The sequence below is a fragment of the Camelina sativa genome, chromosome 14 (genome assembly GCF_030686135.1).
Source record: "Camelina sativa cultivar CO46 ecotype springtype chromosome 14, ASM3068613v1".
Classification (NCBI taxonomy): domain Eukaryota; kingdom Viridiplantae; phylum Streptophyta; class Magnoliopsida; order Brassicales; family Brassicaceae; genus Camelina; species Camelina sativa.
Window position 1 is genome coordinate 25,953,810 of NC_141893.1, and position 141,363 is coordinate 26,095,172.

Consider the following 141,363-nt stretch of genomic DNA (forward strand, 5'->3'; position numbering starts at 1 on the left):
AAAATAACTTAAAAGGAATAGATTCAATAAAAATAACTATGTAAAACGTGATAGATTGCTTGATGATGATGAACTAGCGATTTCCACATCCAACTCTAATGCTGAGCATGTGCGCCCCGAACATGTCTTTCTAAAAATTTTCTCAAAGTTTAATTTGATATTGCCAAATATCTGAAACCGGCATTTTCTCATTGACAGTCACCTTGGTGGGATGGAGGCAAGCTTGGTACTGTGAAGACTTCTTTCGAGAGTAAGATTTACGGAAGTAGGAGGATTCCCATAATTCAGTAACCAAAGCTCTCTCTCTTATTTCCATCAGCCTCAATACACACAATCTTATATACAGGTGTATGTGTGTGTGTGTGTTGCCACGCAATAAATATTGGGATTTGCATTTGAAATAGTTCCAAATGAACTTATGACAAAACTGAACAATAATTACCCGAAGACCTTAAGGTAACAATTTCAGCATAGTAGCAGCAGCAGCTACAACGGTCAAAGCAGGCGCAAACCAGACCAAACCGCGGACTAATGCTAGCTTTGACGGTTGTAGCAAAGCTCTACGTTCCATGGCTTTTAAAGGGTGAGTCTCCTCCTCCTTTAGCTGGATCCTTTTGCAATAGCACATCATGGTTTATCGAAGCCAATTGTGACAAATTCTGCATCATAACATTCTGTTTTAATAACAATAGCTTATACTTTGATGATTATTATCCCAATGCAGAACTACCCAACAACTTCAATCAACTACACTGGGATTCATATTTTGAAAAATAAAAGGTGGACACTGCGATTTTACCTTAAAAGAAAAGTTAATGAGCGAGAGATAATAAGGTGGAGAATCAAACTTCTCCAAGTTGGTGCATTCATCCAACTAAGAGAATACAAAACCAAGGACAAACAGATTATAATAGATCCTCGATGATAGGAAGTACCTATAGGAAAAAGGATGTGAGTTTCTAAATGCCTACCTCGTCTCCTGAATCTGGAAATGACCCGCTGTTGTTGTCAGTTTCACTATCACTGCCACTGTTTTCACAGAAGCGTGATACGAAATAGCTTGTGTCCGCTATACTCTCAGGCTGCGGTACAAAAGCAGCCTGCCAAAAAGCAAGAAAAGGAAAAGCAACTAAGATTTAAAGAATATTCTGTCCTTCATTAATAATATGCATTGACGAATACATAATAACGCAAAGCCTATTTCGATCAAGTTGCTTCTGCTTTACTTTTTTATATTTTCTTTCTTTATATGGCAACTAACATTTCTTTATTAGCATTATTTGTTTATCAAATATTTCTTGCATTCAAAAAAGAGATGCAGAGTCGAGTTCTCACCTTTTGCAATGCAAGATTTTCCCAGTCAACTCCTCGAAAGAAGGGATGTGACTTTACCTGAAAACGAGAACAGAGCTGTTACTGAGAGTTTAGTTATGACAACAACATCAGCATCCTTCAGTTCTAGCATGCATCTAGAAGGTCAAATATCATAGGGGAAAGTGATGGAACCTCTGCAGCCCCATTTGCCCCCAGTCGCTTTTCCGGCTCATGGACAAGAAGCCTATTATGGAAAGAAAGTGAATCTATATGAATACGGGAGAAACCAGTTAAACGTCAAACTTGTACAGTCATTATATACTTATGTCGAACTAAGTTCCCCAATGTAATATGGACCAGCAAAAAGCATTCAAATTAGCTGATGTTGTAGGTAACCAACATGAAGAAACTAGGATTGATGTTAATTTCTTGACTGGAATGAGACACATAAATAGAACTGGAAATAATAGGAAGATGGGAACAGGTTTGAGAATCCTCAAAACAGACCTGTTAATCAAATTCTGAGCTTCATATGACATTTCACCAGGTACATCTGGCCAGGGCATTTTTCCGTTCAGGATGTTGTCAAATATTATCTGTATAGTACAATTAAAAAGGTGAGTCGGTGTGAATTTTACACTAACTGAAAACTAGATTTGTGTATAGAATCCATCACACTGTAACCGATCATAAATGAATCATTCAAAGAATCCTTTGCTAAGAAGACAAAGCTACTACGGTTTAATCAGATATATACATATAAAATCCTCAGTGTTATTCTGAAAGGGGAATGAAGCAATCAAGTTCCAAAAATGGCAAACCCACAATCGCATATATACCAAAAATACTGATTAGATTTATGTGATTAATTGTTTAAGATGCCTAACGAACATTGGACTACAGTAATCAAAACATATGATTATGATACCACCAAGTTTTTATGACTTTGGAACTTGCTGGCAGCTCCAGACCTAGATTCTATTCTTAGTCAGGAAAAAACCATGCTTGAAATTCCAGCAGTAAATTAAAATATGTAGGTACCTCTGGGCGGGCTGCTGTAAAAGGTGGAATTCCAGTTATCAATTCGAACAAGACGATTCCAACAGACCACCAATCCGAAGCATAACCTGCACGCTCAAGACGTTGAATTTAATTTCCTAGTGATTCACAAAAGCTTAAGAATCTACGATTTAGATTAAGGTTGTATCCAAACCATGTTCAGTTCCAAGAAGAATCTCTGGCGCCAAGTAGTCAGGTGTCCCAACAGCTGAATTCCGAATTCTTTCTTCTTCTTGGTTCTTCTGGAAATGATGAGAACTTATTCTTGGAGATACATCTGACCCATGGCCAGATAAATCAATTGTGTTGTTTATAAGACCAATCTTTGAAAGCCCAAAGTCTGTTAGCTGGTAACAAAAATAATAATAAGTTAGGTTGTAAAACAAAGTACTTCAACAACCGAAAGGGAAAACAATATTTGCATATGGTTATTTTCATATTTTTTACAAGCGTAAGGAGAACAATCTATGTTTGCAAATTTGGCTGCATATAACTCTCCTTTTGATAAAGTAAAGAAGGACATCTTTCACTTTTTGCATGCATTAAGGAAAAAACATTTGGCCACAAGAACATATTAGGTAAGCGAGAGCTTAAATAACAGACCTTGATGTGCCCATTATAGGCGATTAACAGGTTATCAGGCTTTAAATCACGGTGCACAATTTTCTGAGAATGGAGGTACTCCAATGCAAGAACCTGAAATAAATGTTAACTGTTTCTTAAAGAATCAAAAAAAAATTTTGGTATTACATGTATATGAAGCCTTCCACTTACCAGTTCCGCGATGTAAATACGAGCAATTTCCTCGTCAAGGCACCCAACTTTTTGGAGCAGAGAGTATAGATCACCACCATTAAGATATTCCATTACCAAGTAGAGGTTATCTCTGCAGGTGAATGAATAAAAGAATCGAACCTGCATTTATAAGATCAGATGTTCAGCCTTTGAAAGAATATTATAGTTGGACAGTAGCAAAGAAGTACAACATTTACCAGAAAGGGGTATCTGACAGTTATTAGTATATTTCGCTCTTGCAGTATCCTCTCGATGTCGTTTTTCCTTATCATATCCAGCTTTTTGAGTACCTGTATATGAGCTAAATAAGATTAGCACATGGACAAGCTGACTTCGCATAACAATGAGCAATTTTAATACAACATAGGGAGCCAAGATACTATAACTAAGAATTCCCTCTTACGAGTATTGTCATTATGAGAGGTTTGAACAATATGACACCAACGACTAGGCTGTCTAAAATTGGAAAAAAGAAAGCTACTATTTAACTATATTTACATGTTATTCTTGTCATTAAATTATATGGTTCAAAACACTGCGCATAGAAACTACGCAAGGCTAAATAAACATCATATCAATCTGCAACAAAGCAAAAACAAAATGCATCTACCTTTATTGCAAAAAAGTCTCCTGTTGTTCTTTTGCGTGCAAGAAAGACTTTACCAAAGGCACCTCTACTTATTGGTTTGATAATCTCAAAGTCATCGATACTTATCCTATCTTTCAGCAGTAAGTGTGGAGTAGCTACTGCATGCTCCAAGACATCTTCACTTTCTTTTACGTTACCCGCTGAACTTTTATCGGCAGTCAATTCACGAGCATATATATATTTCTCGCTGCAGGTAATATGAGTGTTAATAAAACCTATAGAACGAGTACAGTAGTTAACTATTCCATAACACAGTGAATTTACCAGAGAAGTTTCTCGATCCGCCCCCCAAAAGTATCTATCACAAGTGCTTTGAGCTTGCCCTGCTTTAAGACAGCTTGTATGTCTTGCATGCAGGCCATCAGATAGTCACAGGACCCCTCTTTCGAGAGATCTGTGCTTGCTCCACAGCGGGCAATATCAGAAAGGTCCATCATCTGCAAGATGAAAAAAAAAAGCTCGAATATGTTTTGCTTCTAAATGTTTAATTTCCAAAACTGAGCAGGCGTACTTCAATATATAAGAATGGATATTGTAAGGCACAGTAGCAAACTAGAACAGCAACATATAACATAAAACCAATACCTGATCTCTAATCTGCCTAAACAGAGAATATAGTGGAAACATATAACTAACCAGTTGAAGATCCTCTTGCTCTGGACAATGCCGCTCTAGCCAATAGGAGTCAAAGTGACTTGTTCTGGGGGTATTTGTTGAAGATACTGACGTGATGCTACCTGTTGATGATGAAGTGCCATGATGGCAAAGTTTGGCCCCTACATGGCTCTTCAGGTTAATAGGATATGTGCTAGACTCATCTATGAAGGCAGTGTCCATCTCATGCAGATCCTCAAACATTCCCTCTACACCTTTATTCCGCCATTCATTCATCTTGGGAGAACAACCTTCAGATGCAACTCCAGATTTCTGCAAAACAGAGTTTTCCAGGCCACCAGCTTGAGTGAAGGAATTTAAACTTCGTGAATCAATTATCTGTTCCAGTATCTCCTCAAGTTTCAAAAGGCGCTCATCGACATCCAAACAATTTATTTCACATTTATCTGCGTATGCACATATGTAAGAGTGCGGTTCCAGATGTGAGAGAGGAACTTCCTCCTCGCATATCCTGCATATTACATAATCAGATCCACCTAACTCTTTTCCAGGCTCATTTGGCATCTTATCTTCAGACTCATCGCTTGAATAAAATCTTTGTTCTACCACTTTACTATCATATTCGGGTTTCTGCGATGGAAAAACCTGTTTAGCAGCTGCATAACCTTCCCTATCAGCATTATTGCTATTTTCAACTGCTATGGCAGAACCGAAAGCTGTCTCTGACTCCAAAGATTCTTTGTCCTGTCTCTTGAACTTTTTTCCATCTTCATTCCTTTGATATTTAGGATAACCAGAACCAGAATCATCAACTCTAGGAGTAGCCCAATCTGTTTCCAAAGCAGGGATTCTATCTAAACATTCCTTAAATTTACGGAAGGAACTCTCATCAATTGGCTCAGTCTCCTTCTGAAACATCACAACTCTTGTACAGTGAGTCAATATAAAAAGCAACTGAGAAAACAACCACTTCACAAGTCCTGCTTGGCACTGTTTCCTTTTCCTAGTCAAGTCTTGGACAATAGATTCACAAGTAGCACGAAGTTGGGCAGATGTCATCTCCATACAGGCTCGAGCCAAGTTAAGTAACTCCTCTACCATTTCTCGATCTTCAGGACATGTTGGATCCATTTTCTCTATAGCCTCTTTCACATCTATGACAAAGTCATTCAGCTTCTTATCCACAGTCTCCTTAGCAACATCAAATCTTGAGTGAAGTGAGCCCAGAAGTTCCTGAATATCATTGCAATCATAAGATACAACCAACTAACATAATTAGACCCCAACAAAACGAGTCATTACACTAGCCTTATGGCACACAGATTTTACTGCAAATTCCTTAAATTTTAGGAAACAGAACCCAACTTTGAGACAATTTGTATAGCAATATCTTGTGACAATTTTAAAACTCAGTAAAAGAAAATTCTACAAGTTAAGATCGTTGTAGTACCTTCAAATCGTTGTAGCTGTGCGGACGAGGATAAGGAGTTTGAACACCACCCCTTGGCCCTAACTCATGGGAAAAGCTCTTTATACCCATAGACTTGGAAGAGGGAAGGGCAGTTTCAGATACCTTAACCATCCTCTCTTCTACTTTACAAGAGTTCTTGACTTTTAACTTGGCATCCTGTCACCAAAACGAGGCGGTTAATTCAAAGCCAATGACGTCCCCAATTGAACAAAAGCAAAAGCACAATTTACCTCACTGCTCGAGCAAACATATTTTGGAGGGTGACAAGAATACTTGGGTTTATACGAAGCGAGCCATCTTGACAATTTTGTTCCTAAAACAAAGAGTTAACGACGACACTTGTGAGGAGTGATCACCAGCAAGAAATTTTATCAACTATGATATGTGAATCTAAATATCATTTTTAGGGGGTTTTCAATCACTTTTCTAATATCCAAAACCACATCTCTCATTTTCTTCTTTCTGTAACCGAGATAACAACAAACTGTTTCTACTATGAATGCTCATGTGAAAATTCTGATTTCCTAACTGACCATACAAACCAAAACGATTCTAACTTAAAAAAAACCTGCAAAATGAATTAGTATGAAATGAAAGAATCTTCAAATCAAAACCTTGTTTGGAAGAGCTAGTGGTTCTACCATGTCCACGAGGAACAATACTCTTCTGATTACGATTAAACGGAGGCTTATCGGAGAAATCTTCAGGCCTAGGACCTGACGAAGCTAACCGAGTTTTGATCCGGTTCAAACCAGACGGAATCGCAACCGTAGACGAAACACCTCGATCCCTACGATTCTCTTCCGCCATCGAATTTCTTGACGGTAAAAACCAAGAAAAATTTCGTCACCGCCGTTGCACGGAAAAAGAAAACCCTAATACCTCCAAGCTCTGGCTTCTCCGGTAAGAAGAGCCGCTTTCATCGCCGGAAGAAGCGAAGAGGAAGGTGAAACTAGGGACGGAGATTAGAGAATCGGAATCCAGAGTGAGGTCGGCGAGGGTGATGAAGACGATGACGATGATGATGATGATGAGAAGAAGGATTCATGGATGGTTTTTGGGTAAAAAGAGCTAATAGGAGTGCTCTCAATCTCAATGGGGTTGGTTAGATTTTTATTTAGCCTTCAACGACTCCGCGGCTGTGACATCTTTCAATTTTTTTTTTTAATTTAATGTTTTTTATTTGATCTGTTACCGTTTCAAAACTTCTAAAATAATAATAATTAAGATAATAATAATATTGTAATCTTCTGTAAAGTATATTTTATTAATTTGTTTTTCACGAGCAAACAACACATGGGAAAGAAAGATACACTGATTTAATAAATCTCTCTTTGAAAAAATCTTCAATTTAATCTTTTTTTTATGAGCAAATAATACAGATGGGAGTACTGATTCTGTTTGTACCTCTTAATCAAATATTTATGAATAATAATAAATCTGTGGTTGAAAATTTAAAAGAGGATAATAAATCCGTCTATTAAATGATCCTTAATAAAACACCAAACAATAAATACTACTGCTTAACAACAAAAAAAAAGTAACTAAAATATTTAATTTTTAAACAAAATTTATTTAAGAGAAAATTTGTAAAAGCAAGGCCTTGAATGGCTGTAAATTTTAAAAGTGTTTTTGGTTTTAGATTTTTCAAAAATCTACTTTAAAGCCAATCAAGATTATACAAAAATTGGATTTCCTAAAAATTAGAGAATCCAGATTTTGTTGGTTTTTGGTAATTTTCAAAGAAAAACCAAAATCTATGTTTTACTAGTTTTTCATTTTTAAGCGTGACTTAAATTCTTTTTTTTTCTTTTTTTAATAAATTTTTAACACAAAATCTAAAAACCATAAACCAAAATCTAAAATCTAAAAACTACTTAAAAACTTGTAAACATTCATGGCCTAAGTATGTATATTTGTGTTTCAAATATTTTTGGATACCCATATATCAGTTCGATACAGAGATATAACACATTCAATATTTAAGCTGGTTCACATTTGGTTAAGTATTTCCAAATTAGCGTTAGGAATTTTTTTTTCTCAAAGCTAAAGTCCTTAACATTTATGTAATTTAGAAATTTATTTAACCATATCTTCAATATGAAATAGACTATTTGTCCACATAATTGATACATAATGGATTATCAAAATATTGCATCCATAAGTAGTTATCCATTTAAATAAATTTTAAGAAATTTTGATATGTTACTAGTACTTACAAATTCTATTAGTAATCATTCTATTGGTACAAATTCTAAGGTTGAAGATTTAAATGACAATATCAAGCTCACGCGCACGCTATGTCAAGCAAAAACATTCCTCCACGCCTCCAGCGAGATCTTTGAATATATCAACGGTTTGTCTATGTCTCTCTCTTTACATTTTGATGTAATCACTAAAACTAAACTAACCCTTTGGTTTATTTGTAGGAAAAATTGTGATCGGACATAGCATAGACTTTCCAAAATTGAGATTTGTTTTTCTAGAAATTAATATATAGATCCTCCTGAGCCCAAGTATATTATGGATACTTATGAACATTTTGCTAAGAACATTCTTGGAGGTCGCTTCAAGAACATGAACCTGATTACACTGATTAAACATTTCTCTCTACCTAAGCAATTACACAAAAACATATGTATGTGTATAAAAGAACATCCAATTTCTGATGGATCTTAGTATTAATTTAGATTTCTTTATACGATAATTTGGAATATAAAAAATATATATTTAAATGTAGAAATATCAAACAAATGAGGTATTATTATTATTATTATTATTATTATTATTATTATTATTATTATTATTATTATTGAAGACTGTAACGAGTTTAAAAATAATATTATGGGAGAATGAATGAATACAATGATGAAAAGAATCAAACAATGATATTATATATATATATATATATATATATATCTTTTTAAAAACGAAATCAAGGTTTGTAAATTGTAATGTACTAATCCTACCCCTAGCAAAAAGAAATGTACTAATCCTACCGACCAAAATTCGTAGATATGTATATAATAAACTAATCTCACTGACCACGATATGTATTTATAAATTAAGATATGTGTATATTAAACCAAATAGTAGTAGCTGTTTTTGATGGTAAGCATCGAATTGCACTAGCAATGTGACTAAGACAAACTCTAGTAGATTCACTCATTTGTCCTGCGTTCCGTAAAATCTGAGGAACCGGAATCGGAGGAAAGCGGGCGTGTAGAGAAGCCGGAGAAGTGAGTATGTGTGTGATCGAGAAAGAAAAAGAGAGTGAGTGTGAGATAAAGAGATTCCCAATGCATATATAGGCATCAACTTGGTGGGCACGCAAGGTCAATGTATATATAGGCATCAAACTTGGTGGGCACGCAAGGTCAATCCTTCATTCCCAATTATCAGTGCTTATATTAAATTGTGTAGTTTAATTTTACAATCCAGTTTTTTCCGTATAACTGTTTGCTACTTTGCGGTCAAAATTTCTTAGCAAGATAAATTTGTTTCCTTATTCCAACTACACAACCAAAATATATATATAAAAAAAATTGCTTCAAACCAAGACTTGGTGAGCAAAGGGTTTTATTTTTGGTGGAGATAATTTCCTAATTTCCCATTGCGGTTTTCATGCTTTTCTCTAAGAACATCCTAATTTATGTCTCTGCGTCTGAGTCGGAGGTTCTGCTGCCTAGGGAAACCTTGGTTCAGTTTTCTTGTTGTTCACGTTTAAGAGTAATTCTTTTTGAGATGATATTGCATTTGTTCCATTGTTACATCGAAATTAAGATCATAATTTTGTTGACACTTTTAACAAAGATGAACAATATTTTCTTGCTGCATGATTGAATATCGGAAAGTTTTTAATTGTATTAATTCGATCATGAGGCTTTTTTTTTATATATACAGTTATGTAGATTATTCACGATATTGTTACATATATATAATAGGACTCTTATTATATACAAGACTCTTCTTTATAGTGTTTCTTCCCCTTTTATTTTATTTTCTACATTAATATACTGTAGGTTATTTTTATGAGAACGAATATTGTAGGCTTAGGAGTATGACGTATGAAATTTAATAAAAGACATTGCGGAAACGCAAAAAAAATGTTAACGGCGAACCGCTGGTTCCCTGAGAATTGCGTTTCCGGCTAAAACCCTGTTTTAGCCATGGCTGAAGATAGTCCTAACTGTCCCCCTCCCTTTCCTCCAGACCCTCCTGACCCGATTCCCATCGTTTCCTTAGCCGATTCCCTCCCCACTCCTCTTCCCCTCCTCCCCACCCCAACACTCACCTCAAACTGCTTACATTGAGCCTGAGATAGTGGTCTTAGCCCTTCCCGTGCATCATAAATCTACTCATGTGGTTGTCAATGCCCAGGCGCAAGCGATACTAAAAGTATATAACCAAACTTTGTCCCAAAACCCTAGATCTGAAAACCTGGCTACAGTACCTGTCAGGAAAACATTAGCTCAAACTGATGGCCTCCTTGCTAAAATGCCGCCGAAAGTAACTCGGCGAGTCTTACCTCCACAATCAGCAGTAACAACGCACCAGGTAGGCTCTTTGGTGAACTACTCTGTCTCAAATCCATCAATCCCTGCAGTCATCTCCCAAGACATGATGGAGGTCTCCTCAACTCCTGAGCCTGAGTCTGCAATTGCAGCTCCAATTGTCTCTACCCCCTCGACCCCAAGTCTACAAACCGAATCTCAAGTCTTGCTTCCTCCTGTTGTTTCTTCTAGCCTGAATCCCCACACTGGCGCAAAAACTAAAGAAAATCTCAGACAGAACGCTCTCGAGATTAGCACCTGTTGAGCTCTCTCCGGATGGGAAGCCCATAATTGTTATCCCTGATGCAGTGTTCCATGAAGGAGCTGCAATGCATAAAGACTTCATTATTGAAAAATTTAAAGGTAGGCTCCCGGCTTACAAACACATTCAAAGTGTCCTGAGTCACATGTGGGGTAGAGGCCAGCGTTTGGAAGTTCACCTTAATCATGCCAATAACTCAATGCTGGTACGGCTCCCTAATGACTATATACGTACAAAGGTACTAGAAAAGGAACTTGGGTACATTGGTGAATATATGTTCTTAGTAGCTCAATGGGATTCTGCTGGTGGAGCCAACCCTGATCTCAATGCCATCCCCATCTGGGCCCATCTAAAAGGCATGCCATTTGATATGATGCATCAAAAAGATATCAGTTTAGTTGCTGGACTTGTTGGTGAGCCGAAAGAAATGGATGAATTTACACGAAATCTTGTCAGTCTCACGGAGACCCATGTCAAAGTAGAAAGGAATCTAAATGAACGACTACCTTCTTCAGTTGAGATACAAAGAGAAAGTGGTGAAATAATCACCATTGAGGTTGAGTATCCCTGGATCCCACCCACATGCTCTCACTGCAATGAAATTGGCCATGTCGTTAGATTCGGCCCGAGTGTTACACCAACTTGGACCCAGAAAAAGACAGATAAAAAGGACAAAGGTAAAGGGATCAAAGAGTCAGTTTACATACCTAAGGAAAGCAAGGGAAAAGATCACTCCACTAACTCTCCCCCCAATTCCTCTCCTTAAGAAGGTGGGGCCTCTTCCTCAGCTACTCCCCGATCACCCTCCAATCCTGCTTCGAGTGCCATTAATGGTGCTCAAGTCCCCTACACTGTTCAAGTTACCTCCACTGTTCATGTTCCCTCCACTGCTATGAATGTCACTAACTCTGATCAAGTCCCCTCCACTGCTGCTGATCTTGTTCCCCCTGCCAAACCGCAACCTTCAATCCTCCCTGTTGATACTCTTAAACCATCTCAACCTGTCTTACCCCTCACCCACCCTCCTCACTCTCCCTCCTCAATGGATTGCTCTTCTCCTCCATTGATACCAAAAAACTTTGAAAATAATAATCCTTTTGATGTCTTAGCCACCTTACCTGAAGCCCACAAAACTCTTCCACACCCTCCACCCTCAGATGGATCCAATTCTTCTGCCCTATCCTCTCCACCCTTTTTCTCTATTATAATATCTTCTAACTCCATCACTGGATCGAATACTGTCCAAACCCCTTTTACTGAGGTGACTCTCTCTACTAAGGGAGAGGAGCCTCCTACCTGTTAACCCCCCCTCTTTATCCAAATGTATATAAAACCATTTTTTTGGAATGTTTGTGGCTTGAATACTTTGGACAAACATCGTCCTTTCTCTACTTGGCTTGCGACTCACAAGCCTCTTTTTGGTGCTCTTATTGAAACCCACATAAAGGAACCCAATTTGAACAGAATCATGAATCTTACCTGTCCTGGTTGGAATTACATGTCTAATCACAGCTTTGATGAAGATGGACGGATAGTAATCATTTGGAAACTTCCTGCCACTGTAACGGTAATGTATCAGTCCAAGCATACGATAACAACCGAAATAACTATTCAAGGAGGGCACCATTTTTACTTCACAACTGTCTATGCTCCAAACATTGGTGGAGAACGCACTGACCTCTGGTGTGATCTTATCAATCTTCAACAATGGTATGCGCTTGACTCATTCCCGTGGCTGGTTGGAGGAGACTTCAATCAAATCCTACACCCGGCTGAGCACTCAAACCATGTTGTGAATCATCTGACTTCAAGAATGATAGAAATGCGGGACTATCTGTTGCAAATGGAGCTTATTGACTTGTGATATCGGGGTTCTCTCTACACATGGTCGAATAAAAACCCGTTAAATCCTACAGCAAAGAAGTTAGATAGAGTTCTCGTTAATAATCATTGGCTTGCATTGTACCCCAATAGTATTGTCTCCTTCCTTGCTCCTAAGATATCTGACCACACTCCCTGTCTTCTAAACCTCGATACCCCCCTCCCTTGTGATGGATCCAAACCCTTCAAATTTTTCAACTTTTTAATTACCCATCCCCAATTCCTTCCCACCGTTAGCACTGCATGGACTCTGACCGGAAATGCAAATTCCTTGGAAACAAGTTTGTCTACCCTTAGCGCTAAACAAAAAACACTAAAACGAGAGTTAAAAACTTTAGCGAGAGAGAACTTCTCAGATATTCAAAATAGAGTGAGGGAGACTAACCTTTTGCTTCAATCTGTGCAGGTTCAAGCCTTGGCAACCCCTTCCACTGACCTGTATCAACAAGAAAGAGAGTTATGTTCTAAATGGGAATTTCTTAGGCAAATTGAAGAAGCTTATTTCAGACAAAGATCTCGTGTTAACTGGATGAAAGAAGGAGATTTGAACACTAACTACTTCCATCGAATGACTCAGCTCAGGAATGGATTTAGTGCTATAAGGTCGTTTGCATTACCTTCAGTTACTTTGGTAGATGATCCTGTGGAAATGAGTCGAATGGCGGTTAGTCACTTCCAATCCATACTTGGCCCTTCCACTATGAGTACGGTTGTCGTCAGCATCCCTTGGATTCAGAGCTTGATCTCCTACCATTTCCCTCAGGAACAAAAGCAAACAATGGTAAAAATTCCATCAGCGGAAGAAATTATGAATGTGGTGTTCAAACTAAATGCAAACAAGGCCCCTGGCCCTGATGGTTTTACTTCAGCTTTCCATAAAGCTGCTTGGGGAATAGTGGGTTCTGAGGTTACCTCAAGCATCCTGATCTTTTTTCAAACAGATTTTCTCCCCTCTGCGGTTAATGCTACAATCCTTGCGCTTATCCCGAAGTTCCCTGGTGCCTCTATGGTCTCTGAATTCCGACCTATCTCTTGCTTAAACACCCTCTATAAGGTGATCTCTAAACTCATTGTCAGTAGACTTAAGCCTATTCTCCCTGACTTGGTACAGAAGAATCAAACTGCATTCATAAAGGGTAGATTATTGGTTGAAAACACTTTGTTGGCTGTAGAATTAGTAAATGGATACCATAAAGAAAAAGGACCTAAGAAAATAACTTTAAAGGTGGACATAGCAAAGGCTTTTGATTCTGTTAGGTGGGAGTTCGTGTTTAGTTGCCTTAGGGCCATAGAGATTCCAGAACTTTACCTTAGGTGGCTCCAAGCTTGTGTCTGCACGCCTTCTTTCTCAGTGGGTTTCAACGGAAACGTCCATGGTTATTTTAAAGGTAGAAGAGGTCTAAGGCAAGGTGATCCCCTCTCACCTTACCTTTTTGTTCTTGTCATGAACTGTGTCTCAGTGATGCTGGATAAAGCTACAGAATAAGGAAAGATTAAATATCATCACAATTGTCAGAATTTAAAGCTAACTCACCTTTGTTTTGCTGATGATCTCCTTATGTTTGTTGATGGATCAATTACCTCAGTAAAAAATGTGTTGGAAGTATTGGCAGAGTTTGAAAAAGCCTCGGGTTTAGCCATCAGTTTGCCTAAGACAAGTTTCTTTACATCAGGGTTCTTTGAATCTGAAATTAACCAGATTAAAGTTGAAACTGGAATTAGCCATGGTCAACTACCAATCCGTTACTTAGGTGTTCCCCTCTGTACAAAAAAGCTTACCCTCTTGGATTGTGCACCTCTCATACAACGGGTTAAAGGAAAACTAAACGCTTGGTCAACCAAAACCCTCTCTTTTGCAGGCCGGCTCCAGTTTTTGAATACGGTTATAGCTGGAATATCTAACTTTTGGTGCTCTGCCCTGGTACTTCCCAAGCGTTGCATTAACACCCTCAATTCTCTTTGTGGAGCGTTCTTATGGAAGGGAACCACTGAAGGACATCACTCGGCTCGTGTTGCTTGGAGTACTGTGGTAAATGACAAAAAAGAAGGAGGATTAGGCATTCGAGAGTTGAGTCTATGGAACAGAGCTTGCCTGTTGAACTTATCTGGTTGATCTTTTTTAGATCGGGTTCGGTGTGGGTGGCATAGTTCAAGGATGCTGTTCTCTCAGGTAGTTTGAGCAACTTCTGGACCTACAAGACAAAAGCCAAACATTCTTGGTTAGCAAACAAGTTGTTAAAAGTCAGGGAGGAGGTGTACCCATGGATAAAGATGAAGCTGGGGAATGGGAGGAGTTGTCGTTTTTTGAGTGATAATTGGTGCAAGTTTGGAAAAATGTTGACTTATCTGCAAGGCGAAGGATGTATGGGCATCCACAAGGGCACTCTAATTGCGGACCTATGGAGGAATGGGGGTTGGAGACTTCCGCCGGCTAGATCAGAAACTCAAGTCAACATTCAGATTGAACTCTCAAACATCCGACTAACAAAGGACCCTGACACAGTTCATTGGTGGGTTGATGATCAAATTAAAGATGGTCACAATACTGGGAAGATTTATTTGGCGATTAAGGAAAAGCTTCCGATTGTAGTGTGGCATAAGATTGTCTGGTTTTCAGGAAGAATTCCTAAACATAGTTTTCTTACCTGGTTATTTATGTTGAACAGATGCCCCACTCGAGACAGGCTCTCTAACTGGGGTATCCAAGTTGATCCTTCGTGTTTGCTTTGTGCTTCAGATGATGAGAGCCGTGACCACCTACTATTTCAATGCCCTTTCAGCTGGTCGATCTGGAGCAAAATCTCTCGACGATGCTCACTCAACCCATCTCAAACTTGGGCAGGTACGATCCACAGCCTTATCAACTTCCGTGGCTAACGTGTGGCAAAGAAGCTTCTCCTCATCTCCTGGCAAGCAACGATCTACTCCTTGTGGGCAGAGAGAAACCAACGCCTCCATAGCAACAGTTTCAAATCAGCGGACCTTTTACTTCGACAAATTGATACTCTGGTACGAAACAGAGCACTTAGCTTTCGTGACTCCAATCCATCGCTTTCAGCATAGTTGACGCTCCTTTGGTTTACTGGTGTATCGGCGATGAATGTACTATCATTCGAGGAACCCTAATTTCAGTATTGGCATCGCGATCTCACCAAAGTTCCATCCCCAATCATTGATGGCATCAAAAGTGGTTAGAAGCGGGTTTACTCCCCAACCGTATTTCTGGTTCGTTTCTAAGTATTTCGGTTCAATTCTGGTTTCTTTGTAACTAAGTGGGTTAGATAAGAGTTTGTTTTTCACTCTATTTCAGTTGGGCTTCCAACAATGGGCTCTTAGCCCTGTAAACTTTTATTTCTTATGCTTTTAAATAGAATGCCTTTTAACAACAACAAAAAAAAAGACATTGCGGAAACGTTTTTAAAGGTTTTAAAACAAACCAAACAAAGAAATTAAATAAATAATAATAAAGAAACAGAAACAGAAACATTGCGTATTATCTAAAACAGACGCATAACGCGCTATCTATCGTTTGTCTTCGCCCTCAAACGCAGCAGCATGCATGGTAGGATATGTGAGGTCATACCACATTTATATATACATTTTTTAAGTATAATAAGTTTTGAACCCACACTACGCGTGGGTTTATTTGATATATTTTGATAAAAATTATATATGATTGATTACAGTAATAAAATATTATCTCATAAAAAAAAATTAAAATTAGTACTAAGGAAAAAAATAAATTTCAGATACACAATTTTTTAAAATACAAAAATCAGTTGTGTTATAAAATCAAATCTGATAAAAAAAATCATAAATTTAACTTGACGTCCAGGCGAGACAAAATCAAACTGATGACCTCACATATCCTAAACCATTTTCTTTGACCACCAAGAAAAACGAAACAATTTTATAATCATGAATTTAACTCGTTTTCATATTTAATTGATCGCTACCACCTATGTTTTCGTGTTTTTATTCAATGTTTTCTTATTCTTCATATTCTTTCTTGTCATTGTCAAATTTTGGGGTAATTGTCATTGTTACTTTTACCGTCTAATTCTTCGTTATACTCTTTTTATTCTTCTTTCTCGTCAACTTCTTCACATTCTTCCACTGAAAAATATTTTTTTTAGACTACCACACAACTTGTTAACCCATCAAACTCCAAGAACAAAATCATTTCTTTTCTCATAAAAATAAAAAATAAGATAAAAATAAAAAAATAATGAAAGAATATCAACTCATCTATAAAATCATACACTAAAATATATTTTACAGCTCATAAGAAATAAAAAACACAAACGTAGATAAATAAGATAATTTATGTATTACATCAATATTTATAATATTTTAAATTTTTAAAAGGTTTCGAAATATTAAATTTGAACCTTTTAAAAAGTTTCAATATTACAACTTTTAAAAGTTTCAATATTTATAATATTTAAACTTTTAAAAATTTGAAATATTCTTATTCTAATATATTTTTTGAAACTTTTTAATGTTTTAGTTTGATCAAATAAAAACTGGATCAAACCGAATAAAACTATTAAACTGGGACGCCTGATAAATCAAGTTTTCCTGCTCATTCGTTGTTGAAAGCATATTAATCTTATTTATAATGGTTCTGAACCATTGTCTAAAACTTTTCTAGCCGATGTGGGATATCGTACATAGTTCTTTTATTTCCATAAATTTATAATTTTCCTTTTTCTAAAAAATTATGGAAATTTTTTAAAAATGTTAATTAATGGCATGTCAAATCCTGATAAGATGTTTAAAATAATTCTTAATATTAAAAATTCTGGAAATTTTAAAAAATGTTAATTAGTGAGATGTCTAATCTCTATTGGTGGTTTAAAATCCTAGGTGGACAGCTTAAGAAGCTTATAGCTCCTACTATTTATTAGTATAGATTTTGGGTTCTAATCTTTTAGTTTTGCTTATTTAAAATTTTATTTACAGAATTGATTTCTACATACTTGCAAAAAATAAATAAGTAAAATGTGGAAAATCAAATTAGATTACACTAATAATATACTTAAAATATCAAAAATCAATTATTTCCTAAATTATCTCTACGCATTTGATTTATAATTTCCTAAAACAATTTTTATTTTTATAAAATCTTTATATTTAACATCATATTCCTATAATATCTCTGCATCTTTCTATTTTCCTTTTTACCAAACCGATTTCAAAAATTACACTAAGTGTTGATTTTAAAAATATCTATATTAGTATTTTTGCTCAAAAATACTTTTTGGAAAGTTTTTACCAGTGTTCAAGAAAGCGCTAGGCGGTATCTGGGCGGTGATCTAGCGCCTAGCGCCTAGAACGCTTAGTCGGGGGTCTAAACGGTTTTTTAGGCGGTTTAGGTGTTTACAACATAAAACATTATATATATAAAATTATATAAAAAATATAGGTTAGAAAAATAAAAAAATATAAATTATAAATAAAATTAAGAGGTTAAAAAATAAAAAAAAATATAAATTATAGATAAAATTAAGAAAAATACATTTTGTTAAGTTATATTAACAACATATAAATGTTTATAATTACGTATACATATATAAAACTTAATAATTTAAATATAAATAGTTAAAAATAAAAAATTAATATTAAAATAAAATTAATGTAATTTTAAGCGGTTTAGGCGGTCATCTTGGCGGTAACTTTTTGGTAAAATATTTATGATATTTAACTTTAATATTAGTTACCAAAAATTTCAAAATTAATTATAGGTAAGATTTAAAAAAAAAAAAGGAAATCTTTCTACCTCATTCAAACATAAATATATGATTCCCTTTCATTTTTATTTGAATTTATATTTAAATTATCTTAAATTATTCTATAATGCATTTAGTTAATAAAAATATTGTGATTTTTACTGCATATAATGTAATACAAATTTGTAAAAACAGACATATATTACTCAATAGATGAATAAAAAAATACGGGTGCAATATCCCACATCGCCTAAAAAAATTGGACAATAGCTCAGAGTCATACTATAAAAAAAAACAAAATGATTCATAATACAATTGAATAGAAATCTTGATTTATCAGACATTCTAATTTAAAAAACTTTTATTTGGTTTATTTCGGTTCTTTATTTGAAAGAGTTTTAAAAAGTTAAATATTTTATATTTTATAAAAAGTATAAATATTATAAATATTTATATTTTTTAGAAATTTGAACTTTATAAAATGTTAAAAATATTAATAATATTTAAACGTTTATGAAGTTTCAAATATTATAAATATTTAAACTTTATAAGAAGTTTAAATATTATAAATATTTCAACTTTTAAAAAAGTTAGAAGACCTTTAAAATATTAATAATATATTTAAACTTTTACGAAACTTCAAATATGAGAAATACTCAACCATTTTAAGAATTCCAAGTATTATAAATATTTAAACTTTATAAGAAGCGTCAATCTTATAAAATGTAAATGGTTACAACCTATAATATATCAACTCAATCTAATATTTATAATACAAAACAATATATATTAAAAATTAAGATTATATAGTGCGAGTTAAAATATCTCAGGACGCAGTTATATAGCGGGACGGGTTTTGTCGATATTTATATAAATTTAAAATATTATTAATTTGGTGTTAAACGGGTAAAACATCATTTCATTATTTTGTTAACACTATTGGTATCCGAAAATAGACATATCTAATTAAATTGATTAATAAATATTATGTAAAAAATAAATTATATTGCAGTATTGTATACGGTTTAAACTTTAAACCAGAAAATTAATAATTATTATATAATTATAACATATTTAATCAACAAATGCAATTTATAATTAATTATTTTAGTTATAAAAATTTGTCTCGTGGTGTACCGCGGGTCCTAATCTAGTGGTCCATTAAAAACGTACACATCGTGATGAAAACAATAGTAGAGATACCAAAGTTACTTTGAGGCATTGTCAATATATAAACGTCAAATTTTTCTAAACGTTTACTAAAACAGAACAATATTTAAGTTCGCCTTTAGGATATATATCCTTTTGTTTTCCTCTCTTTCTTTTATCCAATAAAAAAATATCACCTAATTAAACTAAGATATTACCCGCACTATGCCGCGGGGAGGGGTTTTTTGTGTGTTTCTTTTTTGTAATTTTAATTATTATGTGTGGTTTTTTTATGTTTGTTTTGGATTAGAGATTCATTATATGTTTAACACAAAAAGAACTTCCAAACCAAGTACATAATATACGTTAATTTGCATAAACTAAAAACTCCATCAATAAAAAAAAAACAAATACAGTGAATCAAAACCACACAATGAATCATCGTTAGAAGTATTTTTTTACAATAGTTGTTTTGAGAAGTTGAGATTGTCTGCTTTAATAATGGAAAAATAGGTGGTGAGATGGTCGGAGTTACTTTTCTTCTGTTTTTTCGTTATCTTCACCTGCATATATATATTTTTTTGTTTTTTTAGTATTTGTGATAATGAAAGGTTAAGTATTATTGTTTTGGTTTTTTTGTTTGGTATTACCTGTGTGCGTGTGTGTTGAAGATTGTTGAATATCTCTTTGTAGACAACATTTTTGATTGTTGCCTGCTTTGCTTTGTTAGATCTTGGAATCCTAATTCACAATCCTTTTTTTGAGGTGACTCTTGATAGTGCAACATATAGTTGTCCATGACTGAAAATCGGCTTTGGTAGATAGATACCTACATTCTCGAGACTTTGCCCTTGACACTTGTTTATTGTCATAGCATAACAAACTCGTATTGGGAATTTTCGTCTCGTCATCTTGTACGAACAATTTGTATTTGCTGTTGTCATGATGATCCTTGGAATGAGGATTTTTTTGCCAACATTTGTGCTTGTTAATATCTCTGCTTTGAGCACCTTTTCACCCAAACACGTTACCGTTAGCCTTGTACCATTACACAACCCTTCCTTCTGGTTTATGTTTCTCAATAGAATTACTGGTGCATATTTTTTCAAAAGTAGTGAATGATTTGGTAATCCAGAGCACTTGATTGCATTTAGATACTCAGTTGTGTAGAGAAGGTTAACTCCATCAATATCACTCTCATCGTTGGCGATAGTGTCAGCACTGAGATATTCTTTCATTTCACCACCAATTTTTGTCAGCAAAAATTCATTCAGCTCATCGACCGTTTCATTTCTTGGTGTGAGGATTGCACGGTTTCGCAAGTATTCACGATCTTGATATTGTTTTCTAGATCTGGGAAAGTTGCTTTCTGTATTTCTTTCATCGGGTTTTCTCCTTGAGGCAAGAGTAAAGCTTCGTCGATCTCTATGTTCTCATTGTCTAGACTGTCTTCTTTTTGGCTAGAGACTATTTTAGGTTCTCCATCTCCAACTTGTAAAATCCATTTGGCAAACTCTTTTTCATCTTGGTTAACTCTCATGTTTCTGGTAAGAGTGCATATGTTGTAGTTGCTCCACATTGTAGATCTGTTCAGTGTTGCCAAAACTGTATCTTGCCTGCTTCCTTTAGGGATGAATGGTAATATTTGTCGAAAATCTCCACCCAAGAAAACTGTTTTACCTCCAAATTGTTTGTGTTCGGCCATAAAGTCATTCATGCTCATTATATCTCTTAGTGTTCGATCCAATGCTTCGAAGATATGTCGATGAGCCATAGGTGCTTCGTCCCATATTAGAAGATCTGCTTCTTGAATCAATTCGGCCAGCATTGTTTTTGGTTTGATGTCACACATTGAATTCTCATGGAGATCTATGGGTATTTTGAATCTTGAGTGAGCTGTTCTTCCCCCTGGAAAAAGTGTTGCCGCTATTCCTGAAGTTACTACTGGAAGTACTATACGTCTTTCAGAACGTAGTTGCACTATTCGTGTCCTATAGATATAGGTTTTTCCAGTTCCTCCTAGGCCGTAAAGGAAGAATAACTTTCCTTTGGAGTTGTTTATTGAATCCATCACTGATTTGTAGATAGACAGTTAATCTGTATTGAGTTCCGAAAACAATTGTTGATACATAGGGTCGCCCATAGCGCTGATTAAACCATTGCGTCATGCCATTCTTTGTCTCCATCTAACAGACCTATCGCATAACAAGTTTCTTTATAAGTCTTATAAATAATGCCGCCAACTGTTTTTACATCTTCGAAGCTTATATAACCCTTTTTGTGTATTAGCAACATTCGAAAATAGTATTGTTCTCCTGCGGTGGGGTGGATGTTTACAATTCTGCCAATGGTATATCCCTTTTTTCTCTTAGTCCAAATTCTCTTAGTTTTATCCCAGATGTACAACGGGAATTGTATGTAATACAGTTTCCTAGCATCTGGATCGTTTTCATTTGTTTTCATCCATTGAGTCAATATTGTCTTTAGTATGGCCATCTTCGTTAAAACATCTTGTGGGTCATCATCCTGATCAAATATCATACTTTCCTCTCCTTCAAGATGTAATGTCAGCTTCTGTACGACTAGTGTATGATAGTGTATGTCATAAGCAAACGTACGCCAAGCAGCCTCACATGCTGATAAGTATTGACATTCTTGGTAGTTTGTAATTTCATTGATTACTACCTCTTCTTTCTCTGGACTTTGTTCCTCCTTTGATAAAATTTGGAATACAATAGTAGCCTTATCAACGCCTTTGGTGATGTATTTGAAAAGATACTTTATTGCCTTTGAAGAATTGCACCACTCAAGATTGATATGTGCCTTAAACTTCTTCAGTAGGTCCATATTGTAAGGGATAACGTACCGGTTGTCTAGCCTTGTACCATTTTTCATAGCATACCTCTCCACATCTTCTCTTCTTTTGTAGATAATATACCCTTCTTTGTCGATAGTAGTAGACTCAACAAATGATCATAGGTATTTCTTTGTACACTTCCCATTTTCCATACACACGTTTTTTGGACGGTCAAGCCCACATGGACCATGCATCATGTGTTTTTTAACCAACTCATATCCTTCTGGGTCCTCTTTCTCATCTGGCAACTCAGCTGTTATGAGTTCATCAATTTTAGATATTGATGGAGCTTGACTTGTATCTTCTAACCATAGTAGAATATTTGCATGTGGAAGTCCTCTTTTTTGGAATTCAATTGTGTAGACAACTGTTGCATTTAGTAGTGGTTATTGTTAGTTGAATATGTTGGAAAATGTATGTACCATAATTTTGGATTTTACTATGCTTATGTTTTTGACAAATATATATATATATATATATATATATATATATATATATATATATCTTTAATATTTTTTTCTGGGAATAATTGCTAACGCTACTATGTTTTTTAATTATGTAAATACTGAAATATTTAGTAGTGGTTATTTTTGGTTGAATATGTGGTGAAATTAACAATTATTTTGGTTTTACTATGCTTAGTTTTAGAGAAATATTTATATATTTTACATTTTCTTTCTGGGAATAATTATTGGCGCTACTCTATTGTTAAATTACATAAATAATGAATTATTTAGTAGTATAAATTGTTAGTAGAATATGTGCAGAAATTTACCATAATTTTGGTTTTTACTATGCTTATGTTTTTACTAATATTTATATATTTAGCGTATTTTTTATTTTTTTTTTATTTTTCTGGGAATTATTGCTAACACTACTTTATTTTTAAATTATGTAAATACTGGAATAAAATTTACCTTAATTTTGGTTTTTACTATGCTAATTTTTTGACAAATATTTATATATTAATAGTTTTTTTCTGGGAATAATTGCTAATGCTACTGTATTTTTAAATTATGTAAATAATGAAATATTTAGTAGTGGTAATTGTTAGTTGAATATGTGGAGAAATTTACCATAATTTTGGTTTTTAATTTTGTTTTTTTTGACAAATATTTATATATGTAGCGTTTTTTTTTCCTGATCATAATTACTAATGTATTTTTAAATTATGAAAATACAGAAATATTTTTACCTGCGCGTAGGGGTCCAAAGAATGTGCCTTCCTTGAAGTCTGAGATCAGTTTTTCCAATTTCATTTTGAAGACACGGCTGCAGACATCTGGTCTATCATTTGGTGAGTCATTCCCATAAGCTTGCAAATGTTCTTTGATTTCTTCCCAACCTGGATTTGCAGTAATTGTAACAAACAAATGGAGATTTCCATAAGTTCGACATACCGCCATTGCATCGTGATAACTCTCAATCATGTATCTTGGTCCTCCTGTGAAAGATGCTGGCAGAGTAACTCTCTTTCCAAGTGATTTTGAATCAGTGTCACCTCTTCCAACTGCATCAGAGATGTTGTTGTAAAGGTCAGCTCTTAGTTTCTTTTGGTTTAATGTGTGAAATTTCAACCGTTCTTCCTCGATACATGTATATGCATCTACTATGAATTGATGAAACAAGCGTCCTCCTTTTATGATGGTTTTCCCCTCAAACAATCTTGTTTGGAATAAGTATGCATAATACTCTCGGATTGTAGTGTATTGCAGCTTGATTTTCCTTTTATTATCACTAACATATGGAATGTGCAGGTCGAATCCTCTCTCTCCATAAGGAAACAACAATGGATATTGAAGAGCCATATAATGTGGGTGTAAACAGTCGATGCGTTGTAGTTCTGATATCTTGTACTGGACTATTATATCCCGCTCACCAAATTCCCCGACAATTAGTCCTGCTGTCTCATCAACAGAAGGTAAATCGTATTGTCTTCCCCTCTCTGCGACTCCAACAAGGTGAATTGTAAACTCTTCTGAATTTCTTGACTCATATTTGTCACGTGCTTTCCTGAACTCAGCTGCTAGCCTATTATTTTCATCCAGCATGCGAATCTGAGCTTCCAATATTTTCTCCTGCAGGTTTGTTGTACCATCCTCATTTGACAATGTGTTGATACGATTTTGTACTTCGTTATCTGTATCAAAAATGTATAGTTAGCCAAATTGAGGTCGTTTTCCTTCAGGTGGTATTAGGGATCCTAATCTGTGATAGAGCTGTCCTTGAATTTTGTATGTGTAGGGTCTGTAAGCTGACATGACTGAATTATATATTTGTGCTCCAATAGAAGTAAAAGCGAACACTGAGTTGTTAATTTTTATACTTGCTTTAAAGGCAGGTGATACCAATAACTCAGCTAGAGGCTCTGGTGTCTCTTTTACAGGAGGTAAAGATACTCGTCCTTTTTAGCAACATATTGAATACAATGGTTTTCCATCTTTAGTTTTCTCATTGCTTTCATTTTCCCAAACCAGTGCATGGCATGAAAACATTCTACCATATTGTTTTCACTTCTTCTCCTCGGTTTTGCTAAACAATATAAAATATTTTTATTAATATGTTTGGGATAGTATAATAATTTTTTTTTTAATTATTAAAATTAGTATATCTTTTGATGCAGTCATTGTTGTGACGGTGTTTCTGGTAATCGGTTTTGTTGAAGCCTCTCCTTAAGATTGACATATTTTTTTTCCTGTTTTCAAATTAATAGAAGTTTAGAAACATTTCCTAATTTTTAAAAATGAAATATTTAATACATTATATTTGTTTACACAAATGATTACCTTTTGTATTTCACTATTTTCGTTTTGCTTTGCGTATTTCATATCTTCTTCTTCGTGCTTCTCTTGTTATTTCTGGTATTTACGAAAATTTCAAATTAATCTTCTTAATTTTTTCATTGTTATAATTTTAGTATAAGTTTCCAAATCATATTAGCGTTTACCTATAGGATGAACATAGATGTACTTATGTATTGGATTATTATTTTTCGCTGCTTTCTCGACGGGATGAACAAATTTATGTGTTAGTATGATAAATAATATAATATTACTGTTTAAAGACTTAGTTATCACTAACCTGGTTTCTTTTGGCGGTTTTGGACTTTTTTGGATCTGTTTAATGTTGATGTGTCTTGATATGTTGATTCTGCTTTCCTCTTAGGTGGTCCCATTGAGAAGTCTATAATCAAAACATATAATCAAATTATACTCCACAATTTTGAAAAATTAAAATAAAACATTTGCTTATTTTTTCATGTCAACATATAACGTAAAAATATATATTATCTATAGTATAGAGAATGAAGCAAAAATGATTCCTGAATTTTTTTTAGCTAAGAGTAACTGAATTATTCTTAAATAATTACCTCTCAACCAGTTATCATATGTTTTGCTTATACTAAATGATATTTTCTTCTTATTTTTCGATAAAGGATTATGATAAATGTTAAACTCACTCATCAGATTCAAGAATGTATATCCACGGTACTTGTTATTCTTTGGATAACTTATCTACCCTAACTCGTAGCCAATTGAATATATCATATATGATTGTATGTGTATCTAAGCAATTTTGTTTTAAGATGTTCATTATTGTTAAATACATAGAAAATATACACAAATCGATTAGATTGCATATTATTTGATAAGTTGACTCGACCGTAGTAGTGTTTCTTGCTTTTTTGTTTGCTAAAACCGAATAATATGATTATTTAAATTCCCACTACAGTATAAAACAAAAAATTAAGAAAACTTCTGAGATTACTGCACGCATGAAATCTAAAAATTAAAAATTAAGTATGTGGTGTGATTCTTACCAGATGGCTGCACGCATGATAACTTCTGAGATGTCGATGAGTATATGGTTTTTTTCCCCTATGTGACCTTTTTGTTGGTTACGTGTGTAGTAGATGAATTTATATAAATCAAATTTAGTAGACTAAGAAAATGCTTCGATAGACAAAATGTATTATTATGTAATGTTCATGAACTATGTGACCTTTATGTTGATTACGGTGGTAGTAGATGAATTTATATGAATCAAATTTATTAGATCAAGAAAATGCTTCGATATACAAAATGTATTATTATTTTGCTATCCCTGAATGTCCATTAAGTAAATGTTTTATGACGACCAGTTGAAGTAGATGAATCTGTATACATGCAACTAGATTAAGATCCGTTTTATTTATATAATAATTTTTTATAAAATATAATTTATATGATTGTTTTTAAAAGTATTTTTGGATAAAATATTATGCAATAAAATTATACGCTAAATATGATGACTTGAAAAAGACACTTATTTTGTAAGTTTTGTGTTAATGATTCTAGATAAGTAACCGTCCGGTTAAATTTTATTTTATACAAAAATTTGTATATTTTCTATTTTAAAATAAAATTTTAATATGTTATATTAGTTTATGTACGTGAATTTATTTCAACAATGTATATTCTACGTCATGACTTGAATGTCATTATAAGACATAATTTTGTGAATTTGGTTTTTAAAAAGCGAGTTATTATATTATGAGTAATTTAATATATTGTTATACTTTTTGTTTTAATATACTTGGTTTTTTTAAATTCTTTCATATTATAATGACATATTATTGACATTGCTATAACAAACCAATTTAGAGTGTTTATAGTTTCTAACTTTAATATTAAATTTCAATATTTTAAAAATATTTCAAAATAAATTATTTAAAGTTTATTATATAATATAAAATTATAAAATTCAACAAAAAGTATGAAATTGAATTTAAATATTCAAATTGTGACCCATTACTCGGTAAAAAAATTAATTCAATAGATATTATTTTAAAGACTAATATTAATAAAAATTGAATATTTTATAGATTGAATCATTTATATTTGTTTCTAAAACTTCAACTTATGGTATATCCGGAAATAAAACTATTTTTTAATCATAATAAATAATATGATAATTTTTTTTTCACAAAATAGATTCATATATAAAAATGAGAGGTGAAGTATAATAATAATTAACAAATTAAAATATTAAGTTAGATATCAAAAGATTTTATTTGATGAATAATTTATTAAAGAAAATTAATATATGGTAACTAAGATGATATCAAATGATTCTTTAAAATATTCTCTTTAAGATTTTTGAAAACAATAAATCTAGACTATACAAATAATATAAAACTTAATCTATAACCTATTTATAACCAATTTATTTTTATTATATAGTTTACAAAACAATGTTATGTACTTCCGTTTTATTATATAGGGAATACATTCTACTTGAAGATTAAATGTTTTATTAATGATGTTAGCCTACATAATTATTTTCCTTTTTACATTGGTTTTTACATTTCTTAGGTGGTCTGAACACGTTTCATATGTAGTACAATTTTTTTTAATGGTTGATCTTCTATTTTTGGTCAATCCTACTGAAAATAGTTTTTTATGAGTCAAAGTTTCCACTTTATAGTTTATATTGTGATTTATACGGTTATACCACAAGTCTAAGGACAAATATAACAAAAGTTTCTTTGACTTTATAATAATATAATTTAATAATTTATGGAAGAGCAAACAGACAATTGATCTACAAAATATGTATAGGATAACAACGTAAAATATATTTCTTTTATGGTCAATATAAGTCAAAGAATATTTAACCAGAACATAAAATATGTCCCGTAGAAATCAATAGTAATACAGTCGTGATATGTATGATGACATCTGTAATTGTATTTAATTTTCATTCGGGTAATACTTTGGTTCACTGCTGATGAACCTCTTCATTCATCCTTATATAAAATAAGAAAATAAAATCTGTACACATTTATTATAAAATTAGAAACTTAAACCATTCTTTTATAAACTCAAACCGATATATAATTTTGTTGTAATTGTAAAATCTAAACTTTAACCATCTCATTTATAAACCCAAACCATCTCATTTGTAAACCCAAACCGACATATACTTCCGTTCTAATTATTAAATCTAAACCCTAACTATCTCATTTGTAAATCCAAACCGACATATAATTTCATTCTAATTGTAAAATCTAAACCCTAACCATCTAATTTGTAAACCCAAACCGACATATAATTTTGTTCTAATTGTAAAATCTAAACTCTAACCACCTTATTTGTAAACCCAAACCGACATAGAATTTTGTTTTAATTATAAAATCTAAACCCTAATTCTCATTTATAAACCCAAACTGATATATAACCTCGTTTAATTGTAAAATCTAAACCAAGACAATATTTAATTTAATTTTGATAAAAGTATACAGAATTTGTTTCCATAATTAGTTTTGCTTTTTAATTTAATTTTGATTTATTTTTTAAATAAAATATTAGATAGAACATTATGATTGGTTGAGACTTGAGAGGGAAGGGGGTGAATACAAAGGTTCATCCTTAAGGGTGAACCTAAGTATTTTTTTTCAGAAGTACACATAAAACATTAAATACTAATTTAATAATTAATATATTTCATATATTTATTTAACTTATTCTAATATGTGTAAACATAGGAGATGGAAGGTGATGAAAGTACTACAGTAGAGAACATTCCAAAATCTCTTACAAATTTTGTTGGCAAAACAATGGAGTTTCAAATCAAGATTACTGAATACAACTTTCGAGCATCCTCCAAAGCTTTCACAGTTTCTAGGGTCGTCAAAGAAAACATATTTGAAGATTTAGATATCATTAATAATCCAACAAAGGTTAACATTGGCATTAACAATTCTTTATAATTAAAAATTTTTCAATTATCACTATTTTAATATATTATTGTTCTATATAGGGTGATGGGCCAAGCACAGATGGTATAGGAACTAACAATAAGATCAAAACTGAAAATGGGAAAAGGGCTCCTACTTTTGAAGAAGAGGACGAAAATAAATCAAAAAAGAAACGTCCGAGCACAACAAAATAATTTCCCCAGTTTTTATTTTCAAAATTTCTGCATCTCTAAGTCTTTAAACTTTAAATTCTACATCTTCAAGTTTTTTAGATTTAAATTCCACATCTCAAACTCTTTGATTTTAATTCTACATTCCATTTTTGGATTCTGTTTCATATCCAAGATCTCAGCTGGCTATCTGATTGTTATTCTGTTTTTTTTTCTTATTCAAATTATCTAATGATTTAGTTATAGAACAATTCTTGGATTCATTCCTAAGGTGAACCCTTTTGTTCACTTCTCCTTATTTTAGCCAATGAGAATATGATATCTCATAATACATTTAAGAACTTCACCTCCTTATAAAATAAGGAAACAAAATCTATATACATTATTTTAAAATTAAAAAATTAAACCGCTTATTTATAAACCCAAACCGATATATAATTTCTTTATAATTGTAAAATCTAAACCCTAGCCATCTCATTTGTAAACCCAAACCGACATATAATTTCTTTCTAATTGTAAAATCTAAACCCTAACCAACTCATTTGTAAACTCAAACCGACATATAATTTTGTTTTAATTGTAAATCTAAACTCTAACCACTTCATTTGTAAACCCAAACCGATATATAATTTCGTTTTAATTGTAAAATCTAAACCCTAACCACTTCATTTGTAAACCCAAACCAACATATAACTTTGTTTGAATTGTAAGATCTAAACTCTAATCACTTTATTTGTAAACCCTAACCAATACATTATTTAATTTTAATTGTAAAATCTAAACCAAACCAATATTTAACTTTCCTTTAAAAAAATTATACAGAATTTATTTCCTTAATATGTATTGTTTTTTAATTTAATTTTGATTTATTTTTTTAAACAAGATAATGTATAGAAGATTCTGATTGGTTGAAAAGGAAGAAGTGAAAAAGAAGGTTCACCTTAGGAGTGAACCTAAGTATTTCTCACCTCTGAATTAGTAATCTCTTCGGCTATTGTGTGTGTAAGTTTTCTTACGTCTCAATCAAATAAGACAAATGTGGTAGTTCTATCACCACTTTCAACCTCCAATTCCACTCTAAACCTGTGTCAATATAACAGTATATATAAATGTTGCTTCTATTTATGGAAAGTAAAATATGTATATAGTTTACCTAGCAATTCCAATTATGGTGCTTGTGTTACAAGAGTTGCACATTAAAGATGTGGAAGAGCGACCAAGCTTCTTTGAACACTTAGCATAAGACAATAATATGAGAATACCTCCGTCGCTCCACTATATATGTATTCAAATATTTGGCCAATAGTCCAAACTCCCAGTTTGTTATTCATATTATTTTGTTCGACGATTGACGAAGGTTTTGCTCTATTTTCTATTCAAATATTTTTATTATATTAGCAAATGTCTTATTAATATAATGAACGATCGTAAGTTTATGTATATACCCTTTCATAAACTCTTGAACAGCTTCTAACTCATAATTGATATATGTCTTTGTTGCTCCAGTTGAGCTCAAATGCATTTTCCCTGTATTGTTCTTCCAAATTAATATATAGTGTAGGAGGGAAAAAAGGTATTGTTTTAGATATAGACATTGTTGGTACCTGCAAACATTTTTGGATTCAAACTTGTACATACTATAACACTGTTTTCTTGATTAGTTTTGATGAATTGTTGACGAAAGTTTGATGCTTGGTTATCCCAAAGTGTTAGTCGTACTGATTCATTTCTGCACATTTTTTAAAAACAGGGTAATTTATAATTATAACAAGTGTTAGAAATTACTTAGAAAGCATAATAGATACTAACTCTTGTAGCAATAGAAGGAAGACGATTCTTTCAGTTGAGGTAGAATCTTCCAAGTTAGAGTCTTGAACTTTCAATAATTGTCCAACGGCATCTAAATTTATAGAGAATAAAAAAATTAATCATATGTAAAATAAGAAGACAATTAATTTCAAAAACATAAACACTTACCAAACAAGTGAATATTGGTCCCCACAAATTTGTTACTTTCAGCATAATTGTGTAGCCTGAATTTTTCATCCTTAATAGAACAGATATCTTCGGGAACTTCGACAATCTTAGTTGTTTCCATAAATCTGATAGTAAATGGATTGTCCGTCACTTTGTAAAAACCATAGGTGGGAACAACTTCGAAATTGCTAATTAGATACATTTTCCCTTTTTCAAGATGACCTTTAAATTTGCCAATAAAGCGGTGAAAAATTGATCCTTGAATTACATTTTCCTGTAAAGTTAGACTTATAAGAATCAATATTTTCAAAATCGTTTCATTTAAAGAAACTAGAAACTACATGTGAAAGGATAAAAACTTAGGTACCTTTTCATCCAAAAATAGCATGTCGAGACTCATGAGCGTTCCGTTGAGTTTGAAGTTTCGAGCTTCCCACATACGCAAGATACGAACTGTGACATGTTGCATGGTTTTCCCTATAACAAGATCATGGAGATGTATCTTTTTGGATAGTAGAGTAGCTAAATCTCCTTGTAAATCCATTGACACTAAAAGAACCAATAAAAAGGAAAATTAATTAATAAAAGAAACTAAAATGAGATAAGAAGTATAATGTGTAGAACCTTGAATATCCATCTAACTTACAAAATGAGAAGAAAGTTGTACGATAATGATTTTGGAGTTTGTAAACCAGATGGCCAAATAGCTATATATATATATATATATTTGAGATGTAATTAATATAGAAGTTGGAAGAGTCCTATAGGTTTTATTCACTTAGGACAAATACAAATTCACAATAATTTAATACCATGAATTAACACTTTTAGATGAATCATCATTGATTATATAGGCTTTTACAATGTGTCGTTCAATATCTTTCAAAAGCTTTAAATTGAATTTGACTCCACCAATATACAATTGTGTCATTGAAAATAACTCAGAAGAAAACTAATTAACATAAATTGAAACCAAGAACATGAATAATATTAACATAAATAAGTGTGACGTTCGTATCATGCATTAGAGAAACATACGAAGAACATGAATTAACCTTGGGAAAATAACTTATTCAAATCTTTGTAAACAAAAATCTATGATTAATAATGTTGTTCTATATCTTTCTCAAACCAAGTCCAAACCATGATATCTATAAATAAATCAGAAAGTGTACACTTCTATAACAATTCTAAAAACAAATACAAATAACAAAATCATGAGTCGAAGGTGTTACAAACCGGTTCTAACAGATCTTCCCGATGATACAGTAGCCATTATTCTTTCAAAAGTTGGTGAATCATCTGCTGAAGATTTTCAAGCTTCGATCTTTACTTGCAAGACATTTCATAGAATCTCAAAATTCTCAGATGTTTTGAAGAATCTAAATTTGGCTGAAGTTTTCCCACCACCATGGAATAAGATTCTTAAAAATTTCAAATTTTTAGCTGAATGTGTTAAGGCTAGAAATATTCATGCTATTTTTTTGTGTGGTCTTACTGATTATTATTACAGAAAGGAAATTCTGCAGGCCTAGCTCAAATTTCTTATGCAGCTAATGCTACTCATTTCTCAGCCATGTATGTATACGGAATGATTTTAATCGGGGAAGGGGAGTTTGATGAAGGATTTAACTATGTTACCCAACTTTGGAAGAATCAAGGGCTGCAGGTGGTAAGACAATGCCAACAAAATTGTCGTGAAGTCATTCTAGAGTTGAGTGTGAGGAAATACCGTGATTACGATTTCCTCTTAAGCGAGATTGAAGTTGGGAACACATGTGTTGCTGGCAAATTCGATGATGTATGCGATGGATGCTCATTTACAAGGAAATATACCACTTCATGGACTACATGCACTATGTTTAATTTAAATTATATTTTATGTTTTATTTTTCTTATTCCGAATTTTCAATTTTAAGACCACATGATGTAGCTACAAGTTCTTTTATTTTATCCTAAAATAATTTTAACTTTCAAAAAAAGAAAAGATTGTATTGGTTTTATTGATGCAGAATGTGTATCGAGGTTAAAAAGACTCTTTCTCTCAAAACACTTCACTTGAGTTGTTGGGAAAGAGGTGCAAGAAAATACACCATATATTCTCAACAACTAACAATCACTACAAGAAAATAATTTTATTAAGACGAAATATTTAGTCACAATATAAACATTGTTACGAATTTGTGATGATTTTTGAATGGTTGCAATACAATGGTCACAAATTTTTATTTGTAACAAAAACGTCACAAGAGTTGCAACAAATATATTAGTAACCATTTTGTCATTAATAATTACGACACATAAAGTAACAAAACGTCTTTAAATCGTCATAATTCGTGTTTAAAATAATGTTTTAATTATGTATCTTATTATTACGAAACTATACTCTCAAATGGTCACAAATATAATTAAAAATTTGTCGCAAAATTTTAACAAATACTCAAAAATCATGATATTTTGTGACTATCATATTGTCCAATCTTATCATTAGAAGTTAGTTTCAAATGGTCACAAGTTATTACTAAAATTTTTATTGCATATGATAAAAATTATAACTAAAATATTAATCTCAAAACCATATTTTTTTTTTAATTTATAATCATACAAATTTTTTATAATCATAAACATTAAATATACATTATAAACTATCTTTCTTCTTACAAAGAAAATAAATCACAAATTTGACCAGATGCACATATTCGACCATAACTTTCATATTATAACTCCTATGGAAACAATATCAGGCTCTCTGGAAAGGTAAGACTAAGATCTTTCCAACGGCAGGTAGATCAGCTTTTGGTTCAATTTTTAGCAGTGGAAAACGATTTCACAAGATGACTGATGTTAATTCGCGTATCTGCGCAGGATAGGTTTGAGAAAACATGTATAACTTTTAATCTATAAAAAGGGTTACAAAATAATTTGGAGAAGACTAACATCTATGGGTTGGGAAATTTCTCACCAAGATTTGTCCATAAAAGAGTCTGTTTACCCCTTCTTTTCCACCATCTCCTAGGACATGTAAGATCTGTCCTTAATCTCAACTGTGGCTCCTTGTTCTCTTTCTCTCAAATGTTTTACTCTCTCTCTAGGTTTAGGAGACACGGAATTATGAAGAATAAAACCCTAATCATCTCTTAAATAAGTCTTGTTAAATTAGGGTTAGAGACTTGACTTAATGGGCTTTGTATAAATGACATAACAAAATACAATTTTATGACTAATGTTTACTCATTTTAATGTCACAAACTGTGACTTGCATATATGTTATAAGTTCATAACTAATTTGCAACAACATATTGGTCACAATGTAGTCATAAGAGTGACGATTAATATTATCATAGCACATTCGTCACTAATTGTGACAAACTTTTGTTACTGATTTTTCTGTCATAATATAGTAACGAAAATACTATGAATTTGTGACAAATAAATTTAGTCATGATATCGTATTTAAAGTGTCACAAATTTGTGACGAAAATTTTGTCTCAAAAATACGTCTCAATAAACTTATTTTCTTGTAGTGAATGAGTTGTTGGGTTTTGGGTGGAACCAATGATTAAGTTACAATGTATGCTTAATGTTTTTGTATGAACGCCAAATAAAAATCTTGGCCTATAATCTAAAGGACTCTTAAGTTACCAAGTATAGTTTCCAGACAGCATCTTTGCGAAATCAGACTGACTTGCATTAACAAAGTAAATAAGTACAGAAGACTCACCAGGATTAAGATGGAGGATTATCCTTATACTTTACAGCATGAGTGATTGAGAGAGACTCAGCCTAACCTTGTTGCATCAATGGCTGCAAGCAAGTCTTCATATTTAGCCCTGTTACTTCCTTTATTACTTTGTTGTCCTTCAAGATCTTAAAGGTCGGACCCACTCTAATTCCTAGCTCCTTTGCCAATGGCTGCAAAAAACACAAGTCTTTGCTCTCAATATTTATGTGTTAACATAAGAATTAAGACATATTAATAGCAAAAGGAAGAACAAACCTTGTTGTCTTGGTTGAAGTCAAGCTTAAGAAACACCATATCCTGGTACTTCACAGATAGCTCTTTGTATTTGGGAGCAATCACTTTGCAAGGACCACACCTGCAAAGTAAAATCGAAACAAGACTTACACTGAGTAAAACAACAGTTTCTTGAGAATAAGAATCCATAAACATCACATAAGCAGTGCAAGCTTGCTCACCCGACCTAGCCAAAACCAATCATTACTCACTATATTAAACTGAAGATTTTTACCAATCCATAAAACAGAAGAAGTGAAGCGCTCTCGGTCTCCAAGTAAAGCTAATGTATCCAACGAATCAATCTACACAAATGCCACCAAAATCATGTCAAGGTTTAACACAACACATAGCCTTAAACAAGCAAAGATCAAATACAACAGTAGTTTACCAAGGTCAACGCATAGCCTCCAAGTGTATCTTCACCTTGGCAAGATAACGGTCTCAATTCATCAAGTGGAAAAGCATTGTTCATATATCCATCAAAAGCATGATAAAACATCCCACGTACTTACACACTCAATGTCAAAAATGAACCCATCAAATTAAGTAACTCACCACCAAGCCAAGTTATTATGCAAAACCTACTTCTCACCATCAAGTTAGTAACTCTACCTCATACTAATAAAGCTTTACATGGTTCTGAAATTTCAAGTCAAACCAAACAGAACAAGCCAAATACACAACACTAAAACAACGACATAAATTAACAGAAACATTTTCAATTCTTACTGTGGTTGTGACATGAGTATTGTCCCCCTCTGGTCCTTCTCTGGCCAGCCCAAAGTCCGATAATTTCGGACAGAATTCATCGTTTAAGAGCACATTTGATGATTTGAAATCTCTATATATAACCTGCAACCAAATAAACAAGATCACAACACGGTTCACAGAACATCTCAATCCTAAATCATGGCTCTATGTCAACATTTACATAGAACTTAATGTAAATAATCAAAGGGTCTGCCTAAAACAAGATTTCTCCTGACAGGTTTAAATTTTTTACCTTAAGTTCATGTAAATAAGCCAATCCTTCAGCTGCACCAAGCATGACCTCGAGTCTTTTTCTCCACGGTAAAGTGCATGATCAACGGCTGAAGAGATGGTCCTCTAAACTTTTATTCGACATGTACTCATAAACCAAAAGCCTCTCGATCCCAGTCTCGCCGTCCTCTGAGCAATAACCTATGAGTTTCACAACGTTCTGATGATTCACTACCCCTAGAAACTGAACCTCTGCTAGCCATTGCTTGTGGCCCTAAAATACACCATTCAAACACAGACAAGGGTAAATACAAAAACTTTTGAAGAAAATTTCAGAATTGACACTAAAGAAAACATAGTGACGATGTTGACGTAATAAATACGTCCATTGACTAATTCCTACTCTTTTCCTTCACCATTCTTACTCTTTATTTCACCATCATGAAACAAGTGACAAATTTTGAGTTTTCTTCATCGTTTCATCAAATCTACTCTTCTTCTTTTTTTTTTGACGATTCTAAGAAGCTTTTTTTACCCCGAAAATTTACATCAAAGCAACTTGGAAGAATCTCTTAGCTAGCTTCAACTAATTGCTTAATTACTTCCTAATGATTAAATTAGATTAGCAAAAAAAAACAGAGAGAAGACAAGAAAGTAATTAAATTATGACCTGTAAACCTTGTTGGTTGAGTTTCTTAATGGCGACGACAAGTGGAGGATCAGAATCAGCTCCTCCAGTGGTCAGAATCTTTCCTTTAAAAACACTACCGAATCCACCTTCACCGATCTTAAGCTTTCTGTTAAACCCATAAGTGGCTCTACTGAGTTCTTCGTAAGCGAAACTTAGATAACATGATACACCTCTTCCCACTCCCTTCCTCTAACCAGATTCTCTTTCATATACGAAAAAAAAAAAAAAAATCCCAAACAAGCAGAGAGAATCAGTATCAGAACTACAGCCTCCCAAAACAATCTGGAGCAAAAAAAGACATCAATACAATACCAACTTAGACACTTTGACGTACATATTAGGTTATTCACCTGGAAATCAACTTGGACACTTTCTATCATCCTCCGAACAAAATCTTCATTCTCCAAGTTCAACAAACCAATCTTAAACATGTGAAAAGACATCCATCAAACTTTGAAGTATATGTAGCAGATTAAATTCAACGAATATATAACAGGGAACCAGATATCTCAGATCAGATTTGATTCAAAGAACGAAAAAGCAAATGCCAAAGTATGTCTTCATTAATATTTACACAGAGATAAGAATTATTTAGTCATCCTAAAGAATACTACGAGATACACATTCGAACGATTTCTTTATTACTCAGAAGTTAGAAATGTGAGGTTGTGTGTTCTATTAGATATCACCAAGTAATGACGCAAAAACTACAAATAAGTAGACTTCTACAATTTTCATAATAGGATATAAAAGACACAAAACGATCCACCTTAAGGGCATTTGGATTATTATTTGTGTTTCTAAAGTAGTTTTTGCCAAGTTAAATCCTTTTGGTAATTGCTTCTAAGCTAATTATTCTTTGACAAGGGTCCGTTAAACAGATATCATAAAAGACTCAATCAAAACCTCTACTACATAGAACCCAACTAAATGCATGCCCACAGATACCCAGAAAATAAAAAGGAATGCTTTATTCAAGCAAGGGAAACTTGGTTCCAGAAAAGACTTACCAAAGTCCCACACAAAGGAATCTTGTGAGGCAATTGTTCAGCACATTGAAATAGCAACTGTTAAAATGAAAAACTTCATTGATGAGAGAAACCCAATAATAACAAAATCGAACAACGAATTCATATTATTACAAGAGAAGGTATGCTTACAGGCAAAACTTGGTCTCCAGAACGCTCGATTTCTCTCCTAATAACACCAAAACAAGTCTCCTGTGTATTTTTTAACAGGAAAAAGTTGGGTAAACAACTACTTTGAGAAAAATTAAAATTAGAGTTTAAGAGGGAGGGTGAATCGAGAAGAGTACTGACAATATGGTCTTTGTAGTCGGAGGAAGTGCCGTACTCAGGACCCTTTTCGCCGATGCGAAGGAGAAGGGTTTTCAAATTCCTCATCTTGCTTCATGGTTCACAAATCGTTGATTCAAAGAACACCAAAATAGTTGATTCACACATCGTATTATTACAGAGTGAACGTGAGTTCTTGAGACACGGTGAAGCGAGAATTGAGAAATCAGATTCCGGGTTGTTGAGATTTTGGGACCTTCTCGATAAATTTCAAATTATATGTTATTTGATAGGTAAGAAAAATTATAGATGATGTATGTTATAATTTCATTCCTTAGCTATTTTTACCGATCTGTCAGCTTCTCCTTTAATACAAAAGTTGAAATGTCATCAGCTAGCGAAAAACAAGGAAATTTTATTGTATAGACTAGGATAGTATCCGCGCTATGCTGCATGATTATTTCATATTTTGTTTTTATTTTTATTATTTTTGGATAATTTTATATGTGTTTGTAATTAAAAAAATATTATTAATATAGTTTTTGACAATGTTCATTGGTAATATTTTTGGTTTTAGGGCTTTGTTATTATGTGGTGCTAGTTTTATTATTGTAATAAAATTATAGATTAAAATCAATTTTTTCTTGTATTAGGATGTATTGGAGGACCATTATTATTGTTAGTTGTTTTTTTTTATTTAATCAATTTTGGCTTTTGATATTTAATATTTTTATCAACACTGTGGAGATTTTTAAGAATTTTTTGCTTTTCCTAAAAATTGTTTGATTGTGTTATATCAACTCTACTTCCTTACATGTTTATGAGATTAGTTAATTAATTATTAAACATATAATGAAAAAAATGTTTTTTCTCGCTTCAGAAAAATAACTCATATGAGTCGAATTTGTGTTCAAAATTGTCCAACCATTCTTTTCTTCGGATATGAAACTTTACTGAATGTTTTTAATCAAAAAGGAAATTCATCAAAACATTTTTTCTGTCATTGATATCTTCTTTTTGGGGTTTATGATTGGGCTTTTGATATGATGGTGGGGTCTGGTTCACCTTATGTAAAAATAAAACCCATTCTGTTTATATATACTAAAAAAAACTTTAAAAACTAATCTTATATAATTTAAAATCATGCTTCCTTACACATGCCTTATTCTAAAAAAGCAAGAGGATTAGTGATCAACATCATTTTCTACATGCTTTCATTGGGATCATGGGATGGAAGTCCAACAGTAAATCAAAACAACCTTGCAAAAAAAATAGATAATCACAAAATCAGTTCCCATAGTGATATGTTAACTAAATTTTAATATATTCAATAAAATACTTATACTAATTATTTATTTAATTTCTTGTATTGGTCAACTATTTATTAATTTCATAATTTGTAGATATTTCATATTTATAAATGTTTACTTGTGTAAAGCTAAATATAATAGCTTAATAATATAAAATTCTCTCAGATATCACTAATTGTTTTTTGTGATAAAAATATGTCAGTGTTTAAGAACACATATTTTTATACTATATGGATCAAAATAGAATTAAGTTACAACTATATGTTTTTTTAAACCTCTTTGACTTCATTAAATTTTAATAGAAATATCATATGTGAATTTTTATAAATTTTTGATAATAATAAACATTAGTATAACTTACTTACACACTAATTTGTTAGTAATTAAAGCTATTAAAAATTAAAGTAAAATGTTGATTATGTTTTATACACATAATCATATTGTATGCATAAATTTATGAAAATAAAATTAATTTAAAAATACAATAAAAAACATAATGTGCCTTGCCCGTTCTTCGCGTTAAAAAACGTAATGTGCCTACTCCTTTTCTCTCGACTTTGGATTGGGACGATCTTAGTTTTAAAAATAGTTTGGCAGAACCACTAATGTAAGACTTACACATTCTAAATTTGAACAAAAAAATAATTATGATACAGCCTTTGTTTTTTTTTGTATTTTATTTAAACAATCGTAAGTCACATGGACAAACAACATATTATTACTTTTGTTGAACGAACTAATAAATACCAAAGGAATTAACCAACCAAGATAACAAATTGTCACACTCAAGTTAACTAAATTTGTCACACTACTCACCACAAATTAAACAACGAGACTGGCGTTATACCTTCTTTTCTTCCTCAGATTCAGAAGAATCTGATGAGTTAAAACTGCTAGGTTCTAGCTAATTCGGTACTGTTTTTTCAGTTTTCTCCTTCTGAACAGCAGCAATCAAGTCTTTCTTCTGCTTCTTCGGAACTTGGATGTCCAAATTTTGTTTCGTAACACTGTTACCTAACAAACAAATTAAAAACAGAACATGGTGTTGAGTTAATGTAGGGGTTAGTCAATTTTTACACCATCCAAGGCACATGCCACCACTAATTAGATGTGATGTTGCCTCTATGATGACTTTGTCTTTGGCTACTTACTGCATCTTTGGCGTACATTGCTTTATTATCCTCGGGCTCAATTAGTCCTTTAGATATGAATATGTTGACTTTTACAGTTTTTCGTCCATCGGGGTTAATGGTTTCTTTTACGGCTAGTGGATATTCCTTAAAGATAAATATTTCTCAATGTTGAAGTCTTGATATAGTTCCTGCAATTTCATACGTTCCATTTTTTGTTTTAAAGGCAAATTTTGAGAAGAAGCAGATTGATCATCTTAATTATTTGCATGGGTTTTCGGAGAACTGTTCTACTTTATAGAATAGTAGTATTTCCAGGGAAATAATGGACACAAACCAGTATTACCCTCCCTCCGAATTCCAACAATGAGGAGTTCCATTCTCACAGGTCAACTGTGAGCAGCCTTTCGATCAAGTTCAGCATGTGAAAGTAGATCTGGTATCAAATCCGAGAAGAATACGCAAACACTTCCTCTGCTTCATATGAGTCATACACATCAAATCAGGCACAATCTGTCGAGAGCTTACAAGGTCAAACTGTTGATGATCGGTACTTTGTTGTCCTTCAAGATCTTAAAGGTCTGAACCACTCTAATTCCTAGCTCCTTTGCCAATGGCTGCAAAAAGCACAAATTTTTGCTCTCAATATTTATGTGTTAACATAAGAATAAAGACACATTAATAGCAAAAGGAAGAATAAACCTTGTTGTCTTGGTTGCAGTCAAGCTTAAGAAACACCATATCCTGGTACATCTCATATAGCTCTTTGTATTTGGGAGCAGTCACTTTGCAAGGACCACACCTGCAGAGAGCCCAATGAGCTTACAATCCTTCAATTGAAGGACGAACCTGAGGTAACGTGACAAGAGGTTGATGAATCCACTCTTCTCATTCGCACTGAAACAAAAAGGAAACAAATCACAGTCTAAACGATGAAGATCCAGAATCGACAACACAAAACCTCATCTCAGTAAGTCCATCAACGGCGGATTTGAGCTGCGGGAGATATATACAACAAAAAGAACAAAGATTCATCTTAAGAAAATGAGTAAGTACCTTGTTGACCACAACTTTGGTGATCCTCAGGAACTCCGATCCAGCTTCAGAACAGACTTGGAGAAGGAAAAGGATAAACCGAGTAACGAAGATGTGGTCCTAACCGCCTCCCAAAACAATCTGGAGCAAAAAAAGACAATAAACTTAAAAACATAATGAGTTAAATGTCTATGGAAACACACTTGCGTTACAATCCAACTCTTTTATCAATGAAAGGTGACCACTAAATAGAGAACACTCAGTTCCTTGAAAACAGAATGTGACACACCAAATCGAATAAAAATTATGTTCTCTACACATTACCTTCGGTCGGTCATTCTGACAGCTTAAAGTCCGCTAAAGATTTTGTCAGTGAGACCAATCCTCTGCTCTAATTGGGAAACTCTAGCCATCACCGCAGCTGATACACCGTGGGATTCGTCAAAGGTTTTACCTTTGCTTAAAGCGTCTTTGCCTAGCACGAATCCTGTGGCAAGCATTGTTTTCACCACTTCTTGAGCTTTAATCACTGCTTCTCCAGCGTTGAACTCGCCTCGATGAGCATAAGGCTACCTGATTGAAGAACGAATGAGCTTTAGAAATGAGACCAAACATGAAACCAGTGAGTGTAAGATTCTACTATCTAATAAAACACAGAAAGATCAAAACTGAGAGATGTGTAAAAGAGAGAAAAAAGTGAATAAAATCGAAACAATTTATACTGAGTAAAACAGCAGTTTCTTGAGAAAAAGAATCCCTGAACATCACATAAGCATTGGAAGCTTGCTCACCCGACCTAGTCTCGGTAACAACATAGCAGATTTAATCTTGTAAATCCAGAATATGCACAAAATACCAATTTTGTCTGGAAGTAAAGTTTGTTTACCTGACAATATCAACATATTCTATTGTACTAGAGAAAGAAAAGAAATCAATAAGATCTTTCTCAGAAACGGATGGAGATAACCCAGTCACTTCAACACCATATTCAATTTGATGATCTATCTTCACCTAACAGCTGAAAAAAAAAAATAAAGAAACCCTAAAATATCTCAACTTAACCTAATTAGACAGATTCATCACTTCTAGACGAAATCGAAACTCATAAATATAAGGAATATACTCTTCCCGATCTCTATATCATACTAATATAGTTTTACATGGTTCTGAAATTTCAAACGAAACTTGAGCAAGAACGGATTGCAAATTGTATCAAGAACACCAAAATCATTGATTCACACATCGTATTACTACAGAGTGGTGGCGAGTTCTTGAGACACGGTGAAGCGAGAATTGAGAAAACAGATTCCGGGTTGTTGAGATTTTGGGACCTTTTTGATAAATTTTAGACTTTTAGAATATTATTTGATAGGTAATTGTTATAATTCTATTGGTTAGCTATTTTTACCGATGTGTCAGAAAATATTCTGTTTCAATACAAAAGCTGAAGTGTCAGCAGCTGGTGATAAGAAAGTTTTATTGTATTGATTAAACAATAAAACGAACTAGAAAAATTAGTTTTTTCTTTTAACGTCATTGACGTCCTTCACCATCGACATCTCTTCTTTTTCCATTTTGTTTTAATATTTACATAATTAAAAATTAAACTTAACAAATTAATATATAAATCCGTTTAATCGAAAAATCTAAACCTTAATTCTCATTTGTTAATCCAAACCAACATATAATTTTTTTTTAATTGTAAAATCTAAATACTAATTCTCATTTGTCAACCTAAACCAACATATAATTTCTTTTAATTTTAACTGTAAAATCGAAATCCTAATTCTCATTTGTCAACCCAAACCGACAAATGTAAAATTTATACTCTAACTCTCATTTGTTAAACCAACATTTAATCTCTTTTAATTATAAAATCTAAACTCTAATTATCATTTGTCGACCCAAACTGACATATAATTTTGTCTAATTGTAAAATCTATTTTTTTTTTATAAATCAAACCGATGTATAATCTGGTAAGTCAAAACTCAACAATATATTATTAGTATTTTAAACATATATTTTTTTTTCCTTTTATTAGGTGACATAATTTAATTCGTTGAAAAAGAGGAGGTGAACAAAATGGTATCTTCCGGAATTTTTTTTTTTGTAGGTGGTACTCTCACATGTATCCTATTGAAACATGAAACCATCGAGTAGCAATGGTTCAACCAAAATATTCAAATGGAGGTTTAAACAAGATGGTTAGAACATTATGAATAAAGGTAGAAAAAACTGTTAAAAATAGTAAATATAAAAAGATATTGGGGTGAAAAGAGCAGTTGAGTATTTAGCTTGATTAGTAGCACTATAGCAGTTGAATAGTATGAATTACATTAAAATTTTGAAAAGTTGAATACTAATTTAACTAAAATAACAAAAATATAGAAAAACACATTATATTTTATAACATGAAAAAAGAATAAACCAATAAATTATAAAATACTATGCAATAATTTTAAAATTTATAATTTGAATTTTTAATGGTTGTGATGATTTATCCAGCTGAACATTTAAAACAAATAATTGTAATTTAGTCTCGCAATTAGGCTTATTAAAAGGCCAAACCTAATAAACCCCCAAGCCCAAACCAAAATTGCCCAGGACTGTGAAAAACCCCAGAAGAAGTCGACAGACAGAAGCGGCTTCGCCTTGCTCATCAATCTCGCTCGCTCGTTCCGTCGTGGGATTTTTGCAAAGAAGAAACTTCAAGTTTCAGTCTTTCTCCTCCTCGCTCCTATCACACTAACCGGACATATGATGATGAACCTTGTAAGGAGATCAGCGATAGCCATCGGCCGCCAATCCAAATCGAAACTTACTTCGTTTTCTTCCTCCGCTTCTTCACAACAACCTTGTTCCGGAATCCCAAAATCGGTTTCTCTCTGCCTTCTCCTTCCTTTTGCGTAATTATGATTTACATAGCTCTCGACTTAGTACAAGTTTTCCAATATCTGCACTTTGGTCTGAGGTTGTTTTTCCAATAGTCCTGTTTGAATTGAATCTCTCTCTAGTCTCTAGTAACAAGAATACAGCTTGATCGTTATGCGGCTTTTAACAACATTTGACCCCTTGGTTCATTTCTTTCCAACTATTCATACTCTGTGGTCTTTGCAAAATACATCCTTTAATTGTTATATATATGTATTTTGTTTTCTCCCTTCCGATATGTAGTTGATAAGCGTTTTACAAAGCGGAGCATCAAGGCGGACCATTACTAGTTGGGGTCTCACGAGTCTGGTAAACACAACATTTTTGTTTGCTACTTACACCCTTACCCTTTTGGGGCATTCAATATGTTAGTTTAATAGCTCTCATCGAGTTTTTCTTATGCAGGACTCAACTGGAGCTAAGGGTCAGCAATTATCATCACGTGTTGTAATATTTAAAACTTCAAATCCCAGTCTTTGTGTAGTTGTTGTTCTGACAATCATCTCTTTTTGCAGGACTATTGTTTCGCCCCCAAGCAAGTATATGTACGGAAACAACTCTTCCAAAGATGATCAACTCATCTTACCTTGCTAGATCTTTTGCATCATCAAGAACTTCTAAAGAACCTGGGAATCAGCAGAATAAGGTGTTCGTTCATAACAATATGCTTTTGAACTCCTCAACATGTTTGTGTACAAGTTTCTCCTCTGTGTTCGCCACTTATCACAACGCAAAACATCAAATGCGACAGACAACTTATATCCCAATATGCATAGCTTCTTAATCCCTGCTTTGAAAATTGTGTGTTTTACAGGCTAAGAAAGAGGTGACGACTGTGGAGGATCCTTTTGATTCTCCTACATACCACATCCCTGAGAAACCGGTGACCTTTACAGAAGGTGCTTCCTACAGTCTTGTTATTCTTGCTGGGCTTGCGGTTGCCGGAGCTGCTGGCTACGGTGTGTTTAAAGAGCTCATCTTTCAACCAAAAGAGTGAGACTTGTGAACCTCTAGTTTCATTTTATCTGCTAGGACACTAGGATTTGGTCTTACTCTAAAGACACACCATTCTATATTCTAGGTACAAGATCTTTGACAAAGCCCTAAAGAGAATTCAAGATGATGGTCAGGTAATATAATAAGAAAGTAACTCCATCGGAAGGGTGGTGTATTAACTAAATGAGATAGCATCTGTGTTAATGCTGAGATTTTCTTGTTAATTAGGTGAGGGTTAGGATTGGATCCCCCATCAAAGGCTACGGACAAGAAACTAGAAACCGAGCTGCTCGTCAACGTATACCCAACAGAGTATTTACAGATGAAGACGGAGTTGAGCATGTTGAGGTATTTCACCCCCTTGTGGCCTTGTAGTCACATCCTTGCTTGAAAACGAAATCGGAGGAAACAGAATAGTAAATAGCTTGTTTAACATCATCAAAATTGAATATGCTTCAGGTAAACTTCTACATCCGTGGGCCTCAAGGAGCGGGGAAAGTGTATGCGGAAATGTTTAAAGACAAGGCAGAGAATGAGTGGAAATACACGTACCTGATCGTAGAGGTTCTTACACCTTCCCCAGCCAAATTGATGCTGGAGTCTTATTTGCCCGCCTAAACACTAGCTCTTATAGTTATGGTTGAGTTTTTTCCGGAAAACATTCATAAACGGCTAAGATTGGTTTTAGTTGGGTGTTGGAGAAAGGAGAAAGCAAAGATTTGTGTTATAGGAATGACTTGTTGTTATCAACGTCGGGACTGTTTGCTAATTGGAAAAACAAGTCTAAACTGGTAAAATGCTCAATGTTTATGATCCTCATTAATATTCTTGTGCGCATTACTGGCAACATGAAACTGATACATTGGGAAATGCATACCATATACCATGAAGAATCAGGTATACATTAGTGGCACTCTTAATCATAGATCAAATCAAAAGGTGTTAAAGTATCAGTAAGAGTTCTGAACAAAAAAAAAAAGTATCAGTAAGACTACTGTATTAAGTATTATTTTTAGTTCAATCTTTTAATATTATAGAAAATCGTAAGAAGTGATCGCATTGTAGATAGTAGTATATATGTAAATTTTATTTTCATATATAAAATTATAGTTCAAGTTTTCAATGTGCCGCTGAAACATAATACTCCTTCTGTTTCATATTAATAAGTGTCATTTTAGACGAGAAATTTTGTTTCAAAATAAATGTCACTTTGTAATTCTAATATAGATATTTGGTAAATTTTCCAATTTTATCCTTACTAATTTAATGTATTGACCAATATAAAAAATTGTATAATATATTAATAAGGGGTAAAATAGAAAATTTAATGATGTTCTTAATATGTATATGTGTGAAAAATCCTAAAATGACACTTAATATAAAACAGGAAGAGTATATAGTTCTTGCATAATAAAACTCTTACATAGAAGTTTTGAATAAATTTTACTCCCTCCGATCTGAAATAAGTGTTGGTCTGGAAAAATTATCTTAGATTAAGGAAGTATACAATTTGACTATTTTGACCTCAGAATTAAAACTAATTTACAATTTTATTTTTGTTTCTCTTTTATTTGTGTTAATTTAGTTAATGTTATATTAGTATTTTAATTAGTATTATCACATTGAAAAAAGAAAACGACACTTAATAAAAAAAAAGAAAAATCACTCCTAGAATGACACTTATTTCAGATCGGAGGGAATATTTATCAACAAAATTGTAGAAATTATAAAGAAATTAAGAACCATGAAACTTGGCAAAATTCTATGGTAACAAATTTATGGTGAAAATTTTATTTATAAAAACCATACTTTCCCAATTGATATAAAAAGTTTGATGCAGCGTATCACCCACCTAATGTATCTTTATTTCGGCTTCTAAGTTTGCGTTGTTATTGTAGGCTTTGGGCCGACTTTGGTGTTTTGTTAATTTTCCTTTTAATTATGCTACTAGATTAGGTTATGAGTTATTTTATTTCTGCAACTATATTAGGTCATGAACATGAAGGATTATAAATTTTATGGCCATAATATTTCACTGCAAATTTTAGGAAATATTTTGGAGTGATAGACATGTTTTAGTTGAAGAAGGCAAGATCACTCCACAAAAGAACTAAAACAAAACATAGTAAAGGGTGAGAATAATTCTTTTCAAAGAAAATAATAAAGTGATACACCCTAACGTGGTTTCACTTACACGGATTATACCCAATATTGCTCAATGTTACAGTAGGCCATATACCATAAATTAATTGACCCTTAGAAAAAAAAACAGAGAATGTACTATGTAGCGAAAGATATTACAAGATACAAGTATTAAGTAAAACTCTGTAAAAAACTATGTGACCCTATGTTATAATGTTATATTATAACTCAATTGGCTCAAAAATTTTAATTTTTTTTCACAAGTCACGTGAGAGTCTTCTTCTTTGTAGACTAAACCTAAAATTTTGGTTGATGTTATTCAATATTTTTATAGCAATTTTGGCCCTAGAAATAACAAAATAACATTTTAGCCCTGCATATTTGTGGTGGTCGCACACCCTAAAACAGACTGAACAATTTTCCAACCAAACACTTGGTCAAAAACTTTTTATTTTACTTAACATTTTCGGCGTGTTAATACGATTACACAAAAGCCTTTTTCATGCATTAACATATATTTCAATTAAACTCGAAATTCAATTACAACGGTAAGTCTGCAAATAAGCTACTACACAATTTTTGATATTATACCATTAGAAATTTAGAAGCTACCCGAGTTTCCTCGTAGTTTGTAGAATTAGTTATCAAAACTGACTTGTGTTTGTTAACAAAACGATCATACAAGAGTTTATATACACATCACTTTAGGATTTACAACAACCGTCATAAAACGTACCAGACCATGACCCATACCAAACGACTTGGTGTTATACACGGTCTTATATTCTCCCTCACCTTGGAGCATGAAGATTTTGAATACCCAACTTGAATATGAACTGAACATGTCCCAGAGCTTTATTAGTTAAGATATCGGCTAGTTAATTTTTAGTACTAATATAATGTGTTTCACAATCCCATAAGTGATTGCGGTGCATGACAGTCTAGCTCAATGTGCCTTGTGTGCTCATAAAAGAATGGATTGGCAACAATATGAATAACAATTTTACTATCACACAAGAAAAGTGCCAGATAAGTTTTTTCGATACCATATATGTGACCGTGGAAAAGTTTAAAACATACGCATACAGGTTATATTGCATAATACTTTTTTGGCTTCATAAAATTAATCTTGTTTAGTGGGAGATAAATGACAAAGTTGCGATTTTTGGAGGATTTGTTATCCTATATAGAGGTAGTAAATTGTATATCAAAATTGTAACCCCGTGAACAGGATTTCCGCTTTGTGCATCGATCGACGTCAGGAGAAGGCATCGATCGATGCAACTGTACGGTTGTACTCGGGTTAGTTCTACTTTCTCTGGTTCGGTTTTGTTGATGGAAACCTAGGGTTCATGTATATAAGGAGAAATCGACGCCTAGGGTGAGTTTTTAGCCATTTTGTTGTTCCTAAAGAGTACGAAAGAAGAGAGAAAGGTTTCCAGTGAGAATCTGTGAAGTTTGGTGCTTGTTCTTGGGAGATTCTTCCTTGGGAGTGGAGATATGAGGTTGAGGACGTGTTGGGGTTTGCTGTGGTGTTGTTTTTGTGTTTCTAGAGTCAGAAGCTTCTTGCTAAAAAGTGAATGATGACCATGGCTAATCTGAGCATGAGATCTCTGAGTTTTCAGCCTTTCTATGTGATTTGGTGGATTGATTCCTTGTTTGTTGTGTTTTTCCTGATTTGAATGGCCTTTATGGGCTGTTATGACGTTCATGAACGAGTGGTGGTCTTGGAGGATGAGTTGCGGTCGATGACAACGACTGGAATCGACGCTAGGGCATCTGCATTGGTCGACGCAAATCACGATGGTTCGCGAGTGTCGGTCGACATAGGAAGGCGAGTGTCAGTCGACACAGGAAGCTGAGTGTCGGTCGATGTAGGGCGAGTGTCGGTCGACACTGGGAGGCAAGCTTCGGTCGATGCAAGGCGAGTGACGGTCGATGCAAGGCGAGTGTCAGTCGACACAAAACGAGTGTCGGTCGACACCGGTTCTCAGCAGACGACTGACATGTGTTCTTTTGTTTTTTTGGCTTTGACTTGCTTGTGATTGTTGTTTGCTGTTTTGAGGTCTTATTGCTTGTGTATAGCCTAATAGATGGGAGGATTACCTCACTAAATATTTCTGAAAATACTTATGCATCTCTTTGTGTTGCGGTGCAAGTAAAGACGAAGTGTAATCGTGAAATCAGAGCGATAAAGAGGAGACTGTTCTAGAGGCTCGATTGTTTGTAGTCTGACTTCTGTTAGGTTGGTAGGGTTGGGTCATTTGAACATTATTAGGATGGTGGTTATTTGCTTCTTGACATTGTTGGATTATGAATTGTTAGACTTAGGTATTTGGTTAATACTAAATTTTCTTTTATTTTTATAAATTAAAATAACTGTTATAAAAATAATGGAGTATAAATTTGAATATATATATATATATATATATATATATCATGATAAAGTACATCACAAATTAGTTATCTATACTAATGAATTTCAAGATTCTATATAGCAAAAACTATACGCGCGCATACACACACCACATCATTTCTATGTGTGGTGTGTGGCACATGCACACGTGTTGTTTAATTGTTCTTTGTACATCTAAAATAATCAACATATGATTTATTTCTGCTTATGAATTGCAATACATTTATGCTAGTTATCTATACTAATGAATTTCAAGATTCTATATAGCAAAAACCATACGCGCATACACATACCACATCATTGCGTATACACACACCACATCATTTCTAAAATCTATGTGTGGTGTGTGTACGCGCGCGTGTTATTTAGTTGTTTTTTGTATATCTAAAATAATCAACATATGATTTATTTCTATTTATGAATTGCAATACATTAATGCTAGTTGACTAGGATTTGTATAAATTTAAAGAATTTGTTAATGTATTGCAACTCCTCTTGTAGAGAAAAAAAACTAGTCCTAATAATCCATTTGTTCGCTTTCCTTTGCTCACTCCACAAAATATGAAAAATATTCGTTATTTCACTTTGACCTCTATTTTCCACCACCTTCAGCGCCTGCAAAGATAGGGGATGATATTTAGCATTCATGAATTCTTTTGACAGCAACGACCAAACTTGTAAGGTGCATTAAGAATTTTCTCGCTCAATGGCAACCGGTTGTGCCTCCCATCTAGTAGATTCATTAAATTTTTAAAATCATCAAATACAACCAATCCAGATCTTATCATCCTAGGTATGTTGTATTAATTAATTAACTGGTTCCAAAGCCAGTTCAATTAACGACATATTTATGGTGACCCTCTAAGGACCAGTTGTATATAGATGATCTCAAAATTTTAACGAACCTTCTAGAGATGAGGCACAACTATTTTCCATTTAGTCATGAAGCTTCTCGATGCTTCCTACAAGGTTGGTCGCTAGTGTCAAAACAACTCATGAGAAAAAGTTTCTTAGCTTCAAAAATATTTTTTTTTATATTACTATTAAGTATTTTTGTTGGTTATAATAATGGTTGTATTACAATATTTTTCTATATGTACATTTTTTAAAAAATATAGAAAATGCTAATAAATTATGACAGTGTAGATGGTAGTATATATGTAAATTTTATTGTTCGTATATAAAATCATAGTTCAAATTTTTACTCTACTTTTACAACCATATAATAATTTTGTTGAAGAGTATATAGTTTGTCTATGATAAAACACTTACAATGCACATTTTTGCTGGTCGCACACCCTCTAAACCGCCCTGAACGGACAATAGGACATAACAATTTTTCAATCGAACATGTTGTCAAATTTTTCTTATTTTACTTCGCATTTTCCGCGTGTTAATTTGATTACACGAACTCCTTTTTCATTCGTTAACATATATTTCAATTAAAATCTAAGTTCTAGTATAGCAGTAAGTCTACCAATCAGTTGTTACCCGAGTTTTCTCTTGGTTTGTAAAATTGGTTATCGAAATTGACTTGTTTTATTAATCATTTAATCGATCATACAAGAGTTTATATACACATAGCTTTAGGGTTTACAAGAACCATCATAGACACGTAACATACCATGACCCATAACACATGACTTGGTGTATAACACGGCTCAATAATCCCCCTCACATTGGAGCATGAACATTATGAATTCCCAACTTAAACATAATGTCTAAGAACTGAACATGAACAAGAGTTTTAGTTAACATATCGGCTAGTTGATTTTCAGTACCAATATGATGTTTTTAATAATCCCATTACATGCACCGCATAACAATCTGGCTTAATGTGCTAGTGCGCTCGTAAAAACTGGAGTTACAGTAATATGAATTGCAGCTTTACTCTCACGTAAGACACGTGTTGGAAAAGTTTGTTCGATACCAAATTGACTTTGCGAAGACATGCCGCCATAGCTGGATACCTAGCTTCAGCTGAAGAATGAGAAACAATCTTGATTCTTTGTCTTCCAAGAAATTGGAGAGCGTCCAAGCATTACAATAAACACACCCAACGATCGGGTATTAAAGGGCAAGAAGCCTCATCCGAATCACAAGAAATTGTGAGATTGAGATCCATATCAGATTTAAGAAGAATACCTTGGTCTCGAGATCCTTTTAAGAAGCAAACAAAACAAAATGTCGCATCCCAATGAGCCAAAACTAATATATAGTTTCCTAACTATCTCGTATGTAAACTCAAACCGATATATAATTAATTTCTAATGTAAAATCTAAACCCTAACCACCTCATTTGTAAACCCAAACCAACATATAATATTGATTTAATTGTAAAATCTAAACTCTAATCGACATATAAGTTTGTTTTAACTATAAAATTTAAACTCTAATCACCTCATTTGTAAATCCAGACCGATATAGAATTTTCTTTATAATTGTAAAATCTTAACCTTAATTCTCATTTATAAACTCAAACCAATATATAACCTTGTTTAATTGTAAAATCTTTTTTTTTTTGGTAGGAGATGGGAGACAAAAGCCTCCCATACTTTATTCAAAACTGAAAATCAAACACAAATCTGTCTTGGACACGCAGTGCCATTAGTATCATCCAACAAAATCGACACAACCCTACTTGGAACTTCCTCTAAAACATGAAATCCTAAATGAAGAGAAAACGCATAGGCTGCTAATCCATCTGCAAGACAATTGGCCTCTCTATACACATGCGAAATACAGACACACCAGTCCCTTGTTATAAAGCCATGACACAGACGTACCAGGAACGACAGAGGATGCGAATCACTAACCCCTGTCTAAAGAAAACCGACCACCACTTCTGAATCAACCTCTAACTCTAAATGCGACACTCGCTTACCCCACGCAAAATGAAGACCGTAATACACTCCCCACAACTCTGCTAGAACCGCCAAGCATATCCCTATGTTCACCGCAAAACCACCTAACCAATTCCCTGACACATCCCGTAATACCCCATCAGCAAAAGTAATACCCCAGCAGCAAAAGCCAAGCCCTTTGTTCTTCAAAAATGCCGATGTTGCCTCCTTTGCCAAGTCTTTCAAGAACTGCACTCTATCACGACATTTTCCATTCACACCAAACACATTCCCACATTTCCACTTCCAACCCCACCACATCTTGTTTAATTGTAAAATCTAAATCAAGCTAATAATTAACTTTTTTAATTTTATATACATAATTTATTTTTAAATTAAAAATTCTCATCGGTTGAAAATGGAGAAGGTGACAACTTAGTGATAAACCTAAATATTTTTCTTTTTTTGGTCATTATAGTCTGGTCTTAACAATAATAAATACAGAACGACTAGAAATTTTTTAGATTCCTCTGTCAAGACTTGAATCCACATTAAAACAACCGAAAGAATATAGACTTTTTTGATGTGTGGGAACTAAATTTCCAGGTTCCATGTCGTTTCTGCGGTCAGTTTTGGCGTCTTCAATTCCTCGGCTAAATTCATTGATGCACATACCTGTTGAATCAGTACAAGAAACCCATTTAACACGACTGGAAAAGGAACCAATTTTGGCTTGCTTAATGAACAATGTTCTAAAAATCGATTTAGGCATTCTTTCACGATGCTCGGCACCAACAGATGTTCTAGTTCCAAAACAAACCAACAATAATAGAGCAGAAGTCAGTTTCAGACCTATTGTGAAAACCTAATCGATGATACAACCAAATATTCTACCCGACTTTCAAAACCATGTAAGAAGAACTATCTCCCTAACCAAAGGATTCTAATTCACTTATTTTATTTACACTCTCCCAAGATCACCATGCATCCTTTATGCATCTAATGAAGATCACACACATGCCATTAGGAGTTTTGTATCATTCATGCCAAGTATCACTATTTCTTAATTTCTTAGAAGCAACAATGGTAAAACAATACACGCGCTACGTTAAGAAGTTTTAACCTACTATATAGAACTAAATGTCAATTACAAGAAGAGCAGTCTCCTGAATTTCACATATATGCTTGTTTTTGAGCGCGAATCTATTTGTTTCATATTGACGTGCAAAACCACAATTCTAGAGAAGAGACGGGACCGTAAGAAGAAATGCTAGAATAAGAGTATCAGCTAGTATCTAGTGTCAACTCTGTTGGAATAGTGATATATACAAAATTCAATCTACCCTGCCAAAATAGGTTCCACTAATGAACAAAGGCGAGAACTGAAAATAGTATTTACCTTGAAAGATCCAGTCGTTTTGGAGTTCCTCGACCATTCCAAACCAAGCAGCTTACTAGAAGTCTGATAAGTTGCCTTGAGATTATCACCACCATAAAGTTTGCGAGAAACCGCAAAGTCCCACATATTCTTAGACAAGTCATAACAAGGCTCAAATGTAGCCATCCCACCATGAACATAAGTGTACTTGAGCTTACAGTTCTTTGTACCCACCGTGTAGTTAGCAGACAACTTGTTTGCCGGATCAACCACAAGGCTCCCGTCAACAATTGTCCGGTTTTCTCCTCTCATATGAATGTAAGTCAGATTCAAAGGCTTCTCTGCAATTCTGATTGTGTTCATGAACTGAAACCTAACATCCTACATCATTAAAAAAATTCGAACCTTGTGTAACACATCCATGAAAACAGAAACTTGCTAGTTCAATTTCACTCTTATTCAGAGATTCTATAGATACAGAACCTTATGTAATTTCCAAAAACTCCAAATGTCTCAGAGAATCCAAAACCAATTTCATCTGTTTCTCATTTCTTATAGGTTTGAGCTAAACGGGTTAACTTCAAAAATTGGGAATACGAATAAAGGAGTAACCTTTTTAGGGACGTTGTAGTCGATGATGAAGAAGCCAGGCTTCTCAACGGCGAGAGAGAGACCGTTCAAGCTAGGGCCGGCGACGAGAGCAGCATCAGTCATGGTGGCGCGTAGCTTAACATTGCCGGCGTTGAAGGCAAGCGAAGCAGTGCCACCGCTCTTGTCGACATCGAACTTTCCCTTGAAAGAAGCCTTCATCGTCATCTCACGATAGCCGCCGCTTCTGTGTATATCTCTCGTTGACCCGATTTCATGGATTTCGGATTTTTCTTTTTTCTCTCCATTTAAACCGGTTGGGTCGGTAATAAGAGGTTTATTTAAGGATTTAGAAATCCAAATAAAACCACCTGCAAAATTTAGATAGTCAAAAATTTACTTCAAATTATATGAATCGTAAGCATTAGCCATTAAAAAATTTACAAAAATCTACGGCTATTGAAAATAGTTTATGGATTGGATTTTAATAATTTTACAGGATTTAAGATGATTTTTTTAGTTAAATTGAAAGAATTTTATAATAAATTATATCAACTTTCTTAATCATTAAAATTATTTAAAATCTCATGAAAACTAAAATCACTTGTAATATTAAATGGAATATATCCCTTTAGTTAAAATTTTATACTTATAGTGATTATTTTTACATTTTAAAATGTACATTATATTACATATAATTTTGAGTAGATTTGAAAGTAAAAGTTAATAAAGATTCATATACATGGATAAAACATGTTATTTTAAAAATTTTATATATTTTTCAAAATTAATAAAAACTTTCAAATCATATCTGAGTTTTTTCTTTTGAAAAAAAACAAATATGAGTTTAAAGTTTGAATACTTTCTTAATTTGTAAGGGATAACAGATTCTGAAAGTATTTTTTTGAATAAAAATAATTCATAACAAGATTTAGTTTATAACTAGAATTTTTGACCATTTTTTCTGCTTCCAAGAACTCCTCGTAATTTGACCCAATTTAGGGTTTGAAACCTTATTTTTGTTCTAAAATTCATTTCTAATTTTCTAAATAGTTAATTGTATTTGAGTTGTTGATATTAGAAGGTTTCAGATTCCATAATTCATTTTTCTTGTTCCAACAACCATAATTTTTTTTTTAATTTAGTTAAAAAGAAATCAACATATAATTTGGATAATAGTGTTTTAAAAACATATATATATTGTTACTGCTACATATTAAAAAAAAAACACAATAAAAAGAACTTATGCTTTTGTTAAAATGGTTACTAATCCATTGGATTTGGTTTTACAATTCTTTAAAGTACTGTACAAATATAACACACATTAAAAAAAGTATGAAATTATACCTTTTTAAAATTAAATATATGAAAGTTTATAAAAAAAAATACAATTATCATAGGTAATCAGTATACTAAAATTAACTAATTCTTATAAGTTCATATAGATCTTCTTGATACTCTCTATTAAATGATAAGATCAAACATGCAGATCTATAACAGTATTATCTAATATCAGACCTGCTTTACTAATAGAGGGATACAAAACATGTATGTATTACAGTCCTTTGAATTGTCTAACTCTAACAATATTACTATATAATAATAGTTGGCTTTGGATTCCGTTCAACTTTAAATGTAAGCAAAGAAAGGCCCCCGTGCGTGCGTGTTTGGTTGGGACGTGAAACAATAGACCATAGACAAAGACAACTTACATGAGTTCTCTTCTCGTTTTTTCTTTTTAACTTTCCCCAACTTGCTTTTTTTTTTTTAATTCCTTCTACAAATCTAACTATACTTGCACCATTCACGTTTTTAATTACAAAACCCTTCAATATTTATTACTATCTTTTTGGTTTGTATTGTATTCAATTCTTTGCTTTGGAAACTGTTCTTTTCTATTGACTTTTTTTGCAAAACCAAATTTCCATTATTTTAATTTCTTTTTTCTTTTTTTTTGTCAGCTTTTTAAATTTTATTGCTGTTTTGGTTAAATGTGAATATTAACCTAACTTATATATAAGATAGTATATTGCTGTGATGATGATAATAATATTAATCTTCCGGATTCTATTCTCATTTGGTTTGTGTGCTTCTCTTCGCTTTCCTCAATTCTCAATCTTCTTCTCTGCAGAACAAGAAAAAAAGTGGTTTGTTTTCTTTCTCTTTGCCTTTTCCCTCTTTTCTCCGCAATCAGTTTCCTCTTTCATTGGTCTTTCATATTTATTTGCCTTAGCGTTAAGCATTTCTTTTGCTTTTCTCAAACCAAAAACCTTCTCAGATCGATCGAAGTTTGGTGAAGTTTGATTTGGTGGGTTATCATTATTTATGTGTTTTGGTTCATTGTAATATCATTAGAATCTCCTCTTTTTGTAGGGTATTGATAAAAATTGAGTCTTTGATGCTGGGTTGTGACTTTTGAATGGATCTCTCTGTCTTTAGTTCTTGTCTGATTTTTTTTTTATTTCTTTGTCTAAACAAGACTTTACGGTTTAAAGTTGTTCAATGTCTCTGTTTTGTCTTGGCTGTTTTTGATTGATAACCATAAGGGCTTTGTGGTAAGTTAAAGAGTTATGCTGGTTTGTTGATTACGAGTAATGATTCTTGTTTCCTCATGTAGACTTTGCTAAAAAGATTTGATGTTCATCTTATTTACTGATGCTATTCTTGTTGTGTATGGCTGTGCTAATTGTTTTCATTACCTATATTGTTCCGTTGCAAGTGCCATTGATTATAGGTTGCTTGATTTTGGAGATTAGATGTCAATTTGAAATTGTAGCTTTTGTGTCTGATTGATCAAATAGAAAGCTTATACATTGCTCTTTTTCTCTTGTCTTCGTTATTGATAGATATTTTATTTCTCCGTGTTTTTTTTTGTAGTTTCCAGCATTGGCCACATTGTGGAAAGTGGTGAGAGTCTTGAATTGTCTCAAGTGTCAACTTGGATAACGCTAGGATGCAGGGAGAGAGGGCTAGTCTCGGTTCTTTAGCAGAGGCTTTGAACTTTGAGCATGGATCTACATCTAGTAACGCTGTGATAGATCAGCCTATTCGTTGGGATAATAATATTCACAGTTACGGTGATAATGGATTGCAGGATTACATGATTTCAGCTGCTGCTGATACAAATCCTACTTTTGCAAACTCAGTTTATCATGAGCAACGCGGCTTACACAGGTTTAACATTGGCGAGGCTAGCTCTAGTGGTACGAAGAACGAAACCACTAGCCACACTCAACAATGGAATGGAATTGGACGTTTTGAGGAACAGAGAAATGGCAAGCTTGAGTTGAACCCTTTATTTGCGCAACCATCTCATGGAAACCGTGTTGTTTGCAATGTTAATCTTAATGCAGAATATAATGAGCATCTTGATGATATGAATCCGGTCACAGGTCATCCTGCTCTTTTTGAGGCTAATGGACTCAGATCTAGGTTTATACCAGAGGACAGTGTTAGAGATGGGCGTCGCGTATCCTGTAAAAGAAAAGCTCTTGATGCAAGCATTGGTCAGTCCTCTTCAAGCGGAGGTTTCCGTGAGGTTCAGCGTGGAGAAAGCAGTTCTTGGATCTCACCTTCTGCGTATTATAGTCTAGCGATGACAACAAATCATTTAAACCTATCTCTTGATCGTCGAAGGGGTTTGGTGGTATCTAATGCTGTTCCAAATCTATCTGCTCCTGCTATCACAGAGAGCTCTAGTAGAAATTACTCAACTGACCAACAAGAAACTGTAAGCCCATCGGTCTATGCTGCAGGAAGTGTCATCAGACGACCTGTTGCTCCATCCTTGAACTCACAAGGGTTTCCACCAGCAGATCAACAACTGATAGACATGAGATATGGACATGCTTTAGGCAATTTTGCTTCTCAGAATCCAAATGCACCTGCTACTCACATGCCTCCTGTATTTAACTTGAACGCAAGCCCAGTAGCAACGGCTGTAGCATCGAGTTCTGCTACTCCTGTTGAGAGAAATGTTTTGCATCGAGATGAAACGAGACAGATAAGTAATAGTCTACAGATGCCTTTGTTTGTACCTGCTCCTGAACTGAGAAATGTGGCCAATGGTCATATCAGCAGTAATGCAAGTAGTGCTAGACATGCTGCATCTTCTTCATCCAGGACAAATGTTCAGCAGTGGCAGTTTCCGTCGCCGTCGCCGTCGCCATCTAATCCAGCATGGAATCCTTACCCGACTAATAACTCGCCACATAATCAAGGAAGTTTATCTGAACACTTTCGTAGGTCATTGCTTTCTTCCCTTGCTACAACAAACCAGAGAGCTGCTGCTCCTTCCTTGGTCCCTCCTGCCTCTCCTCCGGTTGAGCATGTGGTTCAGTCTGGTGGTGAAAACACCTCTCAGGTGCGTACTCGGGCTTCCTCGAGAGCAGGTATAAGACAACGGCAACATGCAACAACTGGCATTCCTCATTCTTTTCGAGGCAGAAGCAGAACGGGGTCATCCGAGGTTAGTTTCATATCAAAGATTAATGCTCCCTTTTTGTTTCTTATGGATAGTAGTAATGTTACATTTGTGTTCATATCGACTGTAAATACTAAATACCCTGTAGACGGTGACGCATTATTAATCTGATAATGTGTTTCTCTTCTGAAACAGATGCGTAATGTCTTGGAGCAGATGCGTAGAGGAGGGAACTTGCGTTTTGAGGTACTGTTTTAGATATTATGTATTTACAAAAAGATTTTAGTATAGCAGAATCTAACTTGATTAATGCAATCAACAATAAATGCTACCTAAATTTTACCTTAATGGCCATATTTAATCTGTTTTATCTTGTGCTGCTTTGTTCAGGATGTTATGCTTCAGTCGATGGTGCGAAGTGTGGCGGATCTTCATGACCGACATAGAGACATGCGACTTGATGTTGACAACATGACATATGAGGTAAAGCCAGAATCCCATAATCATTTTATTTTGCTTCATCATATATTTAACAGTGTGTATAAAATCTACAGGAGTTGTTGTCTTTAGAAGAGCGGATTGGCGATGTTTGTACCGGTTTGAATGAGGAAACCATATCAAACAGATTGAAGAAGCAAAAGTACAAAAGTAGTACCGGAGCTCCACAAGAAGTAGAACCATGTTGTGTTTGTCAGGTAACAAACAATATTAGATTTGACCATTATGAGTTGCACTTTTAGTTAATCTATTCATGACTTGCCGATTGCTTAAAATTTGATGCAATGATGACTGCAGGAGGAATACAATGAAGGAGAAGAATTAGGAGTGTTGGAATGCGGGCACAACTTCCATAGCCAATGCATCAAAGAATGGCTGAAGCTGAAGAATCTTTGCCCAATTTGCAAAACAACAGGATTGAACACTGCAAATAAGCGAAGAAGACAATGATTGAACCTGTTGGGTTTTAACCATTTGTGGAATGTTCTATACCACTGCAGCCTCATCAGGAAGAGAAGGAGGACCTAAAGAAAAAAAAAACTTGGGTTCTTCTGAATTTGTTTGGATAAGTTAATTTTACCAATTACATTTTTTATTTCTTCATCTTCTTATGATTTTACCTAGTAACACCAAGAAAGCTTGTAAGCCAATTTGGCAATTTATAGGTTTTATATATGATTGGTTATGTAATTTCTTATTTATCGTATATCCAAATTGGATGTATCAACATAGCATAAGATATGCATATTCTTTGATTCGAGAAAGTGACAAGTTCTTAGCTTGATAATCATCGGATCTTCGAACTGATGAAATCCACAAAACTGGGACAAAACAGAATCAGCAGCCGAGGCACTTGTCACCTGTAGATAGAGAGATGTTTCCTCAGACAGGTATTATTATTATTATTATTACAACCACTGACCAGTAAAAGTTATAACTTTGTACGCATAAAAAATATGTAAACTCGCATTGGCAAAGAAATGTGAAAAGAATCAATAAGAACATTGACAACACTGTACGCACAACATTTATATAGCTTGTCGGTGTGGACGTGGATACGTGTGATCAAAACATATTCTCATTTGCCTTTCACGTGCTATTTTCTCATTACTAATCACTACATTATGTCACATGATTGAACAAACTAATCAGGATTATATTATTTTCATTTTATTATTACTTATTTGTATGTAGTTTTGTTGGCTTTATGAACAAAACAGAACACCGAATTGGACAAAATCGATTCAGTTCTAGATAGTCACGTTAAGATAAAGTATTGATTCGTAACTTTCAGGAATATGGCCTACATTTACAAATAATTGTATAATAGTGAGACAAAATAATTCTGGATATCAATCAACTTATTGCAGGAATATGGCCGTCATTTTTTTTTATTTATTTTGCTATCATTTTTTAGTGGTGTTAACGATTTTTACATATAAAAAAATATTAAAATAACATATTCTTTTTAAAAATATATATTAAACGATATTTTTAATCTCAATTGATCTAAAACAGATAATGTATATTATAAGTATATGGAAGACATCTAAAGCAGAGTTTTTGCCAAAAAAAAAAAAAAAAAAAGCAGAGTATACCAGAGCCGTCACTCGTAGAGCCCAAAATGGAAGGGGTTTTGTCTCTCGTAAACATGATTGTGTTGCTTCTTCTTGTAGCTTCGTCTGGACTTGGAAAATGCTGCCATGCTTACAGTTACAGCAGGAGTGATTTCCCGGAAGGTTTCGTTTTTGGAGCAGGGATATCTGCTTATCAGGTAACCAAGCAATCCCATCCCATATTCCCATCCCTTATTTTTTTCTGTTTTCTTTTTTTCTTTTCTCGATTATCTTTTAAGTTTTTGGTTTCTTCTCAAAGTGGGAAGGAGCTGTTGATGAAGACGGGAGGAAGCCTAGCGTGTGGGATACTTTCCTTCACTCTCGTAAGCTTTTTTCTTTTTTTGTTTCCATTATCTTTTTCTATGTTTTGGTTTTTAATTGCACTATGGTCTGAGGGAGGGTGGGTATTCCGGTTTATGGTTCACTTTTCCCGGTTTTATGGTTTTATAAAATCTGAAACCATTTAAAAACTGTATGTAGTTCGATTTGGTTATGTTTGGTCTTATGGTTTTAGGATATATTGCTTTTATGAAGAAAAAAAAACTAAAACCATTTAAAAACCATACGCAATTCTGTTTTGGTTTGGTTTGGTTCAGTTTTTCTGCAATGTCACTTTTCAAAAAAACAACATTGCATAAAATTAGCTCCTCTTTTTGTTTATTTTTTTCTCAAAGAAAATTAGCAGCTTTTTGTTTACTTTTTTTGAACCAAGAGAAAATTAGCAGCTCTATGCTTAAAGAATAAGGTTATCTTCAAGTACTTTAAGAAGAAAAAAACATTTGATTTTCGTCTTTGAACTATACCATCTTCGGTTTAATCTCCTTGGCAGGTAAGATGGATAACGGAGACATAACTTGTGATGGATATCACAAGTACAAGGTTCGTTCTCTTTTATATACATGTTATTTTATAATTATTCACTAAACAAAATACCAAAGATTTTCTTTTCTGACTCTGTAGGAAGATGTGCAGCTTATGGCCGAAACTGGCTTACATGCATTCAGATTCTCCATCTCTTGGTCTAGGCTTATTCTCAGTAAGTCTTCTTTAATTATCACCTTTTTTCTTACTTTACTTCAAAGGATCAACTATATGAGCTCTTGTCTCATTAGATGGAAGAGGTTCCATTAACCCGAAAGGTCTACAGTTCTACAAGAACTTCATCCAAGAACTTGTCAGACATGGTAATACCTACTAACCCGTCTTTACACTCTTCTTCTGCACGGAAGTAGACTTCATATTATTTTAACAAGATTATATGCAGTTTTACTGCAGGAATTGAGCCACATGTTACACTTTATCATTTCGATCATCCTCAGTATCTCGAGGATGACTATGAAGGATGGATCAACCGCAGAATCATGTAGAGCGCAGCATTTTAATTTACTTTGCTTCTACTTTCACATGTTGCTACAAAAAATTACCTGAAAAATGAAAAGCTTCTTCTTGTTATTTTGTCATATCGCAGCAAAGACTTCACTGCTTATACAGATGTTTGCTTCAGAGAGTTTGGGCGCTACGTCAAATTCTGGACCACGATCAACGAGGCTAATATATTCACTATTGGAGGTTACAACAATGGGAATTCACCGCCTGGTCGTTGCTCCTTTCCGGGCAGAAACTGCTTGTCAGGGAACTCTTCCACACATCGTCGGCCATAACTTGTTGCTTGCGCACGCCTCTGTTTCAAGACTATATAAGCAAAAGTACAAGGTATAATATCTGTTTTTTAGATAACTCTCTCTTGAATGTGAGACTTGATAACAAAGGAGTAAGGTATTATATATATATGCAATGTGCAGGATATACAAGGAGGTTCTGTAGGCTTTAGCTTATATGCAATGAATTTTACTCCTTCTACAAGCTCCAAGGATGATGAAATCGCAACGCAAAGAGCTATTGATTTCTACCTAGGATGGTGAGTCATGCACAAAACAAACTTAGGCAACATATGTATCCAAAGTTTATATTCTTGAAAACTCAGGATGCTTGAGCCTGTTATATATGGAGACTATCCTGATGCGATGAGAAAAACCGTTGGATTAAGACTGCCAGTTTTCTCAGAGGAAGAATCAGAACAAGTTAAAGGCTCATCTGACTCCATAGGAATTATACACTATCTTACGGCTTCTGTGACAAACAACGAAATGAACCCTTCACTTTCAGGAATCACAGATTTTAACTCAGACTTGGGCGTATCTCTTAATTGTAAGAGCCAAAAAAACTCAATCTATAGAATATATCTATCTTTGCTCTTTAATCCTATGATAATTTGCATTAGCTAATTAATCATCTTTTTTTTCTTCCTTTTATTGCTTGGGAGACAGTTTCTTCTCTGAAGGTAAGAGTTTCGAGGCTACTAAATTCAGATGCAAAGCGCCTAGGGTATTAATTAACTACTTATACAGCTAAGTCTTCCCAACACTTTTTCACTAGTTGTTTTCTTTTTGTTTTTGTTAGGACAAGTATGTTGGTTCTCCATGGGCTATGGAAGGCATCCTGGAGTATATAATGCAGCGCTATGGCAATCCTCCTGTCTACATTCTTGAGAATGGTCTCTCTCTCTCTCTCTCGCTCCCTCTATCATTTCTCTTGTGTTTGTCTTAGTCTATTTAATTCTCTTACCAATGCAAACAAATAGGTAAAAAAATGAAACAAGATTTGGAGCTGCAACAGAAGGACACACCAAGGATTGAGTACTTAGAAGCTTATATTGGAGCAGTGCTGAAAGCCGTTAGGTAAGTAAAAGTGTTTCATAGTGCTTCTTATTATCTCTGCTCTCTTATCGGTGTATGAAAGATACAAAAGTCATTACTACATGTAGGAATGGATCAGACACGAGAGGATACTTCGTATGGTCATTTATGGATTTGTACGAGTTACTAAGCGGATATGAGAATAGTTACGGATTGTACTCTGTCAACTTCAGCGACCCCCAACGCAAGAGATCTCCCAAACTCTCTGCCCATTGGTACTCTGGGTTTCTCAAGGGCAAAACCACCTTTCTTGGTTCCCAAGGCATCATGCAATCGCAGAGCAACTTCTCGTCTTCCTCCTAGTACCAGGGTTGCTGTTAAATATGCTGTATCCGGTTCAGTATATAGTCAGATTCTTGCATAAAAAAAGATCACTGAAGTTGTGTGATACGAGCCAAATAATTCAGCTTCAAACTCGTACCGAAACGTTTGATATAAGAAAGATATTTAAGCAAAAGCTTCCCTTTAACCCAAATCTCTCTTTGAGAATTAGGTTAATTGTTGGCGCTTGAGGCTGAGAATTAGGTTAACCCAACTCTCTCTCTCTGTACTCATCCTTGAATGTCCATGATTTACAAAAATATGTGTTTTAAACAGTAGCGGTACTCTCTTTCCTCGATAAAACATTATATGTGGTACGTGAAAAGACTGTTCGCCGCACTTGTTGAAAAAATGCAGCCACCATTATATTGACAACATGTAATCACTCTATTCGAAGAAATGTAAAGCATCAAAGATCGAGACCAAATTGTGTGTCGGTGATTGATTTTTCCTCAAGATTGCAAATGTTAAATTCTCAACAACCCTGCACAATTGCTGCCAAAGAAAAAGGTTGTTAGATAAAAAAATATTTGGTTTGAAGACTGAGCTCGAGCATCTCAGTCAGACATATCTAATAACTTCGTATTAAACTCTTTCCAATATGTGTGAAAAAGAACCTTATTCATCTGCCAATTGTAACAGCTTAATGTATCTCCATCTAGGTTCACAAAGAAACCAATCCCATTAACCCAAACCCTTTGCTGGACTAGAGACTGCCACATCCAATAGCTTAAGTCCTAAACTAGTCTGTAATTTCACAGACTTATGCTTCTCCAACTCACTCTACTGCTCAAAGATCTGAAATATTCCACATTTACAAACATCGCAGTTATACTTAACAACTTCTAAGACCCTGGAGCCCTTCTTTCTCTTATGCCATAGACTATTCTTTATTGCTTATCCACCAAAGAACATAACTAACCAACTCAGAACCTTTTTTTTATTATTTTTTTTTTTTTTGCTAAACAGTTAATATCATTAAAATGAAAATTACGGTGTTTACAAGAAAATCTGAGCTATGGACCCCTCGCCAAAAAAAGATAAAAAAAACAAGGGACATATAGAAATACACAATTCGCAGAAGGAGAGAAAGACCAGAGCCTAAGATATCCACAGGGATCTCAGGTTTCTGAACTTTTTAAGTTTCTGCCTGGCATAAATGGAACTGATGATCAAGCGGTCAATCTCTTTAGAAATGGTCAGAGCCGGAACAATAACCTAGTTGTGGATGAGGTTGTTCCTTTGACGCCAAATGCTGTAAACTATAGCATGAGCTAGCAATAAGCGAAGGGTAGGAGGAGAAGAGGAATTCTTGACCTTCACCCAAGCCATAAGCGCTGACCAATCCGGGAAAGTAGTGGGTGGGAGACTTAAGCGGGGGAAGACATATTGCCAAATTGATTGTGCAAAGGGACAGTGCATGAAGAGGTGGTCCCTAGTTTCCTCAGAACCTAAACAAAGGCAGCAAACCGTGTCCAACTGCATTCCCCAAGAGGCAAGCCGAGAACGGGTTGGAAGTCTGTTAAGCTGAGCTAACCACATAAGAAAAGCATGCCATGGTGTTGATCCTTTGAACCAGATCAGGTTCGCCCAGTCCTTCTCGGTTGCTTTAGGCCTGAGCGTCTCCCAAGTTGCGCAGGAGGAGAAATCCCCCAAGGCCTTATTTTCGATACACCACTCATAAGTATCAGTCTGGAGCGATTTCCGTGGAAGCGGGATGGTGGACAAGAATATTTGAAGTTTAACCGCTTCCTCCGATTTCGGAGAGGAGAGGCACCATCCCTCTCTTGTGCTAGCGTCTGCAATTTTAGCATTTCTAGGAACTCGAAGATTTGAAGGTCCCATTTCTCCAAACACTTCCAGCAGAGGACCCAGAGGAGTCCAATTGTCATGCCAGAACCAGGCTGTATCGCCATTTCCAATCCTGCATATAATAAAGTTTTTTGCCAACGGACGTAACTTAAGCAGGCTCTTCCAAAGCCAAGAATCAGAGGCCTTTAGCTTTAAGTCCCAGAAGCTGTTGGAGTTCCAGTCATGTTGGTGACGCTGCCGGTGTTTGACAGGTTCACTGTTCACCAAAGATTTAACATTTTATGTGGCAAGTTTTGTCAGGGTGCATTTCGATATCGACAAATTTGCGGAAGCGGGGAATTGCTTGTGATTCAGGATGTGCAAGGTGTGGGGCTGACGAGGAAACAATAAATTATGCTATTTTTCGGTGTCCACCGGCTCGACAGGTCTGGGCTTTAGCTCAAGTACCCGTCAGACCAGTCTCCTTTCCAACAGAGTCGGTGTATGCCAATGTGGACCATTTCCTGGGTTCTACCAATCCAGGCTCTCAGATAGCGGCTTTCCTTTAGCTCATGTGGTATATTTGGAAAGCAAGGAATGCTCGAGTTCTTGAGAATCAAATGGAACAGCCAGACGAAGTAGTTCGGTTAGCAATAGGGGAGGCGTCTACCTGGCTGCAGGCACAAGTAGAGGTTAAGGATGAGGATCATTCCCCACTCCCTATCACCTCTAATGCTCGATTAAAAGGGCCCACGAACCCCCTTCCTACTGTTTTTTTAGGTTATCGGTGCTTTGTAGATGGCTCTTGGAAAGCAAGTGATGCTTTTTCAGGTGCAGGATGGGTTTGTTCTTCTTTTTAAGATTCATTGACAACGAGGGAAGCCACCAATTTCCGACGAAGTCTTTCCCCTTTATATGCTGAAGTAGAAGCTTCTTTTGGGCTATGCGGTGCATGATTGGACATGACTACCGGGATATGGCGTTCTTTACAGATTGTTCAGACTTGGTGAAGATGGTGTCTTTTCCGCATAATGTTCTATATGTAAACAGTTTTCCTTCTAATTGGCTCATATGAGATGATTTTTTGTTGTTAAAAAAAAAGATATATATGATGTGTTGTTATCTCATTAGTAATAATTTTACCTCATGGCATAATTAATTTTAAGTGAGTGAAATTTATAAAATAAAACATATATAAAGATATACAGACATTCTCATCAAATAAATTAATTCCTATAAATTATTATTTATTTCAAATTATTTCATGTTTTCACGAATGCATTACAAAAGTACATGTGTTGAAATTTATAAAATCAAACATAAAAATACTAATATTTTTAAATGATTCTTTTTTAAAATGATACATATTAAAATTTGATAAACTTTTAATATAAATTAAATTTTATCGTTAAACATTCATTTTGGTAATACATTTAATTATCTATTTTATCGTAAAACCATATTTTAATTAACTTCTTCACGATTAGAGTTAAAATGGTAATAACAAAAATAATATGAGCATCATATGAGATAATATGCATGTTGGTTAGTATTTGAAATTTAACAAAAAAAAAATAATTATTAAAAAATAAATTAACATTCACACAAAATTTTGAAAATCCAAAAATATCCAAAATATTATTCTTCTATATGTCATAATTTCATAAGTAGTAATTATGTAAATTGTCATCAATTAACCAAAAATTTATTCCTACATGCTCATTTTTTTTTAATTTTTTTAGTAATAAAAAATGTATTAGTAATCAAATGGACCTATTCTTGTTACATTTCAAGCAACAATTTCTTTCATTGCTTATAAGACACACTTATTCCTATATTTCTTTATAAATTATATAAGTAAGTTATGATGCACTATCTACTATACTATATTTGTATACACATTTGATATATGAACATGTAAATGAATGTATATATATTATATTTATATACATATATATCATATATGGTGTAAGTTTAAAGAATATTTTATGAAATTGCACAAAGGATGCTCAACATCTGCTTGAAATACGCAAAGAAAAAAAATTAACATTTTGAGTATTTTCCTTTTATTTAAAATTCAATTATAATATTTTCACTAAGATGAGACAGCTAAATCATAATTCCAATGAAATCAGTAAATCAAACAAAAATCAAAATTCCAATGAAATAAGTAATTCAAACACATAATCAATATTTTTAGTAAACTTAATAAAAATACTATAACATTAACAATACAAAAACATAGACTTATACAATGAAGTTTTTGTTGTAGGATGTGAATTGATAACCATTAACCGCAACCAAAAAACTTTCAAATGTATCATTGGAAGAAGATGCTGCATTGTTGCATTTAAATATATACTTTTAAGATTTTCATTTCTTGCATCACAAAGTTGTTATTGTTCTTAGCGACATTGACCCTCTTCCTAAGAAAACAAATGTAAAATTAAAGTAAGTTATCTTTCATTTCAAGCAGTTTCTGATAATCTTAGTGCATCACTGTTTTTTGCTGGAGCAGCTTCTAAACCTGGATAATCTAAGGACCTCCAATCTCATTGGGGATGCAGGACTCCTTGTGTTGTCTCAGTTCTGTCATAAGCTGAAACAATTAGAGATTGTACTGGATCCTGATCACCCTCTTGGGAGGGCATTTATGGACGTCGACGTGGATGGTGTAATCACATATGATGGACTGGTAGCTCTTGTTAGCAACTGCAAAGAGCTGGTATCTTTGACGGTTTATATGGTTCAAGTAAGTTATCTTTCATTTCAAGCAGTTTCTGATAACTTGAAAGAGTTGCGCAACTTCGCCATGTACATGATTCCCACGCTCTGGGCCCCTCGAGGAAGATATGATACTGGAAGATGACATACAACGCCTCATAAGGAGTCAATCCAAATACTTGTCTGGTAACTGTTGGTGTAAGCAAACTCTACCAAGTCTAGGCGATCCGCCCAATGCTGCATTAACACACACCCCAAAACAACTCTGGAAGAATCTGTATATACCAGGTAAGGCTCATTCTACTCCAGCAATGCCAACACTGGCGTAGTAATCAACATTTGCTTTAGGCTCGCAAAAATCCCCTCACACTCCGATGACCATAGAAATAGAACTTCTTTCCCTGTAAGCTTGGACATCGGCTTGGCCATACTCGCAAAACCTGGAGCAAACCTGTTGTAATACTCTGCTAACCCAGAAAACTCACAATCTTAGTGGCATTCTGTTGTCTAGGTCAATCTCCAATAACATGAATCTTCTCTTGATCTACTGAAACTCCCTATAGATAAACTATGTGACCCAAGAATCTCATCTCTCTCTACCATAAACTGCACTACTAAACTTAGCAAACAGCTTCTGCTTCCGCAGCTTCTCCAGAACTACTCTCAGATAAACCTCATGCTCCTTAGGACTCGTGGAATAAACCAAGATACCGTTAATGAAGATGATAACTGAAACGATCTGACCCATTTTTTTTTAAAAAATATATAACAATTAACTAGTGGTCCCATACCCACTAGCCACCTAACCACATTCCTCCTAGTCGTTCAAACAACACTCTCCCCCGGTGACAATCCATATGCAATTTGTACGGATCTAACCAATCCAGACCGAAAATGACATCATACAACTCCACGCGATTGATAATCATATCTTTTGACATCGACTCACATCCAATCTGAATATGTACCCCTCTCGCCCATCCAAGAACCGCCAATAATATGCCTCCTGCAACCTTAATCGGCCGATGCACCTCCCAAATCGGGATTCCAGGTTGTGGATGTTACAATTCTCCCTCACCAACATAGATTCGTCCTCAAATCATCAGCCAAGGACTCCCGTGCAACCGTCTCCACAGCCCGCAGTCCTCCGACCAATCTGCAAAGGTCACCTCTAGGTGATAGACTCACGTTCCAGACATTATTTGCTCTCGACTTTTCGACTTTCCTTTACTCATAGGTCTCAACCTTGAGTTTTGATTCGCTCCTCATTAGGCCTTAACCCGTACGTCATATATCTAAGGAAGTCCAATATTCGTCTCTCAGGTTGCCACCCTACAGCTCGCCCCTGTATCGTCATCCAAAGTCAATATATCAACCATACTCTCAAGCCAAAAAGTCTTAGAATATGACGGTACTAGTAGGACTGAAATCCTCCAAGACTCGTTCAGGACCATCGGTCATTAGAGCAAACAATTCTGAACACGTCTTAGTCCTATCTCCTAACCATGTTTCCTTCCCGTGGCTCGCGTAACATAACACAATGTCCTACCAACCACATATCCCCTCACTGGAATACCTCATGACCACACAAGGATCATCAAAATGCCAAAAGGGCCGCCACAAAGGCCAACAAATGTCCTAAACAGGACCGCCACAAATGCTGAATGTCTAAACAGACCCCCACCATGGCCAAACAAATGTCCTAACCAGGACCGCCACCAAGGCAAAACAATATCCCAAACAGGACCTTCACAAAGACCACTTGTCCCGAAGGACCATCACGAAGACCACTTGTCCCGAAAGACGGACAAAAAGACCATTCATCCTGAAGGACCGTCAAGAAGACCACTCATCCCGAAGGATTCCCTAAACAGGCCACACTTCCCAAAGGACCGTCACGAAGTCCAAACATCCCGAAGGCCATTGAAATAGGCAATATTGGCTAAACAGCCTGCCACAAAGGCCACACAATTGGCTAAACAACCCGCCACAAAGGCCACACAATGTCTCAAAAGACCGCCACACACGGGCATACAAGGACTCAATAGTCCGCCACGAAGGCTAAACAAGCCCCTCCAAGGCTCACAACCTCTAAAATGGACAAATTCTAACTCCCATAAAACTTTCTATTTTTAGAACTTTCCACTTTTAGAAACTTCTATTTCAAGAAACTTTCCCTCTTTAACAACCGCCTTGCGAAATTTTGTATCCCGAACACCACCTCATCTTGTTACTTAGTCGCAAAACCAACCACCCCTAAGCGACCAAGTAACAAGAGAGATGGGCTGACATACTTCATTCCCGCTCCAGCTGGGACCAGGCTAGACAAGCTCAAGTCGCGGCCTGCTTCTCAAACCACTTCTTAAACCGTGCCTTCAACCTCACATCTGGCTCCCAAGTCTGCTCCTCAACACCATCATAATCCCAAAGGACTCTCATCAAAGGAACCTTCTTCTTCCGAAGTTCATTGACTCTCCTTTCGAGAACCCTCACTGGTCTCGCCTCCAAAATCATGTTAGGCTGAAGATCCTCAGGAATCTTAGCCAACAATTGATCATCCTCGCGGAGACACTTCCGTAACATAGACACATGGAAACCTTGTGGAACGCACGCATAACCTCAGGCAACTCCAGCCTATATACCACCGGTCCACCCGCTCAATCACCCTGGACAGACCCATATACCTCAGACTCAACTTAGTCTCTGTTAATGACCTGTTCGGACCTCGCACAATGGCCATCTTGAGGTACACACTATCTCTCACATAAAACTCAAGATCTCTCCTCCTCTTATCGGTCCCGTACATGCTCCTCTCCCCCACCTAAGTCCAGCATAACGGAGTACGGCATGGCCTCCCATACAAGGCCTCATAAGGAGCCATCCCAATACTCGCCTGATAACTGTTGTTGTAAGCAAACTCTACCAAGCTCAGGTAACGTCTGGATCTTCCTATCTGACTGCCCATCTATCTGAGGATGGTAGGCTGTACTCATATGCACCTTAGTGCCCATCTCTACCTGAAATACCCTCCAAAACACCGAAGTGAACTTGGAATCCCTATCAGACACAATACTCGCTGGCACACCATGCAATCTGACTATCTTCTTCACATACTTTTTAGCCAAGACCGCTTCTTCATCCGTCTTCTTAATGGCTAGAAAATATGCCGACTTAGTCACTCGGTCCCAAATGACCCAAATCGCATCAAATGTTCGAGTCACTGGCAATCCTACACCGAAATCCATCGTGATCATATCTCACTTCCACTCTGGAATGGGAAAACTCTTCAACAAGCCACCTAGAACCTGATGCTCAGCCTTCATTAGCTCGTAGACATCGCACCTCGCGACCTAACTAGCTACATCCTTCTTCATCCCGATCCAATTATAGTACCTCTTGAGGTCACGGTACATCTTAGTCGCTCTTGGATGAATAGAAAACATGCTCGCATGAGCCTCCCTTAGGATCTCCTGCCTCAACTCCTCATCTCTTGGCACACAAATCCGCCCATGCACCAATATGGTATCATTAGCTGAAACCTGATACTTTGAATCAACATCCTTGGAAGCATTCACCAGCCCCAAATCCTTCTCCTGAGCCAACCGCACTTTGCTCAGAAGATCTGCTCGATCAGCCGCATCTAGCCCCAACGGCTCCTAAGAAACAACACACAACCTCAATGCACTAATCTCTCCTACCAAACACTCCATGTCCTGCTTCTGAGCCGAATCTGCCCTCTTCTGACTCAGAGCATCAGCAACCAAGTTAGCTTTACAATGGTGGTAAGCTATCTCAAAATTATAATCTACCACCAGCTCCATAATCAGGCTCTTATGATTTGTGAACACCTGTACTTTTGCACCATAAAGATAAGATCTCCAAATCTTCAAGGAAAAAACTACAATAGCCATCTTCAAATCATGAGTATGATAATTGTCCTCATGCTTTCGCAACTGCCGCAAAGCGTAGGCAATCACCTTCCAATGCTGCATCAACACACACTCCAAACCAACTCTAGATGCATCTGTATAAACCACATAGGGCTCTCTCTTCTCTAGCAATGCCAACACTGGCGTAATAGTCAGCATCTCCTTCAGGCTTGCAAAACCCTCCTCGCACTCCTGTGACCAAACAAAAGGAACATCCTTCCCTGTCAATCTAGTCAACGGACATGCGTTGCTTTCAAAGCCCAGCAAAAATCTCCTGTAATAACCTGCCAAACCAAGAAAACTCCTGATCACCATGACATTCAGCGATGTAGGCCATTCTCTGATAGCCAGAATCTTGTCCGGATCTACAGAACTCCCTCTGTAGAAAAAATGACCAGACACCCCATCTCTCGCTGCCAAAAACTACACTTGCTCAACTTAGCAAACAATTTCTGCTCCCGCAGCTTCTCCAGAACTGCCCTCAAATGCACTTCATGCTCCTCTGGACTCTTAGATTAAACCAGGATATCGTCGATGAAAATGATGACAGCCACGTCCAGAAATTCCTAAAAGACGCTGTTCATCAATCTCATAAACGCTGCTAGTGCGTTAGTCAACCCAAAAGGCATCACCACGAACTCATAATGCCCATACCTCATCCTGAATGCAGTCTTTCTCACATTCGCCTCATCTATTGGGATCTGATGGTAACTCGATGCCAGATCTATCTTGGAGAACCAAGTAACACCTCTCAACTGATCCAACAACTCATCGATCCTGGGAAGAGGGTACTTGTTCTTTAGAGTGACCTAGTTCAAACCCCGATAATCAATACACAAGCAGAAACTCCCTTTTTTTCTTAACAAATAACACCGGTGCTCCCCATGGTGATACACTAGGACGAAAGAATCCCTTGTTCAACAGATCCTCCAGCTGCTTCTTCAACTCTGCCATCTCTGCTGAAGTCATCCTGTAAGAAGCCTTAGATAACGACGTCGTCCCTGGTTCCAGTTTAATCGTAAAAGGATCAGACCGAGATGGTGGTAACCCCTGTAAAGACTGGAACAAATCCTCAAACTCCTCAATAACCTAAATACCATTAACCGTAAACTTCCCCACTGACTCCAACATCGATATAGTAACCAAATAAACGTCACGTCCATTCTCGATCATCTTCCCAACCTGCATGGCCGAGATCACGAGGCTCCCCAAAGTCAGTCTAACTCCCTCAAAAACCAACTTCCCTCCTGGACGCTCAAACTCCACCCTACCCATATGACAATCCAGATGAATCATATGATGGTGCAACCAATCTATCCCCAAGATAACGTCATAAAACTCCAATGGGCTGATAAGCAAATCCGCTGGCCACGACTCCCCTGCGATCTGAATATCAACACCCTTCGCCCGTCCAAGAACTCTCAGAAACTTGCCTCCCGCAACCGTGACAACTCCCGCTTGCTCCCTAGGATCTCCTCTGATATTAGCTCTCTCCGCGCATTCCAGAGTAATTAAGCTATGAGTTGCTCCAGAATCAAACATAACATGAGACCTAAACCCGACCACCAACAAGGTCCCTACAAAAACCTCATGCGCTAAGAACCCTAACACTTACCACAGGCAGTTTATAAAATCTAAAACTACTAAAATTCAAAAAGCTCGTTTTCAGAAATTATACATGTGATCGCCCCGACACTAGTTCCAAAAGTCTCCATAGTCGTGTACACCTGTGGCGCCTGCTCAATCTGTGCCACCTGCTGCACCGCTGCCACCGCCATCTGCTGCAACTTGGGACATTTGGGCTTGATGTGCCAAGGTTCCCAGCAATAATAGCATACATGAACCACTGACTGTGCCGCCGTCGGGCACTTCTCTAGGGACAGCTAGCCACCTTGTGGTCCATACTACCAAATCCAAAACACCACGCACCACTCGACCTCTGGATAGCCTCCCACTTCCTCTTGGTTCCTTGCGCAGGCTTGCCGCCCTTGCCAGAACCTCTACGATGTTGAGCCTTTCTAGGCTGGACCGCTGGACTAACCGTCATAGAATGTGCTCGGATATCCTCCTCAATTTTGCAGTCTCAATCAGCTCTGCACGCGTAGCATAACTCCGCCCTCTACACTGAACCCTCAAATCCTCACGAAGGGCCCTCATAAACCTCCTAATATGAGCCTCCATAGACTCTATCTCCCGACCCCCATACATCCAAAGTCGACTGAACTCCACGTCCAGCTCCCGCACTGATCGAGTCCCCCGAGACAACTGTAGGAACTGACCGAGCCCAGCTCTGCACTGACCACGTCCAGCTCCCGCACTGACCGAGCTCCCTCACTGACCGAGTCCCCCATACATCCAAATTCGACTGAACTCCACGTCCAACCGGTCTAATGCCTCCCTAGGAAAATATTTGCGGTTGAACTCCTCCACAAAGTCAGCCCAAGACATCTTCCTCTGCACCCTCCTAGCAGCCACTGATCTCCACCACAAGTGAGCATCACCAATCAGGTTATGGACCCCTATGTCCACCCAAAACTCCTGAGGACATCTGAGAGACTGGAAGTTACGTTCCACTCTCGCCCTCCACGCATCTACCGCGGTAGGATCTGAACCACTCAAAAATCGCTCAGTACTAATGTTGCCCATCTCTCTCAGCATACTGACATAACGAGAATGTGCTCCTACATCCGCAGCCACTGGCTGCTGCACTTCCGCCGCCACTAATGGCCACACTCATGGAACCCTCCTAGAACCCTGCGACTCGCCAACAACCTTAGCTGTCACACTCTGATCCACGGTATCACTAAGCGTTGGGCCTCTGTCCCTACCCTGCCCATGACCACGTCCGCGTCCCCGACCAGCAACAACATCCTCTCTAACCATCTGCACTACCATGAACAGAAGGCTAAGCAAACAATCTTAACATAACACAACAAAAACTCACTGTGGAATCACACTGTAGGCTCGAAGAGGATGTTCTAGGACTCCATGCAACACACAATTGACTAACTAATATAATCAAAAAAAGCATGCAAATCCACAACATCAACAACAAAAACCTAGTGAACCTGAACCAATAAACGTAGGGGCTCTAATACTAAACTGAAACGACCTGACCCGTTTTTTTTAAAAAAAATATAACAATTAACTAGTGGTCTCATACCCATTAGCCACCTAACCACATTCAAACCAAACAGAAGAAATAACCAAAAGATACCATTAATTAAATAACCAATAAATAATAATCTAGTAAAAAAATATCAATAATAATCCAACTAACAACATCATAAAACATCAAACCAACAACCTAGCAATGTTCTAATAACCCAACTCTAACAACCTAACAGAAGTCAGACCACATCAATGAATCACTAGAACATCCTCCACTTCATCGCCTTTATTCCACGATCACACTTTGCCTTTACATGCACCACAACACATATGAGATGCATGAGTATTTTATAAACACTCAGTGAGGCAATCCTCTCATCTACTGGGATATACACACAAGCAGTTGAGATATCTCTAACCATCAAACAACAAACAACAAACCAGGACAACTACATCGTCCGACACCATCCCATGCATCGACCAACACCAATTAGGGTTGCATTGATTGACACAAGCTTGTATCGACCGAAATAAGGTTCACCTGCATCGACCGACACTAACACTCATCGACCGATGCATGCTCAACATTTCATGAAAATCCCTAAGTGCATCGATCGACACCAACTGGGCTTGCATCGACCGACACAAGCTTGCATCGACCGACACAAGCTTGCATCGACCGACACAAGCTTGTATCGATCGATACAAGGTTCACCTATATCGACCGACACTAACACTACATCGACCGATGCATGCTTGACATTTCACAAAAATCCCTAAGTGCATCGATCGACGCCTCAAGATTTCATCGACCGACGCTCCTAGGTCAAATCGCATCGTCCTCACATTGCATCGATCGACGCACATGCCGAGCATCATCTTCCCCAAAGCTCCTCACCGGATCTCTGTTCCTAAACCACCAAAATACAAACCAATGCCACAAAGAAGCCTCCCAAAGCCTCTTCTGACTCAACAACATTCTAACAAGCCAAGGAATCAACCATGTAACACATAAACAAGCAAAATCAGAGAATCTCAAGCTTAGATAAGCCATGGTCAGACACTAACCTTTTTCAAAAAAGATTCTGACCCAAAAATAATAGATCTACACTCCTACAACGATCCTAGCTTCAGATCTCGCAAGAACAGCCACCAAACTCTCAAAATCTCACCAAGAACGCTTAAGAACTTCTCCTCTCTTCTCTTTTCTCAAAAACGGCAAAACTCGGCCAAACCTACGAGTTTCTACTTTTATACTCGATTTCAGGGTTTTCCCTAACCCAAAACGCAACGTTTAACTTAAACTCGTTCATGAAAACCAGTGCATTGGTCGATGCACCTCCCAAACAGGGATTTCGGTTCGCAGATGTTACAATAACAGACACATCAAGTAACTCCTGAAACGTAGTGGTCACCAACCTCATAAAAGCTGCTACTACATCACCACGAACTCATAATTCCCATACCTAGTCCTGAAGGTCGTCTTCCTAGCATTTGCCTCAACTATCAAAATTTGATGATAACCCAACGCTAGGTCGATCTTGGAGAACCAACTAGCACCCTTCAACTGATCCAACAACTCTTTTATTCTCGGAAGAGGATGCTTGTTTTTCACAATGACCCCGTTCAGACCCCGATAATCAACATACAAGGGGAAACTCTTGTATTTCTTCTTAACAAACAACACTGGCACTGCCCACGGTGAACCGGTAGGACGAATGAATCTCTTGCTCAATAAATCCTCTAACTGCTTCTTCAGGTCTTCCATCTGTGATGGAGCCATCCTATAGGGCACCTTAGATAACCTCGTCCCTGGTTATAACTCAATCTTAAAGAGATCAGACCAAGATGGTGGTAACCATTGCAACGATTGAAACACATCCTTGAACTCCTGAACAACCTGAATACCTCAAACAAAAGCCTTCCCCACCAACTCTGACTTAGATATAGTAACCAGATAGGCTTGCCGACCCTTCCCGATCATCCTCTTTGACTTGATGGCTGAGATCATGAGATTCCCACAAGTCGGTCTCACCCCCTCAAACACCAACTTCCCTCCTAATTGTTCAAACAACACTCTCCCTTGGTGACTATCCATATGCAATTTGTACCGATCTAACCAATCTAGACCAAAAATGACATCATACAACTCCATGGGACTGATAATCATCCTAAAAATGACATCGAATCTCATCCAATCTGAATATGTACTCCTCTCGCCCATCCAAGAACCGCCAATAATTTACCTCCCGCAGTCTTAATGGCTCCCCGCCACTTAGTGAAATCTCCTTTGATGTTACCGCTCTCGGCATACTCTGGGGTAATGAAGCAGTGAGTTGCTCCAAAGTCAAACAACATGTGGGACATAAACTCGCCCACCAACAAGGTCCCTACAGAAATCTCATGTGCTAAGGACCAAACAATTTTCTCTCACAGGCAACTATAAATTCTAAAACAACTGAATTTCACCAAGTCTGAGTCTCATAAGTTATACATGTGATTGACCTGGAACTAGGCTCCCCATACTCCTTGGTCGAGTACACTGTGGCGTCTCCTCGATACTTTCCACGAACTGCACCTCAGACTGCACCACCGCTACCACCATCTACTGCAACTTGGGACATATGGGCTTGATGTGCCTCGTCTCCCTATAATGTTAACAAACTTGTGTATCCACCCGCTGCTCGGTCATTGCTTGTGGCTAAATCTTCTCTAGACATATCGTCCACTTATGATCCATGCTACCGAATCCGTAGCATCCGAGTCCATGCGGACTCACCCTCAGAGCTCCCTGCCACTTCCTTTTTGTTCTTTGCACAGGCTTGCCGCCCTTGCCGAAACTCACCTGCTGTGGAGCCTTCTTCGGCTGAACTGCTGGACTCACTGTCATGACCTTCACGATCATGTTATCCTCAATCTCAGCTGCGATCTCAAACAGCTCCGCCCTCTGCAATGGATCCTCAAGTCATCACAAAGCACCCTCAAGAAGCTCCTCACTTGGTCTTAGACTTCATCGCCCGACCTCCATACACCAAGAGCCAACTAAACTCTGCATCCAGTTCACAACCGACCGTGCTCCCTACATCAACCCTAGGAACCGCTCCTCCATCCGATCCAGTGCCTCCCAAGAGAAATAATTGCGGTTGAACTCTTCCACAAAGTTTTTCCACGTCATGAGCATCATCTGCCAGATAATGAAATCCAAGGTCAACCCGGTACTCATCAAGAAATCTGAGGGACTGGAAGTTTTGTTCCATCCTCATCCTCCAAGCATCAGCTACAGTAGGCTTGGTACCACCAGTGAACAAAACCATACTGATCTTATGAATTTGTCCCAACATATGGATGTACTGTGACAGATCTCCCGCATCCGCAGCCAACGACTGTTGCATCCCCGCCACCATAGGGGCACAACCGGAGCCTTCACTGGAACAGCTCCCAACAGTCGCTTCATTAGCTTTGTCAACAAGTCCGACAACGGTCATCTCGACCAGTTAACCAATAAAATATAAACAAATATTTAGCAAATACAATAACCAAACCAACAAAACTCTAACAATATCATGAAGCATTAAACCATCAACCTAACATCCGTTCCAACGATTCCACATCTAGCAACCAAACAGAAACCAAACATCACACAATCGAGCTACTAGAACATCCGCATTTTCATCTCCTTGATTCCATGGTCATACTTTGCCATTATCTGCACCGCAACACAGAAGAGATGCATAAGTATTTCCAGAAATATTTAGTGAGACAATCCTCTCATCTACTTAGTTATACACACAAGCAATAGGATTTCAAAGCATTAAACAACAATCACAATCAAACCAGGCAAGTAAAGAAACATGTCAGTCGCTTGCTGAAAACTGATATCAACCAACATTCTCGTAGTGTTGATCGACACACTTCTGATTTGAGGGCAATTATAAAATTTATCTTTCCCTAACAAAAAAACATTAGTTTCCTAAATTACTTAGGGCCAGACTGGTTCAACCGCAGCATTTGTGGTTGCGTTTGCGGGAGATTGCGGAAGCGGGTGATTGCGATTTCAAGCGTTATTAATCATTTTGAATGACTGGTTTAGCGTTTTAAAATGTGTGTGTTTGCGGGAGTTTACGACTGATTGACCAGCGGGTGCAATAGCGGTTAAAACATAATAAATGTAATATATAATTATATAAATGTTTAAAATTACCAAAAATTTCATTAAACTTGGTTTATAATTAAAATTCATTAAAAATACTAAGATAATTATTTAAAAAACAAATAAATTTCATATTGAAATATTTATTACTTTATGCATTTAGCTTTTTACCAAAACTTTAATCAAGTAATTTGATAAATGACAAAACATATGTTTTAGATCGTAAATCTTCTTTCTTAAATCTCAGACACTCAATAAGCTCCGCGAGGCAGTAGTTGCATCAGTAGTAATGATCAAACGAGAGTTGAGAAGAGTCACTCATGATTTGTTTTTATATTTTTCAAAAAAATAATCTTATTTTTTAAAATTTGTGATGAAATGTTATATTTCTTTAGATTTTTTTGAACATATGTGCGATGTGCTATTAAATTTACATCAATTTTTCTGGGTTATTGTTAATTGAAATCTTATTTTCTTCCTATTGTTTATTTTTTAATATTCTCAATCGTATTTGTACTTCATTTTCTCCAATCCTTAATGAATAAAATAGTTAGATAAAAGATATATGTAAAAAAAATATTTCATTATCATTGATTTGTTTCAAGTTTAAAAAAAAAAAAATCCAACTGCAATCGCCCGCAACCGCAAACGCAAACGCTTGTGGGAAGCAGTTTTTGGAATTCAGTGGTTTGGAGCGATTGTGAGCAATTTGGAACGATTGGAAGCGGTTTGTGTGATTGGTACCAATCGCTAGCAACCGCTAGCAATCGCTACCACCTGCAAACGACCAAACAAGTGAGTAACTTAAAAAAATTTCAATGAACCTTATGACCTTTTTGAACAGTTTAAAATCTTTTTCATTACTTTTTAGGTCCCATTTTTTTTTTTTTTTTGACCTTAAAGTATAATCGAGGCCGGCTCTGGATCAGAGATGACACGGTTAAATTATTCACTGCTGATGCAGCTTAGCGTGAGGATCACTGTGACGCAGAATTCAGATTGATCGTTCAAAAAGTGAGCTCTCCTACTTAATTTTGGATATTATAAACAGGAAATTATCATCCCAAATAAAAATAAAAAAACGTAAAAAAAACAGTAATATACACACAACCAGTTATCATACACATAAAATACCCATACGCTCAAATTAATAACGATTGTAGTGTATGTGTTGTGATGCCATAGGATGTTGGTAACTGGAAGAGTGTGGTTAGATTCTGTGGAGAAAGAAAGGTTCGGCCAGAACTTCTGTTTTACGAAGTTGTCCGATCAATGGTCTAATAAGTATTTCAAAATTAAACCTCATCATCGATGTATAAAATAGCGACATGCTTCAACTCAAAAGAAGATTTCCAGTAATATGATTTGTCTGCATGTACAGAACTCATATGTTGATTTAATTTGGCTCTTGAATCTGATGAGGTTATAACAGAATATTGTTAGATTTATTATAAACATTAGGTAAATCTAAAAAAATTGATGGCACCACAATACAGCGAAAACATTTATTACAAAGAAAGAAAAAAAAAGTTTAGATTGGTGGATTTAAACTAACTAAACTTGGAACATAACTAAAGAGAAACCAAATATAAGGATTTGGTTGGGTCTGATCTATAATAATTAAATGTTCTGCAATCATGCTCTCCAACAATGTATATCATCTTCTTCTTGTGATCCTTGCTTCTGCCACAAGACACTATCACTTTCTTCTCTTCATCAATGAAGAAGCTCAATTTTAGAAGACTAAGATCGAAGTGAGAGTATAAATCAAATCAAAGGATTTGCTCCAAGAAAGCGCAGTTTCAGTATCATCATCAATCTTATTACTCACCCATATCTCCATCTGTCTCGTATCAAGGTTCAGATGTAACACTGATAGTTGCTCTTCTCTAACAACTGATAGAGCTAAGGTATTGGAATCAGACATCCGAAGCGGTAAAATAAATGGAAAAGACAAGATTATAAATCTCTCTGTTGCGAAATCATAACTCAATATTTCGAAGTCATCCAAAAAACAAGAAAGCCAATAGGTATTCCCCTTCAAAGACACGCCTCTTCCAAAACCGCGTTGTTTACCTTTAAGAGGGATGTTAGCAAGAACCCTCCATGAGTTAGACTTTAGCTCAAAGATTTCCAAAAGGCTTCGACCATCAGCTGGGAACCTCAAGATTTTGTAGCTTGCGTATGAATGTTGATTGTTGTTGTTTTCGTAACCTAGAGCATATCTATCGGACATATCGTAAACACTTCTTGGTTTGATCCATCTGGCTTGACCAGTACATGGATTCACAACCACGAGTTTAGCCATGTTGGACTCTTTCGTGGAACATAACAATAGGCCGTTGCAGTGAACTACTTGAGTTATTTCGACTTCCTCTGATGACTCGTTTGGGTTTCTGCTAAGTTTAGTTGGACCAACCGTTACCGCAATGTTGTTTATATTGACACTCAGCGAATAAACCCTAGAACAACTGAACAAGAGAATCGAATACGGCGGCTTTGCTGCTTTATCTGAGTGCTTCTTGATGAATTCTGGATCTTTGAATAAAGCGTTTAATCGTTTGCAAGTAAATTGTAGTCCTCTTAGATATGTTGCGGGAACTCTAGAGAGTATCTCCTCTACCAAATCCCATGGAAGATTGAACCTTACCATCGTTTCTCTCGCTGATCTGTATGAGAAATAAATTAAAACTTAGGGTTATAAGCTCAGGTTTTGTCTTTTCTTTTTTTTATATAAGTTAATTAAATTATTAACTTAATTAGCTATTTCCTTGACGGTTTCTATCAAAGGAAATATTTTGAAGCATTTTTAAGTTAATGATTTGCAATCATATGAATATATTTAGTATCTTCTAATCTTGATAAAAGAATTTGAATAGTGGTTTAGAGCGATTGTGAGCAATTTGGAACGATTGGAAGCGGTTTGTGTGATTGGTACCAATCGCTAGCAACCGCTAGCAATCGCTACCACCTGCAAACGACCAAACAAGTGAGTAACTTAAAAAAATTTCAATGAACATTATGACCTTTTTGAACAGTTTAAAATCTTTTTCATTATTTTTTAGGTCCTATTTTTTTTTTTTTGACCTTAAGGTATAATCGAGGCCGGCTCTGGATCAGAGATGACACGGTTAAATTATTTACTGTTGATGCAGCTTAGCGTGAGGATCACTGTGACGCAGAATTCAGATTGATCGTTCAAAAAGTGAGCTCTCCTACTTAATTTTGGATATTATAAACAGGAAATTATCATCCCAAATAAAAAAAAAAAAACGTAAAAAAAACAGTAATATACACACAACCAGTTATCATACACATAAAATACCCATACGCTCAAATTAATAACGATTGTAGTGTGTAGATGGCTAGATGCTATATCACACACAATAAATGCAAATCTCACCCGCAGATTCATTTTCAATTATTAGTCGAAACGGAGAGGTTTGGACGAATTCACGTGGTCCTATAAAATTTTGAAATTTGTATGATAATTACCAAAGGACACGTTATATCGAACACCAAATGGAAAGTACTTTTTTTTATAGCTCTTTTCCTTTTTCAGCTTATTTCTTTGACATTTGATATCTTTTAGTTACATAGTGAGTATGTATTCTGTATACAGTGCCGTGCTTACAGGCAAGAGGAGAGGCCATTTGCCCTAAGCCACCAAAAATTAAAAATTTGTTAGGCCACATTTTTTTTTCTATCTAGGTTATGTATTTAAATTGATAAGATAAATGTGTATGTAAAATGGGTTTTTTTTGTTTCAGAAGCCCATGACTATATTAGATTTGAAATTTCTACTCATGTATGATACTCTAAATCTAATAACAATAATACTAATGGAAGATAATTAAGAATAAAGGAAATTACTTGTCGGGTTTAAGAATAGTGAACAATTGATAACCTATTTCTCACGATTATTCACCGTGTCTACTCGTCTCCTAAAAATTTTTTTGCTTTACTTTCTTTGGCTATCATATCTATAGAGACAAAATTCGTTCGAGAGCTTGATTATGTGAGTTTAATAAATAATTTTTTTTAGGAGAAAATGATAGAAAAATTGTGGCTTAGAATTTTTTTTTCCTTCACCATTATTATCTTTAAAACAATATTTTTTTATTTTAATATTTCTAATAATAAAAGCCACATTTTACTTATCCGCTCTAAGCCACAATTCGCCTTAGCACGGCACTGACTGTATATCTTTTGAAAACTAATTTCTCAAAATTTGATAAAATATTATATTCCTTTCATGCAACTTCACAACGGTAGTGAGTAAAAACAACGTTTGCCTTTGTAAAATATTGCAAATACCTTGTACACGAGTTTCCTTTTCATTTTGATCTCTTCTAAATATTTTTATCGCATATATAATAGTTGAACTTTTCTCTAACACGAACGAAAATCATTAAATCGGTCATTCTATTTTGAAATGTAAGATGACATGTTATATCAATACAATTGCACTAATATTACTATTATACTGTATTTTTTAGTTAGGTTGTTATTATAATATACTTTGGTGATATAAGTTATCAAATCATTTATGTTTAAACTCTTATTATGCATAGAAATCGGAATATTACAATTATCCCAGTAACTTCATATTTCTTAAAGTCATAATGATATAATTACCCTCACTCATTGAGTGCCAAAAACTACACCCTCGACGATATGAGCCCAAATGTCGCTAAAAGTTTTTCAAGTTATTCTCTTAAATATACATTCCAGATAATATTAATTAGTTGGATAGTTGAAAATGATCATATAAAATGGCTTCAGTTAAAAATATCCCAAAATCTTAAGATGGACTTAAACCTTAATAAATTGATCCAAAAGTGGTTCGGTTTCAGTTCGGTGCAAATATCTTGATATAAAATTCAATCCAAATCTTACAAAATTCCATTCCAAAACCTGACTATTTAAATTCACCAGCTGATGGCTGAAAAACGAGGGTAAAATCCAATATTTTTAAAACCGAACAGGTAACTGAACCGGAAAAGCTTCTGAGTCATAAGTTAATATGGTTTGACCGGGGTCAACCGGGTTTAATTGATTGTGATGATATTTTTATAAATAATAGGTATGAATATGTTTTCTATTTTTTCTTTCAATGATTACAACTATGATATAATTGGTTATACCAAATAAAATACTTCAATAATCATAATGTTTTAAAGAAACTTTAAAAAGTAATAAACTCAAAGTGTAACAAACTAACCATTACCAATAAAATATTTTAGTAATCAGTCTCTTCTATTATTACGTACACTAGGGAAAAAAAATGAACACCAAATTGATTACCAAAACTATCTTGATTTTGAAGATTTGTGGTGTGAGTTGCAGAGATTTCAACTAGAAGGAAAAAAACTAGTACGAAAAGTAAAAAGTTCAATTACGGAAATTTTTATTTTAAAAAACCTAACTATTGCTAAGAATAAAGCTAGAAAAAATAATTAATTGCATTCATTTTTACAAAAAAGTTACAACCCAGTTTTATCCGGTTTAATGGTGCACCGGTTTTTGGGTTTTTGGCGGGTTGATATAGTTTTTTACCGGTTCAAATTTCTTTGGGTTTTGATATTAACCCAACTCGAGTATGTTGCCGGTTCGCGGGTTAACGTGGTTCGACCACCGGTCCGGTCCGGTTTTGAAAACATTGGTAAAATCACTAGGGTTGGTGCGACTACAATAAAAAAATTTTTTTACTAAACTATCGGACAAAATAAGAAACAATAGTTTTTTTAGGTTTAATGTTATTTTATTTTTATAAGTTAATTTGGGTTTTGTATTTTTGGGCCTATTCATTTGTTTATTAAGTTTAGACTTCAAAATCAAAGTTAAAATATAAACTTGGGAGTTTTTCAATATAGATTCACCATAATTAAATAATATTAACAATGAAAATATTACAAAAAATTGGTCTTAATTTAGTGGTCTCTGTACAAATGCACTTGTTGCACCTGTCAATTGCCTGGGCTGCCTCCACTGATTATCTAGTATATATAATTCAAATGCATATCTGAGCATCAAATTTCTATTCAGCCTAATTTTTTCGTATATTATAAATTCAATATCTCTCAACGTCAAATATCCATTTAGTGATCTAACAACAGTAAATAAAATATATTTAGTTTTAACAAAAAACAAAATATAACTTATCTTGTTTCGGTGGCAGCGATTATAAAATCCTACATATTTGGTGACATGTCAAGTGTCTCGATGATAAAGATTAGTGTAGTAGTGGATCTAAGCTTTTTAGTGAAATAATGCCTATCAAATCTCGTCAAAAATCGTATATATAAGTTTATTGGTACAATGGTCAAAACTAAAATATATATCTTACGTATCCGAGAGATGTTACGGTTGATCAGATGTTATTAAATGTCTGTTCACAAATTTGGAATTATATATACATTTTTTAAAATCGTGCAACTGTAGATTAATAAATGCAAATTTATCTGAGTTGTTGTGCAAATATAGGTGTCATAATCATGTAGGTAAATAAAACTTGCGGCTTTATTCTTTCAAATATCGATATCTGCATTAAGTAAAGTAAAGTTTGATCTAATTCGTATATACCTTATTGTGTTTTTCCGAGTCCCTTTAAACCGTGCTAATTAATGATGTACAAAGTATTAAAAGGTCGAATGTCATAATGCATAGTTTGCTGATTTGCTCTCTACCGGACAAAACTCTCGTCCTATGCTCTTTAGTTGTTCTAAACAACAAGTAAAAGATTAGTGTAGTAGTGGATAATACTTTTGCTGGTTTGAACAAAAAAAAATGCTTTTGTTCAAAGCCATAATTTTTTTCTTGTAATAATACTTTTGCCGGGGGATAAGTCCTCGGGTGTTTCACCCAAAAAAAACCCATGAATTTTCCAACCAACGAACAAAGTCAACAGTTCAAAAGTAATACTCCTTCCGTTTATTTTTACTTGTTGTTTTAGAGTTAATTTTTTATTTTATATTATTTATCATTTTATATTTACTATATAACTTTATAAATTAAATTTTCAGTTTCACCTTTAATTTTTAGCTTATGAAATTATTACTTATATCAAATAAAATAATGTATCAATAAAAAATAAAACAGAAAATTTAATTGTTTTCTTAATATGTGTGAAATTGCCTAGAACGACAAATAATATAATACGGATAGAGTATATGTATATCTTATTATATAAAGTTGGGTTTTGAAAGTTAGTTATTACCATGATTTTGACATGTGTCAAGTTATTAATTTGAGATTTTAACATGTATAAAAGTTGATATTTAATAGGAAATTTAAAATTACGACAAAAAACAAAAAAATTGTTTTAAATAATATTAATAATATAAAAAGATAATTATAAAAAAATTACAAAAATTGAGTAGTTTTTTAAAATAATTATAAGGAGATTATATATATATATATATAATTCATAACATAAATTCTACAAAAAATAGAAAAAGGATTACGGAAAATATACAGTAAATTATAAATTCTAAAACATGTAAATACTCACTTCTATATAAATATAGATTATCTTATATTTTTCATCTAACAAAATAATTTATTCAAAAATATTGCTTTCAACTTTGTTCTATAGGTGAAACTTTTTTAATGGGAAGACAAATTTCCCTATTTTTTAAACCAAATTATATTCATGCTTTCTTCTTTTTCAGTTTGGAATAGATAAGATTAATATGTTGACCTAAAAAAATAGAAGATTAATATATGCATATTCTTTTTCAAATACAGTATTTTAAATTTGTTTGTAGTAGTTGTAGATTGTTTTATTTAATTTATATTTTCATATTTGAATTATTTGAGATTCATATATTACCGTGCTTATAAATTTCTATTATTTCTTTAATTATATCAAATTATTTTCTTATAATTTTTTAACCTTGATTGGTTGGTCACAAACTTTTTTTGTGCAAACACAATTGTTACCATTCGCTCAATCCCAACAGGAGATAAAGAGGAGAAGGTCATCAACCTAATGGTTGGATAAAATAGGCTAATCAAACACAAGCTTATAACAAACATAGATAGATTGGAAAAATATAAATCGTTGTTGATAGATTCATAGGAGCTCAGAGACAAAGGCTACATCATGATATATCAAAGAAACTTCCACGAATACATTGGAAAATTTAACATTAGTTACTATCAAAAGATTTTGTGACATTGAAAAATGATATTTAGTTTTATTGGTTCCTGGAGCTAGTAACTTTGAGATAGCTAAAAGATATGAACATGTTCTCTCCACACAGGAGGAGGGCAGAGCCGAGGTTCTTTCTATGGTGGAGGAGGTTGGACGCAAGATTATCTCCACAAGAGAAGAAGGTGGGAGAGGTTGAACGCAAGGTTATCTCCCCAAGAGAGGAAGGTGGATTCAAGGTTCTCTCCATGGTGGAGGAGGTTGGATGCAAGGTTCTCTCCATAAGGGAGGAGGGCAGAACCGAAGTTCTCTCTATGGTTGGTCATACACTATTGTGATGTAATTTATTTTTTATTCAAATTTTTTGAGCCAATACTTTTAGTGATTAAAGAAACTATGAAAAAGTGAAATTAAAGAGACATATAATAGTTGGCCTAATTTGTTTATATAGACATTTTCTAGGTGGTGGTAAATAATATATTTGTAACATACAATATACCGAGGTGTAAAAAATACACTTTTAATGGTAACATCTATAAAATATTTGTATATAGATATAAATCAGTGTATTATAGCAAAAAGAAAATTTATAAATAGTGTCCAATAAATTTTAATATATTTTTATTAAATTTAATTTTATTTACAAAACTTTAAACCCGCACATCGGGCGGGTCCTTATCTAGTATATATCTTATTATATAAAGTTGGGTTTTAAAAGTTAGTCATTAATAAGATTTTGATATGTGTCAAGTTATCAAATATTTTGACATGGGTAAATATTTAATAGGAAGAATTTGATTACAACAAGAAGACAATATTTTGTTTTAAAAAATATTAATAAAGTAAAAAGATAATTATAAAAAAATTCAGAATTTAGAAAAAAAACAAAGTTTTTAAAATAATTATAAGGAGATTATATATATATATATATATATATATATTTATAAAATTCGAAATTATAATATTATTTACTTATTTATAATTTTAAGTGATTAATTATAAAAAATAGAAAAAAGGATTAAGGAAAATATACTTTTAATTATTAATTCTAAATTTTGTACTCACTTCTATATAATCAAAGATCGCCTCATATTTATATAATTTATTCAAAAACATTGCTTTCAACTTTGTTTAATTGGAAATATATTTTAATGGAAAGGTAAATTTTTCTTATTTCTTAAACCAAAATTTTCTACTACTTTCTCCTTTTTCGGTTGAGAATAGTTTAGATTAATATGTTGACCAAAAAAAGATTAATATATGAGTCTTATTTTTCTAATATTGTATTTTAATCTTTGAATGATTTGGGATTCATATATTACCATGCTTATAACTTTCTATTATTTCTTTAATTATGCCAAATTAATTTTCTTTCAATTTCTCAACGATTGGTTGGTCATAAACCCTTCTTTTTTTTGCAAACATAATTTTTACTATTATTCATTCAATCCCAACGGGAGATAACGAATAGAAGCTCATCAACCTAATGAATTGATAAAATAGGCTAATCAAACACAAGCGTACAACAAACATAGATAGATAGATTGGAAAAAAATAAATCATTGTTGATAGATCCATAGGAGCTCAAAGACTCTGACACCCTGATTTACGAAAATATTTAAAAGAATTGATTTAGCTACATGCATCACCAAAATGCACTTATTTTTTCAGTCAAGGGTCCTGAGAGAACTTCATGATGGGTGACCTTTCTGGAAGTGATTGTCGAAATAGTGCGAGGGAGGACAAAACACAAGAAAATATCATTTGTTGATTTGTAAGGTCGGTAATCAAGTTTTTAAAGACTCCCAGACCCAAACGTAACAAACCGGCCATCGAATATGGCTTGGTCCACAAGTCGGGAATAGATGTAGGGCCCTCTTGGGAAGGTGGGCCCATGGACTGAGATTAGGCATGGGCTCACTAAACAATGTGGCGGTTTAAGCGTAACAGAGACAGAGGCTAGATCATGGTGTGTCAAAGACACTTCCACGAATACATTGAGAAATTTAGCATTAGTTACTATCGAAAGATTGTGTGACGATTGAAAAAGGTTTTGACGTTTATTGGTCGTCGGAGCAAGCTATTTTGAGATAGCAAAAAGACGTGAACATTTTCTCTACACACAGGATGAGGTCAGAGCCGAGGTTCTCTCTATGGTGGAGAAGGTTGGACACAAGGTTATCTACCCAACAGAGGAAGGTGGAGGAGGTTGGAGGCAAGGTTATCTCTCCAAGGGAGGAAGACGAAGCCAAGGTTCTCTCCATGATGGAGGAAATTGGACGCAATGTTCTCTCCATAAGGGATGAGAGCGGAGCCGAGATTTTTTCCATCACGTTCATACGTTTTTGTGATGATACATCATTGATTAGTTGATTATGTTATATATAAACACATTAAGCCAACTATTTTACTTTTACTTTGGCATAGTTACTATCACGAATACATTAGGAAATTTAACATTAGTTACTATCAAAAATTTTTTTTTGCGACATTAGAAAATTGTTTTTACTTTCATTGGTTGTCGGAACAAGCCATTTTCATATAGCAAAAAGACGTGAACATATTTTCTCCACATAGGAGGAGGGCAGATCCGAGGTTCTCCCTATGGTAGAGAAGGTTGTACACAAAGTTATCTCCGCAAAGGAGGAAGGTGGAGGAGATTGGACGCAAGGTTATCTCTACAAGGGAGAAAAGCAGAGCCAAAGTTCTCTCCATGGTGGAGGATGTTGGACGCAAGGTTCTCTTTGTGACAACCCGTCCTAGCGACCCCACTAGCCCACCGCTAACTACCCCAACGGACCGTCCGTGGACCCTGCTAGCCCCCTGCTAGCCGCCCCAACGGACTCCAAGCTGGCCCTGCAGGGCATCGATCCTAACCCATCATTGTGGATATCCCGATCCACCAGTAGGTTATTGGTGCGGCAGGCGTTCCTCGAACCGTGGTCCCCACCCTTTAACAACCTTCCCACAGGACAAGTTCCCACCAATTGACCAAGTGGACCAACATATCACAGGGTCCACGGACGGTCCGTTGGGGCAGCTAGCGGGGGGCTAGTGGGGTCCGCGGGACGGGTTGTCACACTCTTCATAAGGGATGAAGGCGGAGCCGATGTTTTCTCGATGGTGGTCATACATTATTGTGATGATACATCATTGATTAGTATATTATATAATATATTTTTTATTCAAAATGTTTTTTGAACCAACTATTTTAGTAATTAAAAAAATATGCAGAAGTGAAAGTAATATACTTGGCTTAATATGTTTATATAGACAATATCTAGATGGTGATAAAAAATATTTTTGTAACATACAAGAGTACATTTAGATATAAAAAAATATACTTTAATAGTAACATACATAAAATATTTGTAAATGGATATAAATCAGTGTATTATAACAAAAATAAAATTTATATTTAACATACAACAAATTTTAATAAATTTAATTTCATTTATAAAAATTTAAACCCGCACATCGAGCGGGTCCTCATCTAGTATATATATAGAATACGGTTGAATTTCTAATGGTCATTATTTTTTTTTAAAACGAGACATTTTCTATTAAACTTAATTAATGCAATTTTTTATATTAATTTTATAATTTTTCTTAGAAAATGGAAACTATGCACCAACAAAAATCAATCTACTTCGTGCTTATTTGAGTGAGCATGGATTTCATATTGAGAATTTAAATCAAATTATCAAATATATATATATGTATGCATATACATTTTTAACCTAATAAAGGATACCTGAATTCATTACATGTGACTTATCAAATGGTACGTTGAGCATATTTTAGCATCAAAAGAAAAAGGAAAAATAAAGAGGAGAGGAAGATAGACTTTTTTTTTTTTACATGAAAAGAGAGGAAGTTTTTTTTGGACATAAAAAGAGAAATGTGGTTTTTTTTTGGACATGAAAAGAGAAAGGTAGATGACCTTCTTAATTAAAAACTTCTAAAATACCAATAAAAAATCTAGATACACATGTCAACATATATATGGTTCAAAAACAAAAAGTATACCTCAAAATTTAATCTTATAATTAAGATACCTATTACTTTGTTATTATAATAAAATATTAATATTATTTTGTTCAGATTTAACAGTATTTTAATATTATATTTAATATAGTTTAGTAATATAATTAAATTTGAAACTGTTACAATAATTGGATCCGTTATAAATGAACAAGTGGCAAAAGAGGGTATCTAGATAAAGAACCGATCGTTTCTCTCTTTTTCCAATTTTTACCATTCTTCCTTTTTTAATGTTAAGATACCTACCCCTTTCAAAAACTGACGGTGGAGCTGCCCTAACTACCACTACAAGGCTCCGATCAAATTGAATTTATTTAAATGCGCAGTTAAAACGCCGACGAGCTTTTTTACCACAAAAAAAAACAATTCTTTCCAAATCTGTTGAGTGTTCACAAAAATGGTCTGTAAAAAGTGAATATTCAAAGTGATGGGCGGTTAGCTAAGCAAAAGAAATGGGCATGGCTGCATGGGCAACCATGGGCAAAGAAAAGGAGTGTTCGTTTTCACTTTTAATTTCAATTTACTACTGTCTCATGATAGTAACAAAGTCATCGTTATCATATGTCTATTATTATTTCATTTTACAACAAACATACATATTATAACCGGAAAGATCGTTTTGGGCTCAAAATGGAAATTCAATCATTATCGCAGACAGCTGCCACCAATGCTATCTTACGCAGATCAATCTGATGTAGCAGCAGCTTAGGTTATATCTTCATACAGATAATAGTGAAATCAATAATAATTCGATCGATAGTAGTCAACTTCCATGTTCCAGGACTAGTAACTCGCACATATGTATCATGTTTGTGTGTTATATTATCTTACCGACCAGTTTTTCACTTTATTCGGACATTTTTCGTTTTAAAAACAAAAAAGACAGAACGATTAGGTTTAAATGTGAATCGATCATTTTTATATAGAATATTAATTCGCACGTGAAAAACAACTTAGGCTTTTTTTTACCACACGGCGCTGTATGATTGGCTCTACTATAAAGTTAAAGAATAAAAATATTATGATCCTAATAATTACTAGCACTATATATACGTAGCCACACTCTAGGTTGCATGACTCACAAATCAACCATAGTCACTTATTCTTTCTTCTTATTTTTGAGCAAATTTTGTTTCTTCCTTTCATATTGTGAGAATGTCGAAAACCAATATGAAAGTATGCAATAATTATTTTCTGGTCGATCCGACCAAAGCAAGTTTTCTTGATCTCCTTCTTTTGTTTTCCTCCAACCTAACCAGCGCAAGATTCATCGATTCTCCTCCGGATACGCTGAAAAGTTTCCGGAGAAGTTTTACGAGTCGATGGATCATTGTGTTGGCCATTTTGCTTCAGAAGGTTTTAATGCTCTTAAGAAAACCCGTAGCGATCCTAGGTGGTTTTCTAACGTATTCGCTCAATCTTCTTACGGCAAATGGTGGCTTCTTCAAGATGATACTAAACCTTTTGACAGGTGAGAAATCTAACAATATAGTTTACCTTTACTTATTCAGTTTTTTTCCCTTCCTTTTCGTGCATGTGATATAAAGTATCCCAACAAAATTTAGATATGTAAAATCATATAGAGTTCCACATATTAATATTCCCCATGGACTTTTGGACAAGGAGGACCAATGACACTAATTACCTCAAATCAAACGGATTCGAGACAGACCGAAAATTCTACATGCAAGACGATATAGCACATATCAAAACCCAAAACGATTTAACAATATTTAATCAAGAACTTAGTTTGGTTAAAAAAGAAAAACAGAGTTTAATCTCCTATAAGGTCTTAAGAACACTATTCAAATTTTGAGACAAACTAATCCAACTATATATTTTGGTTTTTGTGGATGGTGTTTCACAAGTATTTTTACAGGACTAACTCAAAGGCTCGAACTTGTTACAGGAAAGCTGGTGAAGCCTGATAAATCATCCGCGGCATATACGTCGTTTATAGGATGCTCAGATCGAAGAGTTGAACTTGACGAGAAGATAAATGTTGGTACCGTCGAATACAAGGCGATGCTATCAATGATGGCTTCTAAGATCGCTTATGAGAGCAAACCTTTCATCATATCCGTCGTCAAGAACACTTGGAAGGTTAACTTCATTCTCCTCTTCTTCTCCTTCTTTTAATTAGGGTTATCTGTCTTATACTCTCATCAGTATAAATAATCCTTCTTATTATTGGAGAAAAAAATAAACATCCATAAAGTATAAAAATCTAATAAACTTTTTCATTCTCTAGATCTTTCTTATCATATACAAAAACCTTTGCGTTTTGTTTCTCATGGCTAATAATCAAATTAAATTATAAACACGGTAAATTAATGTACTTTACTTTCATGTACGTTTGTTTTACGTCGCACTCTCACTGTGTGGTTTCTATCCTGTGATGCAGTTGGACTTGGTGGGTAACTACGACTTTTACAACGGTAAGTTAAAAGCTATTTTTTTTTCGGTACCAGCTATTTTTTATATTTCTTTAGGAAATGTTATTATTTTCCCATTTCAGAGTAAGATTTCTTTAGGGCACTATCTGTGTGCGATTTTGGCTTAATTTAACTTCTTTTGGTGTATAAATAATTAAAGCCAGTTAAATCATTTTAATCGTCCATATAGAAAACACAACCTTGAAGTTTCTACGTAGGACAAGCATACTCGTAGTAGGATGAAAAAAAAAAAAAAGAGAGAGACGTCAAGTTAAAACTTTTATCAAAGAAAAGGAAAGAAAAATAAAAGCAAAACGTAAAGATCTTTCAGTTTTCCAATGAAAAAAAAATCATATAAATGGCTTTCATTTTCTCAATTTTGATAATACGACAGAAACAAGTCTACGAGATCATCATCATGATGCTTATAAATGTCAAATAGCCAAATAGGTCTCTCTATGTTCCATATCGAGTTGTACAAAAATGAATGCCAACTATGCAAGAGACCCTACTGATTATAAATGTGTCATCTGTCGGATAAATAATAGATGCATATTTAATGAATGTAGAATAGAAATAACAAGTACAAGTGTCTTCAGTTTTAGTGATAGAACTTTTTTAGATTGCATTTAAATTAACCATCTAACAAGTTTACTATTTAAATTAATAATATAGTTAAAATATTGCTAGATCAACTCATTTTCTACGAGTACGTTTATTTGTTGGAATCCCAGTTAAAGTTTAGGAGGCATAAATTTTAATTAAGATTAGGAGTAAGTCAATAACTGTGGGACTAAATTTATCAAAATTTAAAGATGTTTAAAATTAAGATCTGAGTATCCACGGATCTATAAAGATAGTATGTAGATTTATTTAGTATATAACTTACATACATATTCTACAAAATTTAAACTCCAATTATAATAATATATATACCGATGATGATAGTAAAATTTCTTAGGCTACATAGTCTTTTAAATTTTAATTAGGATATATATATATATATATATATATATATATATATAAGTATTCGTTAACCTTTCGTATATAGTATATTAAAAAATAAATTTCCGAATATTAGAAGTTTATAATTTTATTTTATTTTCAAAATTTTAATCTCTGCATAGAACGTATGAACTTAAGTTAACATATTATTTTAAAAATATTTTTTTATGATTTTATTTGTTAGTCTGGTGCATCTGTGGCTAATATTCTAACAGAATTGGATAATATGTTTGTTGTAATTTTTGTTTAACCTTTTTCTTTATCATGTCTTAATTCTCAAGAGAACAAATATAAGATTCCAAAAAAAAAAAAAAAAGAGAGAACAAATATAATAAGAACAAAACTGGTGACCCAAAATCTAAGTCACGTGTTTTGTCCGAGTTTAGCAGCTAAGATTCTTAAAGTCAAATGCTGCATGATAGTAGTTCGATTTTTTTTCTAAGAATATTATAGTAGATCAATTTACAGAAAAAAAGGAAAAAAAAATAGTAACTTTTTCTCTTCAAAATTAATCGTTACTTTAGCGATTAAACATAAAAGTTATATCGATTAACGTCAATAATATATATTTTTTTCCATGCAATTATTGATTCTAAAATTCTTGTTTTCTTTTTCTTTTCTAAAAAGATCTTATAAGTGTTACTATCTTTTCTATTCAGACATCATCAAATTTACTTCTCGATATATATTTATGTATTTATGCATAACCTTGAAATAGTTTGAATATATAAATAACATTTGAAAAATCCCTAAATTCTAAGTTTGTATTTCTGTGGTCAGCTTTCCAAGAAAGTAAATTGACGCAAGCCTTCGTGTTTAAGACGTCGAGCACCAACCCAAACCTCATCGTCATCAGCTTCAGAGGAACTGAACCTTTCGAGACTGCTGATTGGTGCACTGATCTGGACGTCTCTTGGTACGTACTATATATACGTTCTATATATAGGTCTACCGTCTACATCAATACATAGTCACTCTTATTAATTCATATATACTTCCAAATTTTAAATTAGGTACGAGATGAAGAACGTTGGCAAAGTCCACGCAGGGTTCTCGAGAGCTTTAGGCCTCCAAAAAAATGGATGGCCCAAGGAAAACCTAAGTCTCCTACACCAATATGCTTACTACACCATCAGACAGATGCTTAGGGACAAGCTTGCCAAAGACAAGAACCTTAAGTTTATTCTAACAGGTCACAGTCTCGGGGGAGCACTAGCTGCTCTTTTTCCGGCGATCCTAGCGATTCACGGTGAGGATGAGCTGCTAGATAAGCTAGAGGGAGTCTACACGTTTGGACAGCCACGTGTAGGAGATGAAGACTTTGGGGAGTTTATGAAGGATGTCGTGAAAAAGCATGGGATAGAGTATGAGAGATTTGTCTATAACAATGATGTTGTGCCTAGAGTGCCTTTTGATGACAAGATTTTGTTCTCATACAAGCACTATGGACCTTGCAATTGGTTCAACAGTCTTTACAAAGGAAAGGTAAATTAAAGTAGCCTCAATCCAATTATTTGTTTTTTTTCTTGCTAAATTATTTAAAAAGACGTAAAAAAAAAAAGAATATTTAAAGGTGACATGAAGAAACTTTAAATTTTTCTTTTTAAAGAATTGTCCATTTTCACCTGAGATTGACAACTTATCTATGTTTAGTTTCCTAATTGTCTTTTTTTTCTTTTAAGAGACTAAATTAGGCAATATTTTTTACTAAAACTAATTACAACTTGGTCCGTATTTTAAAAAGTTAACAAAGTAGTACGTCTGTAATTAAATCTTAAACCCTAATTCTCTATATATAAAGCTAAAATTCAAAAATTAGATCCTAAATCCGAAAACTGTATTTCTTATTTTTTATATAAAAATAGTCTATTTTTTAGTTTACACGTTTTTAGCATTTTTTTCTAGATTGGTCCTTTTTATATTCATTATTGGTGCATAATCATGAATGTTTACGCTGATTAGGTAAGAGAAGATGCACCGAATGCGAACTACTTCAACTTGTTGTGGTTAATACCGAAGCTGTTGATTGGTTTGTGGGAGTTTATAAGGAGTTTCATATTACAGCTTTGGAAAGGTAAAGAGTACAAAGAGAATTGGATGATGAGGTCGGTTAGGATTTTGGGAATAATAATCCCTGGTGGCTCTAACCATTTCCCATTTGACTATGTCAACTCCACACGTTTAGGAGGCTTGGTTCGACCTCCTACTACTACTACTCCTGAGGATAAACTTGCCCTCATTGCTTGAATATTGCAAATTGAATAATCCTACCCACTTTATCTGCTCTTAATGAGTTCAATAATTGTACAAGAGCTTTAATTTATTATCTATTATATGTCTTGTGTATGTGTGAGTTTCTTTATACCATATGTACGTTGTTAACACTATATATCTACCTTTCTTCAAGTTCTGAATTAGAATAAGATAGAACCAGGTACAAAGTATTTCTCATGGATTACACTGTCACCTTTTGTTTATTTTATTTTTGGTCACCACACTATCTCCATTTAATTTCGTTTTCCTACATACAATTTCTAAGTTTTGAATCGAGTGATTATACATAAGTAAAATAAAATAATTAACCCCTTTATACACATGGTAATGGTAGTAAAATTGCACCTGAATCTTGCAAGATTGATTAGAGAATAAATTATCTTTTTTTGGGTGGCAAATAAATTATAGAAGGTCATGTCCTGGTCTCCTTGAGATTCTTCTCTTCGTTATATGTGGTAGATCTTTCAATGAAAATCGATGTATATATGCGATATGCCTCTCTTTTTTTGGCTAAAAATGCGATGCCTCTTTTATGTGGTGGACTGGTGGGTCTTACGCTGACATGATGCCTAATGTATATATAGGCATGGCGTTACAATGATATCTATCTAATTGTGGAATCATCCTAAATTATTACAAATTTTATTTGACATATACACAATAGAAAATTAAAACTAAAATGTAATGATCGACTCTCTAGACTTTAGTCTTGATTGGTAAGGCGTGTAGAAAATGGGTATAGCCCTTTCGTCTATATTTTTAATTACTGCTTCCAATTCAACTAATTATAATGTAGAACCACTACAAGAAAACAGTCAATTTGCGATGGAAGAATATATCATAAATCCCTCGCAAATCGATAATAGCAAAGGATTTGCGAGATACAACCGTTCCTCGCAAATCGTGTCTCGCAAAATGGGTAACATCGCTAATCCCTCGCAAATCTCACGTAAATTGTGAGGGAATAATTTCCTCGCAAACGACACGCAATTTGCGAAGGACTATCTTCCTCGCGGATGTAACGCACATTGCGAGGTATTATTTTTCTCGCAAACAATACGCAATTTGCGAGGGATTACTTTCCTCGCGGATGTAATGCACATTGCGAGGGATTTTGTACTCGCAACTGTGAAGCAATTTGCGACGAATTTGTCTCTAGCAAATACGTTGCAACATTGCCATAGTACATCCCTCGCAAATTGTTGTGCATAAATTAAAAAAAAAAAGAACAGAATTGATACTTAATTTAAATCATTATGTTTGATATTTTGTTGTGAATTTAAAATCGACAAATAAAATTCTAAATAAAATAAAGAACAGAATTGAAAATCAAGAAATAAAATTCTAAATAAAATAAAACATAAATATTACAAAAAGACGTTGTGTTTTAGTTTTTCCCTCACAGGGGATATAATCAGCGAGAAAAGAGTTTTTAAAAGGATTGAGAGAGAGAGGTCACGTTTCTGGTCCCAGTTTGGCTACCAGTTTCTCCCGTTTCACCGGTGTTGCCATCTGGGTTGGTGCCATCTGGGATAGTGCCCTCTGGGTTGGTGCCTTCTAGGTTGGTGCCTTCTAGGTTGGTCGCTTGTTGGTTGGTCGGGTTCCGGAACTTGGCAGCAAACTCATGATTTTTTTCGGCGAGGTAGTTGAAGTATGCATCGTAGCTATGCATTCTTTGTGTCTGGGTTTGGATAAACTCCTCAGCTGCAGCAAGTTTCTGAGCTAATATAACCGGATCATTAGCTGGAGACGGAGGTGGTGGACCGCTACTGGTAGAGGACGCTTCAAACTGCAGCGAACCAACCCCAAAAATCCTGTTTTCTTCTTCGGAGCAACCTAACAACAAAACAACAAACAGAATCGCAAGTTATCACATACAAAACAATCAAAAATATCACAAAACAATTGCAAGTTATGACATATAAAAGAATCACAAGTTATAAAATACAAACCATCAAAGATATCACATACACAAGAATCACAAATTATCACAAACAAAACAATGGTAACAGTTCAACCATAGAGTATTTAAAACCAACAGTTCAAAACAATGATAACAGTTCAACAGTTCAAACAAAACAAACGCAAGATATCACAAAATCATTAGAAATACAATCATTAGTAAACTTAACAACACAGTTCAACCATCAGTTCAATATAGAGTATTTAAAAAACCAACAGAACTTCAAATTTGAAACTTACCTCAGTGTAAATTTTGTTTTTGATATGAATGGGCACCCCACCAGAAGCAGAACTCTCTCCATTATCCCCTGTACACAGCTCAGATTCCAACTCTTGAATCTTGGACGACACCTCATTGAACACGGACTCAGACTTGCCATCAGTAAATGAGCCATCCGGTTTTTGAGGAGTGTCTTCTAAGATTCGTAGAAAATCCGGAGTTAGCTCACCAGTGATCTCAGACTTGAAAAAAAAAGACATTGATTAGTTATAACAAATAAAAGAGTTCAGAAGGCATAATTATAAGAAAAAAAAAACTTAACGGACTTACATGCTTTCGAGCACGGGCTTTAAACGACGTTTGGCCTGAACAGTGCTTGTATATCCCGGTGCCATCCGGATCATGATAGCGAGCATTCCGACTGTGGTTTCTCTTGATTTCTGATTTTGGATCAAGCCAATACCGAACAAGACCAGCCCATACTGGAGGATCAATCCACCGAGGTTTTTCCTCATCACCTTTAAGCTTCCACTTTAACTTCCACCGTGACACTTGATCACACATCCTGTCCTTCAACTTGTCCTTAAACTCTTGCCTCACTCTATCATTTATGCAACAATCCCAATTGTATATTTGCTTGCAAAAAAAAAAAAGTATTAGTCTATATTTATTAAGGCAAAGAAAACATATTGAAAATAGCAAACAAAGAGACTTGACTTACCGCAAACGTTTCATACCAACGGTCTACCACTGCAGTCGGCGTCTGTGTCCAATTGGCATGGGGCTCTTTGAAATCTCTTTCAAATATGCTTTGAACAGTAGCCGCAACAGAGGAGTCTTGGTCAAACCTTCAAAAGAAATACAACTTTCAGAATCCATACAAATAAAACTTTTTAATTATATTATCAAATTAAAAACATAAAACAAACTTACCACAGATTTCTCGGAGGTCGGCGAGGATCTAGTTTAGTTAAACCAAATCGTCCAGGACTATCGAGTAACTCCTCCAAAGTCAGGTTGTTGAGATGTTGGGACATGACTGTAGAGGAGGAACGCGCGGGTTGAGATGCAGTAATGTCAGGGTTCGGCGCAGTGCCACCATGCGAATGAGATGGTGAAGGCGTATTAGAAAGAGGCGTCACAGCCAGGGGTTGCGAGGTTGCACGGCGGTTATTGTGAGAATCGGGGTTTGTGTTGTTAGAACCAGAGGGACCGCGACGATTAGAAGCAGTGGGAGAGGTTAAACCTTGATCCGTCAGGAATTTTGTGTAATCGTTGCCTCCAAAAATCTATAACAAAAGAAAATCGAAATCAAAATTAGTAATTAATACAAAGTGGTATTATCAGTAACATGCATAGATCAAAATCGAAATTAAAACCAAATTAGGGTTTATAAACGAAATTAGGGTTTATACATAAGGAAATCAAAACCAAATAAAAACGAAAATTAAATTAGGGTTTATACAAAATGAAATCAAAACCCAATTAAAAGGAGATTAGGGTTTATACAAAACAAAATCAAAATCAAATACAAAACCAAAACAAAACGAGATTAGGGTTTATAAAAAACGAAATTAAAACGAGATTAGGTTTCTACAAGACGAAATCAAAACCAAATACAAAACAAAATCAAAATTGGATTAGATTAGGGTTTATACCTTTCAAAATGGGATTGAAGAAGAAGATCGGAAGACGAGAAATTAGGGTTTGCTATTGAAGAAGATCGGAAGACGAGAAAAGCATATCGGAAGAGGAAGAAGACTAGGGTTTGATCAGAGGAAGAACCAGATCAGAAGAGGAAGAAGATAGTTTGATCAGAGGAGGAAGAACCAAATCGGAAGAGGAAGAAGATGGTTTGATCGGAGGAGGAAGAAGAAGATGAGGTTTTGTCGGCGACTGGTTTGAGCTTCGCTCAAACTTGATTGAGTTTGTATATATAGACTTTTTGGAAACTCGCAAATCTCTCGCAAAATTTGCGAGGGATTACCTATGCGCCCTCGCAACTATGTCGCACTTATTAAATATGGTGAGAGATTTGCGAGGCTACTGGTGTTCAGGGTTTATGATTTGCGAGGGATTAACGAAGGTCACTCGCAAATCCCTCGCAATATAAGCTAGACTCCAGTTGTGTAGGATTTACGATTTGCGAGGGATTAACTAGGATCACTCGCAAATCCCTCGCAACATATTAAATATTTGCGAGAGATAAGCTAAAATCCAGTTGTGTGTAGGGTTTAGGATTTTGCGAGGGTGATGTGTGTGGTTTTTCACTTCAAAATCTTTTACCTTAAAAGACCACACGACGGCTGAAAGTGCACAGCTAATCGGTAGTAGTATTTAAGGATCGATCCCACAGAGAGAGAGTTGTTGTTTAGAGAATCCGTCGGAAGAGATGTAAGGCTAGGACTCAATAAAATGGGAGTTTTAGTGTCACGGTTGTAGTAAGCAAATAAACGAAAATAAAAGCAAGTAAAAATAATAAAACAAGCGTTGGGCATCAAGAGAAATCGCGGGAGTTTGATGATCTATCTATCTAGGAAAGTTTAGGATTAGTTTGTTTATCTAAAGATCGGACTACGAAACATGAATGAACCGTTAACTTATAGTTCACAAGCTAACCGTCTAAGATCTCTACACTCCGTTACTCAACTGTCGCAGGCAACGACGCATAGATCAAAGCATTTAAAATAGGTTCGATTCTAATCCATGAAATTTCATAGGTAAGGGATATGTGCTTTCTATGACTCCTCACACATCTAAGCTAGGTCAAGCACACATGCAAGCTTTTGGCAAAGCACACACACTTTAGATCATAGTTAGTTCATGAGGCTAACTTAAAGCATTAAGCAAAGACTTAGAATTAAAGTATAGAATAAACAAGATATAAATCTAACAAATCCTAAAAATTGCCACCTAAACTAAGATCATCTCCCCCCTTTGATCCCTTTAAAGCCAACTAGAAAACTACTCTAGCATGTTTAAGGGAATCATCAAAGCAAGGTTTAAAAAACTCATAAACATAAAAGAATAAATCGAGAAAAGAGATTTAGATATTACTTCAATGGTTGTCAAACAAAGTTGTAAGGATCTTCTTCCTTTAGAAATAAAGAACAAAGCAAATAGAATGGAAAAGAGTTGGTGGATCTCAAAGCTTCAAAGAGAGGGACGCGAGAGGGCTTCAGATCGTTGGCTGCTCCTCTGGTCGTGATCTCTTGGCTGCTCCAAAATGTGCACACACTAAACCCTAGGGCTTAGAAGAGTATTTATAGAGTTTTGTCTAGGTTTAAGGTTTTGTAAGGGTGGAAACATCTTTTCTTCTTGAGTGCAGGACAAGGGGCGGCGTAGGAATGTTCTAGAACATGGTGAAGACTTGGACTGGGCCACCGTGGTGGTCGCTGGTCAGGCCTTCAAAAAAGCCCATTGGCTTGATGGTTCTCCTTACGTTGGTTTATAATACGTCTAGGTAAATCGGGCATAACTTACTGCAGCTTGAATGTATTGACTTGATTCCACCGCTAGGGAAAAGATGACTCTCTTAGCTTTCCACAGACACCAAGTACGTCGAAATGTGAGTTGTATAAGTTCTTTAAAAGTTGCCTGTACTGTAAAGCTCTGAATCTTTCCTAAAACGTATTTTCCTTGTCTTTTGGTCCTTTTTGCTATAAAACCTGTCAAACCTTCTTGAAACCTAAAATATTTGATAATAGACCTTAAAGTCTTGAAATCATACTAAATTCTTCCTAAATGCATACTAAAACTATTGCTAAAATGGGTAAAATAATGATGTTATCAGAGGGATTACCTAGGGATCCCTCGCAAATCCCTTGCAAATACTTAAATATTGCGAGGGATAAGCTAGACTCCAGTTGTGTTTAGGGTTTAGGATTTTGCGAGGGATTAACGACGAATTTGCGAGACCTTGCAAGCATTCCCTCGCATATCTATCGCAAATCCCTCGCAAATCGATAAATATTTTTTGAAAAAAACACAAGAAAAACCACAATTGCACTGGCAAATTCATCTTCTTAACTACTAGAAATTCCATTATCATCATTAGAATCTTCTCCATCGTCAGACAATTCAAATTCTTCTAATTCAAGCTCTTCTTCAAATACATCATCAACATCTTCTACTTTAGGGTTTAGTGGATCATCATGTTAGGGTTGATGATCAAGTTGTGTTGCAACTTGAAAGATGTTAAAATTTCCATTGCAAACATATCAAAAGAACATGTTATCCACATTGATACACAAAAATCCATTGCAATGTGCAAAAGCTTAGGGTTTGAGCATTTAGTGTTTAGGGTATATAATTTGCGAGGGAGTAACGACGTATTTGCGAGAACTAGCAAGATTCCCTCGCTAGTGACTCGCAAATCACTAGCAAATCAATCGCAAATCCCTCGCAATATTTAAATGTTCAAGGTATCGTCGTAAGTCCCTCGCAAATAATGTTTAGGGTATAGGCTTTTGCGAGGGAATTATGACGACCTTACGAGACCTTGAGCATCCACTCGTAATTCCAACGCAAATCCATCACAAATTAATAAATCTTTTTTTTTAAAGGGAAAAAAACAACAAAAACTACAATTGGTCAACCAGATTCATTTTCTGAACTACTAGAAATTACATTATCATCATTAGAATCTTCTCCATCATCGAACTCTTCTAATTCGTCTAATTCACCCTCTTCTTCAGAAACATCATCAACATCTTCAACTTGCCTGTTTTGTGGATCAATGTGGATAACATCTTCTGTTGACATGTTTGGAATGGAAATTTCACCGACTCTTTCTTGTTGCAACACGACTTGATCATCAACTAACCCGATTATACGACCTCGAGGATTAATTTTAATGACTGATAACCACAGTTCACGTCTTGGCCTTAAACGAGGATAGGGAAGAAAGCTCATTTGTTGTGCTTGTGATGCTAGGATGAAAGGATTAAATTTGGGGTATGATCTGTTCGCATTCACATTGACAACTCCCCAATTATTTACTCGCACGCCTCGGGCCGATGGATCGTACCAGTTACACTTGAAAAGTACGCATCTCAGATTCAGAAGGTCTGGATAATCAACTTCTAATATTTGTTGCAAAATGCCATAGAAATCGCTATCACCAGCTTGTACATAGATTCCATAATTTGCTGTAGCTTTGCGACTTCCATGTGCGTACGTATGAAAAATATAACCGCGAGTAAAGTACATCGGCGCAGTAGTGATCTTCGCTCTTGGTTCTTGAACGAGCTCATGCAACCAAAGAGGCAAGGGTTCATTTCCACATCCATTCTGAACCTATATAAAGAAATAAGATATTTAGACCATAAGTTTATTTAAATTTTAAACTATAATACATATATAGTTTAAATTTATTTCATATATATACTTACATAGTATTTTAACCAATTAGCGAAATCCCGCTCTTTGTAAGCCTCATAGTCAGATTCTTCTAAATTAGGATATGCTTCACGAATCTGCATTTCAAAAAGTCTAAAAAAATAGAGATATGTTAGTTCGTTATCTTAGAAAATAAAATTAATTTTAGTTTTTTAAAAAGAATACCTTTCAAAAGGTTGAACATAATCTAGATTCCTCAAGATGTAATTGTGAGCTGCTCGACAATAGCTATGATCTTCCCACCAAACTTCCTTTAACTTTCCAGCAAGTCTTCCTATCTAAGCAAAGATATCTGGAACATCAGGAACATTATATGTAGGTGCAACGCCTCCGTCATCATATCATCAAGTACGTGTTTTATTGGTTCTCACGGTGGGGCTAAAGTAGTTTGATGTGAAGTGAGACGTTTCCTCGGTTAAACTCCCGGCGACTATCGACCCCTCAACTCTAGCAAGATTTTTGGCCTTTCTTTTAAGAGATTTCATAAACCGCTCAAAAGGATACATCCAGCGAAATTGCACTGGCCCACCAAGATCAGTTTCATGTGGTAGATGGATTGGAAGATGTTCCATCATGTCAAAAAAAGCAGGGGGAAAGATTTTCTCCAAGTTACAAATTAACACTGGAATATTATCTTGTAACTGCTCTATGCCATCACTGGTCAATGTTCTATTGCATAAGTCCCGGAAAAAAACTCCGATACCTATAAACCAATGTATAATAAATTCGTGGGTGAATTAGTTTATCAATATATAAATAGCTTCATGAAAGTTTGTTGGCAAGAGCTCAAGAAATATAAATGGTAGTAGCCGTTGCATGAAGACATGACAATCGTGGCTCTTCATACCTGAAAATTTTTGGCCTTGCTCTACACATCTTGAAAATTTTGAGACAAATCCATCTGAAAACTTCACTTCAGATTTAATCCACTCGAATAACACCTTCTTAGCCTCTACTGACAATCAAAATTGGGGTAATGGTAATTTCCCATCTCTTGTAAGATGTAAATCGATCCTTGCGCATATTTCCGCCAAATCTAACCTAGATCTCCTGCTATCTTTTGTTTTACCCTGCACATTCAGAAGCGTAATGATGAAATTATCAAAAAAGTTTTTCTCGATGTGCATCACGTCAAGGTTGTGCTGCAATAGAAGATCTTTCCAATCTGGAAGCTCCCATAAAATACTCTGCTTGTGCCAATTGTGAGGGCTTCCATATCCATCTGGCACGTTTGCTGGTGTGTGATAGTTACCCCCACATTTACATGTTTCTTGAGCGCCATAGTAATCAATATGCTCAAACAAATCATTTCCAGAGACATAAGTTGGTGGAGGAACACGCACAACTTTGTTCTTTCTAAACAACTTCTTGTTCTTCCGGTACGGATGATGCAAGGGAAGAAACCTACGATGACAATCAAACCAAAAAGGTTTTCGCCCATACTTTAACTGAAATGCATCGGTACGATCCATACAATAAGGACATGATAATCTTCCGTGTGTTTTCCACCCAGATAACATTCCGTATGCAGGGAAGTCACTAATCGTCCACATTAGCACTGCCCGCATATTGAAATTATGTTTTCGCGACGAATCAAACGTCTGAACACCTTCATACCACAATTGCTTCAGATCATGAATCAGAGGTTGCAAGAAGATATCTAGAGCTCGCTTTGGATGCTTTGGACCTGGTACCAAAATACTCAAGAACAAAAATTCGCTTTGCATACACATATATGGAGGAAGATTGCATGGCGTCAATATAACATGCCATAAAGAATACTGCCTCCCTGACATACCAATTGGACTAAAACCATCTGTACACAACCCAAGATAAACATTCCTACACTCTTGAGCAAAGTCAGGATATACCGATTGAAAATGTTTCCACGCCTTTGCATCAGATGGGTGTGTAATTTCTCCTTCTTGAGTAAAATGTTATGCATGCCATCTCATTGCCGCTGCAGTCTGTTTTGATTGGTATAGGCGTTTCAATCTACCAGCAACAGGAAAGTACCACATCCGTTTATACGGCACTCGCGTCCTTCTTTGAGTAGGCTGATATCCCAGCTTCCTGTAAAACCGACATTCCTGAAACTTAGCATCATCTTTCCAAAAAATCATGCAATAGTCAACGCACACATCAATCATTTCAGATGGTAATCCAAGACTCGCAACCAACTTCTGTATTTTATAGTAGTTCTCAGCCGAGACATTATCAGCTGGCAAATACTCTTTAATGAGTTCAGCCCAAAAATCCATGCAATTCTCACTTAAGTTATTATCAACTTTAATTGTCATCATCCTAGATGCCAATGATAACTTATAATGCCCTCTCTACATCCATCGTAGATAGGTTGATTTACAGCATCTAACATAGCATAAAAACGTTGTGCATCTACGTTGGGTTCTTCTGTATTATTCTCAGGAAATGCAGCAGTAGTTTCATGAAATGCATCATTAACCATATCATGAAATCTATTTTCCTCATTATACCCATAAAAACCAAATTGATCAGATTCTTGATGCCAATAATTACTAGGTTGATCAACAGCATAATTCATACTACTACTTCCAACATTACTGCTACAACCCTCTCCATGACGAAGCCATACATAGTAATTTGGCAGAAATCGTCTATTATAAAGATGCTTCTTAACTAGATTAAATTCCAAATATTTATCGTTGCAACACTTAGGACATGGACAAAATATTGTACCATTTTCACGAGCAAAGTCTTGGTTTGTCGCCTAGTACATGAAAGCGTGCAATCCATCACAAAACTCTCTCGTCACATCACCGGTCTCCGGATCTCTGTGATTGTACATCCACTGTCGCATTGTGTATATCTCATGATGCCCGCCTCCAAACATTATTATAGAATTTAAAAGTTTTTAGGCCTTTTTTTTTCAGCCTTTTTTTCTTTCACAAGATTTTTTTTGGTAGTAAAAGTGTTTTTGTTGCAAGTGTTTTGTGTTGTGGTTTCCATGGGTCATGAACTTGCTATTTATAGGCTTACTAAAAATAACTGCTATGGATTTGCTAGAGAAATTTTCAAGGGATTTGCGAGGATGTAAGGGATTTGCGAGGGTTTTACTATTTTGCCAACAAAACAATTACACTCAGGGAAAACGTGGCTGCCGACATCATCGTCCCTTGCAACTCTCTCGCAAATTTGCTACGGGAGTTGCGAGGAATATTCGCGGACTCACAAAACTGTATTAACTCCCTCGCAAATTTGCGAGAGATTTTGCCGTCGCAAATTTTGCGAGAGAATTGCAAGTACCCTCGTGTTTCTAGTAAATTACTCGCAAAGCCGTCACAAATTTGCGAGGGCGTAATGCTGTCGCAGATTTCCGTTGCAAATTGACTATTTTCTTGTAGTGAACATTATTTTGTTTTGACTTTTTGACATCCAAATTTCCACATCACTCATAACAAGGCTTTGAGTTTTTTCTTTCTTTTGTTCAGATGCGTCTTTGCTGTGTGGTAGATCTTTCTAACTCTCTCAGTCGTTCTCTCACATTGCCATCATTTTGTTTTTTAAACAAAGCAATATTTGTTTTTTGTCATCTGTAATTACATTACTTCAACCGTGAAACCAAAGGTTTACAAATGCTAAAGAGCACCCAGTCTTCCCAACCCTAGTTAGCTATACAAGAAACCTCCAACACAAAACGTTATGTGGGGTTTTCACAAAAACTTTGTTACTAATTTCAAAGGCACCTTCACAAAAAACCATCACTATTTCTCTAATCCACCAAAAGCCTTTGGACACTTAGTACTCTTATCATTCTGCCTTTTCAAACAGGGGACAAACCCTTCTCTTCAGTGAAGAGCCATTGTAACCAGAGCGGAGGCCAGCAGCTACATAAGATTGGCTTCTCATATCATTAGTCACACTTTGAGAAATAAGGTTTGCTCATCTGTTTGCTGCAGACTTCTCTTCTACCATTTTCCAGTCCAAAAAAGGTACCACAAATCTTTTTAACGCTACTATCTGTGGTTTAAAGGAAGGCCACGCCCGCGGTCTGAGCACCGCATTCACGAGAACTTTATCCGAGCAAGCGAAAATGATATTGTCAACTTTATGGCTAGCCATACTCTCCATAGCCCACAAAACACAACAGAGCATAGCATCTTCCTTGGAACGAATATTAGCAAAGTTTCTCCTAATATGTAGCATAACTACTCCTCTGTCATCTTTTAACACCCATGCTCCTCCTGCAAATTGATTCCTATTTGACCACAAAGCTCCAACATTACACTTAAGCCAATTTTGAGGTGGCTTTTTCCAAGTGTCAACTAATCGTTCTTCACTCCTATGAGTGACCGAAAGATCTTTTCTACTTAAGACTCCCCTTGTACTTCCACACTTTGGTCCATATTCTCCACAGTCTCTGCTGCATTGTAGAGTTTCCCTTCAAAGTTAAGAGAGTTCCTATTGGTCCATATTCTCCATAAGATCCACGGGAAGGTTTTTCTTAACTGTGTAGGCCACCCTCTATTGTCTTTATTTTCCAGCAAATTTTACATACTGGAGAACACTGATCCATTATGAAAACCATAAATAGGAGACAGGAAATCTGATAGGGCCTATACCTGTCGCGCTTTCGGGCACAAGAAGAGCGTATGATTGATCGATTCTCCACTTTGTCCACACACTTGACACGTCTCATCCACTCTCAAACCTCTCCCATTCAGAGCCTCAGCTACTGGAATTGCACCACTAAGGACTTTCCATAAGAACACCTTTATTTTTGGATCTGTTTGTATTTTCCACATCAACTTTTTTAAGTCCAGGGTCGATGGTTGCTCTGTTACCTCCAAGATTAAATCCTTATTCTTGATCTGGTAAGCCATCCAATACGCCGACTTCACTGAGAAATCTCCACTTTTATTGTGCTTCCAAACGTAAAAAATCTTTTCTTGAGTTACTAGAGGTTAGATGGCCTTGATTCTAGGGATATCTTGAGGAAAGAAGAGATCCTCAAGTATCTCTCCATACCAAAAGCCAGTCATTGGATCCAGAATATCACTGATCTTTAACCCGATGTCAAAAAATTGATTCTTTCTCCACGGAGCTCTGAGACCATTATCTTCTTTCCATGGATCGATCCAAACAAACATAGAGGCACCATTGCCAACTCTTTTAACCAAACCTTTAGTGAGCAGATCTCTCCTTGAAAAAATGCTTCTCCAAGCAAAGGAGGGTCGTTGGCCCATGGTAGCTTCTAAGAAAGATGTCTCTTCATAATATCTGCTCTTAATTAGCCGAGACAAAAGACAATTTTGATCCTGAAGCAACCGCCATGCTTGTTTGGCTAACAAAGATTGATTTAATAATTGGATATCCCTAAACCCCATTCCTCCATGATCCTTATTTAGAGATAATCTTTCCCAGCTCTGCCAATGAATTTTTCTTGCATGTTCTCCTGAGCTCCACCAAAAAGCCGCCATCGCACTTTCCAATTTTTCACAAGTTTTTTTTTGGAGTTTAAAACAGGACATAGCAAACACTGGCATACATAGGGTAACAAACTTTAGAAGAACCTCCTTGCCTCCTTGAGATAAACACCGAGAATGCCACCCCGATAACTTGCCTTTCAGTCTCTCCTTTAGATAACTCAGCATCTCTATTTTGATCCACTAAAACATTCTGGGAGCCCCAAATACGATCCCGTTCCACCCTCTACCTCAATACCTAAAATCGCTTGTATAGATGTTTTGATGGGATCTGGAACTCTACTGCCAAAGGTGATGGAGGATTTATTCAGATTAATCTTCTGCCCCGTGGCATCCCCATATACCTTCAAGATATTTTGTAACACCAGACTTTGATCCTGAGTAGCTTTACAAAGGAACAGGCTGTCGTCAGCAAAGAGAAGGTGATGAATAACTGGACCTTCCTCTGAGAATTGCATGCCTTCCAAAGTTCCTTCACCTTGAGCTTTATTGAGTAGATATGTCAGTCCTTCTGTGCACAAAACAAAGAGGAACGGGGATAGCGGATCCCCCCGTCTCAATCCTCTCTACGGAGTCATCATCCCAAACGGGAAGTCATTAATCAATACCGAATACGTAACAGAGGATACACATACCATAATCCAATCAACCCATTTCCGATGAAAACCCAAAGCAATCATCAAGCTTCTTATATAACTCCACTCCACTCGATCATACGCTTTGGGCATATCCGATTTAACCGCCATGAATTCTACAGACATCTGAGGGTGCACCTTTACACTATGAGCCACCAAAATATTGTCTGTAATGAGTCTTTTAGGTACAAATGCAGATTGAGTCTCTGAAACTATCTCTGGGAGAAATGGCTGCAACCGTTTCACCATAATCTTGGCAATGATCTTATACAACACTGAACACAAGCTTATAGGCCTGAGATTAGCCATCTCTGTGGGATGATTCGTCTTGGGAATCAGGCATAAATGTGTATAATTCCAATCAGTCGGCATTATACCCTCTTCGAAAAATTTCTGAACTTCTCTAATGACCTGAGGTCCTACCGTTTGCCAATACTGTTGGTAGAAAAGAGCAGACATGCCATCAGCTCTGGGAGTCTTAACCGGATTTATAGAGAACAACGCATCATATATCTCCAGAGCCTCAACTTTTGAAATTAAGCACGCATTCATCCCTTCTGATACCCTTGGTTCCATGCCATTAAACCACTCTTGGAAACTAGCAGGGTTTGACGAGGTAAAGAGATTTCTAGAAGTAAGCTATAGCAACTTCACCCTTTGTAGCTTCCGACACTTGGAGGTTCCCATTAATATCTCTCAATTTCTCGATCCTCTTCCTTTGTCTATTCTCTTTAACTGAAGCATGAAATAATTTTGTGTTTCTGTTCCCACTTCTCATTCACTTCTGCCTACTTTTTTGCTTCCAATAAGCCTCCTCCTCACGGTAGTCTTCTACTAAATCCCATTTTAGCCTATGAATCTTTTGTAGAGTAGGCCAGACCTTTGATTGCTCTTTCTCCAATTCGGCTTCTAGCAACAGTATTTTGTCTTGCGAGTTCAATAAATTTTTCTTCTTCCAAGCACTTAAAGCTTTCCTGCAGTCTCGCAATCTTTCAGCAAACGAAACACAGAGACCAACTCTCCTCTTATTCCAAGTACTAAGAATTGTTCTCTTGACATCTTCTTTAAAGAGGAACCTCTAGTCAAACCTAAATTGTCCTCTATAAGAATTTTGAGATGCCATGAGCTTTATCAAAACCGGTCTGTGATCTGATCCCCTCATATCTAGAAATGCTTGATTAGCCACATGGAAATGTTTTAAGAAATCTTTATCGCCAAAACCCTATCTAATCTGCACTGGACCCAATGGTCTCCTCTTCTGCCTGCCCACGTGAAACGATTTCCAATACTAGGTAATTTTGTCATATCGCACACTCTCAGCATGTCATTGAATGGTAAAAACTCATTATCACATCTTCTAGGCCCCCATTCTTTTCTCCATTAGGCATCAGATCATTGAAGTCCCCAAACATACATCATCTGTCTCTTCTTCCAATCCCAATCTTGGATAACATTTCCCATACATGAGCTCTTTTCTTTTTATCAAGATCTCCATAAACACACGAAACAATAAAGTTGAAAGCTCCAAACTGTACTTGAGCATCCAACAAATTCTTATCCACAAACAAAAAGTACACCGTTACACTACTCTTCCAAAACAAAGCCAAGCCTCCACACTTCCCTATCGGATCTACCGTATATACACGATCATACCCCATCCACTCTTGTAAGTCCACCAGTACATCTCGCCTATGCATTGTTTCCATCAAGAACAACATCTCCGAGACATGATTTTTACGCATCTCCTTTAGACGAGGAATTGTCAAGTCATGAGACCGTCCCAATCCTTGACAATTCCAGCTTATTACGCTCATTGGAAAGTAGACAGTCCCCCCTTTGGGACCACCTCTTGAGGATTATGCTTTGATTGTTTTGCAGTGCTTGTATCCTCATAATCTGCTTTTCTTTTCACCAATAAACCCAGCTGTAACCCATCCCTTATATCCACCTCATTCTTCTCTGAAGCTTTTTTGGATAGTTTTGGCTTTCTGACATTTTTCATCGGTCTCTTTCTGCCCTTTGCCTTCTCTTTGGCATTCTCAATCCCGGAGTAACCAGCCACAAAGGAGCTACTTCCATAAACCGTTGAATTGTGATAACAATCCTAGAGGAACCAGCTTCATTGAGGCAGGCTCCATAAACCGTTGGATTCTTCTGCGGTGGTTGAGATAAGACTAAAGCAATTTGAGAGGCTTCTTGTATTCCCCCTTGTTCCTTCTCCACTAACCACATTCTATCCTCACCTACTGCTTGGTATTTATCGTTCACCATAGATTTTCCCATCCTTTCCTTTTCCGAATCCCCAGCGAGATCATAGATGAAAACTCTACCTTTTCCTTTATTGACATCCTAATGGAAGAAAGGTAGAGGCTCCAATCTCAAGATTGATTTCTGAGCAAACAAATCTCTCTCCACTTCTCCCACAGAAGTCTTCACTTTATCAATCCGTAGCAGTCTTAACCCTGATATAGTCTTGAAGCTGATCAAATCCACAGAAGTCTTCATACTCAAAATTAACAGAAGTCGATCCCCCATTAGGCAAGTTGACTATCTTTGATCTTCTCAAAGGCCTCAAAACATCAAATAATACCTTAACCCTGATATAGTCTTGAAGCTGAGGCTTCTCGGCATCAAACGCAACCTCTGTAACCTGCCCAATTATTTCTCCTAAGGCCGTAAGCGCCTTCTTTGTATAGAAATTAATTGGAAGGTTCCACATCTGAATCCACAAAGGCGTGAACTGCAGGTAATTATCTGGAGGATTCTCGTACCACCGATCTACCACTATCGTCCACTCATTGAAGTTATGGACCCCTTTCTCAAGCACCTCCCCTAGGTCATGCTCCGACGTAAAGAAGACCTGGAATCTTTCCTTCGACAGGGCAACTCCTCTAGTCCTTCCTAGCTTTTGCCATTTGCGAGGCATATTCCGGATCAGCTGATCCATCGGTTGACAATCGGGATTTAGAGTTCTGCCAACCAAGCTTAAAGCATTTTATTCACATGATGAAAACTGCGGTAAGTTAGGGATCTCCTAGTATCTTCTTCTTCCAAAGACATAGCCATGGACGCTCTATCCATAGCAGAAGACATAACCGACGAAATTCTAGATTTGAGATCTAAAACCCAAACACGAAACTTTAGCTTTTTTATCCTGAAATTCTAATACCCAAACCTTAAACACAACCGAAAATACCCCAACAGTATTGAAATTTCTACCCAAAGATAAACTACACACAAAGTAAACTGAAGAACCCTAGTTCCCTTTATGATAAGCTTGGTGAAAATATACAAAGCACGCGTAAACCGGTTGGAAGGTCGAAAGGGAGAGTGTTTTTACTCCAGTCAGTTTCTATTCTATCCCTAATGAAAGACACTAGTTTAGAAAGAGGGTCTTAAGTGAAAAAGAGTGTTTCTTCCTCTCAAGTCTCGGGACGTGATATACATACATTCACATTTATTTAAACAAAGCAATATATTTTTGTTTTTCAAATAAACTATACCCTTATGATAAAGTTTCGGAAGTGTAAAAACATTAACCAATTAGATTTCGACATTTTGTCATCACATATATAAGAAATTCCAAATTCAAAAGGATTGCTTTGATCTCTTTTTTTTTGAGAAAGGTAAATAAAACATATCTTTATTCTCAAACTAAATTAAGCAACAAATTAATAATTACAATAATATTAGCTAATTATAAATACAAGGTCAATTACTTTTCTTCTATCAAAGTGAGTTCTTTTTGTAGATTTCCTAATTTTTAGGAAAACTATTGTACTTGCAAAATTTGAAATGGGTAATTTTTTTGTTTGAGAACAAAAACAACAAAATATTCTTGAAATTACAAAAAAAAAATTAGAAATTACAAAAAAACAAAGATATTTCTACAAAAAAAAAGAGAATACTTTATATACGCATAAATTTTTTTGGTTATACTATAATATTTTTAATAACAAATTAAATATATAAATGTAAAATACACCTTTAACTAATTCTCAGATTCATTAGATCAAATTCGAAAATAATACAATAAACTCCATATTCATTAGATACAAATCAGATTCGAAAATAATACGTTCGAGGTTGGCCTAACAAAATAGTGAGAAATCGAGAATCTGATTTGTTTTTTTTGTCAAAAATTTATATTATTAGAAAGGTTTGGTTATCCTATTTGCATACAAAACTATTTGCGGTAAAGCACCAGAATTTCGTGCTAACAAATCCACTTTATTACTGGAATTAAAGTCAAAGTAAAAGTTTGAAACTCCGCCTTGCTCTTCTGCACGTCATCTATATAGGTCGCGAAAGCTAGTCACTATGCTATGTTTTTTTATATATGCCTATAACACGGGATTTCATGAACATCCGGAAAACATTAAATATATGTTTTTTGCTAAGATAGTAAAAACGTAAATGAAAGTTAGGTGTTTCATAATGAAAGACCTAAGAGATTGTTCCCTGTAAAAAAGATGAAAAACCAAGGAAACAATAAAAACAAACTCATGGGTAGGAAAAAGAAGGATTCTTTAGCGTAGCCAAAGTGGTATGAGATTTTTGTACATTTTTCAGATGCTTCCTTGCGGTGATTGAGTTGATGATTTGCCCGTCTACGTCCTTAAAGATGCTAAGCGGTGGTATCCTAAATTCCTGATCTTATTATGCAACACGTTATTACTCTGCTTCCAAACAGTGTAAACCAAAGCGTGAAAAATCAATAGACGAAGCGTTTGAGGAGAGGTAACTATCTAAGGTTTCTGATTTTTGCCAATCCATCATTGTTCATTGAAGCCCATCTGTTAAACATGGAGTTAGACGGTACTCTAGGCCTACAGAATATGGAGGTCCATATCACTTGGGTGTAATGATATTCAATGAAGACATGTAGCCTTGTTTCGACGGAACCATAACAGAGACAACAAGAGCTAGACACTTGCAATCCCTAACCTAAGAGGCCAACCTGGCCATGGTGGGTATAGAGCAACCCTATCAAGGTTGGCGATCCAAAAGTTGAAAACATGCTCTGGGGTTAAGCCTTTAAACCAAACCTGAGGAGCCCAATCCTTAGCAGAGTCCCTACTCCCTAGGAAAAAGTGAGAAAACCTTGACAAAGGTATAAAACTTTGTATTTTCTTATTCACGCAATTAATCTTTACAATATGTAGGATTAGAGGGTTATATACAAAACCAAGAACATTCTAGACTTCTCTTGTCTTCGCTTAAGGCACCACAGCTGTAAAGGTGCTTAGTCATCACTAACGGATGAGAGGTAGTCATATTGTTTTTGAACAAGGAGTGTCGTCTTCGTCTCCGACCTCTCTGCTTTTGCAGGTACAGCTTTTGTCTTCTTTTGCAACAGAAGCTTGGTTGTGGACTTTTCAGTTGGGCCTGACATCTTCAGTTGGACTTGATGTTGTTTTGGACTTATGTTGCTCACACCCTCCCGCAAACTTGGAGTGGGTGGTCCAGCTACACCAAGTTTGAACCGGAGATGATCGAAGTCACGCCGTGGCAAGGACTTCATGAAGATGTCGGCCAGTTGCAGGTATGCCGGAACATGGATTGTTTCGATAAGTCCCAGAGCTACCTAATCACGGATGAAGTGATAGTCGGTATCAAAATGCTTGGACGATTGTGGAGAGCTGTATTGGCGCTGAGATAAACAGCTGAGAGATTTTCACATCGAATTGGTGTCAATTTCGGTTGAACAACACTAAGATCACGAAGCAGAAAGGAGCGCCATTAAATTTCATGAGCAGCTGCGATTAGTGCTCTATATTCAGCTTTGGTAGAGGAACTTGGTACTGTTGACTGTCTTTTAGCCGACCAGAAGATGAGATTTGGTCCAGTGAACGTACAGAACCTTGTTGTAGAGCGGCGAGTATGCTTGCATCCACCATAGTCACTATCGCTGTAGGCTGATAGAGACATATCAGAGTGCTTCCTGATATGAAGACCAAGATGAAGAATCCCCTTGAGATAACGAAGTATTCGATTGAGGAGACCAAAATCAGAGACAGTGGGGGAGTGCATCCTTTGACAGACAAAGTTAACTGCTTATTGTATTCTGGTCTAGTAATAGTGAGATATTGAAGCTTACCAGCTAGGCTTCTGAAGTAGGTGGGTTCTGGAAAAGGCTCCATATTCAGTTTGTCGAGACGTTCAGGGAGAGGAGTGGGCATGGGGTTGCAATCCGACATAGCAACTTGATGCAGGATGTCTTTTGCATAAGCAGTCTGATGAAGAAACATTCCACCCAAATGAGACTGTATCTCAATACCAAGGAAGTATATAGGTGGTCCAAGATTTGAGAAGCGGTTGTTAAGGCTGTCAATGAGGGCTTTAATCAATGATTCTGGACTTCTAGTGAGAAGGATGTCGTCAACGTACATAAGAAGGACTAGTGACTCTCCATTTTGGTGATAGGTGAATAGAGAGGGATCTGACTTGCTGCAAACAAAGCCAAAGTCAATCAGGTAGTTGCTGAATGTGTTGAACCATGCTCTAGGTGCCTGCTTAAAGCCGTAAAGAGCTTTTGTCAATTTGCAGACATATGTCGGATGGTTAGGATCGACGAATCCTGGAGGTTGTGACATGAAGACAGGTTCTTCTAGTTTTCCATGGAGAAAGGCGTTGGACACATCTAGTTGCTTGATGTTCCAACCTTTTGCTGTAGCGACATCAAGCACCATGCGTATGGTTGATGTTCTCACCACCGAACTATAGGTCTCAAGATAGTCTAAACCTTCTTCTTGGTCAAACCCCTTGGCTACGAGCCTACCTTTGAGTTTGTCAACAGAGCCATCAGGTCGCAGCTTGGTTTTAAAGACCCACTTGCACCCAAGATATTCATTTCTTCCTCTAGTGGAACTAGATCCCAGGTATGAAGCATATGTATTGTAGTGAGCTCATCATCAACAGCTTGGATCCATCTAGGATGTTTTAGAGCAGCAGTGATAGACTTAGGTTTTTCTACACTATACTTGGATGTAAGAAGAACATACACAGTGATAGACTTTGGTTCTTCAATCAGTTCAGCTGTTTGGCTTGTGGATTCTTGACTTAGCTCGAGTAGTCATGGGATGAAGATTATCATGATGATGATGAAGATTATCGTGTTGTTGTTCTTCAGCGACTGTTGTCAGCTCTGGCTCAGGCTGAACCGAGACTATTTCTGGACCAGGTTCTGGAGCAAGAGGAGTGTTTGCAGGTATAGCGTCAGGTAGTGGTAGAGCTCGTGAAACTTGAGACTAAATCAGTGGTACAGGTAAAGGAACAGCTGTCTGCCATGCTTGGAGTTAGTATTGTTAATATGGGCATACCCACCCCATTTAAACCCAACTCATATAAAACCCAGCCCATTTGACATTAAACCCATATAAACCCATTTAAGTTTAAACCCCATTTATTTTTGCCGATTTAGATATGTCTTAACCATAAACCTATTTAGACCCATATAAGCTCATAAAACTCAATATTAATTTAGTTTTACTGTAAAAATACTGATGATGATTAAAGACAAAATACAGATGTAAAATACAGATGTAAAAATCATTTTGAACCGCAATAAAGCTTATAAGAAAAGACAAAACATATATTTTAATAAGATAACCAAAATCTTTGCCTAAATATCATAGTCTGGTACCAAGCCTTGCCTGTTGCTTTGATAGCTTGTGCCTCCTCCTAGGGTTAACAAGAAAACAATAATAGGTTAATGAGAGGAGGCAACTTTGAGTTTCAAAATCACAACAATTATAAGATCCTTCTGGGTTCAACACAAGTTCAGATGTGCACATGAGTATCTCGGCAAACCAATCTTTATCAATAAAAAGAAACTAAGCAGCAGAATTTGAGGCAAACACTTACATTTGAGGGATCATACCTTTCATTGTTTCATGACACACTTGAGTCTCCTATTCTTGAACTCTCCACCCCTGAACTTGTTGTCTTTCTAGCATTTTCATAACCATTGTCATCACTATCTTCTATGGTACCTTCAAATTCTGCAAAACCTCTCAGCCAGTTGCAAGTGCAAAGTAATGCATGGACATTTTTAGGAAGCAACCTATTTTTGTATGGTGTCAACACTCTAGATCCAATACTGAATGCTGATTCTGATGAAACCGTTGTTTGTCTACAGAACCATTAAAACTAACCACAACCCAGGAAGCAAGAAACCTCATAAACCAAACACCACATGTGTTTTAAAGAAACTGAAATCAAAACTCAAATCTCCTATGCCAAAAAAATCAAAAAGGGAGTCTCGCTCCTTCACATCCTCAACATACCTATAATGAATGGAAGTAATTCATAAATAGAAAAGCTACCATTACAAAGAAGAGTGTGGGTTTATTCAAACGAAAAGTCACTCTATTAACTATAACCAAGATTCAGCAAAACAAGGCGAAAGGTTAGTCAAACTTACCTAAGTGATAACGATGCATTTTTGTACCTTGATTTCTTTTAGACAATAAGAGTTCAACAACACTCCTCTATGAACATCAACGTTAGGCCACAGAGAGGTCCTTGACCTGTAACAAAGATTACAAGATTCAAAAAAACAAAGAAAAATCAGATGAACCCACAAATCCAAACACAAAAGGACACAAATCCACAAATCCAAACACAAAGGGACACAAACCCACAAATGAAAACGATTCAAAAACACAAATCTACAAATCCAGTTTGAATTAATACACTTATATTAATCTTCATCGAGATTCAGAGAAGACGTTGTTGAATTGAAACAGATATAAATTGCGAATCGATGCTGAATTAATACACTTATCTAATATTTTCTCAGGTTTTGTCGAAGAAGACGACATATTCACAAAAATCCTTTTTCCAGCAAAAACAAAAAAAATAAACGGTACCCATATTAACATCACTACTTGGAGTATAGGAGTTTGATAACGTGGGGGAGTGATCTTGATACTGTTGTTTGAAAGGGAAAGTATCTTCATCAAAGACAACACGGTGAGAGATGTAGACTTTTCCTGTTGGTGGATGGAGACATCGATACCCTTTGTACTGATGACTGTAGCCAAGAAACACACATTGAAAAGACTTTGGCTCGAATTTATGATGAGTCAGTGGCTTCAAATGTGGGTAGCAAGCCGTTCCGAAGACTCGCAACATTGAGTATTATGGTTTCTGATTGAGTAGGACTTCAGTTGGACTCTGATCATTCAAGACTGATGATGGGAGCATGTTTCCAATGAAACTTGCTGTGTAGAAGGATTCCACCCAGTATAAGTGGTGTGTGACTCTGAAAGAGCATGGAGAGACCCAATTCGACAATATGCCAGTGCTTACGCTCTGCTATTCCGTTTTGTTGAGGAGTGCAGGGACAGAGATGAGATGCCTGATTTCTACATTGACAAAGTGTTGCTTAAGCAAATTGCTGGTAAATTCTCCTCCTCCATCACTTTGAAACACTTTTATCTTGGTATTAAATTGATTTTCCACCATCTTTTGAAAGGCATTGAATACTGAGAAGAATTCAGATTTTGTGTGCAGAGGATAGAACCAGGAATATCGAGAGAAATCATCCACAAAAACAGCATAATATTTAAAGCCTTGATTCGATACAAATGGTGAGGGTCCCCGGAGATCACAATGGACTCTATCTAAAGGATGCAAAACACGAGAAACATAACTAAAAAACGGAAGCTTGGTACTTTTCCTCATCTGGCAAGGTTCACAATTTGAGGTAGTGCGGCTCTTATTCACTTATATTGCCTTGCTATTCTTGAGTTGTTGAAGAATCTTGTAGTTTGAATGTCCTAATCTGTAATGCCATGTTACTTCTGATGATGCACAATGACGATTAGAGAAAAGAGTGGCAAATCGTTGGTCCTCCAAAACATAGTGGCCATTACGCTGATTTCCCTTTAACACCACTTTTTGAGTGTTCATATCAATAACGCATATCTTATTAGCATAAAAAAATACACCACAAGGATAGTCATCACAGAGTTTGGATACTGACAGTAGTGACTTCTGGATTGTAGGACAGACTAAAATATTATTCAGAGGAATCTTACCTGTTGGTGATGCCAAAGTAGTAGAGCCGACATGTGTCATAGGTAAGTAGGTGCCATCAGCCACCATTACTGTATCATTTCCTTCATACGAAGTTGCAGATTGAAGTGTTGTTGCAGAGGGTGTCACATGAGCTGAGGAACCTGAGTCTGTAATCTACTCTCTTCCACGGGGTAAGCAACTTGCAAAGCTGCAAAGGATTGAGCATAAGGACTTTGGTAGGTATTATCAAACCTGTTGTAGCACTTCAAGGCAGTATAACTGATTCGTCTGCAAATCTGACAAGTAGGACGAGATCCAGAGGTGTTCTGAGTGGTTTGGTGTTGAGAGAATCCCCTTCCTCTGGTCGTGTAACCTCCTCTGCCACGATTGTTACCTAAGCGTCCTCTACCTCTTTGGTTACCAACATAGTGAACTTCATTTGTTTGCTGGGCTTGAATCGCGATATTGGAGACGGCTGTGTTGCTTTCTTTGTATGATTGAAGCTTGGTGTCAAAGCCTTCAACTTCAGAGACAACATCGTTGAAGCTCGGGGGTGATAGCTTGTTGAGAGAACTTTGAATGACTGTTGTAATAGGATCGTAGTCTCTGGTCAAGCCATTGAAAAAACCAAAGATCTTCAAGGACTCATCTACTGGTTTCCCGATGGCACTGAGAGCATCACAGATACGCCTGAACTCACGGCAGTATGTAGCCAAACTTTTGTCGTTTTTTGTCAGCAAATGCAGGCTATGACGAAGGGAGAACTCCCTGGAGAGAGAGCTCTTGTAGTAGGATTCGGCAAGGTGAAGCCAGACATCGTGAGACGTGGAGAGAGTATGAACAGATCCAAGGACTTCTTCAAAGAGAGTGCCGAAGATCCAAGAGCGAACCAACTGATCGGTACAGAACCAGGACTCATAGAGAGGGTTGGACTCTTCTGTCTGAGTATTGTCATGGGTGACTGTTCTGGTGACTGGTGGAGGCGTAACACTCCCATTGACGAACCCAAGAAGTTGTTGACTGGACAAAAGAAACTCAAACTGTGTTTTCCACAGTAAGTAGTTACTATCATTGAGCTTCAAGGGAACAGAGCTCATGACATGGACATTACTTGGAAAAGGATAAGAGAGACAAGGATTGGCCATTGAAACACTTGTTAGGGCTTACAATGACTCTGATACCATGAGAAAACCTTGACAAAGGTATAAAACTTTGTATTTTCTTATTCACGCAGTTAATCTTTACAATGTGTAGGTTTAGAGGGTTATATACAAAACCAAGAACATTCTAGACTTCTCTCGTCTTATCCTAAGGCACCACAGCTGTAAAGGTGCTTAGTCATCACTAACGGATGAGAGGGAATCAAATCGTTTTTGAACAAGGAGCGTCGTCTTCGTCTCCGACCTCTATGCTTTTGCAGGTACAGCTTTTGTTTTCTTTTGCAATGGAAGCTTGGTTGTGGGCTTTTCAGTTGGGCCTGAAATCTTCAGTTGGACTTGATGTTGTTTTGGGCTTATGTGGCTCACACAAAGAGCTTCCCATGTTTTACTCGCAGAATAACCCCCACCACAGAACTTACCCTCAACATACCAACTAAAAGAGTCCTCATCTGAAAAAAGGCTTGGCAATGGATGATATACATGAAGAGACATCGCTTGCTCTGATCTCGGAGGCAGTAGCATCCAGCCTCACCATTGCAAGCGTTTGCAACTTTTGCATTCTCTGGAATCTTGAGACAACTAGGACTAGTTGTACCAATCAGTTTGATAAGAGGGTTTCGATTCAACCCATATTGCAGATGCTTTATGTAATCTTCTTTTTTTTTGAAAAATACATAATAGGTTGGGTGATTATTAGATTGCTAAATTTTGTGAGTATCATATCTTAACTATAAATTTGCATAAAATATGCTTGGATAGTTGGATATATGTACATAGTAATGTGTACAAATTAATGAGATCATTCTCAATTTAATTTAGTTACTGGCTAACTGGTCTTGAGAGACACGAACTAAGAACACTAGTTGTTGCCTTATTGTGGTAATGATTTAAAAGGAGATATCATGTCCGCTAAATATCTGGATGGGTGTGATAAACTGATAACATCTATTTGCAAATTTGATCTTTTTGGGCGGTTATGATTTTTTTATGTAAATTTTCGTTCTTATATATATATATTAGACAACCAATCAATGATTAATTTTAATTTAACATATGATTAAAGGGTTTTACTAATAATAATATATAGTTGGTATATATAGTTTTATGGGGTTTTTTTTGTTTTCAAAGAAAAACAATTATAAACTGAAAAAAAAGAAAAACAATTATAAAATTGGGTGAACGATGAAACTTGAAAGCATTCATGATTGTACGTAGTTGGTGCACCGTGCATGCAAATTGTCTCAATAGATAAGCCAAAGAAAAATACTTTTTTCTAATCCAAAAATTAATAAAACAATGTTCATTCGTCATTGATTAATGTAGAGAGAAAACAAAGAAGAATATGTACATATGTTTTTAAAACTTAACAAACCTAGTGAAATTAAATAATCTGTGGTATTGTGTGATCAGGACAAGACGTCTCGATCGTACAACAAACACATAAAGACGAAGGCTAAATGATGTAACAGATTATAAACTAACTTTGTGCGCCTTTTGAAAATAATATTCAACTCTCAAGCCATGGATGGCTAAGGCATGTTTGGTATTCTATGGTACATTGCAACAAATAAAAAGAGGCGAAGAGAGCCTAAGTTTTGTGATCGTGGTAGACAGATATGCCATATGTCTGATCCATCTCAGTCGGTGCACTTCCTTTCTCGACGATACAATCGGAATCTGTACAAGTGCACTGGCTGCTACAGCGAAATAAAAGCGCTCTAAGTATCATCTCCATTGTGATACCTGCGATTACGATATGCACAAGAAATGTTACTTTCAACCAAGATGTCGTTTATCGGGTGTAACTAATCCTCATACCCTTTACAAACAGTACACTAAGTTCTTGGGTTGCTTCGGATGTGGAGGTAAATGCTTGAGTGGTTCAATGGGATATTACCGCTGTGGTCATTGCCGTGTTACTTTCCACAAAATTTGCCACTCGTATCCGTAAAATATCAATCATTCTTTTCACCCTTCCCACCCTCTCACACTCACCTTCTCCAAAGATTTTGCTTATGATGATTTCAAGTAGATCCCCACTTCATGGCAAGAAGAAGAAGAACCCTCTGATTCCGAAGAAGAACCTGATGCATCTGGATCCAGTGATGCCTCTATCTCAATATCCGATGTAAAATGAAAATGTTGCCAGAGACAGCTCCAACACGTATACTACCACTGTTCTATTTGCATCTTTAGCCTAAAACTCACCTGTACTAGAAACCCACCACCACTTCCCACCAAACAAGAGCCATGAGCATATCTGATGTAACCCCGGACTATGGTCGTGACCCACGAACGTACGAACGGAACTGGAACCAGGGGTACAGAACGTCGGTCGTTTCAGTAAGAGCGATGGGAACGTATGGAAGAGATTCAAGAGGAGATGCTCGACTCGTTAGGCTCTTGGATCGGTGAGGGTAGAGATGGAAGAGGTTCACGAGGAGATGCTTGACTCGTTAGTTTCTCGGTTCGGTGACGATAGAAGGTGGATCGATGTAGCAACACACAAGGGATGGATCTCCTTGTGATACAGCTAATTAGAAGGTTACGAACCCGGTTCGTGAGGCTTCTTGGGTTTCGTTTCAATTGCTGAAAACGAGAGATAAAGGAACACCTTTGATTTTCTTTATTACCAGTCAAACCTTTACATTATGGAGTCTAGGCCCTTTAAATAGGCTGGCCATTACAAGGGAACTCTAAACCCTAAACACATGGGTTAAAATAAAACGCAGCGTCCAAGAAACAAATTTAAAAGACAACGGTCACAAAGGAAAATAAGCGAAAGATAGAATGGCCACGTGGCCGAGAGTGGTCCACGGTCATGACCATGCACTAGGGTTTATAGCCTCGTTAAAACATGCTTGGTAAACCTAGTGGGACAAACCCAATGTAGGAAAAAGAGTATTATTTCCCCTAATGACTTGGAGGTCTTCACCCTTGTGTAATGGTAAAGACCGAGAAAGGAACCTCGGTCGGCTGTTCGGCGGCTTGAATGGCTCCATGCTCGAACTCCTCTTGTTCTCGGACGAACGCTTGGACAAAGATGAGACACTTCTTTTTGGCGGCCCTATATGCTGTTCGGCTCCTTGTGGTTGCTCCGGGCATCAAATTTGGTGCATGGGTCGATGGCCGTCTCGATCCGGTTGCGGCTGCATCCGCGTCTTCCTGTCCAGTTCCGTATTGGTACATGTCCTGGTCCTAGCCTTCGTCCCAGGTTCCATCATTCCCTCCCTCTTGAAAAGGTTTTGCCCTCAAAACATCTTCCTCGGTACCTGCATCAAACGGGGCCAAGTCAGACACGTTGAACGATGTCGATGTTAAGTACTCACCAGGCAGTTCGAGGTGGTAGGCGTTGTCGTTGATCTTCTCGATCACTCGGAATGGTCCGTCTCCGCGCGAACTCAGCTTGTTTTTCCTCTTCGATGGAAACCGTTCTGGACATAAATGTAACCACACCAAGTTGCCCTCTTTGTAAACCATGGTCTTGCGACCTTTGTTGGCCGTCCACGTGTAGTGTTCGGTCTGCCTCTCAATGTTGGCATTTACGTCCGCGTGAATCTTCTTTACGAGCTCGGACTTGCTTTCTCTGTCCTGGTTCACTACTTCGCCGGGCGGTAAAGGTAGCACGTCCATGGGAGTGAGAGGTTTAAAACCATATGCGACTTCAAACGGCGACCTCTTGGTAGTACGGGGGATAGGTTGTAAGCGAACTCCACCAAGGGCAGGCACTCAACCCATTTTCTTCTGTTTCCGCTTACAGTGGTCCATAGCAATGCTCCAAGGGTTCGGTTAACAACCTCGGTTTGGCCGTCTGTTTGTGGATGACACGCCGTAAAATACAAAAGCCGCGTGCCTAGCCTTCTCCACAAATTTCTCCAGAAATGACCAAGGAAATTGGGCTCTCGGTCGGACACGATCGTGCGGGGAAGGCCGTGTAGCCTCACTACCTCGCGGAAGAACAGGTCGGCGATATTCATGGCATCGTTGGTCTTGTTGCAAGGAACAAAGTGGGCCATCTTGGAGAATCGGTCCACTATGACGAAAATAACGTCCTTCTTGTCGCATGGGGTCAGGCCAAGAACAAAATCCATTGATAAGTCAACCCATGGACCTGAAGCGATCGGAAGTGGCATGTAGAGACCATAGGGACGCATAGTTGACTTGGACGCCTTGCACGGAATGCACCTCCCACAAAACTTTTCCACCATGCGCTTCATCTTAGGCCAATAGAAATGCTCCTTCAGAACGGCCATTGTCTTGGCCACGCCAAAGTGACCCGTAAGCCCACCTCTGTGTGCCTCCCTCATCAGCAACTCCCTTATAGATCCGCTTGGAATGCATAATCGCCTCCCTTTGAACAGAAACCCATCATGCACAAAGAACTTGGTGTAGTTGCCTTTGACGTGCTCTCGGTAACACTCTGCATACTCGAGATCGTTGGCGTAAGCGTCCTTGATAACGTAAGAAAAAGTTTCAATAAACTCCAACCACTTAGCGTGCCTCTTCTTAAGATTAGTCTACCCTCGCAAGTGCTTCAACGTCTCGTGATCGGTGTGAATGATGCATTCCTTGGCCAGAAGATAGTGTTGCCAAGTCTCCATGGCGCGAACTAAGGCGTACAACTCCTTTTCGTAGGTCGGGTAGTTGAGCGTCGGTCCGTTGAGCTTTTCACTGAAATACGCAATAGGCTTGCCTCCTTGCGTCAGGACGGCACCGATGCCTACTCCAGACGCATCGCACTCCACTTCGAAGGTCTTGCTGAAATCTGGAAGGGCCAATAGTGGCGCTTGCGTCAGCCGCCTCTTAAGGTCGCGAAACGCTGCCTCTTAAGCTGGTCCCCACTTGAACTCGATATTCTTTTTAATGGTGGCTGTGAGTGGGGCTGCTACCGAACTAAATTCTCGCACGAACGGCCTATAGAAGCTGGCTAGGCCGTGGAAGCTTCGGACTTGACTGATGTTGGTCGGGGTTGGCCACTCTTCAATGGCCTTGATCTTTTCATTATCCACTTTAAGCCCCTGCGCACTCACAACAAAGCCTAGGAAAACGAGTTCAGTAGCTCCAAACACACACTTCTTCAAATTAGCATATAACTTGTTCTCCCTAAGAGTTTTCAAGACCAAAGAAAACTGATCTAAATGTTCTTCAAGGGTTTTACTATAAACAAGAATATCATCAAAGTATGCCACCACAAACTTATTAATGAAAGCTCTAAGAACATGGTTCATCAATCTCATAAAGGTGGAGGGAGCATTAGCGAAACTGAATGGCATTACCAACCATTCGTACAAACCTTGCTTGGTTTTGAATGCGGTTTTCCACTCATCTCCCTCTTTCATCCTCACTTGATGATAGCCACTTTTAAGGTCTATCTTGGAGAAGATGGTGGAACCGCTAAGTTCATCAAGCATGTCGTCCAGGCGTGGAATGGGATGTCGGTAGTTGATGGTGATGTTATTTACTGCTCGACAATCTACACACATGCGCCACGTTCCATCCTTCTTTGGAACCAACAGGACCGGCACTGCACACGGACTTAGGCTCTCTCGCACGTATCCCTGCCTCATGAGATCGGATACTTGGCGTTCTAGCTCCTATCCTCCTCATGGTTCACTCGGTACGCGGGTCGGTGATGTTCATATATTTCACCATGTTTTACCTTAGTATATTCACATCTTTTGCATAATTTATAAGCACATTTAGCCATTATTGAGTAGCTTTAGGACTGTTTATGCATTTGAGTAGAATTGCATTGCATTTGCATAGTTTCTTGCATAAACAGGTGAATTTGGATCCTAAGGAGCATGGAAGGATGTTGAGAAGGATTTTAGCTATCAAAGTGAAGAAGATCAAGGAGTTAGAGCAGAAGAAACCAAGCTCGGAAGTCCACTCGACTGCCCACTCGACCAGACACTCGACCATGTGCGGAGAAGGACTCGACCGGCTGGAAGAAGCAGAAGAAAAGGTCACTCGACCAAGCACTCGACTGAGCACCTGGTTGAGTTGACCGACGACCCTCCATTTTGTCTTTTACCTACTTTTAGGGTTTCCCCCTCTCTCCTATATAAAGGCTTGTACCCTACAGCCACCAAGAGAGCCACTTTTAGATAAAATCTGTAAACCTAGTATTTACCCCTTTTGGGTATTATCTACTTTTTTTGCTTTCTTTTGTTTTAGATTCTCTAGCCGCTTTTGCATATTTTTAAGAAATTTTTGATACTTGTTGGTTCCATAACTTTCTAAGTATTAAGAATTTGAGTTTGATTTCTTCTTCAATATTGTAGATCTTCATCTCATCTTTCTAATAATGCAAGTTTCATTGATTTATGGGTTTATGACTTTGTTCATCATGTTTTGTGATTGTGAGTAGTGGTTTAGGATCTTGAGGATGGATAAGGATGGATAAGGGTTATGGTTGTTTTGATTGGTCAAGATTGATTGCTTAATATCTCTTCGGGTTAGATACACTCTATGATATTCTTATACTGAGAGGGTAAGGGTAGACCTTAAGCTTCTTAGCATCACACCAATGTCTAAGTTGTTACATAAGGCTAATACTAGAGATTATCATGAACCATGCTAAGAGATTAGATGTTTACTATGATTTTTGACATTGATGATCTGTTTGTTTAATGCCTGCCTTGATATGTAATAACTAGTGAGAACTAGGTCTAAGAAGTCTCTTGGCTTGATTGTTATTGTCTTGAGAATGGATTAACATGTATTAGAAGATCATTGTCTAGAGATAGCTCATTGTTGATTGAGGTTTGTTGACCAATTTAGATAACCATAGGTTGAGTCCAGCTCATGAATCCATCCTTAGGACCTTTCTTTGTCTATTGATTTCCTTGTTTGAGTATTGTTAATTGCTTTTTGTTTGCTCTGTTTTCAATATTTACCCTGTTTTTGTTCATTCGCTTGTCAACTCGACTACCAAATCGATCGCACATCCGATCGAGTGCTTGCTTGAGCTCATCCCAGAGTTCTTGTTTATGTTCTGCATCATTCCTGTTTCATTTCGTGTTTAATTCTAGTTTCATATCTGTTGCATCCATTTCATTTCTGTTTACTGTTTCATTACTTGACTTGCATTAGTATAATTTCTGTTTCTGTTTAGTATCATTACTGCTTTGTTTTATTGTTTACTTTGCATTTAGTATCCTGTCTTAGTAGCTTTACATTCTGCATTTCATAATAATCATTAGGTTGTTAGTAAAAATCATTCATCATATTTGGCTTGACTTAGATAAGTATTCACATCCTGATTGCTTGCATCACACTCATTATGGTTTGACATCCTTTATGCTACAACTACATAAGGGTAATTGAGACACCTTGCATCCATCATTCATCATCTCTATCATCATCCATCACCACACTAAAGACCAATTTCAATTTGGCGTCGTTGCCTGTTTCAGTGTTTGTTTGTGACATTTAGGATTTATACAAGTCTAAGATTAATTTCTATTGCTCCTTTGAACACTACTGATTCGAATTCTTCATCTGCTTGGTTGTTTTGAATCTCAGGTACCTACTCGACATACAACTCGAGCTACCACTCGACCGTCTGCACGATCGAGTACCTGATCGAGTCACAACCCGGATTCAATTAGTCTTCTCATCTCAGTCAGTTCGACCATCAACTCGAGCCAGTGCTCGACCGAGTGTTGGTTCGAGTCAGTGATCGAGTCAGTTGATGCAAACAAGATCCAAGGGAAATCAGAATCTTCAGAGGTACCTTGATCACATCAACCGCCTACCAAGAGACCTAAGACGGCAGAGAACAAGAATCACCCAAGAACAAGAGAATCAATTGCTAATGAAGCAACCAAACAATCAAGAGCAAAGGCCAAGGCACATTGGTGCAGGAGATGCCCCAAACACTCACACACAAAGAGCTGGTATTGTGCCTCCTACAGTTGTCAACAATAATTATGAAATCAAAAGTGGGCTAATCTCTATGATTCAAGCAAATAAATTCCATGGTCTACCAATGGAAGATCCTCTTGACCACCTTGATGAATTTGATAGGCTCTGTAGTCTAACCAAGATCAATGGTGTAAGTGAAGACAGTTTCAAGCTAAGACTGTTCCCTTTTTCACTTGGAGACAAAGCACACTTTTTGGAGAAGACCTTACCAACAGGAGCTATCACAACCTTGGATGGCTGCAAGAAGGCCTTCTTAGCTAAGTTTTTCTCCAATGCAAGGACTGCTAGATTGAGGAATGAGATATCAAGTTTTGTACAAAAGAATAATGAGACTTTTTGTGAAGCATGGGAAAGGTTCAAAGGCTTCCAAACACAATGTCCACATCATGGGTTTAGCAATGAATCTCTACTCAGCACCCTATATAGAGGAGTCTTACCAAAGATCAGAATGCTTTTGGACACAGCCTCCAATGGAAATTTCCTCAACAAGAATGTAGAAGTAGGATGGGAGCTAGTAGAGAACCTAGCACAATCTGATGGGAACTATAATGAAGACTATGATAGAACATTAAGGTTTGTTTCCAATGATCAAGATGAAAAGTATAAGAAGGACTTGAAGGTTGTTCATGAGAAGTTGGACAAGATTCTACTCAGCCAACAAAAGAATATTCACTTTCTTGGTAAAGAAGAGGTTCCAGCTCAAGATGGGGAGAGAGAATTTGCTGAGATTTGCTATATGCAGAATCAAGGAGGGTTCAAGGGCTACAATCAATTCAAGAACAACAACCTCTTCTATAGAAGCACCAATGTAGCAAATCCTCAAGATCAAGTCTATCCACCTCAACAACCCCAGCAGAAAAACAACTATGCACCCAAACAACAACATCAAGGGTTCCAGCCTCAATTGTGTCCCCCTCCAGGGTTTCAGACCTCACAAGGCCAAGAACCAGATTTGAGAACTATGATGCACAATTGTTGATTGGGCACGCAAATGGGAAAATTGAGGATGCAAAGCAGTTTGCTGAGCTGAACCACAAGATCACTTCTCAGTATAATGATCTCAACATCAAGTTTGAAAGTCTGAACTCTAGAGTGAAGTACATGGAGAGCAACATTGCTTCTACTTTAGCACCAAAGCCTAATCAACTTCCTGGCAAATCTATTCAAAACCCAAGGGAATTTACTGCTAAAGCCATTCATCTCTATGAGAAAGCTGTCACTGAGGAAAGTGAAGTTCAAGCTGGGGAGGGTTTGTCACTTATTGAAGCCCAAAGTAAAGATTTTACACAGCAAACTGAAGTCGGCAAAGCACTCGACCAGGTGCTCGACCACACACACACGATCGAGTACCTGATCGAGTGACCGATCGAGTTGTTGCCCCAGAAGCTGTCAAGCCTGCTAGATACATTCCTCCTGCCTACAAACCACCTTTGCCATTCCCAGGACGTTTCAAGGCACAAAAGCTGAAAGAACTTAGGGAAATAATTGAAAAGAAGGAAGTGATGGCTTTACAACAAAAGGACGTCATTGAAAAGAAGGAAGTGATGGCTTTCTCATAGAAGAAGAAGAGAGAGGACCTGCTTTGGAACAATATACCCCATATCCTCTCTACCAAGGCATGCTACTTGAGATATCAAGGGAGAAAACTCAGAATCAGGACAAAAGGGATCTTGAAGAGATTAAGGAAGCTATCATCCCAACAAAACTTGAAGATCCTGGTCCATTTAATCTGCCTTGTTCCTTCAGCTATCTATACTTCAACAAATGCTTGTGTGACTTGGGAGCATCTATCAGTGTGATGCCTTACTCTATAGCACAGAAGCTTGGGCATACTGAATTCAAGTCTAGTGATGTTCATATATTTTACCTTGTTTTCCCTTAGTTTATTCACAACTTTTGCATCTTTTGCTATCCATTTAGGCCATTATTGTGTAGCTTTAGGACTAATCATGCATTAGAGTATAGTTGCATTGCATTTGCATCTTTTCATGCATAAACAGGTGATTTTGGAGCTTAAGGAGCATGGAAGCAATGCTGAGGAGAAGTGAAGCAATCCTGAGGAGAAAACAAGAGAATTAAGGCTGTAGAATCAAGGTCCGGAGTCCAACTCGACCGCACCACTCGACCACCACTCGACCGTGTGCTGAGAAGGACTCGACCGAGTGGAGAATGCACGAGAGAAGCCAGCTCGACCAGCCACTCGACCGAGCACTGGTCGAGTTGACCGAGCCGTTGACTGCTTTGACTTTTTGTATTTTTAGGGCTTCCACCTCATCTCCTATAAAAAGCCCTTGTACCTGCAGCCACCAAGGAGTCCAGCTTTTTAGAGAGTCTAAAACCGAGTTTTTACCTTTTTTAGATATTATTCCTTTTGCACTTTTCTTTTATTTTAGATTTTGTACTTGTTTGAGAGAGAAAGACTAGATTCTTATATTTTGTTTGTTTCATAACTTTCAAAGTATTAAGATTTCGAGTTTTATTCCTTCATCAATATTGTAGATCTCTGTTTCATCTTTCCAATGATGCAAGTTTCATTATTTTCTGGGTTTTTGACATATTTCACCATGTGTTCTTGTGAGTAGTTTGTTTAGGACCTTGAGGATGGGTTAGGCTGGGTTGATCTTGTGGTTTGTTTGATTTGGTCAAGCTTGATTGTTGTAGATCTCTTCTAGGCTAGATGATCTTAATGCTGATCCTATATCTGAGAAGGTAGGGTTTGATTTCAAGCATCTTAGCATCACACCAATGTCTAAGGAGCATAGATAAGGCTAGATCTAGAGCTTACCATTAGGCTTGCTAAGAGATTAGAAGTCTTGTTTGGTTTGAGATGTATTGCTTAATGCCTGCTTGTGTAGATTCTTTTCTTTGTGAGAACAAGTCTAGAAATGCATAGGTTTGATTGTTTCTTGCCATGAGAGTGGATTAAACATGTCTTAGAATAGTATGTCTAGAGATCAGCTCAATGTTTGCTTGAGATTTGTTGACCAAGTTAGATAACCACAATGATTAGCTCAGCCCATGAATCCCTCCTCAAGGCCTTCTTTGTTTATTGAAATCTTAGTCTAAATATCATTGTTTGCTTGTTGTTTGATAGTTTTAGCATTGCTCTGTTTTTCTTGTGTTGCTCTGTTTTCACGTTTAAGTCTAGCTCGACCACGTACTCGACCTACACTCGGTCGAGTGCTGCTCGAGTTCATCCCCAGAACTTGTGTTTTTGATTTGTGATTGTCTTGTTTCATTCCTGTTTCATTTCCATTGCATTCACGTAGTTTCCTGTTCAACTTACTTGTCTTGCATTAGTTCATTAGCATAGTGTCTATCTCTGTTCTAGTTTCATTATAGCTTTAATTTGTCTGTTCTGTTTGCATTTAGTATCTTGTTCTAGTTGTTTTTACTTTCTGCATTTCTTATCTCATTTTAGGATTGTTAGTGACAAACAATCTTTACAATTGGCTTGACTTAGACTCATATGCACATCTTAATTGTTCACAATCACTCAGATAGGATTGACACCTCTTATACTGCAACTGCATAAGGGGAATTGAAACACCCTGACTTCTATTCATTCCATACATCATCATTCCATACATCTTTCTTTCACCACACCACAAAGAAAGTCAGTTTCAATTTGGCGCCGTTGCCCATTTGAGTGTGTTTTGTGACATTTAGGATCATTATTAGTCTAAGATTAAGTTCGTTTTAAACACTTGTGAAGTTACTGAACTGGAATCTTCCTTTGCTTGGCTGTTTTGTGTTTCAGGTACCCACTCGACCACCTACTCGACCACCACTCGACCGAGCTGTGATCGAGCACTTGATCGAGCCAGAAGCCGGACCTAAATAGCCATTACTTCCCAGTCGACTCGACCACCCACTCGAGCCTGCGCTCGACCTTGTACCTGTTCGAGTCTGTAGTAGAGTTTGTTGATGCACACAAGGTCAAAAGGCAAAGATAGTCTTCAACAGCCTATTGACAACATCCACAGGCTACAAAAGGGTTTGAGACATAAGCAAGGAAGAGTAGTTCACCACCAACAAGGTCAAGACATCATGGAGCAACAAGCTATCCATGAGCAAAGACCAAGGCACATTGGTGCAGGAGATGCACCCAATACCCACAACCAAAGGGCTGGAATTGTGCCACCTTTAGTAGCAAACAATAACTTTGAGATCAAGAGTGGATTGATCTCAATGATACAAGCAAACAAGTTTCATAGGTTGCCAATGGAGGATCCACTAGATCACCTTGATGAGTTTGACAGAATATGTGGCCTCACAAAGATCAATGGAGTGAGTGAAAATGGATTCAAATTAAGGCTCTTCCCATTTTCTCTTGGAGACAAAGCTCACCTTTGGGAGAAGACTCTACCTACTGGAGCTATCACCACATGGGATGCATGCAAGAAAGCTTTTCTGGCCAAGTTCTTCTCCAATGCAAGGACTGCTAGGCTGAGGAATGAGATTTCTGGGTTTGCTCAAAGGAATAATGAGAGCTTTTGTGAAGCTTGGGAGAGATTTAAAGGATTCCAAACTCAGTGTCCTCACCATGGCTTCAGCAATGAGTCACTTCTAAGCACCTTGTATAGAGGAGTGCTTCCCAAGATAAGAATGCTTCTTGACACAGCCTCTAATGGCAATTTCCTCAACAAGAATGTGGAAGAAGGATGGGAATTAGTTGAGAATCTTGCTCAATCTGATGGCAATTATAATGAGGACTATGATAGGACCATAAGGAGCTCCTCAACTGATCAAGAGGACAAGTATAAGAAGGATTTGAAGATGGTCAATGAGAAGCTTGACAAGATCCTCCTCAGCCAATCCAAGTCCATTCACTTCATTGGTGAAGAGGAAGCTCCAGTTCAAGAGGGGGAGCCTGACTTTGCTGAGTTGTGCTACATGCAAAACCAGGGACGATTCAAAGGCTACAACCAAGGAGGTTTCAAGAACAACAATCTCTCTTATAGGAGCACCAATGTGGCCAACCCTCAAGACCAAGTCTATCCACCTCAACAACCTCAACAGCAACAAAACTACATCCCCAAGCAACAACACCAAGTGTTCCAGCCCCAATTGTGTCCCCCACCAGGGTTTCAGACTAACCAGGGCCAGGAACAAGACTTAAGAGCAATGATGCAACAGTTGTTGATTGGGCAAACACAAGGCAAGATTGAGGAAGCCAAGCAGTTTGCTGAGTTGAATCAAAGGCTCACATCACAGTACAATGATCTGAACATGAAGTTTGAAGGTCTCAACTCCAGAATGAAGTATATGGAGAGTAACATTGCCTCAACTTCAGCTCCTAAACCCAACCAACTCCCTGGAAAAGCTGTTCAAAATCCAAGGGAGTTCACTGCAAAAGCCATTCATATCTCTGATGAGGAAGTCACTGAGGACAGTGAAGTCCAAGTTTGGGGGAATTCATTAGTTACTGAAGCCCCAAGTGACGTTTGTGCAAAGCAACTGGAGTCCGTTATTGCACTCGACCAAGTACTCGAACAGCCACTCGATCGAGTGCATGCTCGAGTGGTCGATCGAGTTGCAGACTCAGAAGCTGTCAAGCCTGCTAAGTACACTCCTCCTGCTTACAAGCCACCTCTTCCATTCCCAGGACGTTTCAAAGCACAAAAGATTAAGGAGCTTAGGGAAATCATTGAGAGAAAGGAGATGATGGCTAAGCAACAAGAAGAAGAGAGGGTTTTAAAGGAAGAAGCTGTGGTTGAGGAAGTGTTGGCCATACAAGAGATCACCATTGCTTACCAAGAAGAAGAGAGAGGACCTGCCTTGGAACAGTATGATCCATATCCTCTCTACAAAGACTTTTTGCTTGATTTGTCAAAGAAGAAGGCTGAAGCTCAAGATGAGAAGGATCTTGAGGACCTTGGAGGAGTTATCATTCCAATCAAGCTTAAGGATCCAGGTCCATTCTATCTGCCTTGCACACTTAGCTATCTTCACTACAGCCAATGCCTTTGTGATTTGGGAGCTTCAACAAGTGTGATGCCATACTCCATAGCACAAAAGCTTGGGAGAACTGATTTCAAGTCCACCAACCTTCATATATGTTTAGCTGATGGGTCAAACAAGGAGATAATTGGAAGGTTGGAGAATGTCCCAGTCAAGATAGGGAAGGAAAGGGTTCACACTGATTTTGTGGTGTTGGAGATGGACAAGGAACCTGAAGATCCAATCATTCTTGGAAGGCCATTCCTAGCCACAGTTGGAGCAGTTATTGATGTCAAAGAGGGTCTTGTGACCTTGAACATTGCTGAAGATATAGCCATGAAGTTTAACATCTATAACCCAACCAACCTTCCTACCATTGATGATCAACCTTTTACTATCAAGGACAAAGGAGGTCAAGAAGGTTCAAGTGGTGAAGCAACTCCAAAGGCTAAGCTCTCCTTTCAAGATGATTCTGTGGAAAAGCTTAAGAGGTCAGTTCAAGAGTTGACTAGTATGGTTGAGGATCTTCAAGTTAAGCTGAACAAGAGGTCCTTAAGGAAGGCAAGACCAAGGCTCAAAATCAAGAAGAAACATGGTTTGTGTGTTAAGGGTGAGGTGATCAAGGATCAACTTCACAGTGATCAAGAGGTTCCAGGGAGGATTTCATCACCTCCTTGGTATCTAAACCAAGTCTAAAAAGGACACTAAAGTCAAGCTTAGTGACTTTAAACAAGCTCACTAGGGAGGAAGTCCCTAAGGTATCCTTTGTAAATATGGTTTATTTTCCTTGTAGTTTTGATGTGTTTTTTTTTTTTGTTTGTGTTGGACAGGCCTTTAGGTGAGAATGTAGTTGGGTAAGGAGGGAATTAGACTTGGAGAAGGAGACTCGCAAGCCCACTCGACCTACCCACGAGAGGTACTCGACCGAGCTGGAAAGGAATTGAGGCCCATTTGATCTTCAAATCGCTAGAACGATCAAGTGGAGGGAAGAACAAGAAGAAAAATTTTGAAATTTCAAAGTTTGGTCAAGGTGCTCGACCGTGTACAGTCGAGTGTGGGGTCGAGTGGCAGCAAAAAGCAGGTCAAAGATTCCCATTTCAAATTTGAATGGTATGGACGCTCCACCCTTGTCTCTTTGTCCCCTTAGCTTCTTTATATAGACCTTGCACGAAATTATACCTCTCACATTCTCTCATTTGCTCAAAACCATTGAATTCAAGTTTTAAAGTCTCTCTCATAGCTTATCTTTTGCTCAAGCTTAGTTCTTTCAAGTTTTTGGTTCACTAACCTATTAACTTTGAGCTTTGAGTCTATTCCCTTCAGTTCTATTTGAAAAATGTCTTCAAGAATCACTAGGAAGTCTCAACAAACCGCTGCAACCTCCATGGAACGTCATGATGGTAGCCTTGAATCAAGAGGAGAAGCTGGAAGGGCCACTCGACGCCCCACTCGATCATGCACTCGACCGAGTGGTGGTTCGAGCAGCTGGTCGAGCCAGATGCCGTGTCCAAGGAGAGAGAGAGTTGAGGAAGATCCTGAGAGGACTGAAAGTGAGGAGGAAAGGGAGTCAACTCTCAATGAGTTCATGAGGAGACACAAGGCCAAAGGGAAGAGGCCAGTAGTTGAGGTTGAACAAGAGGAGAGTGAGAATGAGAGTGAGGAAGAAAGTGAAAAAGAAGAGATAGAGGATGATGGAGAAGCTGAGTCCTGTGGGTTGTCAAAGAGGCAACTCTATGATGCTTTCATGAGAATGGAGTTCTTAGGGACTAGATATCCACACAAGGAAACCATGGAGAAGCTAGCCATTGGTGAAGATGTGGAGTATCTCTTTGAGAAGAGCAACCTAACTAAGTTTATGGGGCTTTGCATGGAGGGATACAAAGAAGAGAGTTGTGAGTTTCTAGCCACAGTCAAGCTGCATACATATGCAAGGAAGGATGCTGAGTTTGGAGCTGGTCACATTGCTTTCACAATCAAAGGGAAAAGGTATGAACTTTCAATGAAGAAGATAGCCAATGTGTTTGGTTTTGAGGTTGGGAGCAATAGGAGTTTGATGATTCCAAGAGAAGAGCTCTATGCTGTGTGGGAAACCATTGGAGACAACAAATACTACTCATCCTCCAATTCCAAGAGTTCAAGGATAAGGAGCCCAGTCCTAAGGTACTTCCACAAAGCTCTTGCCAACACCTTCTTTGCTAGGAAGGAAACTGGGAATATTAATGAGGGGGAGCTAAAGATGATTGATTTGGCTCTCAATGGAGTCATCTTCCAAGCAAGAAATGGCACCATCATTCTTGGGAGCACTGTGGAGACTGACCTAGCAATGGTGCTCATTGACCACATGATTTACTTGAGAAGTTGGGTAGGCAAGTTGGAGAACAAAGGATCAAGAGGAGCACTAACCATTGGAGGCATCATTACTCCAATCCTACAAGCTGCTAAGGTTCCACTTAGAGGAGAAAGGGTTTCACCAAGATGGATTGACTCTAGCTACCTCACCTCTACTCTCATCCTAGCCAAGGAGATGCATCAAGGGAATCACATTTTCAACTTTGAACTTCCAACACTTGGGAAAAAGCAACTGATTTTGCCTAACCAAGAGCTCACCACCATTCAAGAAGGAGCCAACATTGACTTTTGGCCAGCTGAGGAGCATTTGTTTGATGGGATAGTTCAACTTAGAGTTGATGAAGCTGGAGATGTGCAAATGGCTGATGGGGAGGAGCAATTTTACTTTGAGGATTATGAGCTCAACCCAAGAGATAGTAGAGGAGTGAGGGAGGCTACCAAGAGATTAACCCTTCTGCAAAAATGGAACAAATGGCATGGGAAGAGGTTTGATAAGCTGAAGAAGAAGGTGACCAACATGGCTAAGTCCATCAAGGGCTTAAAGAAGGAGATTGCTGAGTTGAAGAGTGGGAATTCTTCACCTACACCATCAAGCCCTTTGAGGAGGAGTAGCTCAAAGAGTTGCGAACCCTGTGGAACCAGCTAGGGCCTCAATGTATGAGCCAAATCAGAGGAAGAGGAGCTCAAGTACCCGAGAACAACCATTTTCAAGGTACTCGACCGGGTCACTCGAGCACCCACTCGACCGAGCACCTCCAATGCACTCGGCCGAGTTCCAGCCCAGATCAACCTATGGCTTCCCACCTCCAGCTGCTTATCCAGGATATCAAGGTTACCCTCCCATCCCACCCCAGTACTTCATGGATCCAGCACTCTACCAGCAGTTCTACCAGCAGCAAGGTCAACATTTTGACACTCGTGGTCCAGCTCGACCCCCCCACTCGTGCACGTACTCGACCGAGTCGCGGTCGATTCCCATCGTCGAGCTGCCCCAATCTCCACCTCCAAGTCACCAGCAAGACCCCAACTACTCCTATGACAGCATGCAGATGGATGTGGACAACTACTTCCACAATCCCTAAGGTACCACTATCACCTTCACTTGTAGATATCATTGCATTTGACATTGTGTTTTGTTTTTTGTTTTTCATCTTGAATCCTCAATCAAATTTCTTTCACACAGGGACTGTGTGATTTAAGTTTGGGGGAGAGTTTGAGATAGCATTTGACATTGTGTTTTGTGATTCTTATTTCAAATTTTTAGCATCATCATGTTAATACTTGCATAGCATCTAAGGCATAGAAAAACCCTAAAAATTTGAAATTTTTTGCAAAAATCTTTATAAAAAAAGAGTGTTCATGTAGTTTGCACTGCACATTAAGATCTTGTTTAGCATGTTTCATGTAGGATTGTATAGTATTTGCATTACGGATCTATGATGAGTATTCCCTTGTTAGCTTGTTTATTCACTAGACTAGGATCAATGCCCAAGTTAATAGTACTTTGGTGCTAGTTGAGTGGTTAGAAGAATAAGATTGAACCAAGCCTTGAATTCCTACATTGCATTTGGTCTAAATTGAAGCATGTTGAGATTTGAAACCATTTCCTATTTATAAGAACCTAATATTGACTTTCAATTATCAATGTGTGCATTGCTTTAAACTCATGGATACCATATACATATTTGGATCATCTTCTTCCTTTTTACCACTCTTGTTGATCCAAGTAGCTGATTTCCTCATTAAGAATCAGTTCCCCTACCCCTAAACCAAACCTTCTTTCAAGACATGTTTATTCTTGTGTGTGTGAGGCCTATTTTTGGGATTGAGCTTGGTAGAAAGTGTTAGGTTTGAACTGACAAGAGTAAAGCCTTGTGTAGTTCTAGTTTGCATTTTTCAAACTAGATAGGACTAGGTGGTTCACTTGTTGGGTTTGGGACTTGGCTGTCATGAAAAGAAAAGAGGAAAAAGAGAAAGAAAAGGTTAGAGTCTTTAGGAGGGGAATGTGTTTAAGTAAATTTAAAGTCTAGTGAAAGAATGGGAAGAATAAGGTTGTTTAAAGAT

At 36.4% G+C, this 141,363-nt stretch overlaps 12 protein-coding genes, 4 long non-coding RNA genes, 2 other non-coding genes and 3 pseudogenes across 39 annotated transcripts; 5 read left to right on the top strand and 16 right to left on the bottom strand.

Annotated features, from left to right (window-relative positions):
• Positions 1-283: 283 nt before the first annotated feature.
• On the bottom strand, positions 284-7,104 carry LOC104742202 (putative serine/threonine protein kinase IRE4). 2 transcript variants are annotated; one of them, XM_087485751.1, is made up of 17 exons: positions 6,545-7,104; positions 6,134-6,216; positions 5,883-6,059; positions 4,454-5,665; positions 4,082-4,254; positions 3,779-4,004; positions 3,366-3,458; positions 3,148-3,288; positions 2,977-3,069; positions 2,528-2,720; positions 2,356-2,441; positions 1,822-1,910; positions 1,507-1,558; positions 1,336-1,392; positions 972-1,100; positions 800-874; positions 284-659 (listed from the first exon to the last, which is right to left on the bottom strand). In XM_087485751.1, the coding sequence occupies exons 1-17, from the start codon at positions 6,711-6,713 to the stop codon at positions 561-563; spliced, it is 3,147 nt and encodes a 1,048-aa protein (XP_087341877.1). In that variant the 5' UTR covers positions 6,714-7,104; the 3' UTR covers positions 284-560. The 2 variants fall into 2 exon arrangements, with proteins under 2 accessions (XP_087341877.1, XP_087341876.1); XM_087485750.1 differs by having other exon boundaries at positions 6,518-7,104.
• Positions 7,105-7,813: 709 nt separating this feature from the next.
• LOC147928628 (uncharacterized) lies at positions 7,814-8,673 on the top strand. The gene is made up of 2 exons (XR_015580610.1): positions 7,814-8,259; positions 8,333-8,673. It is a non-coding gene; the product is annotated as an uncharacterized LOC147928628 (long non-coding RNA).
• Positions 8,674-9,892: 1,219 nt separating this feature from the next.
• LOC104742203 (uncharacterized) lies at positions 9,893-14,694 on the bottom strand. Its single transcript, XR_015580611.1, has 14 exons — positions 14,379-14,694; positions 14,181-14,284; positions 13,909-14,074; positions 13,512-13,720; positions 13,217-13,357; positions 12,985-13,035; positions 12,685-12,898; positions 12,397-12,596; positions 12,198-12,277; positions 11,426-11,665; positions 11,225-11,309; positions 10,897-11,067; positions 10,432-10,780; positions 9,893-10,356 (listed from the first exon to the last, which is right to left on the bottom strand). It is a non-coding gene; the product is annotated as an uncharacterized LOC104742203 (long non-coding RNA).
• Positions 14,695-20,226: 5,532 nt separating this feature from the next.
• Positions 20,227-20,718, bottom strand: LOC147928629 (uncharacterized). The gene has a single exon (XM_087486220.1). The coding sequence runs from the start codon at positions 20,716-20,718 to the stop codon at positions 20,227-20,229; it is 492 nt and encodes a 163-aa protein (XP_087342346.1).
• Positions 20,719-22,453: 1,735 nt separating this feature from the next.
• LOC147928630 (uncharacterized) lies at positions 22,454-24,388 on the bottom strand. Its single transcript, XM_087486221.1, has 2 exons — positions 23,533-24,388; positions 22,454-22,704 (listed from the first exon to the last, which is right to left on the bottom strand). Exons 1-2 carry the CDS (start codon positions 24,386-24,388, stop codon positions 22,454-22,456), a joined length of 1,107 nt encoding a protein of 368 aa, XP_087342347.1.
• A 5,638-nt stretch (positions 24,389-30,026) lies between these two features.
• LOC104742206 (replication protein A 70 kDa DNA-binding subunit C-like) lies at positions 30,027-35,082 on the bottom strand. 5 transcript variants are annotated; one of them, XR_015580612.1, is made up of 9 exons: positions 34,945-35,082; positions 31,591-31,772; positions 31,446-31,497; positions 31,224-31,348; positions 31,056-31,146; positions 30,851-30,975; positions 30,692-30,773; positions 30,400-30,618; positions 30,027-30,329 (listed from the first exon to the last, which is right to left on the bottom strand). XR_015580612.1 is itself a non-coding variant. In XM_087485755.1 (8 exons), the coding sequence occupies exons 2-8, from the start codon at positions 32,497-32,499 to the stop codon at positions 30,612-30,614; spliced, it is 798 nt and encodes a 265-aa protein (XP_087341881.1). In that variant the 5' UTR covers positions 32,500-32,550; positions 34,945-35,074; the 3' UTR covers positions 30,351-30,611. The 5 variants fall into 5 exon arrangements, 3 of the variants coding, with proteins under 3 accessions (XP_087341881.1, XP_087341879.1, XP_087341880.1); XM_087485755.1 differs by lacking the exon at positions 30,027-30,329 and adding an exon at positions 32,463-32,550 and having other exon boundaries at positions 30,351-30,618; positions 31,224-31,497; positions 34,945-35,074; XR_015580613.1 differs by lacking the exon at positions 30,027-30,329 and adding an exon at positions 32,463-32,550 and having other exon boundaries at positions 30,615-30,773; positions 34,945-35,074.
• Positions 33,787-38,577, bottom strand: LOC104742205 (thioredoxin F2, chloroplastic-like). Of its 12 annotated transcripts, XM_087485766.1 has the most exons (12): positions 38,233-38,577; positions 38,074-38,133; positions 37,924-37,980; positions 37,264-37,335; positions 36,893-37,115; positions 36,245-36,496; positions 35,971-36,093; positions 35,630-35,664; positions 35,474-35,543; positions 35,221-35,320; positions 34,186-35,135; positions 33,787-34,080 (listed from the first exon to the last, which is right to left on the bottom strand). In XM_087485766.1, the coding sequence occupies exons 9-11, from the start codon at positions 35,479-35,481 to the stop codon at positions 35,007-35,009; spliced, it is 237 nt and encodes a 78-aa protein (XP_087341892.1). In that variant the 5' UTR covers positions 35,482-35,543; positions 35,630-35,664; positions 35,971-36,093; positions 36,245-36,496; positions 36,893-37,115; positions 37,264-37,335; positions 37,924-37,980; positions 38,074-38,133; positions 38,233-38,577; the 3' UTR covers positions 33,787-34,080; positions 34,186-35,006. The 12 variants fall into 12 exon arrangements, with proteins under 12 accessions (XP_087341892.1, XP_087341893.1, XP_087341891.1 ...); XM_087485767.1 differs by lacking the exon at positions 37,264-37,335 and having other exon boundaries at positions 38,233-38,548; XM_087485765.1 differs by having other exon boundaries at positions 35,630-36,093; positions 38,233-38,548.
• A 2,302-nt stretch (positions 38,578-40,879) lies between these two features.
• On the bottom strand, positions 40,880-43,035 carry LOC104742207 (uncharacterized). Of its 2 annotated transcripts, XR_002035011.2 has the most exons (6): positions 42,570-43,035; positions 42,406-42,479; positions 42,008-42,256; positions 41,705-41,824; positions 41,351-41,545; positions 40,880-41,265 (listed from the first exon to the last, which is right to left on the bottom strand). It is a non-coding gene; the product is annotated as an uncharacterized LOC104742207 (long non-coding RNA). The 2 variants fall into 2 exon arrangements; XR_015580614.1 differs by lacking the exon at positions 42,406-42,479 and having other exon boundaries at positions 42,570-42,994.
• Positions 43,036-44,277: 1,242 nt separating this feature from the next.
• On the top strand, positions 44,278-46,436 carry LOC104742208 (putative mitochondrial import inner membrane translocase subunit TIM21). Its single transcript, XM_010463175.3, has 8 exons — positions 44,278-44,561; positions 44,859-44,924; positions 45,021-45,039; positions 45,131-45,261; positions 45,430-45,608; positions 45,697-45,745; positions 45,840-45,959; positions 46,071-46,436. Exons 1-8 carry the CDS (start codon positions 44,442-44,444, stop codon positions 46,227-46,229), a joined length of 843 nt encoding a protein of 280 aa, XP_010461477.1. The 5' UTR covers positions 44,278-44,441; the 3' UTR covers positions 46,230-46,436.
• A 7,011-nt stretch (positions 46,437-53,447) lies between these two features.
• On the bottom strand, positions 53,448-56,144 carry LOC104742209 (outer envelope pore protein 24A, chloroplastic). Of its 2 annotated transcripts, none has more exons than XR_015579874.1 (4): positions 55,003-55,289; positions 54,412-54,771; positions 53,717-53,815; positions 53,448-53,672 (listed from the first exon to the last, which is right to left on the bottom strand). XR_015579874.1 is itself a non-coding variant. In XM_087484055.1 (4 exons), exons 1-4 carry the CDS (start codon positions 56,011-56,013, stop codon positions 53,607-53,609), a joined length of 867 nt encoding a protein of 288 aa, XP_087340181.1. In that variant the 5' UTR covers positions 56,014-56,144; the 3' UTR covers positions 53,448-53,606. The 2 variants fall into 2 exon arrangements, 1 of the variants encoding a protein (XP_087340181.1); XM_087484055.1 differs by lacking the exon at positions 53,717-53,815 and adding an exon at positions 55,935-56,144 and having other exon boundaries at positions 53,448-53,687; positions 55,003-55,349.
• A 359-nt stretch (positions 56,145-56,503) lies between these two features.
• LOC104742212 (putative E3 ubiquitin-protein ligase RHG1A) lies at positions 56,504-60,663 on the top strand. Of its 3 annotated transcripts, none has more exons than XM_010463179.2 (6): positions 56,504-57,125; positions 57,856-59,446; positions 59,597-59,647; positions 59,792-59,884; positions 59,956-60,096; positions 60,197-60,663. In XM_010463179.2, exons 2-6 carry the CDS (start codon positions 57,932-57,934, stop codon positions 60,347-60,349), a joined length of 1,953 nt encoding a protein of 650 aa, XP_010461481.1. In that variant the 5' UTR covers positions 56,504-57,125; positions 57,856-57,931; the 3' UTR covers positions 60,350-60,663. The 3 variants fall into 3 exon arrangements, with proteins under 3 accessions (XP_010461481.1, XP_010461482.1, XP_010461483.1); XM_010463180.3 differs by having other exon boundaries at positions 56,776-57,286; XM_010463181.3 differs by lacking the exon at positions 56,504-57,125 and adding an exon at positions 57,281-57,533.
• On the bottom strand, positions 60,542-61,725 carry LOC104742211 (uncharacterized). The gene is made up of 2 exons (XR_760483.3): positions 61,498-61,725; positions 60,542-60,759 (listed from the first exon to the last, which is right to left on the bottom strand). It is a non-coding gene; the product is annotated as an uncharacterized LOC104742211 (long non-coding RNA).
• Positions 61,524-64,870, top strand: LOC104742210 (beta-glucosidase 1-like; annotated as a pseudogene). The gene is made up of 12 exons (XR_015579875.1): positions 61,524-61,673; positions 61,775-61,838; positions 62,345-62,394; positions 62,476-62,551; positions 62,628-62,699; positions 62,791-62,878; positions 62,984-63,228; positions 63,318-63,433; positions 63,500-63,710; positions 63,952-64,069; positions 64,157-64,253; positions 64,340-64,870. The product of XR_015579875.1 is annotated as a beta-glucosidase 1-like (transcript).
• A 4,537-nt stretch (positions 64,871-69,407) lies between these two features.
• Positions 69,408-69,855, bottom strand: LOC147928631 (uncharacterized). The gene is made up of 2 exons (XM_087486222.1): positions 69,708-69,855; positions 69,408-69,571 (listed from the first exon to the last, which is right to left on the bottom strand). Exons 1-2 carry the CDS (start codon positions 69,853-69,855, stop codon positions 69,408-69,410), a joined length of 312 nt encoding a protein of 103 aa, XP_087342348.1.
• Positions 69,856-81,868: 12,013 nt separating this feature from the next.
• Positions 81,869-82,950, bottom strand: LOC104743890 (F-box/LRR-repeat/kelch-repeat protein At2g27520 pseudogene; annotated as a pseudogene).
• Positions 82,951-93,242: 10,292 nt separating this feature from the next.
• Positions 93,243-98,387, top strand: LOC104742213 (triacylglycerol lipase OBL1-like). The gene is made up of 6 exons (XM_010463182.3): positions 93,243-93,967; positions 94,406-94,599; positions 94,901-94,934; positions 96,717-96,852; positions 96,950-97,421; positions 97,899-98,387. The coding sequence occupies exons 1-6, from the start codon at positions 93,652-93,654 to the stop codon at positions 98,181-98,183; spliced, it is 1,437 nt and encodes a 478-aa protein (XP_010461484.2). The 5' UTR covers positions 93,243-93,651; the 3' UTR covers positions 98,184-98,387.
• A 6,598-nt stretch (positions 98,388-104,985) lies between these two features.
• On the bottom strand, positions 104,986-108,664 carry LOC109128871 (uncharacterized; annotated as a pseudogene).
• Positions 108,665-109,713: 1,049 nt separating this feature from the next.
• LOC147928632 (uncharacterized) lies at positions 109,714-110,654 on the bottom strand. Its single transcript, XM_087486223.1, has 3 exons — positions 110,394-110,654; positions 110,149-110,279; positions 109,714-110,029 (listed from the first exon to the last, which is right to left on the bottom strand). Exons 1-3 carry the CDS (start codon positions 110,652-110,654, stop codon positions 109,714-109,716), a joined length of 708 nt encoding a protein of 235 aa, XP_087342349.1.
• Positions 110,655-113,890: 3,236 nt separating this feature from the next.
• LOC147928633 (uncharacterized) lies at positions 113,891-114,839 on the bottom strand. The gene is made up of 2 exons (XM_087486224.1): positions 114,354-114,839; positions 113,891-114,241 (listed from the first exon to the last, which is right to left on the bottom strand). Exons 1-2 carry the CDS (start codon positions 114,837-114,839, stop codon positions 113,891-113,893), a joined length of 837 nt encoding a protein of 278 aa, XP_087342350.1.
• Positions 114,840-131,293: 16,454 nt separating this feature from the next.
• LOC147928634 (small nucleolar RNA R71) lies at positions 131,294-131,400 on the bottom strand. The gene has a single exon (XR_015581024.1). It is a non-coding gene; the product is annotated as a small nucleolar RNA R71 (small nucleolar RNA).
• Positions 131,401-135,453: 4,053 nt separating this feature from the next.
• Positions 135,454-135,560, bottom strand: LOC147928635 (small nucleolar RNA R71). The gene has a single exon (XR_015581016.1). It is a non-coding gene; the product is annotated as a small nucleolar RNA R71 (small nucleolar RNA).
• Between the last annotated feature and the right edge of the window lie 5,803 nt (positions 135,561-141,363).

Excerpts from the sequence above, each read along its gene's own strand:
- LOC104742202 (XM_087485750.1), bottom strand. The coding sequence starts at position 6,713 with ATGGCGGAAGAGAATCGTAGGGATCGAGGTGTTTCGTCTACGGTTGCG. Across the intron at positions 1,393-1,506 it reads GGGCAAATGGGGCTGCAGAG|GTAAAGTCACATCCCTTCTT; the intron begins GTTCCATCACTT and ends TCTCGTTTTCAG. Across the intron at positions 660-799 it reads TCATTAACTTTTCTTTTAAG|AATTTGTCACAATTGGCTTC; the intron begins GTAAAATCGCAG and ends GTTATGATGCAG.
- LOC147928629 (XM_087486220.1), bottom strand. The coding sequence starts at position 20,718 with ATGAAAGAATATCTCAGTGCTGACACTATCGCCAACGATGAGAGTGAT.
- LOC147928630 (XM_087486221.1), bottom strand. The coding sequence starts at position 24,388 with ATGCTGGATGAAAATAATAGGCTAGCAGCTGAGTTCAGGAAAGCACGT. Across the intron at positions 22,705-23,532 it reads CTTTGGACCCCTACGCGCAG|TTGTCTACACAATTGAATTC; the intron begins GTAAAAATATTT and ends TAAATGCAACAG.
- LOC104742206 (XM_087485753.1), bottom strand. The coding sequence starts at position 32,499 with ATGGCTACTGTATCATCGGGAAGATCTGTTAGAACCG. Across the intron at positions 31,773-32,462 it reads GGGAAGATCTGTTAGAACCG|TGTCAATGGATTTACAAGGA; the intron begins GTTTGTAACACC and ends TGGTTCTTTTAG. Across the intron at positions 31,498-31,590 it reads TGCTATTTTTGGATGAAAAG|GAAAATGTAATTCAAGGATC; the intron begins GTACCTAAGTTT and ends CTAACTTTACAG.
- LOC104742205 (XM_087485759.1), bottom strand. The coding sequence starts at position 38,316 with ATGAGGAATTTGAAAACCCTTCTCCTTCGCATCGGCGAAAAGGGTCCT. Across the intron at positions 38,134-38,232 it reads CCGACTACAAAGACCATATT|GAGACTTGTTTTGGTGTTAT; the intron begins GTCAGTACTCTT and ends AAAAATACACAG. Across the intron at positions 37,116-37,263 it reads GTGTCCAAGTTGATTTCCAG|AGAATCTGGTTAGAGGAAGG; the intron begins GTGAATAACCTA and ends CGTATATGAAAG.
- LOC104742208 (XM_010463175.3), top strand. The coding sequence starts at position 44,442 with ATGATGATGAACCTTGTAAGGAGATCAGCGATAGCCATCGGCCGCCAA. Across the intron at positions 45,609-45,696 it reads CTCATCTTTCAACCAAAAGA|GTACAAGATCTTTGACAAAG; the intron begins GTGAGACTTGTG and ends TCTATATTCTAG. Across the intron at positions 45,746-45,839 it reads GAATTCAAGATGATGGTCAG|GTGAGGGTTAGGATTGGATC; the intron begins GTAATATAATAA and ends CTTGTTAATTAG.
- LOC104742209 (XM_087484055.1), bottom strand. The coding sequence starts at position 56,013 with ATGAATTTTAGAACAAAAATAAGGTTTCAAACCCTAAATTGGGTCAAA. Across the intron at positions 54,772-55,002 it reads ACTACAACGTCCCTAAAAAG|GATGTTAGGTTTCAGTTCAT; the intron begins GTTACTCCTTTA and ends TTAATGATGTAG. Across the intron at positions 53,688-54,411 it reads AAACGACTGGATCTTTCAAG|GTATGTGCATCAATGAATTT; the intron begins GTAAATACTATT and ends CTGATTCAACAG.
- LOC104742212 (XM_010463179.2), top strand. The coding sequence starts at position 57,932 with ATGCAGGGAGAGAGGGCTAGTCTCGGTTCTTTAGCAGAGGCTTTGAAC. Across the intron at positions 59,648-59,791 it reads GAGGGAACTTGCGTTTTGAG|GATGTTATGCTTCAGTCGAT; the intron begins GTACTGTTTTAG and ends TGCTTTGTTCAG. Across the intron at positions 60,097-60,196 it reads AACCATGTTGTGTTTGTCAG|GAGGAATACAATGAAGGAGA; the intron begins GTAACAAACAAT and ends TGATGACTGCAG.
- LOC147928631 (XM_087486222.1), bottom strand. The coding sequence starts at position 69,855 with ATGGGTCAGATCGTTTCAGTTATCATCTTCATTAACGGTATCTTGGTT. Across the intron at positions 69,572-69,707 it reads GTTTAGTAGTGCAGTTTATG|AGTATTACAACAGGTTTGCT; the intron begins GTAGAGAGAGAT and ends CTGGGTTAGCAG.
- LOC104742213 (XM_010463182.3), top strand. The coding sequence starts at position 93,652 with ATGTCGAAAACCAATATGAAAGTATGCAATAATTATTTTCTGGTCGAT. Across the intron at positions 93,968-94,405 it reads GATACTAAACCTTTTGACAG|GAAAGCTGGTGAAGCCTGAT; the intron begins GTGAGAAATCTA and ends AACTTGTTACAG. Across the intron at positions 94,935-96,716 it reads TAACTACGACTTTTACAACG|CTTTCCAAGAAAGTAAATTG; the intron begins GTAAGTTAAAAG and ends TTCTGTGGTCAG.
- LOC147928632 (XM_087486223.1), bottom strand. The coding sequence starts at position 110,654 with ATGGCTTACCAGATCAAGAATAAGGATTTAATCTTGGAGGTAACAGAG. Across the intron at positions 110,280-110,393 it reads TGTGCCCGAAAGCGCGACAG|TTAAGAAAAACCTTCCCGTG; the intron begins GTATAGGCCCTA and ends TGGCCTACACAG. Across the intron at positions 110,030-110,148 it reads AGTGTGGAAGTACAAGGGGA|GAATCAATTTGCAGGAGGAG; the intron begins GTCTTAAGTAGA and ends GTGGTCAAATAG.
- LOC147928633 (XM_087486224.1), bottom strand. The coding sequence starts at position 114,839 with ATGGATCAGCTGATCCGGAATATGCCTCGCAAATGGCAAAAGCTAGGA. Across the intron at positions 114,242-114,353 it reads AGCTTCAAGACTATATCAGG|GATGTCAATAAAGGAAAAGG; the intron begins GTTAAGACTGCT and ends TTCTTCCATTAG.